Source organism: Chionomys nivalis, chromosome 4 (genome assembly GCF_950005125.1).
Source record: "Chionomys nivalis chromosome 4, mChiNiv1.1, whole genome shotgun sequence".
NCBI classification, from domain to species: Eukaryota; Metazoa; Chordata; class Mammalia; order Rodentia; family Cricetidae; genus Chionomys; species Chionomys nivalis.
Genome location: NC_080089.1, coordinates 73611918 through 73756096, shown reverse-complemented (window position 1 = coordinate 73756096; position 144179 = coordinate 73611918). Strand labels below are relative to the sequence as shown.

Genomic DNA, 144179 nt, shown 5'->3' with positions numbered 1-144179 from the left:
TGACATAAGTATGACACAAAGGCAATAAACTCATTAATAAGCACACACATGTCATTAACAAAGTGTTCCAAGATGGCAGCTGCGATTTCCAGTTTTGCTCCCCGTTTGCTGTCTGTTTACCGACTGTATTTACCCACTCCTGGCCAAGAACCTTCTCGATTAACGAAGCTGATCTTCCGTTAAGGTAGCAGAGATCTTAGAAATAATTACCATGACGAGATCAGTGTCAAATCCATAGGAATTCTAAAAAATATTTATCAAAATGTAGCAATGCTTCTCTCTCTCTCTCTCTTTCTCTTTCTCTCTCTCTCTTGATGTGTGTGTTGCTTGGCAACCAACATTGATCTGTTTCAAAAAAATCACATGACTTAGGAATTGCTGGTGGCAATATTACTCTGTCATTTTTCTTTCTCATACCAAGCTAATGAAGGCATTCCTAACTGCAATGGCTGTTAATTGTTTCTTCTTCTCTTCATTTGGGTTTCATTTCCATGTATTCCATTCATTAAGGGCAATTTGGTTAAAAAAAAAAAAAAGACAGTGGCCTAGGAAAGATGGCTGGAGAAAACCAAATGAGGACAACTTCTGGAGATAAAAAAGAGACAATGACAATTCATTTTTTATTCATGATTCATGAGGTCAGCCTTGCCTTTCCCAAACACCAATCACAGCAGAAATTGAAGCCAGACAGCTTGTACTGTTCTCTCACCCAGACATTCTGTGACCAGACCAGGAGGCCAAGGGCATCTGTGCCACCTGGACCTTCCCACTACTCCCCAAGTCTCCTCCTGCTCACCTGCTTAGTCTTAGGCTTCCATGTTGGTCTCCCTCTGATGAGAGGCTCTGCTCACTGCTCAAGTCTGCGTTGTAGCATCCTGCACAGCCTCAGCGCTGCTTACAGAGCACCTGATACTCTCTATTGCTGCCAACGCTTTCTGACCATTTGTTTATCTATTCATTTTTACTGTTTTGTTGTTAGGATTGAAACATTGGCCGTGGAGCACAGGGATTTTGCCCAGCACCAGAAACTCTTTCTATAAAGTGTTTTCCTGTAAAAAGTGCTGGCCTTTAAGAAACTGCACTTTTCCTGCAGGTAAACCACAGTGGCAGCACAACATGAGAAGAAAATGGTTAAAAATACAGAGGTTGGTGGCTGCTGGGACGGGGTAGCATTTTCTCTATGAGGTTCTTGATTGGTCTACAACATTTCAGAAGAAGGTCCCCATAGCCGGAAGTATGCAGGCAGTACATTGGACTTGATGGTTTTGTATTTTCTTAAAAAGGACACAAAGTTGGGTGGGTAGAAAAGGGAAGGAGATGATCAAAATACATTTTATGAAATTCTCAAGAAACTAATACAAAATGAGAAAAAAAATTCCACACATTTCATGAGTAAATCTGAAATACCTTCCTCTCCAAATCCTTTGCCTTGCATCTGTAGTTGCCTGGTTATTCGAAAGGCTCTGAGCCCTCTCCCCCATCTAATGTGTTCACGATGTCCCCTGCCCTCTCGGTTGTGGCCTCACCATTATGAGACTCTGTTTTCCAGCCTTCTCCCATCCTGTCCTGGTGAGAGCTTCACCAAGCAGAGGCTCCACACACCCTTTACAGCCCAATACCTGACCCCTCCCTCTCTCTGAAATTATAGCTTGGAGTGGCCATTTTCAAGGCAAAAGGTCATTCCATTCCCATCCCTTTGGAGTCAATGTGCATCCACCTCCTCACCCCTGCGTTGGAGAGACAAGGCTGTTTGGGCTGCAATTCCTTCGTTGCATGTGGTCCATATTTTATATTTAGCGTGGCGGTCAAATTTAGGAAGGCAATTTCTCCTAGAAGCAGGAGTTCCAATAATCTACTATCTTCTGTTGGCGTGTGTGGGGGAGTGGGCAGTAAGGGGTTTATGGGAAGTGCCTGCTGGCCTGTCTGTTCCAAGGAGGGGATTATTCCTGTCAATCTACATGTTTTAGAATTGGTGGGCTCCCACTGCTTATTATTCAGCAAGCTTTTATTAGATTGTCTCCAAGCACAAAGCAGTAAGTAGAACACCCTTCTGGGTAGGCAGCAGGCTGGATCAATATTGCTAGGCATTACAAACCTTGGATAAAATAATGCTTCGTTTTCATGTTGGCTCCAGGAGTCCGGGAGGCAATTCTGTTTGAAGAAGGAGGTAGAGAGACACAGAGACACTAGTATAGTCAGTGTCTACTGAGGGTAGAAGCCATGGTTGAGATGGGCATTTTTAAAATAAGAGTTGTACTGGCTGGTTTTGGGTGTCAGCTTGACACAAGCTTGAGTCATCAGAGCAAAGTGCCCTAGTTGAGGAGATGCCTCAGTGAGATCCAGGTGTAAGGTGCTTTCTGGGTTAGTGATCAATGGGGGAGGGGCCCACCTCATGGCGGGTGGTACCATCCCTGGGCCGGTGGTCCTGGGTACTATAAGAAGATGGGCTGAGCAAGCTAGGGGGAACAATCCAGTAAGGAACACTCCTCCATGGCCTCTTCTGCAGCTCCTGCTTCTGGGATCCTGTTCTGATTGAGCTCCTGTCCTGACTTCCTTCAGTGATGAAAAGCGGTGTTGAAGTGTAAGCCAAATAAACCTTTTCCTCCCCATCTTGCTTTTTGGTCATGGTGTATTTGACACAGCAATAGAAACCCTAACCAAGACAAGTATTTTCTTTTCTTTCCTTTTCCTTTCTTTTCTTTTTCTTTCTTTCCTATCCCTCGCTCCCTCCCTTCCCTTTCTTTTTTTTCTGAAACAGGGTCTCACTGTAGCCATGGCTGGCTTGATACTCTCTATGTATATCAGGCTGGCCTTGAACTCATAGAGACCCACCTGTCTGTGCTTCACAAGTTTGGGGATTAAGGGTGTATACTACCACACCTATTCTGGTGAAGTTATGTTTAAGATAATATTTTACCTTTTTTTAGCAGTTAAAGCTATAAAGAATATATTGAGCCACAGAAACTCATTGATTTCACTACCTTTAAATGAAGTAGCAATGGAAGAAGGCATTATTTTAAAAATGAGCAGGGTGGATGAAATTTTATCCTTTTGTTACATGTGTGTATGGAGTGAGGCAGAAACAAGATGAACTCAAATTCAGAAGCCGTGTAACTCCCCTCCCACTGGGGGCCTTTGCTATTTTCAGTCCTCCCCTGCTCCTGGAGGACAACGTGACCTAAGGATGTTGTAATAAGAGCGGCAGGGATGTGTTCCCGGCACCCAGCCGCCCGCATGGCTAGCTTATGCCCTGAAATAATTACATGGAAACTGTATTTTTTAAATCACTGCCTGGCCCATTAGTTCCAGCCTCTTATTGGCTAGCTCTTACATATTGATTTAACCCATTTCTAATATTCTGTGTAGTACCACGAGCTGGCTTACCAGGAAAGATCTTAACCTGTGTCTGTCTGGAGTGGGAGAATCATGGCGACTCTTGACTCGGTTTCTTTCTCCAAGCATCCTGTTCTGTCTACTCCGCCTACCTAATTTTATGTCCTATTAAAGGGCTAAGGCAGTTTCTTTATTTAACCAATAAAATTAACTCCTCCATCATAAGGAGATGCAGCAGGAGAGTGGTTGTGTGCAGGTCAGGTGTTGATAGCTTCGATAGACTCTGAGGAGCAACACAAGTGTGCTAGGCTTTTGTTAAAAGTTCCTGATCTGAAATTGCAGCCTCCAGAATGAGAAAAGATCTTCACCAACCCACATCAGACAGAGGACTGATCCCCAAATACACAAAGAACTCAATAAATTGGTCATCAAAAGAACAAATAAAATAAAACAATGGAGTACAGGCCTAAACAAAGAACTCTCAACAAAAGAATTTAAAATGAGTGAAAGACACTTAAGGAAATGCTCAACATCCATAGCCATCAGAGAAATGCAAATCAAAACAACTTTGAGATTTCATCTTATATATGTAAGAATGGCCAAGATCAAAATCACTGATGACAACTTCTGCTGGAGAGGATATGGGGTAAAGGGAACACTCTGCATTGCTTGTGGGAGTGCAAATTGGTACAGCCTCTTTGGATATCAGTGTGGCAATTTCTCAGAAAATTAGAAAACAACCTTCCTCAAGACCCAGTAATACAACTTTTGGGTGTATATCCAAAGGGTGCTCAATCGTGCCACAAGGACATGTGCTCAGATATGTTCATAGCAGCATTGTTTGTCATAGCCAGTACCTGAAAACAACCTAAATGCCCCTTGACCAAAGAATGGATAAGGAATATGTGGTACATTTACACAATGGAGTACCACACAGCAAAAAAAAAAAAAACAAAAAACAAAAAAACAACAAAAAAAAAAACCATCTTGAATTTCGCAGGCAAATGGATGGATCTAGAAAACATCATATTGAGTGAGGTAACCCAGACCCAGAAAGACAAATATCATATGTACTCACTCATAAGTGGCTTTTAGACATAAAGCAAAGAAAACCAGCCTACAAATCACAATCCCAGAGAACCTAGACAACAATGAGGACCCTAAGAGAGATGGATCTAATCTACATGGGAAATAGAAAAAGACAAGATCTCCTGAGTAAACTGGGAGTATAGGGACCATGGGTTGAAGGGGAGGGGAGAGAAAGGGAAAGGAATAGAGAAAAATGTATAGCTCACTAAAATCAATAAAAAAGAAAGAAAGGTTTGGGATTGTTCTCAATTACCAAATACCAAGTATAGTCTCCAATCGGTTAATAAAAACTTCGTATTGGTTTGAAAATAAAAGTTCTTGATCTGGTTTCCCTGCTTATCTGACTGTACATGAGTCTGGGATGAAGCAGACTCCTGGAAGAAGTCTTTTGACACTTCAATGATGTTAAACTCACTTTTCTCAAATGCTACCACATGTAAAGACAGATGCGATACATAAAACTACACAGCCACACACGAAATTTCCCCCAGCCATCATTGTACTTTAAAGTCATTGCACTAGTATGATGATGATTATGTGGTAGTTGCTAGCATTGTGTGTGTGTGTGTGTGTGCATGTGTATGTGTGTCATGTGTGGTGGCCTGTCATGGTTAGCCTCAATTGTCAACTTGACGCAGCCTAGAATCACCGGAGAGGAGAAGCCTCAACTGAAGAATTGTCTTAATCAGTCAAGCTTGTGGACATGTCTGTGGGGAGGGTTTGTCTTGTTTGGCCCAAACCCCAGTGGGTGGGACTACTCCTTAGGCTAGCACTTTAAAAATGGAGTACCTCCCTGCCCCTATTACTGATATCTTCATTATTTCTACCATGTATTCTTGATTTAGGCATTCTTAGAATATTGTCTCCAAAAATCTCTTGAGAACAAATATGATTATTACTTAATTTCTTTGCAATCCAGAAAGTGAGAATAAGAAATAAACGCTTATTGACTATTTCATGTGCCAGACATAGGGATTAGAATTTCCATAAATTTATTCTTGAATCTTTCAATAAGGTACATGTTGCTGCTAATTTACCCAGGTAAGTTTCTACCTTAATCCAAATATGCTCTTATGTTGAGGCTTAGAAAGCTACAGATTTCTAAGTAAGATTTTATAGAAAGAGACAGCCAGGGGGTGGAGAGATGGCTCAGCAGTTGAGTGTATACTGCTCTTGAAGAAGGCTGGAGTTGGGATTTTAGCACCCAAGTCAGAGGGCCTGCAACTTCAGCTGTAGGGGGATCTGACACCCCTGACTTCCAGGGGCACCTGCACTCAAGTTCATATCTTTACCCCACATGTACATAATTGAAAATAACATCTATCTTAAAAAAAAAAGAAGAATTAAGCAACAAGGCCAACTCTTGGTATTTGCTTCTCCAGTTCCTTCCTGAAGAGACAGAAGCAATGATCACATTCCTATGGGTCTCTTGGAGGCTCTGTAAGGTCAATGGTTTGCTTAAGGTCGCAAAACTAGTGCATGGAAGAACCTGGGTGCCCTTCAGAAGAACAAACACCACTCCCACTGAGGACCTTCTCTGGATCCTGAAGAGGCATTTGCCCGCTGCCTGCTTCAACGCATTCAGTTCTGAAGCTGTTTGACCCTGAGAACATTTGACTGGTGATAATGTGAGGACTGACAGTATCACTCGCCAGCTAAAATGGCCAGGATTCCTGAAGTCTCCAGGACACCTGAGGGAAAAATTCATGATATTTCACAAGGGACTCTGCTGTCCACAGGCAGTGACTGTAACAGTTCCTACAAGTAGGGAGAGAAGGTGGTTGTGGCCATGAGCTGATCTTAGAGTTTCCCTTCATCCTCTGAGCTCTTCTAATGGATTCATTAATACCTTACTTATTCTTGTTTTTCAAAAATTCTTCTTAAAATGCAAAAGCATTGTGAAAGTTGGGGGTGATTTTCATAGGCTAGAGACCAGCAGATCCCTGGGGCTCATTGTCAAGCCTGCTTGGTCTACTTGTTGAGTTCCAGGCCGAGAAATTCAGAAGAACGAGATGTGCCTTAAAGAACAAGGTGGACTTTTTTCTCCACCATGAAAATGTTCTAAAAGATGTACTGGTCCTAAGTGAAAGCCCCCAAATCTATTTCATCTCTCACACCCTTGAACTATGCAAATCCCTCCATCCTGATCCTGTAAGTAGAAGTGACAATGTCACCTATTGATCTAGACCACTAATAGAGATTTGAGAGAATTTCCAGTTGAAATGATGAAGGCTACCTGGAGGTGGAATGAAAACTTACTTAGCTTCAAATGAGCCGGAATCTAACAGATAGCGTAAGAGTGGTAGGAATGTGGAATGGAAGGAAATTCCCTTTAAACATTGTTCCAGCAAGTGCATGGAGATGCTTCTTGGTGCTCTCATGCCAGGGTCTCTAGAGAAGAGGATTTTCTTGAGTCTGACCCAGCAACTCTTTCCCTTCTTATGGCATGAGCAGCATTTCTGCAGTTAACACGTCATTGTAATTCAAAGAGAAATTGATATTTGCTGATTGCCTTGTGCTGAACCAAACATACAAGAGTACATTAAAGTCCTTGGTGAGGGAGGTTGAAAACATTAAAAAAAGGCATGGGCATCTTGGGCATTAATATTTGATTCAATATCTTTTAGTTGTGCGTGGCATATTTTGATGGAGGAGGCGTGTGTTGGTATAAATACAAATTGGAGAACCACCAGGCCAGAACAAGCTTGTCAAGTGACTCCTGTTGGCAGGATCCACTAGACACACTCCTCCTTTGGGTAGAATTTATATTATCATATATTAATTATACATAATAATGGGTTTTATTATGACATTTCCTGCATGTATATAATGTATTTGACTGTATCCATTCCCCGTTACTCTCTCTTGCTCCCCACCCATCCTCTCTGATCTCCCTCTCTCTTCCCATATAGTCTGTCTTCTATTTTCAAGTACTGCTTTTCTTTGGAATGAATTTGAAGGGTCTAACAAGGGCCTGGGTGAGGCATTGCTCACAGAAGCATGACCACCTTACCAGTGGCTACACCACTGAGGAAAATGTCTCCTCTTCCCATAACCACCATTAACTGAATATAAGTCCTTAGGGAGGAGTGGAACTTGGTTAGTTTTTTTGGAAACCCTGAAGGAATGTTGACAGGCCCAATCTTGTACCTACACAGATGATTTGAGACTGCTTAAGACAGTAACAAGGACCAAGAAGAGACTCCAACTCCTCCTCCACTATCCATAAAAGGAAACTTTCACTGTTTCTCATATGGGGCTGGGGACTTCTTCCAACCCATACGTTCCACATGATAAAAGGCATCGATACACTGAATAAGTGCCAAGCCCCTTGTTCAAACAATGACATAGATGACCAAAAGGCAGTTTCTATTTTTAGATGCCATGAAAGGATAGATAGGTAAGAGCAATGAACAAGAAAACAACCAAAGAAGTGTTTTAGCAAAAAAAAGAATGTATGAGGACACACTGGAAAGACTCGAGGGGAGACTTCATGGAAAACGTCTCTTTTCTAGTCAAATCAACCACCAACTTGGCTGGTGTACACATTTTGTTTTGTTTTGTTTTTAAATTTAGAACAGCTTTCTTTGTTCTGTGAGAAGTTTCTCTTCCTCTTTATCTATTAGCCAGGGCTTGACTGGATTCCACAGAGCCCACCCAGGTTAGCAAAGAGGGATTTATTATAGGGTATTGGAAGCTTATAAATTTGGAATGTGAGCCGGTCTTTAATCCCAGCACTCAGGAGGCAGAGGTAGGTGGATCTCTGTGACTTCAAGGCCAGCCTGGTCTACAATAGCTAGTTCTAGGACAGGCTCCAAAGCTACAGAGAAACCCAGTCTCAGAAAAAAAAAAACAAGCCCAAAAAGATAAATTTGGAATGTGAAGGCCAAGTGAGCTGCAAAAAAATGTGAATGTTCAGGTATTCCTGTGGTGGAATGTAAAATGTTTTGGGTATATGCCCAAGAGTGGTATAGATAAGTCATATTATAGTTTTACTTTTCATGCTTTGAAAGCTTTTCTTTTTCCCATAGGACCTGTAACATTGTGCGCTTCCCCCAAACAGTGAGAAGAGGTCTCCCTTTCTCCACATTCTTGCCAGCACGTGTTGTCATTTCTTTTCTTGATGATAGTCATTTTAATTGGAGTAAAATGGGGTTTCCAACCAATTTTAATTTGCATTACCCTAAACGCTTAAGACGTTGAACACTTTAAAAATGAAGTATTGGTTGTCTTCATTTTTTCCTTTGAGACCTGTTGGTTTAGTTTATTATCCCATTTATTGAGTGAAAATTTGTTCTGGGGCATTTAATTTTTGTAGTTCTTTATACATGTCTTAGGGTTTTATTACTGTGAAGAGATACTTGGGCCACACCAGCTCCTATAAAAGAAAACACTTCATTGGGACTATCCAGTTTCAGAGGTTTAGTCCATTATTATCATAGTGCAAAGCATGGTGGCATACAGGCAAGCATGGTGCTAGAGAGGCAGCTGAGAGTTCTATATCCAGATCCACAGGCAGCAGGAAGAGACAGTGAGCCACTAGGCCTGGCTTGAGCTTCTGAGACCTCAAACCCACCCCCAGTGACACACTTCCTCCAACAAGGCCATGAGCCACTAGACCTGGCTTGAGCTTCTGAGACCTCAAAACCCACCCCCTAGTGACACACTTTCTCCAACAAGGCCATACCCAATAGTGCTACTCCCTATGGGCCTATGGGGGCCATTTTTATTCAAATCACCACAATATATTATTCTAGATACTGAATCCCTGTCTGAAGTATATATAGCTAAGAGTTTTCCCATGCTCTACAGTCTATTGTTGTCTCTGGTGGTAGATTTCTTTGATTAACAAAAGGTTTTTAGTTCCCCCATAATTTCATTTGTCAGTTCTTGGCGTTGATTCTGTCAGAGTCCTTTCTAGAAAATTCTTGGCTGTACCTGTGACTTGAAGCATTTTCTGGATGCTTTGTCTATCAGTTTTGACATTTAAGATTTTATACTAAAGTCATTGGCCCATTTTGGACAGATTTTTGTGAAAAATGAGATACATTACTCTTAACTCTAATTTCATTCTCTTGCAGGAGCATCTACAGTTTACCAGCACCATTTAATAAATGTATCCTCTTCCAATGAATATTTTTGATACTTTTGTCAAAAATTAGATGTCCGTAGCTATATTGGTATCTTAGTTACTGCTTGAGTGCTGTGAAGAGATACCATGACCAAGGCAGCTCTTAATCAGAGCCTTTCTTACAATTTCAAAGGATTAGTCTATGATCATCATGGCTGGAAGCACCACAGGTATGGTGCTGGAGCAGTAGCTGAGAGATTTACATTCTAATCCACAGGGAGAGGAGAGGAGAGGAGAGGAGAGGAGAGGAGAGGAGAGAGAGAGAGAGAGAGAGAGAGAGAGAGAGAGAGAGAGACTAAGAGAGTAGATCTGACCTGGGCTTTTGAAACTTCAAAGCCCATCCCCAGTGACACATCTCCTCCAGCAAGGCACACCAACTCTAACAAGGCTACACCTCCTAATCCTTCCCAAATGGTTCCAAAACTAGGGACCAAGCTTCAAACATGAGCCTATGGGAGCATTCTCTAAATGTCTGTTTGTGTGCCAATACTATTATTTTTGTCATTATGACTCTGTAGTCTAACTTGAGATTGGGTATTATGATCTCAAATGAGCAGTTATGTTCTTTCTGCTTAAGATTTTTGCCTATCTTTGGGGTTTTTTGTGCTTCCATATGAATTTTATGATTTTTTTCTAGTTCTGTTAAGAATGCCATGGGAAGTTTAATGAAGTTTGATTGTGTAGAATCTGTAGATTAACTTAGCTAATATAGTCAAATTCACACATTAATTCCACTAACCTGTGAGTTTATGAGGTCCTTGATCTCCTCTCTTCTTTAATTTCTATTTTGTGTCTTAAAGTTTTTATCATTGATACCTTTTACCTTTTGGGTTATATTTCCTTCTAGGTTGCGAAGGGGTACTTTTCATTTTTGGAAAGTATAGTATAAAGAAAAGGTACTGAGTTTTTATGTTTATTTTTAATTTTTTGACTTTGCTGTATTTATCAGATTTAAGAGTTTTATGTGGACTCATAAGTATTTTTTAAATACAGAATCACATCTTCTGCAAATGGGGATAAATTGACCTCTTTATTTCCTATTTGTATTCATTTGTATATTTCTCCTGTTTTACTTATGTACTTAAGATTTTGAATGCTATACTGAGTGAGTGGGGAGAGTGGACACACTTGTTCATCCTAGGCTTAGAGGCATTCCTCTTGGGTTTTCCCCATTTAGTATAGCATTGACTAGAGATTTTGTCATATATTACCATAGTGGTTGAGATACATTTCCTTTTATTTATTTCTTCAGGTCTTTTATTAGAAAAGTTATTTAAAATTTGTCAAGTACTATTTCTGTGTCTATAGAGGTGATCATGTGATTTATATCCTTAAGTCTATTGATACATGTTACATTTACTGATATATGTATATTGAACCAACCTTGAATTTCTGGGATGACATCAATCTAGTTGTGATGTATCTGCTTCTTTAGCATGTTTACAAGTACTTGGTTAGGAATTTTTTACACTTATGTGCATCAGGAAAATTGGCCTATGTCTGTGTGCTATGTTAGTTTGAGTGTATACTAACCTTGTAGAATAAATTTAGTAGTGTTTCCCTTTTCTATTTTGTGGAACAGTTTGAGAAGTGTTGATATTAAGTATTTTATTTTTAAATTTTGATAGAATTTTGCAATAAATTTGTCTAGTCCTGGGCTTTTCTTTGTAGGCAGTCTGTTCATTACTATTCCAATCTTGTTGCTTGTGATGGGCTTATTTAAATTGTGTATACCTTGATTTAATTTTGGTAAATGTATATGTTTAGGAATTCTGTTCATCATAACTCTCCTAGCTTTTGGAATGTGGGTTTTTAAAAACATTCCATAATGATCCTTCAGATTTCCCTGGGATCTCCAGATTTGTTGATTTGGGTCTCCTCTCTCTTTTTCTTAATTTAGCTAAGAATTTCTCAATCTTCTTTATCTTTTTTAAAGAATCAAGTCTTTATTTCTATGAAACATCATTTTCTCTGCATTTTGTTAACTTATCTCAATGTCTGTTATTGCTTACCACGTACTACACTTACATTTGCCATCACATTTTTTTTTTTAGAACACTGAGGTGTATCTTTTTGGTGTTGTTAGTTTTTGTTCTGGTTAGTAGGATTCTGGTTATTCTTTTCTTTCTCACCTACTAGGGATTTGCTGACTTGTTTTGATGAGCATGCTGAGTTTGTTTCCTACCACTCATTTGCTTAGCTATTTCTTCTACAAAATTTATTCTTTCTTATGCATTCATGCTCTGGATTGTCTTGTTCTTCTCTTGTACATAATATTCCTTTATGTGTCATCTGCAATGATGGCTTGGTTGTCATGAGCTGCTTTAATTTGTGCCTATGTTGTCATGGTAATATTTCCCCACCCACTTTAAGAGATGTGTCTGCTGGGTATAGCAATCTTATTTGACAGCTTTGTTTACTTTCAGAGCTTGAAGCACAACACTCCATGATTTTCTGGCTTTTAGAGTTGTTGACAAGGGATCTGACCTTATTCTGTCTTTTGTCTTTGCAAGGTGACTTCCATTATCTTTTATAGCTTTTAGTATAGTTTCTTGGCTTTGTATTTTTGACATCTTGATATAATATGGAGACATTCTTCTCTGACCATGGCTATTTAGGGTTCTGAATGCCTCTGGAATGTATATTTCTTTTTCTTGATTTGTAAAAATTATTCTGCAATGATTGTATTGAATAAACTCTTTGTGTCTTGAGAGTTATCTTAACTTTTAGCTCTAGTCTATGCATCCTGAGGTTTGGTCTTTTGAACACATGTGAAAGCCCTTGGAAGTGTCAGTCATGACTATTCATTGATTTTTTTAAAAAAATATTTTTGTATTTATTTTGATTTATCTTCTATTCTTGAAATCCATTCTGCTTAGTTATGTCTATAAATGATGTTTCCACTCTGTTTTTATAAAAATATTATTGATGGAATCTTTAATCTTTTGAATTTCTGTTTAGTTCTTTTTGAAAGTTTTAATTTCCTTGGTGAAGTTTTTCCTTCATGATTTTGAAATTTTCTTCCAAGTTACTGACCATCACCTCACTCTCTGTGGTAACTCTCTGCTCTAGGTTCTAAATTGATTTCCTTACTTTGTTCTTCTGCTCATTTGAATTCTTTATATGGTTATTGATCTTTTTTTGAAAGTAGGGCTCTGAAATCTTTTTCTGGCACTCCAGCCATCTCATTATCTGTGGTCTGGGGTATTGAGGAAGTGAGCTTGTAGAGAAGTCATGGTGGGTTGTTGTCTCACATAGCTGTGGTTTTCTGTTGTGTTTTGATCATCTGTTGAGAAGAGTGCGTTATTCAGTTATGTTTTCTCCTTTGCCTATTATTTGGTTTGCCTATTTTGTTTTGTATGAGTTCTGCTGGTGAATTGTCCTTGCTTGAAATTGTGTTTTTTCTTGCTGTCTAGGGGAGAGGTTGATTGCAGAAATGTACATAAAGATTTACCAGTAAGCAAACCTTGTTTTGGCTTGCGGTGGAAGGCACTTGTGCACTTCCTTATGTCCCCAGTAAATTTCAGAGACAGGGCACTAGGGTGCTGGTTTAAAGGTTTTTCTTTTCTTTTTTTTTTCTTTTTTTAAGAGCTAAGGGTATTTGACATTTAAGTAGTGATACTAGAAAAGAATAGGAAAAGGGAGAAGATGGAATGGAGTATAAATGAGAAGAGTAGCATGTAAGTTAGAGGCCTAACGTACTGTAGAGGAACAAAGGTGAGGAAAAAGGAGGAAGTGTTGTGAAGCTGTGTCTGGGAAAACAAGTTAAAACCCAATAATGTAACAAAATGCAAAATTGTGAGTGATAATAAAGACAGGAACAGAAACAACCAAAATAAGAGTGAAAAATAGAAATAGAATAAGCTATAATGGGCTGGAGAGATGGTTCTGCACTTAAAAGCACATACTGATCTTTTTGAGGACCCGAGTAGCTTCTAGAACCCAGGTCCAGTGGCTCACAACCTCCTGTAACTTCAGTTATAGGGGTTCAGCGCCCTCTTCTGGCATCTATATGTGCACTACAAGCATGTTCACACACACACACACATAAACATACACACAGAGTTTTAAAAATCATGAAAAATAAACAGTAACTCAGAATATAATGTATTATGCCTTTTGTCAGTACTTCTTCCTCATTGTTGTCTAGTTTTATTCTCTTGCTTTTGGATATCCAAATTCCTCGCTACCACTTACTTAAAAAAATGTCCTTTCTCCAGTGCTGGTTCCTAGTACTTTTGTCAGTTATCAGTATATGTTTGGTCTGACTTCTGGAATTTCTACTCTGTTCCATTTATTTATGTGTTTTTTTTAATGTCAATTGTTTTGATTACAATAGCTTTGTAGTAGGTTTTGAAGTCAGGCTGTATTATGCCTCCCACTTTGCCCTTTTAATTCAAGAAGGATTTGGCCATTGTATTTGTAGTTCTATATAAATTTAAGCTCATTTACTGTTGGCATACAAACAAGCTTCTGGTATTAGTATATGTTTTTGGTATACAGGGTCACTGTTGAATTTGTTTATTCCATTTCTTGGTAGGATTTGGAAGTGACACAAATGTAAATCCACATTATCTGGAAATGGTGATTTAGGTCTTATTTTCCAATTTCAATGACGTGTACTCTTCCTCTTTCCTGATTGCTCTGACTAGAACTTCCAGAAGTCTATTGACTAAGAATAGAGCATGTGGGTCTCTTGTTTCAGATAGTAGGAAGCCTTCAGCAATTCCTCACTTAGTGCAAGGTCAGCTGCTGGTTTGTGGGTCAAATTGACAAAATCTAGCTAGTAGAGTCCTCCATGCTTGTACGACAAGAACTCGACCAACTGTACACCTCCCTAGACCCTGACCTTTGCAATCTTGAGGCTGAGTGGCTGTGAGGACTCATGTGAGCCTCTCAGGAGATCTGACCTCTTAACATTCCCTTATGGACCTAATAGGGAATCGCAAAGCTCACAAGTTCCTCAGGAGACTTCCTTGAGAGTCCCTTGCAACACCTCTCCTTCTCGAATTCTATTAGTAGATTCAGAAGTGCAGGGATAATCTCAGAAAAGCACATGGAATTCCTATCTAACCCAGGAAGTTTTTATAGGCAAGAGCTGGTAACGTATAGACATTTTCTTTAATGTGACCTCATTTGTATTTGTAAATTGACAAGACTGGTGGTGTTTGGAGAGATATCCACTACCAAATGAGTTAAATTCAGTTATAATTATGTGCAAAACAATTCAAACTTTACTGACTTCAAATACATTTGCTTTTTCTTACACTTTTACCTGTTACTTGTAAACCACCATGCCCAAAGCCATCAAGTCTGCATGTTCTTCAGTATTTTAGAAAGACAGGTTCATTAAAGCAGAGGAGTGGAGTCCCCACAGAAACTGTATACACACCCACAACCAACAAGCTTATCAAGGCTATGGAGGGACACTCTGCATTTCTTTTCAGTAGCTGCCTGGACTCCTCAAAGCTCCTTAAACAGTTTACGAATAGTTGTTCACAGCCATCGTCCAGAATCTTGGAATACTACCCAGCCATCCTTTTCTCATCAGAACCCAGACAAGAACAACTCTCCAATCAGAGAAAAGCAGAGAACAAAGGTGTGACTGATTTATTTTGCGTCTCTCCAGGATTCCCCCACACAAGCAGAAAGTTTCCTGCCCTTCTGGGACCCAGGGTGAGGTTTCCGGCTGGCCCTTTAATTTACTTCTCCCCCAGCCACAGTGGGTACAAGTTTTATCTTCACAGAACCATCTCTGCTGTCATTATATACTTATGGACATAGAGAAAAAAATCACTAAAACTGTGTGGTGGACATGAGATAGACATACTTCCCTCATGAGTTAATTTCTTTCAAAATCTATACATGACAGAAGAGTCATTGTAAACAGGCAGAAAATTTCATCTGGGCATTTCCACGGTGGGTAAGATCACATAGTCTCTGAGTTACTAAGATATTTGTGACAGAAGGTAAATAAAGATGAAAGATTAAATTAATGACTAAAACAAGGAAGTCTGTAAGTATTTGGTCTTCTTGTAATTGAGATGGTTAACCGTAGCACTATAAAATAAAAGCCCAGGGAAAGCATTTGGCTCACAATTGGCAAAAATAGTTAAAACTTACAGTGGAGCAGGCAGGAAAGTTAAAATGACAAATATTTGTAGTGCCGACTCTAATATTTCTATATTTCTAGTTAATTGTAGACTCAAAAACCCCAATGCTACTGCTTGTGAAGATGTGATATTAGCAGCCCAATTTATCTGGGTCACTTGACAATAAGCAGGCAGGAGAAGAGGAGAAACTGACATCTAAAATGTATTTCCTTCGCAGGTTATGAAGCTGAAGAACTGCAGGGAAAGTTGGAACCTAACTAAATTGGTTGGTAAAACCAATCCCAGCTTTTTAGAGTCTACAGTAATGCTGGGAAAGATAAACTCTGACTTAGTAGAAAAGTCATCAACATGCCAGTGTTTAATAAGTAAAAGATCTTTCATGATACTCACTGTTTACAGCCAACCCTAACAAAACTGGACACAGGACTTGAGATCCTCGGGCCACCAGGCTTCCACTGATATTTCATCTATATTTTCTCAGGATCGCCCTCTTCTTCACTTCTGTTTTTCCCTGGACCTTCCTTTCTCTCTTCCTCACCATGTTGCTGGTACTTCAGCCCATTCCTAGTATTTATGTACCTAAAAGCAGCCTATCTCTCATCTGGAAACATCACATGTCTTGTATCCCTCTGGAAGGGTCCATACATGTCTCCTTTACAGTATCTCCAACTTTCCACATTTCTTCTGATACTATTTCTCATTGTTTTCCAAATGTTCCTCTTGTTTTGAAGCCCACACCAAGTGTCGTGGTTTGAAAAAGAATGACACTCATAGGCTTATTTGTTGTAATACTTGGTTCCTGGGTAGTGGAACTGTTTAGGAAGGACGAGGAGGTGTTGTCTTGGAGGAGGTTGTGTCACTGGGGGTGGGCTTTGAAGTTTCAGAATCTATACCATTCCCAGTTAGCTCTCTCTGCCTCATGCTTGTAAATCAAGGTGCTATCTCTAAGCTAATGCTCCAGCTTCATGCCTGCCTGTCTGCTACCATCCTTCCTCCCCATGATGGTTGTAAACTCTAACCTTCTAGAACTGTAAGCTGATAATAAGTTCTTTTTTCTATAAGCTGTCTATTCATGCTGTTTCATCACAGCAATAGAACAGTAATAAGCACTCAAGCTTTCCACTCTTCTATGCGGCATCGCCTCCTATTGACATTTCTCTGTTGGTCTCACCTACTTGTTAGCCTTCTCAGTTTATGTGTCTTTTGATTTATTTTAAGGCAATCCTGAAAGCGCTGTCATTCATAATAATCCTTCCCTTACCATGTATGCCTCTACTCCTTAGGCTTCGTTTGTGTTTTTCATTCTAGAGAAAAAAACCTTTTCAGAGCCTTGAGCATACTCAATCAATCATGTGTTATCTCAGCTCCACTGATGTCTAAGACAGATGCCTCTTATATGAGTCTAGCGAGAGAGTCTATTGAATACTGTTGAGAAATTTACAAAATTTCACATCTTTATGTTGGTATAACTTCTGGTAGCCATTGTGTGGCAGGATACTCTATGATTTATGCTGTGTGTTTTCTAGCCAGCATTTCCAGGTCTGTGGCCAGTTCTATTTCTTTCATAACACAAACTCTGTCCTAATTTTTCTCAGTAGAGACCACCCAATGAAACTACCTTAAATCACACACAAACCACAAAGGATTACTTACAAGCTTAGTTTTTTCCCCCACAAAGAACTCACTCCTTAATTTCTGATCTCCTATACACCTATACTCCAAGGAGGTGTTCTCCTCCTGAGCTGCCCCCACACACCTAATTTGGGAAACTTGCTCCCACAATCCCCTTTTAGTGTGTCTTCACATTTTTTCTCTTAGTGGCTCCTTTCCTTAGCCTACCATGTGATTTTATTCTCCAGAGTCTTCCTTTTATTCTAGAATATTGTATCATCTTTCTGTTATAGCTCATTCCTTTCATGTCTGAATATTCTGCTTTTTAAACATGATAACCTGACCAGAGTCTCTAGCAATGTTCTGAGATGGCTGTGGGAGTGTCTTGTTCTTGTCTTACATCGACCTCTTAGCAGTCTTCAACATTGGGGCACTCCTATTACTTAAACAGTTATTTTCCAATTTATGTATAAGTGTGTGCGTGCCTGCATGAGTTTCTGTGTATCATGTGTGTGCAGTATCCCATAGAAGCCAGAAGAGGGCATCACGTTCAGAATCACATGATGTGGATGCTGGAAATGGAACCTGAGTCTTCTACAAGAGCAGTTAGTGCTTTTAACTTCAGGGTCATCTCTCCAGTCCCTGATAAGACTTTGTTGTTGGACAAGGATCATGTGTAGCCCAGACTGGTCAAAGTCCTTTTGTAGCTAAGGATGATCTTGAATTACTGAATTGTCAGCTTCCACCTCCTGAATCCTTGGCTCATAGGTGTGTGCCGGGTTATGCAGTGCTTACTAGGGAGAAAAATCCAAGGATTTAATTATGCCAGGCAAGCACACTACCACCTGGGCCATTTCCCTAGCTGGACCTTGTTACTTTGAATAATTCTAAGCCCAGTTTGTTCTTATTGGTAGTATTATTAGAAGATTTGTGTATGCCAAGCTATGGTGAACAATTTTGCCTTGCACATACCCTTCCCACTTCTTAGAATTCTTTCTTTTTTCCTCCACCGACTCCAGGTAGAGAAGCATATGCTACATGTCTTTCAAATGCCAGCTTGGGCACCCCCTTTCCTGGGTTGCCCTGGAAGACTAAAGTTCTCAGTGTGGTCCTTTTGTTACTAAGCTGACTTCTTCAAGTTGAGCTTCCAAAGTAACCTTAAAGCCTACTGTTTAGAACCAGAAGTAGATACATAAATGGAACACCACTCATCTTTTTTGCTGGCAGCCCATCCTACTATTTCTCTCTGTACCCACTGGGGGACTTTATGCTTTTGTTCCTCTCTCTTTCTTCTCTGTCTTCTTTTTCTCGTCCCTCTATTAGAATGCATTTTTAATTAGCATAGACTCTGCTTAATAAGCATTGATTCCCAGCATTGAAGCTGGCCTCTCGTAGAAGCGGTTACCATGTTTGTTTGAAAACTGTAACTACCTTTAATTTTTTTTCCTTAACTGATCATTCATTTTCCTTGAATGGGTAAAATCATTTACAAGGGACATAACTTTTCATATCCCATGATATATGGTTCTGCTTTGTAAAAGTCCAGGATGTAGGTTTCGATTCACATGTAAATATGTAATTATTTTGGACAAGAAAATAAAACGAGAGCTACATGGCCACTTTTAAGACCGACAGTGGACTCTCAGATAAGACTCAGCATTTCAACAGAAGTGAATGCCGTTTCACCAGGCACCTTTGTTAGGTTTCAATTTATAAATTTTTCAGAGATAAGTATTAACTAAGGAAGTGGACCGTGATGCCACCCAAGTCCTGACTGTAATCAGAAAGATCGCTCCAGCTGTGGCCCTCATCTGGCTGGCATTTTCCCATTGTTCATGTGTTAATGGCCCTAGTGTCACTGATACTTCTGTCCCCATCACCATGCAGATTGATGGCAAAATGGTTCCAACCAATATGGCTTTTAGTTGTCGCCTGTCTAGACACAAGCGGGAATTACTGGAAACATGTCTTTTTTCTTTATTTCACCAATACGTTACCCTTTTGCACTTAAACCTCAGCCTCGAAGGGGCAGACATATCTTTTAGCTTTGATGATTTCATGGGGACGACGGCTTTTGTTTATGTTGTTACACTCAGCTGCATTTTGCCCCTTTCTCCCCCTCTCTATATTTTCTTGCATTAATGGAATAGGGTTACCCAAATGGCTTTGAAGGATGTTTGGGGTATTTTACATTTTAGATATTAATAGATGACCCCTGAAAGGGCTACCTTTTATGCTTTAAAAAACAAATCAGCCAACCACATTTCCATTTCTCTGCATCCTTCCACTATCATAGTTAAGGCAGAAGTGTCTCATGGACATGTTATCTATAAAAAGAAGAACATAGGACTTTGGCTGGCATTCATTACAACAGGAAAAGTAAGGAGAAAGTCCACTGCTCTTGAATAGAGGAATGATGAGGGCATGAATGGGTCAGTGGTAGAGGGAGGATTCAGGAGGCTCTGAGGGGTTGGGGTGGGGCTTGAATGCGATTTTGAGGAAGAATGGGAAGACTTTAAAATATTGAGTCTTTAAAGCAAGTAAGATGACTGATTTACCCTAACATCTTTTGAAACCATATTGATATTTATGAGTCCATAGGATCGGGTCAAATTTAAGCCCTTTTTGTTCTGCTGCCCTGAACTGGGTAGATTTGGGAAGATTAACATATAAAAACAAAATAATTGATGTTTCTCTTTGTACATATGAGCACATTTTAAGCACATAATGGGGCATTATATGGAGATAAGGGTTATGTTTTTCTCTCTTGAGAACATTAACAAATGTGGAAGTTAGGGAGAAAGATGGGAAGGTCTTGTCCCTAGCTGAAACGTGCTCTGAAAATGGAAAGAAGATACTCATATCTTGAGCATGGCCAAAGTGCCTGAAGGAGACAGAGCCCTGGAATGACTTCTCTATGGAGAGTGACCTGTTCAGGAAGAGATAGGAGATGCTCTGGTCCCTTCTCTGCTTGGCTGTAGTGAGCATTTTGGCAGTCTCTGACCTCCCTTCTTTCTAGACCTTGTGATGCTCAGTTATAGGGGGTGATGTTGTCAGTACTTGGCTGCCAACGAATACCTTTCCTTCTATTTGAGCCAGTGAAAGGCAAGAAAAATCTTTCTGAGCCCTTCATGAAAATCAGTCTGTGCTTAACAGAAAAGAGACAGGTATACTCAGTGATCTGCATGGCATGGTGGGAAGAGGGTAAAAACTGTGTCTCATGGTGTGACATCATTGACACATGGACCAGCTTTTCCTTGATGCTGGTACAGCTGTCTTCATAGCAGGATGGTGCATCAGAGAGCTGAGGGAGTATGATCATCTCTTTATGCCAAATTGGTATCTGCATGGCATTTTTATTATGCTTTGAATTTAATAGTGTCAAACTGTATCATTCAATATCTTTTATAATGTTTTTCTATTTATGTGCATACATAATTTTTACTTTTTCCATTTTATTGTTTGACAGTTTCATACACATCTACAGTAAATTTTAGTCATTTTCTCCCTTGATTCTCCTCTTTTATTCACCATCCCTCTGCTATTGACACCCTTCATCTTAAAACCCCTCTTACTTCCATATTGCATGTGTGTGTGTGTGTGTGTGTATGTGTGTGTGTGTGTGTGTGGTGGAGGGCACTAAATTTGATTAGAGATGTCTGACAAGTGTGGATAGGAGGTTATTTACTGGAGTATGAGCAACTTGTCAATAGCCTCACCATGAATAAAAGATATTCCCTCCCCCAGAACCATAAATGGCTACAGGGCATTTTCTGACAATTGAGTTGCAAGGCTTCCATGTAAATGAGATACTTGGCAGTAAGAGAATTCTGGATGTTTTATTGCATTCCTGAGCTTTCTGTTATTTAGGTTGACAAATACTGATTTCTCTAGAACCTGCTTTCCTCATGTTGTATTATAATCTTTTCCTTTATTTTGTTCTTTTTCTTTTCTCCCTCTCTCCCTCCTTTCCTCCTTTCTTCCCTCCCCCTTCCTACCTGCCTTCTTTCTCTCCTTCCTTTCCTCCCCTCACCCCCTTGCTACTTCCCTCCATCCCTTCTTCTCTTTCTCTTTTTCTCTCTCTGTCCTTCCCCCTCCCTCCTTCCCTCTCTCCACCTCTCTCTTTCTTTATTCCTTTCTTTTGGATAATTTCTTAATTAGATTTATGCACAGAAAACTTAACAGTGTACATTTAACCCAGTTCAGTGGCGAGTTCTTTGTCCTTTGCCATTTCCAGCTTGGCAATGTGAGCCACAGATCTAGGACCCAAGATGCTGCCTCCCCAGTGGTGGCAGAGCTCATCATATCTGTTGTAATTGGTCCTAATAGCTTCCACCAGCTTGACCAGAGCACACTTGTCTTAACCTGTGTGAAGGTAGCAGTACAGCATGTCTTCCTGTGGACCAGCTGCCCCAGCTTGGCCTTCCTCTTGATGATGCAGTAGGGGTTCCTATCCAGTGACACAGAGCAGGCAGGAAGATGATGGTGGGGACTGGGGTCACTTTCTTCCCTTTGACCTTCTTTCTTTTGGACATCCTGCACAAATATATAATAGAAACTAATTATCATGTTAGCCTGGTAAACAGGGATGTGCAATCAGGATCAAGCTGGGAGACTGGAAATGACAAAGGCAGAACTCAGCAGACTGGCGCTCCCCCTCAACCCCTTCTCAAATTCACATCTTTTAAAATTAATAGTGTTACACACCCATAGACACACACATGCATATATAAATAAAGCCTGCTGGATCCACTGACCACTTGGGATTGAATAACCTATCAGGGAGCTCTTCCCTTAAGAAGAATTGAGATGTCAACTGATGTCACTGTGAAGGTCTTATTTAGACAACCATATCGCGAGATTTCATAGGTGCACCTTCCCTGGCATATATAGAAGAGAATATCTTGTGCCACATGTCCAGTTGGTCCTCTGTTCTTAGAATCCTTCTGTCCCTTCTCCTTCAATGGTCTCTGAGTTAGGTGTAGAAGTTATGTTGCAGACATATCCATTGGGGTTTGTATCCCATTGCCAGTTGTTCTCTGAATATTAACCTACTCGCTGCCCTGGCCCTCTGCCCCCATCCCAACTTTAGCTCTTAACTCCCAGCATTTCCCTTTTTATTTTCGTATCACGTGTGCTCAGCTCATCCTTTAGTCCTCTCATCATGCTTGTCTGTTGTTTATTAGAGACTTGATTAAAGAGGTTCATTTAGTGTTCTGGAGAGTTAGTGGACACACCCATAAAATAATACAGCAACTCAATCACTGGGTATATATAAAGTTTCCAGTTTAAAAATGATTTGATATGTATGTGTATGTGTCTCTGTGTATATACACAAGTTGTGCAGGCCTGAAGAGGGTGTTAGATACCAGGTACTAGATACATAGGTGGGTGTGAGCCATATAACCTGGGTGCTGGAGCTGAACTTCAGACAATAAAGTGCTCTTGACTGCTGAGTCTTCTCTACAGCCCCATTCAGTTTCTTTTGCAGAAGGACATTGTGTGAGTTTCTAAGGCTCAATGAACGGATGGTGGCACGTTCAGAGAATAAATGCATGTGCCATGAGAAGGGACAGTCTACAGACAAACTTGGAGACAGTTTCCAAATCCAGCAGTAGGCTTTGAATCTGGCTTGTCTGTAAAAGCAGAGTTTCTGCCTTGGTGCAGAGGGCATGAGGCACAGTGGGTTAGGATACAGGTGCCTGCACTGACTCAGACTTGAGTTTTCACTACGGGAGTTTATCAGACGACTTATCATCCTTGGAACTCAAAGGCCTTTTCCGTACAGAGGTGATATTTATGTTTACCTTGTGATGTAACCCATGTGAAGTGCATGGTAGAGGGATGGCCCGTCGCTAGTGCTGGGCAAGTTGTACCCTCTAGAGAGGGATTTCCAGGAGAATGCAGACTAATTCACTCTCCTCAGTCTTTCTGAGCATGTGGTCACTGACCGACCGACCATCACGCCTGTGAGCACCTCAGGTGTGGAAGACGACCACTCCCATTACTAGGTCTTGGGCTGGTGATGTTTTCTTTCCAAATCTGAGTGCATCTGTTGAGGTGGGGCTTTGGGACAGAGCACAGGCCCAGGGGAGAAGAGAGGTGGGGGAGGTGAGCTGAAGCTGCATTTGGTAATACAAACCACGTTTCCTGGCTCAGCCACTTAGTTTTCCCCCTTGGGAAATTTTTACTGGTATTTTGCCTGACTGTGAGTCTGCACTTCCTGTTATGAACTGGTTAAGGAGATAATGATAACAGGATTATGAGAAATGGTCGTGAGACAGACCTCACCGTACAACCATGGAGAATGGAGCCTCTGCCATCCGGAAAGGCAACAAAAACAAGTTGCTATTCTCATTTGTTCTGTAAAATGTTACTTTATAAACGATAAAGCAGTGCTGTCTTATTTTATACATTTTGAAAGACAAAGGGATGTAAGAATTTTAGAAATGGCAAATGCTGCTTCTGCTCTATGATCATTACTAGTCACAGGCTGCCGTTTTCTTCCTCGCCATCTTTGGTTACATGCACGTTATAATGGATGTGCCAGTGAGCATACGATCGTAAGACTTTGATACATTTAAACAAAACAAGCACAAAACATATGTCAGTCTGACTGTATGCATACACACGCATAATCTTTGTGTCTTTAACAATACCAAATACCAAATAATATCTTCATGTAATCATATATTCTTAAAGTGCACACCACGCCCCGCCTGCACTCTATGTGCCACCATACCGGTAGTTCATGAACCGGGCAAGGGGCTGGAGATTGAAACACATAAAGACTCACAGACAGAGAGAGACAGAGACACGGGTCATCCTTGAAGCCAGAATGCCCCAAGAATGCCCCCTTTCTTGTGTTTAGGGGCAGCTTATATAGGGTTAGCCATGCCCCAGCCAAACGCACCAGAAACCAATCTCCTGCCATCAGGAACTCCGAGGGTCTTGTGCTCAGAGCAGTTGTAGGCACTCAGATCAGGGGAAAACAAGTTGTTTCAGGATCTGGGGGTTCACAGTTCCCAACACTTGAGAGTTCTCTTTTTATTCTTTGAGCGTTTCACACACGTGTACAGTGAAATACTACTATATGCACCCCATTCCTTATTTACCCCCAATTTTCCTTTCATATCTGCTCTCAACAGTTTCTCCTCTCAACTTCATCTCTCCCCGCCCACTAAGTTCAGTTAGTGTTGTCTTTATGTGCTTGTCTTATGTGTGGGGCTATTCACAGGGGCATTGGACCTACCAGCATCCATACTTTCCATGAAGAATGATTCTCTGTCAGTGGTGGGGTCTGGAGACCATCTCGCCTTTATTTTAAGAACTTGTGTAGGACAGCTCTGGCTTTGCCTCATTGTTAGCAGAGTAACTACATTTTGAGAGCTTACCACAGCAAGTTTGTCATTGTTTTGGGGTTGTGTATCTGAAAACTTTAAAAGGTAAATTTGAAGAAAGTTTTAGCTATTTGTATTTCTTTGTTAACTACTATTAATGCCTTTTGAACACAAATAGGACATTTTTCTTATTCTAAGATTATATAATGTGGTATATGCACACACATATGTGTGTTGCATTATGTGTGTATATGCAAGTATATATCTATATCTGTGTTTGTGTGTGCTGTGCTATGAGTGTGGATGTGCACATATTTGAGTGTATGTGTGTGTGTGTTTGTTTAATGTGTATAAATCAAAGTATGTTGACTGCCTTAAGTATTAAGGACATTTCTTCTCTTTTGTCATTTGAATTTGTATTTAGTTTGTGACATATGGTATTTTTTTCTAATTTAGTATGTCTAACTCTATCAAGAACTTTTTGGTATTTTTAATTATACATTGTGTGTGCATGCATGTGTGTGTGTGTGTGTGCGTGTGCAAGGGCATATGCATATCTGCATTTGCCATGGCTTGTATGTGGAGGTCAGAGTCAGTTCTCTCCTTTTAACCTGGGGGTCATGGGGATTAAATGTAGGCTGTCAGGATTGGTGGCAAGTGCCCTTACCATCTGAGCCATTTCAGCGGCCCTCCAGTATTTTATTTATTTATTTACTTATTTAATGCTTAGAGATCTTTAGATTAATTATTTTTTAAAGTCCACATTTATGCTTTATTCTTATCTCCAAAATAAACCCTTTAATCCATCTAGAAGTTATTTTATCACAGTGTATGTTACTATACCACCTAATATTTTTATGTTTATGAATACATTTATTATTTATTGCATAAACTATCTTTTTTTTTTAAAAGAAACAATGACTTTTTGTAACCAAACACAAACTACAGAAGCGAAATCATTTCTTTCCTAGCTGCTGCAGGCCATATGAGATGGGGTGAGTTACTGGCCCCTCACCCTGGGGGAGTCTTAGATCATGGACCAATGCTGTAGTGTAGAGCTGGCCCATTTCTCTCTTAAGAAAGAGGCATTTTTATGTGGATGCACTCAAGGTCCTTAGTAAAGTCAGAGAGGCAACAATCTTCTGTTGATTGAATTTTAACTTAATTTAATTTAATTTCCTTGGCAATCCCAGATGGTGTCGTCCCATAGCTAGAGGCTAAAACGGGGCACTCTGCAAATGGAGGGAAAACATACTGACTTGTAATCAGAAACACAAGGCGTAGAAACAAATGCTGCTCATCAAAATGAATCTCAGTTGGATTCTCAGAGAACGGTGAAGTTGTAGACAGGGCTCCAAAAGCTTTATTCAAGTTTAAGTAAGCGTCATCATCCCCCAAGGCTATCCCTGGGGTCAGGATCTAGAAGGGCGGGTTTGAAAACCATGAAATACACACCATGCAGGAAAACAAAACAAACAAGCAGAAAAAATGACCCAGAATTTTCTTGAATGAGAAAAATCAATACTATTTAAATCATGGTTCATTAGAAACAACAGAAATGTCTGGCATTTTGACTCAGTCAAAGCAGGGGACTAACGAACACTTTAGCTTTGTCATTTGTTCTTTAGCTTGGTTCCACTAGAGTATTTATTTTCTAAAAAGATCGCTCTTGATGTTTGCAGTTTCATGTGGCTTGAGGTTGTCTGATGAGGCCGGGTGATGATCACGGTGACTCAGGACTAGGGAATGCCCTCTCTCTTTGGGAGACTGGGGACAGCTGACTCATTCCAGGGACCTCAACCTCTGTGCGGATTATTTATTCATCCTGGTAAAGCCATTTCCTGTCATCAGTAGAGGATCCCAGTGAAGATGGAGCCAAACAGCGTCTGGCCACAGCTAAGTCTGTCTGTAAGTTCTAACCCACCCACACGGCAGATGGGCGATAGAAGCAGCTACCTCTTAGAGCTGGAAATGACTCCTCTCATTTACTCCCCACTGTGACCATCTTTCTGAACAACCACAGAAGCAGTCCTGGGCCATTTTCTGATACAACACTGATCCTATGAGACTCAATTTCTGCAGTCTTTGTGGTCCCCAAGGATGTTCAGGGCCAGAATCAATGGGATACGAAGTAACCCTTGTTATGGGGTCCCCCCAGTTTTGGCAAATAAATGGTACGCATTCACAAAACATTTATGAAAACGCAACCCAGATAACAAGAGGATCTAGAGGTAGCTGTCATCTATCCCCCCTTTTTTAATAGAAAACTGTCTCTTGAAAACACTGAAATTGTACCATTTTCTATACCCTTGTAATAGGTCAGGTGCCAAAGCTTGATGAACGAGATAGACTCGCACAATGGGATCAAAGGGACAGCCAGCCCAGTTTATTTCCAGAGGAAAGGCTTACCCGGACACAAAGAGAAAAACAAGACTCGGCTTGAAACCAATTCTCCCCTGAAGTACAGATGTGAGAGAGCTGGAGTCCCGTCCATGGCGGCCGTCGGCCTGCAGCCCAAACTGCTCAACTGAGATGTAGATTGTTTGGTGAGCTGCAGAAATGTAAGCCATCCATTCGGATTGAAGGGAATTCTACACCCAAATTATGTCTTTAATCTTTTTTTCATTTTTCAAGTGAAGCAGACTTGCCACCTTCTGAATTACTTAAGGAATCGATTCCATCCATCTGCCCCTAAAGGTCGCAGGCTTTCCCAGTGACTCCCTCTCGTCTCCTCCCTGTCATGTGACTTCCTCCTACCTGAAGCACGTGACCCTCTGAGTAACTTCCCTAGAGCTGTCACTGGGTCTCATTCATCTGTTCTATTTGTACATCTGATCATATGACCCTCCTAGGGTGACGTTGTCTAACTCTCTATGAGTGGATAAGTGGCTCTTCAGTTCCAAGACGATTCTGAGATCATAGCTCACTTAAGGTTTATTTATTTCATTTTTATATGTTTTAATGTTTTTCCTAATGTACACATGTGCACCATGTGTATGTCTAGTGCAAGTCGAGGCCAGAGGAGAGTGTGAGGATACTCTGGAGCTAGAGCTGTGAGCTGTTTGGTAGGGTTGCTGGGAACTGAACCCAGGTCCTCTGCAAGAAAAACCCCTGTTCTCTCCCCCTGAGTTGTCTCTCCGGCCTCATCACTGACTGCTTTAAAAATCCATGACTACTCTGCTTTGGAGTAGAAGATGCCTATCAGAGCAGGGACCATTGTGTCCCTGGAGGTAGTGTGTGTGTTACAAGCCTGGCCATTTGGATGTACAGAAAGACTTTGTGGGTGTGGTAGCTTGAATGTAATTGTCTCCCTTAATCTCATTGAGAGTGGCACTATTAGAAGGTGTGGCTTTGCTGGAATAGGTGTGGCTTTGTTGGAGGAAGTGTGTCACTGTGGAGGTGGGCTTTGAGGTTTCATATATGCTCAAGCCACACCCAAGGTTTCGGATGACTTCCTGTTGCCTGCTGGATCAAATGTAGCTCCTCCTACACTCTCAGCTCCTTCTCCACCACCATATCTGTCTGCATGCTGCCATGGCCCACTGTGATGATCATGGACTAAGTCCCTGAAACTGTAAGCCAGACAATTAAATGGTTTCCTTTATAGGATTGCCGTGGTCATGGTGTTTCTTCACAGTAATAGATATCCCCAGTTATGGTGATTCGGGTCTGAATGGTAGCTTGCTGATGTACTGAGGCTGGTTGCTGCCTTCTAGCTTCTGGCTTATCCCAGGTGACTGTGTAGTGCCTCAAACTCAGGGGAGGAGGTGTAAAAGGCCTGGGCCCTGACTCTTGAAAATGGAACGCTCCTTGACAAATTAATACTGCCATTTGAGAACAGAGAGACCAGTGCAGGTCTGTGAGCCCTGCCTCTGGATGCACGGTTCCTTGCTGTGTATATGTGGATGCAGGGTGAGCATGAGAGTATGCATAAGTTAAATTAAAAATAAATTAGGAGCTGGGGAGATTGCTCAGTCTTGGAAAAGTCTTTGTTGGGCAAATGGGAGATCTAAATTCAATCCTCAATGCGCACATAAAAAGGTGGGAGTGGTTCCTGAGGATAAGACATCATCTTAACTGCTACCTCTAGTCATCTGCCCATTAAAGTCTAGTGAGATAGGCACTATAACATCTCCCTCTACTTTTCACTTAGAGGAGTTGAGCACAGAAAGGATCAAGTGTTGTATCTTCAGTGACCCAGTAGAGACCAACCTGACTCTAGGTCAGAGTTCTTTTAAGTATACACCACCTTCCTAGGAGCTTCTTGTATTGGTAAGAACTGAGGACCTTAGAGAAATGCCAGTCTGCTCTTTCTTTTGGCTAAATTGCTGGACTGATCTAGGCCTCAACGGTAGCTGCTTCCAAGATCAATGTACCTGTGCGGACCTCTTCCTTTCTCCAGCTTTCTCTTCCACTCAATGTCTCTGCCGGAAAGCTGTTGTACATTTGTTAGAGACTGTGGGGGAGGGTGGAGAGCTTAGACCAAGAACAAAGGACCTCTTCAGGTCACCACCTTTCCTCCTCATGTGCAGAACTGGCTTTGTGTGCAATACACACACCTTCCTGGGGTCCTCCTGGGGTCAGAAGGCTTCTTTCAGTTTGTAGGAATTATAGACGATTCTTCTTGCCAAGTGACTGATTGCCCATGGGAAAGCAAGAAAAACAGTTCTTACCTCACAGGGGACCAGAGAATGCTTATTCTGGAAACATTAGAGGTGATTTAGAGCAAAGCAGGGCAACCTCTGCTTTAGGCCTCAGATACCACCCAGTGATATTCTTAGCTTGAATGTGATGGCAGGTTTATATTTTCAAAAGGATTTCTCCACGGGAATGTGACATGTCCTAGTTTGGCTTCTATTGGGTGACAAGACATGCCGATCACACAATTTATGGAGGAAAAGGGTTGTTTTGTCTTACACCTTATAGTCCGTTATCAAAGGATGCCAGGGTAGGAACTCAAGGCAGGAACCTAGAGGCAGGAACTGACGCCTGCTTACTGACTTGCCCTTAGGCTCATGTTTAACTACCTTTCTTATATAATGCAGGCCTACCTGCTTAGGGATGGCAATGCCCGCAGTGGACCGGGTCCTATTACATCAATTAGTAATCAAGAAAATGGCTCACAGATAGGCCACAGGCCAATCTGATCTGGGCAATTCTTCAGCTGAGGCTCTCTCTTCTCAAGTAACTCTAGTTTTGTGTTGACAGCTAAAGTTAAGTATAACAGGCCACACATAGAATTGAGCAAAGTATGGCTAAGAAGAATGCTAAAGATAGCTAGCCCAAGCCATTGGGCTTTGGACCTTTGGACATTTCAAACTCCCACTGTAATTAAAGTTCTACTAAGGAAAAACAGTCTCTGTAGGCACAGCTTCCTTGTGGGAAATGTTCTTCACTCTGTGAGTTCAAGGCCCAGAGGTTGACTTTCTTTTTCATGACTCTCGTTGGCTGACTTGCCTTGCTTTATCTCTCTCAGCAGACACAGACAAACCATCAACAGTTTTAAAATACATTCCTATTAGGCCTTTGATGCTTTCATCATGTAAAATTTTACCTGATGGATCATGGGAACCTGTGTTTTGCTTGTTGGCCAATAAATTTTGATTTGGCCTCAAAACAGTGGGATGTGCAGAAATAAACAGGCTTAAATTATTCAAGAATTGTCTGAATGCTCCCGGGATGTTGCTCTGTTAACCCACATGGGTTTCTGCTCCATGTTAGAATGTAGCCATTTTCAGTGCATCTTTTTCATTAGAAAGATAATGTAGCATCCTTGGACAGAAACCATTTATGAACTGACACAAATTTTTAGAAGGTTGTTCATGTTAGTTTAGTGTTTTGGAAAGGATACTATCAAAGAGTATCTGATATTTTAACTTTTATATAGTCTGGAAAATGATTTAGGTGTTTTTATGAAAGAATTTATCTTGTTATAAAAATAATAATGAATAGTGATGGTTAAAATCACCAATCCCCTCCTCCGTCCCAGTAATCTTTGCAAAGTATAGATTGAAATCTTCCTTGTACTTATGATAAAACTTTATTTGTTCTCTCACAGATGTTAAATAATCCATATCAACATCTAGCTGGTTTTCAGTTGAGCTGAGATATAAGCCCTACTCAATATAACTCTGATCCCAGAGCACCTCAGACCTGAGACTGACTCTCTCTCTCTCTCTCTCTCTCTCTCTCTCTCTCTCTCTCTCTCTCTCTCTCTCTTTCTCTCTTCTTTCCCTTCTTTCTTTCCACCCTCCTGAACCTAGTCTTGTATTTTCTGCAGAAACACTCTAGCACTGAGATAAAGCTCCAGACTCTTTATCACCTTTTATTTGACCCAGGATCTTGATTAGTTGGCAAGCCTGGTCTCAAAGTCACTCTATAGTGACAGACAGGGTTTGAAATCAGAATGCTCCTGTCTCAGTCTCCTGAGAGTCTTGGACATTAGGCTTGCCTTATCTTCCCTCTGACACCATGAGTTACTGACTGAAGTCATACCACAAGCTTGTGCTTGGCAAAGCCCATCTAGGACCTGCCATAGAGAGATCTTCAAAGGTCTGTTTCATGGTTTCATGGTAGAACATAATGGTTTAAGGTTTGAGTTTGGGGAGCAAACCAGACTTTGTTCAGATCTGTTTTTACAAATACAGCAGTTTTCACAGACTTTCTGTTAGGGGTAGAATGAATCTATCTATCTATCTATCTATCTATCTATCTATCTATCTATCTATCTATCTATCTATCTATCTATCTATCTTCATCATCATCATCTATCTATCATCTATCTATCTATCTATCTATCTATCTATCTATCTATCTATCTATCTATATCTTATGAAAATTAGACAATTGAGCCCAGATAAAGCATTTTTCTACCATGCCTTCTGTTCTCAATGTCGCATTTGTCATGGGTCATCATTAGCAATGAGTTTCTCTAGAGGGATGGGAAACTCACAGCTGTCAGAGTTTGTCTCCTCTGGTTTATTGTATTGTTTCCCTAATTCTCCTAGGTGCCAAAGCCCCTTAAGTATTTCATCTGGAATTCTGTATTCCTTTGAAGAACAGGAAAACATCTTTCGTCTTTATTAGCATGACATGTTTATCAAATACTCTCAATGTGTTGTGCACAGCCATTCCATGCCATCTTCACAGAGGTGTTGGGAGGTATGGAGCAGGGATCATGTTACCCCTTCACAGATTAGGGTACCAGGGCATCAGTCACCTGCAACAACAGTGTCAACCAAGAGCAGAACAAATAAGGAAGACCAAGCCTTCAGGCTCCACTCTCAAATTACGTTTAGTCTATAGAATAGGGTTCTTTGTGGCCCTCCAGGTGTTGGGATACACTGCCAACATCATGATAGCATGCAATTATGCTACAGTTTTGGGGCCAAGTACTTCATACATTGACTTAATCCCTCTTCAGGATAACCTATAGTGTTGATACCTTTATACAGATGAGAAAACTGAGGCTTGGAGGGGTTAATCAGCCTGAGTTCTCTTATCTATAAATGTGGAAACAATACCTAAACTCCCTACTGTGACCCTGGGGTGCTGTGCCCTTCCAGCATAATTCCTGCAGGAATCTAAGAATCTATTGGAAGAGGAAGGATCATGTGCTTGATTATCAAGGTTTCCAAGATAATCTCACTGAGGCTGGTAAGGGCTGTGTGTCCTCCAATTTGAAGACTGTGGATGGGGCCGTCTTTGGGTTAAGAGAATCAAGCCTGGAGAAGCTCACTCTTAAATTCTCCATGTGAATAAAGCATATCTTGAGATAACATGAAAGTTACATGAGGACTTTAGAATAAATAAGAGGCAAAACAAAACAATATGACACCTCCTCCCAAACAAAACAAAACAAAAGAATAAGTAGGAGACTTCAGCTACATTTTGGACTTTATTTACTTATTTAATTTATGGAGATATGGTCTCATATATCTGAAGTCTGGTTTCAGATTTACTGTGTAGCTGAGGATGACTTTGACTTGCTGATCCTCCTGCCTCTGTGTCCTGAGTGTGGGGGTTACAGTATGTATCACCTTGCCTGATTCTGCATGGTGCTGGGGTTCTGAGACAGGGCTTTGTGCTCACAAGGCAATCACTCCACCTTCTGAACTACATCACTAACAAGTGTGTCTTCCGTTTGTAGTTTTGAAAATTTAGACTTTCTGGTTCTGTCTCAAAGACCTCAGGGAACGCAAGCTTAACAGCCTCTGTGGTCCAAAACACTTAGCTGAAAAGGTTCCAGAATCCTGACTCAGCCTGTGCCCAAAGTCCACCCACTGCCCCTGAAAACAATGAATACAACGATCCTGTAGCTGCAATTGCTCCCTGTGACTGCTGCAGGAGGCTGCTGCCCACTGATTAGCAATGGGCACATTTTTCACCAAAGGCTCTGCCCTCCCTTGCTCTGCTAATCCTGTTTGCAAGCCTCTCTCCCCACAGAGATCACTACTTCCTAATAATGAATAAGCTTCCTCTCCTGAGTTCAAACTGGCAAATTGCCACCTGGCGTTTATTAGCTTTGGATTAATGGATCAAGACTCAAACTTTCTAGTTAAAAGAACAAGACAAGCCCTTAGGAATCAAGACTCTTTAAAAAAAAATTCCCCAATCACTTGGAATTAACATTTCTTGCAGTCCTGAGTTTTTTTTTTTTCTTTTCCTCCCTCTTTTCTTCTTCCTCATAGACTTCGATTTGGGAGTGAAGCAGAGGGAAAAGAACTTATTTTTCAGTCCTGTTGGAGCAGAGAAAATTATTGATGCCAGAGACTGTCCGTGATTTCAGCCTGAAAGTTTTGAATGGGACTCGTATTGTGGCAGAAGTCACTGCTTACTGTGTAGGTGCCTGAAGAGTCAGCTGGACAGAGACTAACAAGCTCATTACATCATAGGCTTGAGGAGCAGGCGGAGTCAGGGTGGGGGAGGTGAGCCTGGAGAAGACTCCACTCCAGGGGCTTTGTGAATGATCTGGGCCACCAGAGGATGCAAGATTTTCCTTGTTCTTGCAGCTCCAGGGAAAGGGGTGGGGGTGGGAGGATTTCTGAGAAGCAAATCTTGATTCAGAAATAGAAGGGGGTCTCTGGAAGGGGTGCAAAGTTGGCAGGTTGGCTTGAGGAAGCATAAGCAAGGGGACGGTGAGAGGTGAGGCTGAGGTAGGGAGCGCAGGTCACAAGCTGAGACTTGCTAGTCACTTCTTCTTGTCACTGCAAACCCCATGCTGCTGGGCTGATGCCACAGAGGTGACTGGATATGGGAGGCACCTTGCAGTGGTCCAGAGTTTCCAAAGGGACAGTTAGTGGGTTAAGGATAATATTTACACTAGAGCGTTGGTACCTCCAATGACACTGGATTGTAGACTGTTGAAACAGGTTGGGTGTTCTGGCTTCTGATTGGAATGACAAAACAGATGTAAGGCAAAGGACTGACAGGGAGTCTTAGGATAGAGGAGTTTCTTGAGCATTTAAACTTGGTTTTTAAAAGAGAAGCCAAGTTACTTTTGAGAGGAAAATCTTGGTCCCTGAGGCTGTTCAGCAGGACATGCTCAGGAGATCCGGTGGACTCCTTGGAGAAGAGGGGACAGAATAACAAGTACTGCAACCTCAAGGCAGATCTTGAATCCTCCTCGTATGAATCTGAAAAGCTAAATTTTAAGCTTGAACCCATGACAGTCTTTGTAAATAAGGAATAAGAACAAAAGGTGGGGTAATCTTTTCTTTTTCTTTTCTTTTCTTTTCTTTTCTTTTCTTTCTTTCTTTCTTTTTTTTTTTTTGAGACAAGGTTTCTCTGTGCAGCTTTGGTGCTTGTCCTGGAACTAGCTCTGTAGACCAGGCTGGCCTAAAACTCACAGAGATCCACTTTCTTCTGCCTCCTGACTGCTGGGATTAAAGGCATGCACCACCACGACCCAGGTAGCTGGGGAGATCTTACAGGATGCTTTTAGATCAGGATTCAATTTAAAGGAGAATTTGCCTGCTCTCCACATTTCAGCTTATGGTAGACTTTTCAGACTCTGTATTTTCTTTTTTTGAGATGGGGTATATGTAGCCTTGGCTGGCCTTAAACTCATGACAATCTTCCCACGTCAGTTTTCCAAGTGCTGGGATTACAGGCACCAATTCCCATCCATGGCTTCAAATCTGTTTTGTTAATGTCCACACTCCCCAAATTTCATGGCCAGGGAAAGGGCAATGATTGGGAGTCCTTGAATAAAAACAGGGAGGGCAGAGGAGTAGAGTCATCTCTCTATGGAAAGTAGAGACAGATATAATTTTCCAGGAGGAGACACACCCAAAAGAGAGCCCAGGCAGGAATTGGAGGCCAGGGTCTGAAAGTTCTGATATCAATCAATGGCAAGTATTTCTGAAAGGAAAAAAAGCAGGAGACACAACAGAACATTCAGCACCCACTATTTAACAGGTGCTACATTAAGTATTCTAATCTTTTATGAATATTCTCCCCTCCCAGTCTCTCTGTAAGAGTGCTGTGGTTACAGATGAGTGCCACCACAGCAAGCTTCTGTGGACTCTGTGGATTGAACTCAGATCATCAGGCCTTGTGTGGCAAGTGGAACCCCTTTTTAAAATAAGAACAAAGTACGTATATATCTATGGATTTTGATGTAGATGAAATTCTGTGAACATGTTTTGTACATAAGGGGTGCTGTTAGTTCAACTGCTCTGGCATTGTGGTGGAGGTGACTAAGTCTTCAAAGTTTCAGGTGATAGAAAGGCTCATATTAAAACTCATAAGTGCTTCCTTTGCATCCTGCTCTGAATGGAACTTGATATACTAATTTCAATATTTTCTTGTGTTTGTTACCATTACTGTCAAATTGTTGAGTATACAAACGAAGATCACACTTCCCAACTAAGCAAGAGAGGCAAAAAACTCACCTTCTTTCAGTCCTGTTGTGAATTTCAAAATATAGCCAATTGGCTAGGTATAGCAGTGCATGCCTGCGATACCAGCACTCAGGAAGCTGAGACAGGAGGATTGGCAGTTCCAGACCAGCCTCGGCCATATAGTGAGACTCTGCCTTAAAAAAAAAAAAAATTTGCTAAGGGACTCCATAGTGAAATCCTAAATACTGATTGCAGGCTCAGTGAGTTAGTATTAATTGATTTCTCTAGAATAACCTCTAATTGATTAAAACCCACGGGTTTCAGTATCAAAGGGAATATGATCTCCTTGGCACTAAGTAGTGTTAATCTGGCCCATGTGGGAGTCTGGAGAACTAATGATGCCATAGAGGGAAGACTAGGTCAGTGCAAGTCATGATGTGGTGTTGCTGGAGCCTGCACTTGCAAGCAAAGAACTCGTGCCTGGGCAGTGCCATCTGCCTTTAAAAGAATCTTCTATTGTCACAGTATTTACTGATCTTGCTGTGCTATCCTGAGTGCTGTATGTTGGGTTATAGCTACCTGAGGAAGAGGAGTAGTGTGGGTTTGCATGCTATATCACTCCCTGAGCTTTGGGAAGTCTCTTTAGTTTTCAGTTTCCTCATATAAAGGTGGTTTCTTGCCATGACAATGGCTACAATTTAGCCATCTCTTGCTTACTTCCACTGGAAACTGTATCATCAGAATATATGTATTATGTATCTCAATAGTCTATCATGTACTATATCTATCTCATAACCTTTCTATAATCTGTTCATGGATTATCTATAGATTATATCATCTATCTATCTCTATCTATCTATCTATCTATCTATCTATCTATCTATCTATCTATCTATCTATCTATTGATCTATCTATCTATCATGATGTCTATTATCTATCATCTGTCTACCATCTGTCTATCTATCCTCTATTATTTGTCTGTCTGCCTATCTTCCTATTACCTCTCTTTCCTTACTATTCACAATAACCTAATGGAGTTAGGTTTTTGGTTATTTCAATGCCCAACTTAATGGTCTTTTTTGCAGCTGATTTTACTTCAATAACTCTAGAAATAGGGTTGTTTAATCCAGAATTGCTTCCGAGGCCCGTGGATACTGCTTTCTTATTTCTCTGTTGATTTCCTCCTCCTCACCTTCTGTGGTTCTAGAGGGAGAGAAGGAGAGAGGCTCTAGTTCTCTGCATTTTGTTTTTTGCTGATCTGAGTCAGTTTGACTGTGGTTGAATGGGCCCCAGAGTATTGGTACTGGGACCATTTTTTCATGATACATAGCTTTTGTGATCAGTAAATAAACTGAGTTTTAGAAATGACAACAGAAATGTTTGTATCTTTACATTCAAATTGAACTTTATTTCCTTTAGTTAATCAATAGATTTGATAAAATACATAATCTGGAGATTGGGAAACTAAAAGTTTCTTTGCTCTTGAAATTATTTCTGTGATTCTGATCATTCATAATTTGTTTATTTTGAGTATGCATTTGCTCATCAGACATTTATTATATACCTGAAGATAAAAGGGAGAAACTGAAACTTACAGGAGCCTCTATTAACCATGGTTATTATTATAAAGGTATTTGCTAATTTTGGTTTGAGTTATTATGGTGACCATCACAGGATTCAATGTCCTGTACAATCTATCCCATTCAATTTAATCCTTTTGATGACCTCTGATGCTCTGTTGTTGTCTCTCTCTTCTAGATGATTATCATGTGACCTAGGTTGACACACTGGGTCATCCACAAGCACCTGGCTTGAACTATTAGCGCCCGTGTCCTTTTTTCAGTGGCATCTGTGGGTTCGGGTAAGAACTGTGACTTGTGCTTCCCCTGGACCCTAAGAGAGACATACATGGAATCTACACAGGAAGTAGAAAAAGACAAGATCTCCTGAGTAAATTGGGAGCATGGGGATCATGAGAGAGGGTTGAAGGGGAGGGGAGGGAAAGGGAGGTGAGCTGAGAAAAATGTATAGCTCAATAAAATCAATAAAAAACAAAATTATTTTTAAATAATGAAAAGGTAAAATTGATTATGGAGAGAGGGAGAGAGACACACACGGACACACAGACACAGAGACAGAGAGACAGAGAGAAAAGTAACTCTGTGGAGTTGTTTTTCTCCTTCCATCTTTACATGGGTCTGGAAATCCAATTCCACTGAGTCAACTTGCCAGTCCAACAAACTTTTATTTCCCCCTCTCTAGCTATTAAAAAAAATTACATTGTTTATGATCTTTCCAAATTTCATCTTCTAATGTCTTCTTGTTCTCCAACGGGGTTTAGTTTCCTTTTCTGTTGATTGCCATCTGATTTCTTATGACCATAGCAGCAGCCACAATAACGAAAAAGGGAAAGAGAGGGAGAATACGGAGAGAAGAAAGTGGGGGAAGAGGAGAAGGAGAAAGAGGGGAAGGCAGGAGCTGTGACATGTTATGCATTTGGCATTCTTGTCTTATTTATCTTCAGAACCACCTTGAGCATGGTTCGATGTAGGCATGCTTCCAGAAGGTAGCTAATGGTAAGGAGCTGGATCCCTGGATAAAGTGCTTACTGTGCAAACATGAGGATCTGAGTTGGATCCAGTTTGGTTCTGACAATGCATATCTACAATTCTAATGCTAGGAGACAGAGAAAGGCAGATGCTGGGAGCTCATCGTCTAGCCAGTCTAGCCAAAATTGGTGAGTCTCGCATACAGTTCAAAACTCCGCCTCCAAAAACTAATGAAAAATAATTGAGGAAGACATCCTGACACTCAGTTCACCTAGATAAGCAAGTGTAGCCACACACACATGTGCTTACATCTCACACACATACATGCACACACATGCACGCACGCATGCACGCATGCATGCACGCTTAACATTCCTCTCATTCTCTTCCCTCCTGAATACGGATCCTTCATCAGGGTGTCCTGTGATCCTGAGGACTAACATGGACCTCTGACTAGCCACAAGAAACCAAGCATGCTTGCTAATGCTCTCAACTGACTGCATTGGACAAGCCATGGATGAGGAAGTTGAGATTTGAGGGCTATTCCAGCAGCCACTAGCGCTTGCTTTGATTAATAACGCCCTTGCTGGGGGAATCCTTAGGAAGCCAGGTCTGCTCTACATAGGCGTACAATTTTGAATGAAGCCTGCTAGACCCCAAGTGTGACACTTTCACACGCCTCCACAAGGGACTCAGAACCTGACCTAGGAAGAGGCCTGATAGAGAATTCCCCACTGTCTAGTAGCATAAAGATTTTCCAGAGGAAGCAACAACTACAACAGCAAAAGCGAAACAAGAGGACTCGTGGAAGCCCTTTCCTTGTTCACCATTCTTCCCATCTTCCTACAGGAGGTCTTTTTCTTTCCCAAGTGTTTATGATGCTGGAAAATTTTTCTATGGCTTCCCTGGATGGCTCCAATATCTAAAGATGTCCCTCACCTCTGGATTTATTACTGGGCTTTTCTGAGTGGGGTCAAAGGGCATCCCAAGCCCCATATTCTGAGCCTCCTCCTTCCCTTATGTGCTCCATAACTCTCCTTTGCCACTTATTGACATTTTAGACACTTGATCTATGACTGCCTCTTTCTTCCTCCCCCCTGTGTCCATGCCTTGGTTTCTAGGGACAGCAGGAATATATTATTTCAATAGTGAGGACAGGGCCCACTTATTTAGGCTCTGTGAGTGAAAAATTTTCTCAGTGAAAATTTTTTTTTTTTTGCATAGGTTCACATTGGATTTAAGCCTGGAGTGTTCCACATGAGACTTAAGGTTCTAGACCTAGTAGCTTAAGACTGAGATCAGGAATGAAGCTCTGCATTTCGTAGTTCTCTAATTCTTGGGTTTATGTGCATTGTCTCCCTGGTCCGGGAAGGTAGGTACTACCTCCATGTTATGAGAAGCATGCTTGATCAGGTGCTGCCTGGGGCAGGAAGTTGGGCTGGGCATTTCAGCTTATCCCTCTTCCCTTTACCTGCTAAGGATTGCTAAGACTAACATCCATGTCAGCATAAATTAGTAGATTCTTTGAGATGAAAACTGGGTCCAGGAATTGTCAGCTTCGTAGAAAAATCATTTGGCCTCATTGCAATGAACGTCTGCAAACCCACACTGCTCGTGGACTCTGACCCCGCTCTTTGGAGGTCACAGTCTGGGTCAGTTATGTGCTGGACCAGAAGGGGCTGCAATGAATTCGTGGGCTTTGAAGATCTGGTTTCTTTATTCTGCTTCAAAATCAACCTTTAATTCTACAAAATGACTTAGAGTATCGACTCTAGAAATCATCTGCTCCTGGGCTTTGGGGAGTCCTTGATGGTATCGGGAACAATAGGTTAGCTCTGCAGTTGCCCAACTCTGATCTTTGGAGGGTGCCTGTCCATGATGGATTTTCTATTGCTTCAGGGTAAAGAAGAAAATAGGGACCACAGTCAGCTTTCTTAATAAAGCTATTTGTGTTCAATTTAAAGGTCTGCCTTTATCTCAAACTCATATATATTTTATATTTTTTGATGTTAAAATGATAGGATAGATTTTTTTTTTGCTTTCTCAATTCTTGATTGGTAAAATCAGAACTCTCTCTATATAAAAAATCCCTCTGTATATAAAGAAGATTTGCATATATACAAGCAGATATGTAAAATTGGTTCATGGAAACAAAGTTGGAATTCACTAGTTTAACAGATTTTTTTTTAAAAAAATAGTGACCTCTGTCATTTGTACAATGGAGTTTCCTTTTGATATACTATCAGTCTTGGGTAATCTGATTTTACTTTATTTGAGCAAAATAAAAATTTTATCTTCACCTTCCTATCAATCAATTCATGTGTAGAAGAGATTGGCTTCCCTCTGGCTATAGGGACTTAATCTCTCTCTCTCTCTCTCTCTCTCTCTCTCTCTCTCTCTCTCTCTCTCTCTCATCCTTCTAATATGTTAGGGAACCAGAGGTGACCACTGGAAGTGACATAGAGCAGTTTTGGTTTGACACACAGAAACAGATACACTTGCTTATTATCAGCTACAATTGACATTGCATCAATTTATTTTTATGTTTAATGCAGCACTTTAGGAAAAAAAAAACTTATGAGGCAAGAACGCAGAGTTTATAATTCTATATTCTCTGATCTCCTTTATTAATGAATTAAATTAGGTATGTTGTACATAAATTATACTTATTTTTAATTTATAAACACTTTAACCAAAGACTTAAGAGTTGGAGTTGAACGGAATCTCGCATTTGGCTCACTGTTGGTTCTTACAAATTTGAGTGTTAACCCTGGAGAGCCAGGTTCCACGTATCTCCCTGTCTGCTTAGCTGGCATGCACCTTTTCAAAGCCCACCATGGTCTTCCTCTGACGTGCAGGAACAATCGGGAGCATTTTGGTCTTTATTTATTGGAGCTGCATAATCTAATTATCTCTCATTAGCACACACCTGATTATTTCATTTATCTTTGTAAATGTGACAACAAAAGGCTCACTTTAATTAAGCAGACCAGCCATTAGCTCTTGTTTTATAGGAGTTTTAAACATCCCTGTCCTAATAGCACAGGGCACGATTATAATCAGACTCCCAGTGCAGAATGGTGCAGAGGACAGTTTGATTTAGAACTCCATTTAGGTGGATGTTACGCAGCCAGAGTGACTCTCCAACAACAGAGGTGCGAAGTGCACTGGCCAAAGGCAGGGAGGATGCGAGAGAACCCGGCCAAGACCTTCTCACCTCTATTACCATAAAGGCAGTGACTTCATTACTTTGAAAATTATTCATTCATAACAGTAGCTGATATTATTTATCAATCATCTATTTTATGCTAAGCCTTGCTTGTTACTGTAGGTGTGCTAATAGTTTTTATGAGTCTTAACACAGACCACAGCTCTTATCTTAAATTGAATAAGGGCTGGTTTATTCTCCAACCGTATTGAGTGACCATGGTCTGGGAACACAGATTTAGGTTACTCTAAATTCCATGTTCCATTGTGAAAGCAGTTTCATGATTTTTTTTTTTTAAAATAGTTTTACAGAACAGAGGCAGTAGTAAATCAAGGCATGTTTAAAATACATTGGCGGGTACATCAGAGAGGCAGGAACATCAAGATGGGGGTAGCTTTTCCAAAGGCTCAAGATGCTATCTCATGACATTCTTAACTTTTGGATTGGTAGAAGGTAAAGCAATAGATTCCGAAGGGTTTCTGATCTATTGTCACAAGATGTTAGTTCTGACTCATGGGGGTGAGGAATGTCTGTTCTTGAGAACCAGAACTTAGTCCATGAGAAGGTAATTAGCCCTGGACCTGCAACATTACAATCTCTCTACAGCGCTGAAATCCTCTGCAGCCATTCATTCTCTGCAGATTCTCATCCACAGGCATTATTATCTTATTGCCATACCGTAGACGAGCCAACTCAAGGATAGAGGCTAAACCAACGTCCGTGTGTGCAGCGGTCAGCACTAGAGCCTTTATTTGGTTTTACTACCTTGCATGTTGGTTTCTTCTCCTTCTTTAGTTGGAGTGCCAGTGGGGTCTTTCCCTCTGTTTCCTTCCCGATTTGTTCATCTTCCCCCTGTTCCTTCACTCATTTCCCCCATGACAGCTGAGTACCACACTGGCCTACAGATATTGAGATGAGCAAGGCAAGGTCAAGACTCTTGAAGACTTTGCAAGGAGACGGAGTCAGGCACAGAGACAGAATGTTATAACCCAGGGACAATGAGGACAGGGACAGAAAGAGAGGGCATACTACAACATGACGAACATATGCCAAATCAATATTCATAACACGGAACTGTCCCCATTCATAATTGTATATTGGGTTTCTATACTTTTCCTGATGAAGGGTTGTTTCCAACTTCCTGGAAAGCTTCTGATAAACCGTGTTCATTACAGCAAAGATTTTTCTTAAAAGATTTATTTTTATTAATTTTAATTGTGTGTGTTTGTGTGTATGTGTGTGTGTGTTTATGTGTTCACAAGTGAGTGCAATGTTCATGGTGGCCAGAAAGGGCATCAGGGGCCCCTGAAGCTGGAGCTAGAGGCAACTGTGAGTTGCCAGACATGGGTGCTGGGAACCCAACTCTTGTCCTCTGCAAGAACAGAGCATGCTCTTACACTCTCAAGAACAGACTCTTTAGAACAGGGACTGAGTCAGTAATACATTGACATTTTACACAACTCTGGCAGGGTCTATCACACAGTACATTTTTTTTCTCCATTCCTGAAGACCACATGCTCTTTGAAGGATCAGAAAGTCCAAAGACAGTTGTGATACAATGGTTTAAAACAGGCTCATGTCCAAGCTTCACCATGTGTGAATCTAGTAGGCCCTCACCGGACAGGCCTCTGTGCAATGAACAGTGTGTAATGATCATTGTGACATCAACTTTACAGTATAATTATATAGAGTCAGACCATCTGCTCTGGGTGAGGTGTTGGGATAGAGTCTATCATGAAAGAAGTGCTCAAAATTTTAGAATTTAAAATATTAGCAGAAGTTATGTTAATCTCAAGGCTAGGTGGTTGGTGATGACAGACTAGAGAGAGAGGTGGTCATAGTGTCCAGGACTCTGAGCCAGAGTCCATGTGAGGACCTTCTTACGGGTCATAAGCCGCCAGCCTGATCACTTATCTAAAGAACTGTACAGTTGTCCATCAGTCTATCTCCATGGTGGCTGGCCATTAGTCCACCCCTAGCTGGCCGTTAATCTGCTCTTAATGAAGGCAGGTGACTCTCGACACTCCCTCCTCCCCCACTAGCCTTCCTTTCTTACCGTGCATACATACCCTCTATGTGTGCGTGTGTGTGCATGTGTGTGTGTGTGTGTGTGTGTGTGTGATAACTGGAGGAGAGACCATGAATTTGAGAGGCAATTGTAAGGGGAATGTGGGAAGAGTTGGAGTGGAGAATGATGTAAATACAATGTACTCATGTAAGGAAATTAAAAAAAAAACTTTGTTAAAATTATTCAGGAAACTAAACTGGATGGCCACATAAGATGGTATACATGTATGTATCCCTATGTGTTGAGGGCAAGACCTCCCAGACCAGAAGACCAGTGCGGTGGAGTTTGCCGACTTCATGACTGAGGTGAGCAGAACCAGCAGTGTGAAAGACAGCTTTGTTGGGGTGGAGATAGGGTGTGTCATGACACTAAATCTGCTGTAGGAGGCAGATGAGTCCTTTTGCATATCTTATTACCATTCATTAATTATGCAAAGAGGTAGATTTTTTTTGTTTATTTTTATGTATATATCTATGCTTTTATTCCCTCTGTGGGTACATATGTGTGGAAACTAGAGGTCAGCTTCATTAAATTGCTGTCTACCTTGTGTTTTGAGACAGGGTCTCTCACTGGCTTGAAACTTGCCCATAGGCCATGGATGCCTAGGGATTCTCTTGTCTTCACCTACCCAGCAGGGGGGCTAACAAGACTGTGCCACCAAGCCCACCTTTCCCATGTGGGTTCCAGGAATCAAGCTCAGGTCTTCACACTTGCACAGTTGCAGACAGCTGTCGCTCAGGAGTAGATGTTTTAAGTCATTTTTTTTTTATCACAGCTAGAGGAGGCCTGGTCCAGACTTGAGGTGATACTCACTATGGTGTTGCCAGGATGCTGTATGGCTTTATGACGGAGGGACAACATTTATTAGCACTTTGGTTTCTTGCCCCTCCAACGCAAACTCTGTCTTCCTCATTCAAGCTGCTGCATGCTTTCTTCCGCGCTAGGAGCCTGGTTTCCAGTGACCACAGAGCTGACACTGAAGAGCCCCTGGCTTCTCCTGCTTATTTTTGCTCATTTGGCTACAGCCTTGCAGATTAGCTTCTGAGCTTAATCGGCTTTGGCACCGAGGCCTGTGTGTGTGTGTGTGTGTGTGTGTGTGTGTATCCAGTTACTCTCCCCATCTTGCTTAAGAAAGCATATTCCATTTGATATTTTCTGACCTTCCTCCTAGGCGGAGGAATAATAGAGTATTTCACACAAGGATGAATTGTGATGTCGTAGGTGAATGTGTTGGGAGCTCATAAATCAACAGGGATCCCCAGGGACCACCCAGGGCCTCCTGGCCTTGGCCAGTGCTCTTTAGACCTTTTTATGCTAATAAAAGAGAGATTTCCCTCAGAAGGGCTCCACCTTTGCAAATGACACTTATAATCAGCCTGTGGTCCCGTTGTGGTGAAAGATTGTTTACCTGCTGGTGATTGGTCATTTAGCCAGTGTAAAGGGGCTAATGGTCCATCTTCTCACTCGGAGACTTAAGTAGGATTTTGTCTACATAAATGGTGTCATCGGTGGAAGGCCCTGGAAAGAGGCAAGGACAGGGAATTTGTTTTTCAAGGTGTTCTTGCTGGAAGTACAGATGGGAGAGGATTTAGAGCCATTTATCAGCAGATTTCTGTATGAATTACTGAATTTCTATGGAAGGTGTTTCTTTTGGTTACTCATCTGACTACGTGGGTAAATTGGAACTGGGACAATTTTTAAAGTAACATCTAATAGATTAGCATGATTTACTGCACTAGTAATTAAGACGTGAGAATGCATGCTACTGGGGGCACAGTCATTTAAGATTTCCATGTTTTACTCCATGTAAGGTGAATAGTTTATTGCTAGGTTTGGGGATCGGAAGTGGAAGTGAGGAAAGAAGCCATGTTTCTGAACAAGAGAGTTTGAAAAAATGATGATGAGGGGAGGGGTCTCTCAAGACTCCCAGAGCAGAACATCTTTCTGTCTTCACCAGAGAGACTCTTTCTTGCAGTAGATTGCAGCTAACACACTGGTCAACATGCAGAGGATCAGAGACAGTGAAGTACTCTGCCCTAAATGGGACATACATGTCACTCCCTCCCTCCAAGGCTCAGAAGACTGTGGAAGACAGGGAAGAAAGACTGTAAGCTCCAAAGGCAGGAGATGACTTGAAGGAAACTTTTTTTTTGGACAATTACACATATGAACTCACAGCAGCTGGTAGGAAATGCATAGGACCTGAACAAATTCCTCCAGACCAAATCCCTGCAGGTGGGAGAGGTGGCTATGAAACCTCAGAAGTAACTGAGGAGCCCTTTGCCTCTGATGGTTTCCAGGAGAGAGAAAGAGTTAAATTTCTTTAAATGTGTGACTCCTGATAGGTTGACCACATTGCAGGGCAGGTCTAACTTTCAAGAAGAGTTGGGCAAAACCAACTGGGCTCAGTGGGAGTGGGGAAGAAGTGTTGACTGAGGTTTCTGTCCCACCAGGTCCCACATCTGTTTAGTCCCAAATAAACACACAGAGGCCTACATTAATTATAAACTGATTGGCCTTGTATCTCAGCTTCTTATTAATCAATTCTTATAACTTATATTAGTGCATAATTCTTGTCTGTGTTAGCCATGTGGTACCTTTTTTGGCGAGGCAGTCACATCTTGCTTGCTCTGTGTCTGGCTTCTTCTCCGTCTGGGTGATGACTGCAATCTGAAACTTTCCTCTTCCCATAATTCTCGTTGCCCCACCTATACTTCCTGCCTGGATACTGGCCAATCAGCATTTTATTAAAAATAATACAAGTGACATGATAAAATACCATTGTCCCATAGCAAAGAAGGAAACTCAAAGCTGAATGAGTCAAGAGGTGAGGGTAGAAAGGGTGGATGTGGGAGGAGTCAGAGGGTGAATATGACCAAAATACATTGTATGAAATTCTCAAAAAAGTAATAAAATTATCTAAAGATGAGGACCCAAATTCAATGTAGCAAGGAATCATGGAGATGTGAAGACAACCGAAATCACACAAGAACCATGGAAATGTATTCAATATGGACATGGAATTTCATATTGTCTGTTGGGATGTATGTGACAGGTATGTGGGTGGATTTGGGGTTAGGGGTCAAGGTGCAAACATGTAAACACTTGGGAAGAATGTGGATGTTTTAGTCTACATTGTGCTAGGGGTCATTTGTATTAGGTTCACTGTTATCAATGGGGTTTGATGTATTTGGCTTTCCTAATCATAAAAATGATTATTCTTTTAGCCAAACAATCTTGACCAACTTTATTCTCACAGTAGGACTTACATAAGGCAAAGTCATCAGAGATGGATACAGCAGTTTAGTGTTCTTCACATTCAGAGAAGGGAGTGTCTCCTGCTGGGACTTGTGCAATGTTACAGAAGGAAGAGAGCTCACATATGGTCCTGATGCTGAATGAACTCTAACAATGGAGATGGAGCTAGGGACATCTCACATTCAAGATGGCCGGAATCAGGATCTGCTGACTTTACAGATGTGCTGAGCTGATAAGGTACTTGATGTGGCAGAAGCCTGGGTGTGACACAGAATAGGACAGACTGAGAAACACATTGGGAGCAGGTTCGGGAGGGCCTTCCCTGTTTCCCCAAGTTCTGTGACGTTCCCCTATGGTTCTTCCCTGCTTTCCTAAAGTCTGTCTCACGTCTCAAAATGCAAACTGCCAAGCATCCTTGCTACTTAGTGTTATGGTTTGAATGCAGAATGTCCCCATGGGCTTCATTTAAAAACTTGGTTCCCAGCTGGTGGTGCTATTATGGGGGATTGTGGAGCCTGTAGGTCCTCTCCAATCCGTGTTCTGAGATAGCAATGGATGAGACCCGATGCCAAATAGTATATCTACTTCAAACATGAAATCTTGTTTTGTGTGGCTCTAGAGCATGCCTTGAGTTGCAGTCTTGCATGTGGCAATCTTTAGTGGCAGTGTCAAAAGGTTAGACACACCTGCAGGATGTGGGGCTTCACTGTAGGAAGGGTCGCTGAGCCCTGTGAATTCCATCCACCATATTTGTGCATGAGCTGCCTCTGTTCCTGGTGCAGCTGTGCCTTCCCCACGTCAACAGACCGTGTCTTCTCAAGCCAGGAGTCCAAACAAGTCCTCTCTCTCCTCAGTGGCTTCTCTCAGCTATTCTGTCACTATAATGGGAAAAGTAGCTGATGTCATTACAAAGCTATTTTTTTCAATGTGCCCTGGCATTAGGCAAAGGATTCTTGGAAAAATGATCTCTGACCACTTCTCCAAAGACCTGGGAATAAAACAATTCCCTTTGTGAGGGAGGAGGGTGCAGGATTTAGTGGTTAGGAAGGGCAAGCAGACATTTGTAGTCTAACGGGATAGCAGGAATATTGTTGGCCAAGTCCTTATTCTGATGCTGATCTTGCTTTCCGAGTGGAGGGAGGCGCCTTTCCATTCCAGTGAGCTGCAGAAATGCTTCCTTTAGCTCTGCGGATGAACTGTCTGCTGGGGATATCTTTCTTTCAGTCCTAATCCCACTCATCCTTGGCAGTCAAGTTCAAATTCTACCATCTTCCAGTTTTTCTGGGGGTACTGTAGGGTTTTTTTTTTTTTTTGTTGTTGTTGTTCTGTCTCATCATGTCCTTCATTTTAAGTCTTAATGGGCCATGCCTTTTCCAGGTAAAGATAGAAACATTGTAAGTTTAGTATACACGTCATATAAAATTTGTGTGCCTATATTCTGGGTGTATGGCTAAATATGCAATTTTATATATCTAATACTGATGAATACCAATGATTTCAAGTAATCTCTCAGTCACTAACACATTTAACTAGGTGTATGCTGAAACTTCTACAATAATTAATAAACATTTTGGAAGAAATGGGTATAGGCTACACACATATTTTCTCTGAGTGACTTCTGAACCCTGAGTTTCCCTTCATCCAGAGCTTGCCTGATCTTTTTCTGATGCTCTACAGATCTTTCCCCTTCCTTACTTTCACCTCTCTTGCCTGATATCCACAGGGCTGTGTCCCTAGATTCCAGCAGGGGAGATCCTGCAAGAGATTGGAAGGGGAGGGGAAGAGCAGGGTCAAGGTACTTTGCCCTGTGGCCCTCTCTGTCCCTGATGCAATGAGAGCTCCCTGCAGGCACTGGCTCTCCTCCCTGCTTGTCTTCTGCTTCTGGAGGGGGCACTCTTCTGGGCAGGGATAAGCCCTCATATCTTTTATTATTAGTCTCTTTGTAAACAGACTCTCTTGCAATGCTTTTAAGTTGAGTGTGCCACCAGCGTCCTGGGCTTGTAGATCATACCTTAGTTGTGGTCATGGCTTTCCCCATTATCCATTTTAGTGACTTCTTTTTCTAAAATGACATCTTTTTTTTTTTTGTATTGATGTACTCTACATTGGTATTTTAATGTCTCACAACCCTCTCAAAGTGCTGTCCCAGAACCTTGGTGCTGTTTTCTAAGATTCTCATACATGTTTCATGTTTGATGTATTTTTTACATTTTGTATTATACTTCTATCATTTATGTATGTTATAACTGACAAATAAAAATTGTGTTTATTTACAGTGGACCACATGATATTTTGATAGCTGTCTCATGCCTCAGGGTGGCTAAACCAAACTCATTAAAGCATTTATTGAATGACCCTGTCTCTCTTTCTCTCTTTTTTTGAAAACATTTAAAATCTGTAGTTACTCATTGTATTTAACTTCATTATATTTAAAACATTTCTTCCCAGATGCCCTTTCAATCAGAGCTCTTTGGTTGATATGTGCCAATCAATACCTTAAGGAACACAGGAAAAGAATATGAGTATTAAATAAGAAAATAAATTATGCATAAAATATCCTCCAAGCTGAATTTTCCTTTTAAGTCACACGGATTTATATTATCCTAAACTTTATATCTCCTACATCATTCAAACCATTCTCCTTTGGCAGGAGACAGGGGACAGTGAATTATCTATTTGGCTAAATCTAACTGCCCAAATTCACTGGAAAAGGGCCAGCCCTGGACTTGACTCTTTTCTGGGTAGAACTGTCTCTAGCCTAATAACTCCTGAGTTGCAGAGTGATTTAGAGGGAGATTAAGTTTCTTCTTAGCCCATGACTTGGTGTTTCAACCTTGACCTAGTAAACTTGCCCTTTTCCAGGAGGAATTGGTAATGAAATCAGGGCCATCACTCAATCGCATCTCCTTCAAAAGGCCAAGGAAAAAATAAATGGGAGTTTCTATGAGAGAAATTCCATTGTCATACTTCCAGCTACAGCAAGCCAAGGAATTAAACCATTAAAAAAAATGAAGTAGTCAGGGGACTTACTAGGAAGAATGGCAGCAAAGACCCAGCTTTAAATGGTGGAGTGCTGACTTGGTGTCTCATAAGGCACGTACTAGGCCTGATAACTTGTTTGCAAGTTAAGATATCTGCCCTTGGTGTCCAGGAATATGTCCCCAGCTGGTACCTTGGGCAACTAAGGAGAGGGAACCTGAAATGACCCTATCCTATACTGATGAATTTCTTGCATATCACCTTAGAACCTTCATCTGGCGATGGATCGAGGTAGAGACAGATTCTCAATTTGGAGCAACGGTCTGAGCTCTTAAGGTCCAAATGAGGAGCAGAAGGAGGGAGAACAAGAGCAAAAAATCAGGACCACGAGGGATGCACCCACCCACTGTGACAGTGGAACTGATTTATTAGGAGCCCACCAAGGCCAGCTGGTCTGGGACTGAATAAGCATGGGTTGATTCCGGACTCTCTGAGCATGGCGGTCAATGAAGACTGATGAGAAGCCAAGGACAATGGCACTAGGTTTCAATCCTAATACATGAACTGGCTTTGTGGGAGCTTAGCCTGTTTAGAAGCTCACCTTCCTGGACGTAGATAGAAGACCTTCGTCTTCCCGCAGGGCAGAGAATTTGGACTGCTCTTCAGTATCGAGAGGGAGGGGGAATGGTGTGGGGGGAGGAGAAGAGGAGTGGGGATAGGGGGAGGGGAGTGGGGGAGGGGGCAATATTTGGGAGGAGGGGAGGGAAATGGGAAACGGGGAGCAGGTGGAAATTTTAATTAAAAAAGAATAAAAAAATAAAAAAAAAAAAAAAAAAAAAAAAAAAAAAAAAAAAAAAAAAAAAGATATCTGCCCTTGTTTCTTATGGATAAAGACAGAGGGTGGAGTTTTACTACCCTAGATGATTATTCAGAAAGGAAACCCTGCCAAATAAGTGCCATCACTCTATACACTTACTAATTCTATCTATCTATCTATCTATCTATCTATCTATCTATCTATCTATCTATCATCTATCTTTCTATTTATCTATTGAGACAAGGTCTCATATAATCCCACTTAGCCTTAAGCTCATTATATAACCAAGAATACCCTTGAACTCCTGCTCCTCCTGCCTCTGCCTTTGGAGTTTTGGGATTAGAAGCCTGTGCTGCAATGCTTGGTTTATGTGGTGCTGGAACCAAACCCAGGGCTTCATGTATCCTATGCAAGGGATCTACCCACAGATATATCCCCAAATCACCCAGTTAGCTTTTCAGGTACAAAACCACATCCTTAGAAGGCTATAAAGCAAATTTCCAGTGTTAGCTCACTTAATGTGATGATGCACTCATTATGTTCCTAACCAGCACTGATTAAATGAAACCAACTGACATTCTCAATGCATGGATACAATAATAACATGGGTCTTCATTTCTCTTTTGCCATGAAGGTCTAGTAGCAATTCAAGGAAACCATACAAATCAGTAAGCATATGTTTACTCCGATGCTTGCACACACAGCCCACAGAACAACACTGCAGCTACTAAACTGTTTGCAAATGATGGGAGGGGATCATAGACGAGACTCCAACTCTCTACTATGAGACAGATCTGAATCCCACAGCTGCCTGGAGTCAATGGAGCGGCTGACTATGTAGACCGATGTCTCCTGCTTTTCTGTGAAGTAGCAAACACAGTTCATGGTTTGCAGAGAGTGTTAGTTCGTCGGTCTAATAGCCTCCTAACTCCTTTCCTACCTCACCCAGTGGAGCCCGTGAACAGATAAAATGTGTCTTTAGTTATCACATGCTCATTCCAATGATTCTTTGGTTGACGGATGACTTTCTGGTTATTTTAAAACAATGCTAGCCTAGGGCTTAGTAGTGGCTGCATGGTGCCTGAGATCTCTTGTTGTGCTTTGGGGTGCTTGCAGGGAGAAGGCAAAGAGGAAGGGAAGGGAGAGGGAGGGGGAGAGCTCTGCAGTACGAGGCCTGGCTCAGTCATTTTTAAAATCAATACTTGCTCTCCAAGCCTTAGATAATTTAGAGAACATAATTCAGAATTCTCCCTTTCAGCATGTACCCTCCATCAAAGGGGTGTTTTCACCCAGACTCAGCACAATGCTTGTGTGACCCAGGAATGAACAGATGAGGTTAAAAAGAGAGAAAGAAAAAAAATGCATCTATTCTCTGTGTCTTTCTCCGAGCATCTTTCAGATGTGTGTGTGTGTGTGTGTGTGTGTGTGTGTGAGAGAGAGAGAGAGAGAGAGAGAGAGAGAGAGAGAGAGAGAGAGAGAGAAAGAGAGAGAGGTGCCTAAATTATGGTACCACACTGTCTAATTTAACAATTAAGGCTTTTTTTTTTTTAGAAGGGTTCCATTACAAAACCTTAACCTAAGGGATGCAAGCTTCAGATTGTTTAGTCCCAGGAGGTCAGATATAGGATACAAAAATTCCATCCCAAGGACCGTTGAAGCCATTCTTCACCTTATCCCAGACAATATCATCCTGTCGTGGTGTGACCAGTGATACATTCTTTTATTCCTCCGAACAGAACAACAGACTTCACTTGCTAAAGAAACCAGAGCAGTGACTGTTATTTAATCCTTTGCCATCTCTTCTTCACCAGGTTGCTCTAAAGCAGGAGCCCCCAGTGGAAAACATCTCGGTCATTTAAGCACAAGAGCTCAAGATTTCGCAGCAATTTTCCAATACTAATTACATTTCATACAATCTATCATATGCACAGCTTGCAAAACCCTATTGATTTTAATGCATGCTCCTGCACTAGGAACAGGTTATTTTATGACATGTTATGTTACAGGACCTCTATGAAATACCTAGATCTTAAAATGTGGGCACTGATATACTCTCAATTATCCACAAGTAGATTATCCACTTGGTCTATTACCCACAATGCATTTTAAATTAAAGCTTCTGTCATTAGGCGACTTGGTAGCCCTAGGCCAAGTTGGATCAGCATGCTTCTGTCCAGCTGGAAATGGGAACTCACTCTGATAGCCTTTCCTATCACACTTAGTGGGGGATATCCTGTTGGAATCCTTGCTAAAATGAAAATGAGCTAGGCTTGGAGACCATGCCTCGTTTTGAATCATCTACATCACAGATTTCTTCCCTTCATAAGAAAAATCAAGATGCAATTGCAAGTACGTGCTCAGGAATGCACAGTAAATATGTAAAGAAACACATATTTCTTAGTACTGACTGAAAATGAATGGTGCAATATTATGATCTTTAATGAAGCCTACTTTTTGATATGTTTCTGCATTTTGTCCTTAGAGCAGTTCCCTTCTTCCTGGGTAGTGCCAAGGAGAGAAAGAATGTGAACTTTGCAAGCAGAATGATTAGAAAAAATGTTTAAGTTCCAGACATTCACTGTAATTATCTTGCTGATAATTTTGTAGGAAGAATGGGTTTTGTACTATGGTTTTCATATGTGAATGTCAGCAAGCACCTCGGCATACCATTAACACCTATACTACGTGTGTATCATACATATACATTAAAATCAAATATCGATTGAGATCAATAGCAGTAGAGACCTACCTCCCAAATTCATTAATTGTTTTATTGCTTCTACAGAGTCTCTAGACTACATACTAAGACAAAAGCTTTTCATGGTTGTTAAAATATATATTTGACAATTGCATCATATTTTGTGTTTTAATGAGGATCAGGGTGCAACAAAGCTCTCACTGACTCATAATTTTAATATAAACAGAAGTCCCTAGTATAATGAACAGATAATTAACCCTGAAAAGTCAGAAACTTTTGCTACTGTGTTTCTTGGCTGTGGTTTTCTGTCTTTTCCTTCCATGCATCCAGCTTCTCTTAGGGACGCACACAGGACCTTCTCTGTCCATGGTACTGACATGGTCCTGACAGCCATCAAATGCTGCCATCAAGACAGAAGATCCGCTTCCCCAAGTGTGGACTTAGATGATGGGTGTGTAATGGTGACATCATTCTTTTCAATACATTTGTTGAACACTTGAACTGCCTACTAGCTGGATTTAAACTGCAATTAGAAAAATACTACTATAAAATTAGAGAGATACCTAATCTAGAAAGCTTGTTATTTCAAAGTGAGCTTATTTTTATTTAAGACTCTTGGATGCTAAAAGTGAATGTTGCCACAGAACTCTTAGACATAAGGCATTTCAAATATGTTTACAGTCCCCCACAAAACCTATACATGGGAATTGTGACTACCCACAAATTCACAAGGCATGTAAACTTTTTCTATGGGAATTTCATGATTTACTGTGACACCTTAAATTAATTCAACCAGAGACAACACTTACTTTTATTTCAGTAATGAGAGACTTTACTTACCTGAGACCTATATTATGTTCATCCAGCAATACAGAACTGGAGAAACGGACAAGTCACCGGGTCTTCCTGGCAACTTAAATATATAAGTGCATAGCAACCGTAGTGAATAACATATCAAAACAAACATCTTGGAGTGCAGTGGTATGAGCGGGGTATGTGGGGTCAGTTGGTGAATGGGGGTTAATTTCTGCTCGGTCAGGTAAGGTGCAAATGCATCAACTTTGCTGGAAAATTGCTCCAATTGTGGCCAAATGGTTGAGTTTCCTGCAGGATGAGAGCAGCCTATTATTTCACGTTTTAAAAGGCTTGCTCAGGTCTAACCATTTGGATGGGAATCAATACAACAGAGGATAGGGACAAACATTAGAGAGCATACACGCCATCACTGGGGCCAGATTTGTATGGCCATAATCCCTCCAGAAATCCAGAGGTGTGTGTGTGTGTGTGTGTGTGTGTGTGTGTATAAGGTCCTTTTGGTTTTCTGACACCAGGACTCAGATGGCTCACTTTAATCTTGTAGGCCTCAGTGAGGAATATCACCAAGAGGTCAGTCCAAGGCAGAAGCTAGGATGATCAGCCCTTTGAATACCTGACATTCCTTTAAATTTCTCTTATTTATTAGTTACTGTGGGTTAGTGAGTGCATGGTTGTGCATGTCTGGAGATCAGCGAACAACTTGTAGAAGTTGGTTCTCTCCTTCTGCCACATGGGTTCCTGGGATAAAATTCAGGTTGTGAGGCTTGGAGGCAGACACCCTTTCTCACTGAAACCATCTTGCCATCCTGGTACCTAACTATTTTTAAAGTCATAACTGAAATGATGCATCCAAGAGCAGGCAAAATCATCCATTGGTGAGGTTGGGCCAGTCAGGAAAACTGCATGGGAAAGATGAGATACTATCCGCCCCTTGGCAAGTGGTGTAGGCTACCCATCAAGGCTGCTCGAATTTGTCCTAGTGTGCTGGCTCCTTGACTGGCTAGAAAGTGATGTGCACCTGTGGATGAATGAGAACAACCTTTCCAGTGTGGCTTCTGAAAGGCGCTTCTAAGCCTTGTGTTTGTGAACTTACTTAGAGCAAGTCATTTTCGGTTTAGGAACATTTGCATCATCATCATGGCACATACAAAAATTGGAACCTTTCTTTAGATTCCCATAAGTGTCCTTATGTATCACTGGGCCTTCACTCGGTTAGGCGAATGCCCCAATCACTTCAGTTAAAAGATGGATTTCTGTAGGTCAAGCTTTCTTGGAACAAAACGAGAGACCCCATGAGGATTTTTCTAATATGTTCAGGTTGTTCCAAAGAGCCAAGCATTTAGGAACAACTTAAACAGAGTCATCATTTTGTGTTATGGTCTTGTCACACAATTGTCTCATTGTCCTCTTTATGTGTTAGAATCCCACCTCTGTTTTCAGCACTGTGACACCACCAGAGGTGACAGTCTCCCATCTGAGCTGATGAGTGGGAGCTAGGTCCCCTAACTTGGACAGTGGGGTGCTGTTGTGTTTTGATCTTGTGAGGTTGTGTGGACTTACTTGCCAAAACCTTGCTAAACTCTGGCTCATCTAAAAATGACTTAAAAATGGGGATCTTTGTCTAGTCCTACCAAGGATTCCACCTCTGAGTCAAAACCCTTTGAAAGACAATCTATAGAAGACAAGCCTTTGGAGAATTGCAAAAAATGCAAAATCCTGGCCATGTGTCTCAAAACATGCACAAACACATATATTCACAGTTAGCAATGGAAAGGGGGAGAAACAGGCCATTTCTAGCAATTCTGGATTGTAAACTCCTAGCATCTTTCTGGGGAATCCAGTCACCTATGAAAATCTAATCTAAACTTCTTTAGAAAGGAAGAATCTAAACAAAACTAGTTCATGAAGTGTCTGCCTGTGTTCTGAGACTTCTGAGGTTGAGAGGTGTTGTAAGAAGCACTGTCTACATCATTAGAAGATGTCATGACATTTTGATAAACTCCAGGAGAAGTTGGGGAGCAGATAATAAATTAAATGGAGGTAATTTATTTAATTTTGATGTATTATCTGAAATATATTTTAGATAAGAACTATACAAGACACACAGAATAAGACTGACATTAAAAACAATCTGGAACTTTCAACTCTTTGTTCCAATGCATTTAAAAACATTAAAGTGTGTACTTTCACCAGAGTTCACCTACAATAATTGTATAAGTTAATTTAAGATTTTTTTTGAAGAACGGGACATCCTCAATTTCTTCTCTTGGAAAGGACTTTGCATTTTAGCCATCTCCATTATTTTTTCTTAAACAAACCAGCAGATATTATATTCCTGTAGGAAACATTTTGAACCATCTTTAAAAACAAGTCCTCCCCATCTAGCCTTTCCCCATCTCTTTCTGAGCTACATATCTCTTAAACCACCTGCTAATCATAACAGTTGTTAATCTGAGTCCTTTTTAGTCTTTTCTAGGGATGACAGGACCAGTTCCTCTGGCCATGTGGTCAGTCCCCCACCCAGGCTAGCAGGCTGCCACTGTGTCTGTCACCGGAGTCTGCATTGTTCTCTGGCCTCTGCTGTCCATGAACAATTCTTTCTTGCCTAATCCCTAGGGACCTGCTTCTTCCAGAGTGGGGGTGGGGCAGGCTGCTTTGTGTGCAGCAAAATCTTCCTTGGAATTGTACACACATGCAAACATACACAGAAAAGCCTGGTCTTCCTGGATGAGGGAGGGGTTTTGTTTATAAGTGGATTGTGTGGGCACGTACACATGCATGCACACACACACACACACACACACAGTAATATTAACACCGACAACTAACCTATTTGGTTTCACACCTACAGAACTGGTTTAATTTCTTTGTCAGCAGGTATCTTCAAACATTTTCTTTCATGCAATATATTTTGATCATGTTTTTTCCTTCCCTCAAGCCCTCCCAGATCCTTTCTCCCTCCCTACTCATCCAGTTTTTATGTTCCCTCCTTTCCAAAATCAAAACAAAACAAAAACTTCCATAAATCACAAAATTGAAGAAAATCAAAATTAATAAGTAAAAGACAAATAGGACAAACATATATGCCGAAACAGCAAAATGAAGCAAAACGTCCCCAGAATATCCTGTAGAGGTCGTTCTGCACAGTAGTGTCTGAGACTTCTTTCACTGTACGTTGCCTGAAGCTGCTGTCTTCTGCACAGGCCTCAGGATGGGGTTTTGGAGTGAGGGTGGGATGGAGGAGTGGCCTTCCTGCCCCACAGTGACTGGAATGGAGGGACTAATTATTCCGCTGAGGAGCAATACAATTCCCCTGGTTTCCATGCGGAAACCTTTGCTTTGGTATACAGTAATTCACCACTATGGATTTAGTTCACATCGCTGTTTCAGGACAAGGGAGAACAGGGATAAAAGCAGGCCTTTGCAGGCAACCATTTCCACCAGGAGACAGTGGTAATCTGTAACCATTCAAACTTGCCATACACTGTGAAAAGGGAGAGCCGTATACTCGTTCATGACTTTGGGGGCAGATTAAAAAACAGAACTGATTTTCTAGGGAGGCAGGGAGAAAATTGTCCAATGAGCATATTTTGAAAATATTTTTGTGGATCATTAAGCAGTCCGTGTTGGAAAACTCCTCTTTATAAGCGTGTCTCGTCTTTTGCTCAAAAGGTGGAAGAAAACTGAGCAAAAATAAACCCCCATCTGCTGTTAATTCAGGTCGTTTTGCTGGCAACTTCTACAGACACGCTGCTGAGCACGGCGAGAGCGCCCCCTAGGCGTGGCGGTGAGACACTGCTGGCAGGTGGATCAGCAGAAATAGAACCCTCTGGTTCCAATCTAATTCAAAGCCCCATAGCTGCTACAGTCTCTGATCTCTGGTTAACGACTGACAAGTGTTGCCTTTTGTTTAGGAAATTTTCACAGAGGCATCTCTGGATGCCTTTCTTTGTCTAGTTTCTAAAAAAAAAAAAAAAAAAAACCTCTATGGGGAATGACCCTGAAATTCAAAATGGACCCTAAGCACACTGGTCCCAAGGTAGCCTGGAGATGCTTGTTCAGACTAAGGGGCTAGTGTATGGGGTTTTGTCCTGTTTCTTAGCTTCTGGGACTTTGTTTTCCCTCGTTTATCTTGGAGCAAGACCCCCACTCATGATGTCTTGGTTAAGGTTAGGGCGGAGGCTTCTTTAGACTTGTGGTCAAAGACTCCCGGGTGTACCTGGGATGGGGTACTAGATCTAGATAATAAAGCCTTCAGTTTTCATCCTGGCTCTGTTGTTCTAGAGTTGTGTGACTCTGGGTGAAATGCCCCACATCTCTGAGCTTCAGACTGATTTCTGTATAAAAGAAAGAGAATTTATCAGATCTAGCTAATGATTATGTCCAGTTATAAAGCAGGGCTGGAACCTTAATATTGAAAACTTCTGTTTTAAAGATTCTCAGTTGGTCAGTACAATATTGCATAGGATTCTTGAAGGATTTAGATGGGTCAAAAGATGATAAATGTATTTGTTTCGGTGACCATGTCTATGAATGGGGAACCAGCGAAACACAGACTCCATTTGCCCTAGGGTGTATTCACATCCAGCCTGAGTTCCTGCTTGATGACTGCCACTCTTCCTCAACTCGACCGTTATCCAAACTGAGTGATGTCCCCTCTGTTCTGATGGCCTCCTTCTGGTCTTACTGACAGGCAGCCGTGAAGACCTGGATGGCAGCTCTCCTCTCTCTCAGCCAGTGAGTTGTCTGGTCACAATGCACAGGGTCACTGTGGGCAGCTTCTCTAGGTTGGAAGTTGCCAGGCAGCGCTGATTATTTGTACAGGGGCAATGGGATAGACCTTCTTGCCTCTGTGCATGTGTGTGTGTGTGTGTGTGTGTAAGTTGCTGGATTTGAGCACGAGGGAGAGGGCTCTGGGTTTGTAGAAACGGCTCAGTTGGTAGAATATTTGCTGTATAAACACAAGGACCCAAGTTCAGAGCCGCAGCACCCATGTGACAAGCAGTGACACATGTCTGTAATCCCATCATCTGGGAGATGGATCTGGGGCTGGCTTGCCAGCCTAGTTGAATAGGTGAACTCCAAGTTCACTGAGAGGCTCTGCCTCAAAAAATACAGTGGAGAAGAGAAGAGGAAGACACTCAGTGTTGATGACCTCTGGCCTCCACATGTTTGTACATGCAGACACACACACACATACACACACACGTGGGTCTTCATGCCTCTCGTGAAGAGGAGGCTCACACAGAAGCAAGGCTTAGATGTAGCCAAGGATGCAGGTCACACATCTCAGGATTCAGTGGCTGGGTTAAAAGCAGAACCCAATGCACAACAGCAGCATCAGTTTGACCCTTGGAAAAGATGCACAGTTATTCCCCTCGTCAAGGCTGCTGACTGGTCTCTGTCTTGGTAACTGATCAAATGTCCCTTGCTGCTAAACCTTGGCCCTGCTCTCTTGGGTCTCCAGGTCTTTGACCAATGGGTCCCATTTCCCTGAAAACCTTCTTTGAACTTGTTCACCTGGCGAGGGTTCAAACAAAGTTTCTATGCCAACCAGGTGTTTCTCTGAAATTGCAATGTTCTTGTTATGTAATTGATAACTGACGTGCACCAGCGTGGCTTCACAGCTGTTTGCATATCAGACTGCTATGTTTCCACTGACTATCACTGTTTAAGCCCCTACGATCTCTGACCGGGCTTACCTCAAAGCCACTCTATGTTCCAGCAAGCCAGCAATTAAGACACCGTGGGAGGGGGGACTGCTGGGATTCAAAGATATGGCTAGACCCTGCTTATTTATTGGTCCTTGAATTTATAAGAATTTAGTTATTTTTAATAACACCTCAATTATAAGTATTTGCTGTCCTATTAGAATTCTGGAGAGATAGCTAAGTGGTTAAGAGCACTGACTACTCTTCCAGAAGACCTGGGTTCAAGTCTTAGCACTCACATGGCAATTCACAACTGTATATAACTCCAAGATCTGATATTCTCACACAGACATACATGTAACAAACATAAATGCAAATAAAACAAATTTAAAAAAAGAAAAAGAATGCTGCTTCCAGCACCAAAAAAAAAAAAAAAAATAGGATGGTGGCTGATGCAATGGAGTGCGTGTGTGTGTGTGTGTGTGTATATGTGTGTGAGCAAGAAGGGATCACATACTATCCCATGCAGCATCCAAGTGGGCAGGGTTTCTGAGGAGTACAATCCTCATGTTTGGAGTGGGTGATCTTGGGTAGTTGTTAACTTCTAAACATCATAGTTTTTGAAGTGAGCAATCTGGCATGCCCATCTGGTCCACAGGAGGTAGAACCTATCTACTGGCCATTTAGGATACCCTGCATAGTCTTGGGCAATGTCATATTGGCAGTGTTGATTGTGATCTGGGATTGGAAGCTCTGCCTTTGTTCCTTTGCATGGAAGGATTGAAGAAGGGCACTAATAACAAAAAGCTAATCTTTTTCTCTTCGCTGTAGAGAAGAGGAGCTTAAAGCCAGCTTTGAGATTTGATTTGGAAAAAAAATTCTAACTATGCATATAACATGTGCACATTGTCTACTCCTGTAACAAGGTCACGTGACTTTGTGTATTTTAGGTTTTCTTTTTTATTAATAAACATTTAAGCCATTTATTGTAAATTCTAAGTGAATATAGTCCCTACAGGTATTACATGGGTGCCAGACCCTAAATCTAGTATTTGATCATGCAACTTGATGTAAAAACAGCAATTTCTTGTTCCTTTCTGAGCAGTCATGTACTTAGGGAATATTGTTTGCATCATAGAAGCAAAAGAATTCTCTTTGCACCATGTGTCAGTTAAAAAGATCATCTCTTGGTGATTCTTGCCTTCCCTATGGCTTAGTTTGACCCCTAAATATGTGAGCATGGATATAATTATTGGGGGAAGTATACATGGCTTAGAGAACATGTTCTTAGAGTAATTTTGTAATTGACAATATTTGGAGATTAAAGTAATATTTTAGAATAATTTAGAAATGTTGGGCTGGCAAAATGGAGTGATAAATTGGAACCAGTTTCAGATCTGCACAAACCACTGGAACCTTTCATAGGCATGGCTCAGGAAGGTACGTAGCAGGGTGTGGGCATTGGATCTGAATTGTTGAATATATGGGGTGAGCTGTGTTTGTAACACATGGAGAGGAGGAAACCACACTCTTTTCGAAATAGATTTAATTGCTTCCAGGGACTACTCGTATTTCTTGCTCATGGATTCCTTCATTTTTCCTTCAGCTTCAGCCATTTCTTTGGAATCTTTTCAGAGCAGACCCCAGGGAAGGAAGGAACAGATAAGGTACAATAACAGATCTATGTAGAAAACAAAGAGATCTATAGCATTCTTAAGTGACAAGTGAGCCAGGGAACACCTGAACACACACAAAGAAGTCACTAGCTGCTCTCCCTCATGTCACTACATGAGATCCAGATGGCCCCAATTCAGCTTCAGGAGCCACTGCCCAGAAATAACTACTGTTTTCTCCCCCATCAAGGCTTCAGAAGTCACTACTAGCCCTGGAGGATCCAAAAGAAGACCTAGGAATTATTGCATGGAGCTAACTATCCATAACATCACAGCTCCTCTTGATGGGCCATTTGATGTTTAGGAACACAGACACAGAGCAGATCCTAAATCTAGTGTTTGACCCTGAAAATTGACCTAACATTGCGATTTTTAAAAATATTTTATGTATTTATTTATTATGCATACAATATTCTGTCTGTGTGTATATCTGCAGGCCAGACCTCATTACAGATGGTTGTGAGCCACCATGTGGTTGCCGGGAATTGAACTCAGGACCTTTGGAAGAGCAGGCAATGCTCTTAACCACTGAGCCATTTCTCCAGCCCAACATTGCAATTTCTTGTCTCTTCTGAACAGTCATGTGTTTAGAGAAAGCTTTTTACAACCATAGAAGCAAAATAATTTTCCTTGGACCCCTGTGTCAATCAGTCAAATAGACCATCTTCTTGATGTCTTTGACGTGGCTTAGTTTTACTCAGAACAACCACATGAATATATAATAATTTTTGGAAGTACGTGTGGTCAGCAACAGTTGACAAGGGTTCTGGAATCTGTGTGGCCTGGTGAATAAGAACACAGATATTTCAATCACAAAGCCCAGATTGAGAATCCTGCTGCAGTATATAGTAGTAGCCCTGTGATTGAAGCAAGTGCCCTAGTTCCTCTTGTGAATGACAGGCATACAGTGGGCACTTCAAGAGGTTGTTGAAGAAGTAATTGAGTGGGTGTATGCAAAGGACTCTCTGTTGTGAATGAGCACCAGAGGGCAGAGCTTTCGTTGTTGCTCTAGAGCTAACCATATTGTGGGAACTAGGAGGCTAGAGTTTATTTGAGAACCTAAGTTATAATTATGGTGGTTAGAAGGAAAAGAAGTAAAGATGAGAGTACAGAAGGAAATGAGTAAGAAAGAAGAAAATAGTTCCAAACCATTCTGCCCTCCCCGCCGCTGATTTTCTCTTTTAGCAAATATATCTGCCTACAATAGTGAGTTGAATATGTTTGATGCCACAGAAAGCTTCAAGCTTTTATAATCCCTAATGGAAGGAAGATTGTGTGGCTTTTCTTGATTTGAGTACAAGTTTGAGTTTGTTGGCTGGGCATTTTGCTTATATCAAAACTTGAGTCTGGTTAGATACACAATGACATTGTCCAAAGATGATATATTTGAGCTCTTCAGATTTATGAAAGTCCTTCTGAATTTACACAGCTCCATGAGAAAGAGAGAATACCCCTCTTTCCACCTGGTGCACCGAAAGCCTGACTTTCAGAAGGCAGAGTGCACTAAAAATTCCTCTGCAAACTGCCCAGCAAATAGCACCTGAAGATAAACGAGTGCGGAGAGGACGGAAACTGTCCTTGGCTCTTCAGGGAGTTCTACACGGTCCAGGGTCTAGGTCTCCACTAGCTCTCAAACCCACCACTTCCTCCATTAGCTTTTAAAGGAGATAACTTTAATTTTCCTCTTGGAAAAAATGATCAGCCATTTGCTAGTAGTCTGTGTGCTGACCATGTCAACAGACGGGCATACTTTTCCTCGGCTCTGACAACATAGCATCCACAAATGTTCGCCAAGGATGTGCTCTGCAGTGCTTGTTGTTGATACAATGCACAGTGTATCATGGGATCTCCTGAGCACCTATCTACAGAATGGGCTCTATCGGGAGACCCCTGTCCCTTTTCTTACCCTCTATTCCCTCACTCCTCATTCTCGCTTTGTCTCTCCAGGCCTGCTTCACATTCAGCCTCTAAGACTTGACTCTAATTGTGCTTCTTCCATCCAGCTGTCCTCAAAAACGTATGGTATTTTTAGTATAGATTTTATTTCTACATTTATTGTTTAGTTATTTATGGTTTTGTTAATAGCCAAATTACTTTTCTTTTCCTTTTTATTATTCCTCGCTTATATATTGCATCTCAACCACAGTTTCCCCTTCCTCCCCTCCCCCAGTCTCTCTCCTCCAGATCCATACCCCCTCTATCTTCACTCAGAAAAGAGAAGGCCTCCCAGGACCCCACCCAACAAACATAGCATAATATGAATAATCCAACTTTCTAATCAGGTTTTTAAATGTGATACTTTGTCTTAGTTAGCTTTGATTATAAACCTTCTACAGTATACTTCCATCTGAGACAGAAGTCTCAATTGAGAATAGAGCATATTGAACTGTGCCCATGTCTGTGGGACTTGATTGATGGTAATTGATGAAGGCAGGTTGAGTACATCTTGGGTGGCACTATTGTGTAGGCATGAGGTTTTGTGCTCTGTAAGAAAACTAGGGAAATATGAACCTCCGAGAATGTAACTAGCAAGCAGAGTTCCTCCATGGCCTCACTTAAGTTCCTGCATCCCAGTTCCTGCCTTGAGTTCCTTCCTGGCCTGACTTCCTTCAGTGATTGACTGTGACACAGAAGAATGAGGTGAATAAACCCTTCCTTCCCCAAGTTGCTTTGGGTTAGAGTGTTTTATCATATTAACAGAAGGAAACTAGAAAATCGGTGTTCAGTAAATGTTTTTGAATGTTGAATATGTGTTTTTAACATTTTATTTCTTTAGAACCATTTAGCAGATATGCAGTTGGGTTGAGGTTGATGCTGGTAAAGACACATTTGGATAGTGAAGTGAGAATTTGGGGACTTATATTACTATGTCCCTCTGGGGCTATGTTGCCAGGCCTGTACATAAGAGGTTTTATATTGTATCCTGGTGCCTGAAAACAAGAAAGGAGATGAGAGGCCCTCTCTACTTCACTCTTGAAAATAACTTGTCCATCTTTATGGAGAAAAAAATCCTCGTCCACATTAAAAAAAAAAGAACTGTAATTAGCCAAGTAAAAAGCTACAGTCTGGATAAACAGGAGAGAGAGAGGGAGGGAGAGAGAGAGAGAGAGAGAGAGAGAGAGAGAGAGAGAGAGAGAGAGAGCTTTACTTTATTTCCTGTTGAAAAGTTTGTCAGAATATCTGCTTGTATGGTTTGTAAAGTGCGTTAGAGGTACATTGTGGGTAACTGAGGTTGGTGTTATCTCAGGTCACCCTTTTCAAAATTAAATCAAATTACTTTATTCTTTGATAGTTTCAGACACATCTATAATGAATTTCAGTCATACCTTCTCTCTTTTCTTCTTCCGATTTCCATGGAACCTCTTCTTCTCAGCAAGTCCCATCCCTGCGCTCCTGTCTTTGGGTTGTGGGAATCCACTGAGTTTATTAGGATGACAAACAAATTAGTGCTGCTCCCATCCCTTGTCAGGGAAGCTTCTTTTCGCAGTGGTTCAAGTGCTGAGAATAAGTGACGGTTGATGACCCTAAATAGGACGTCTGTATCACCCTCCACAGCCCAGGAACCATGGAGGAGGAGGGAGAAGCAATGGAAAAATTTACCAGTTTCCTCCCTAGCTATGCCTCTGCTTTATCACATGGACACATGGTTAAAGGGCACAGAAGACGGAGCTGCATTTACATCAACTCCAAGCTACATCACTCAGATTTTATTTTATTTTTTTTATCTTTAACTTTATTTTTAACTATATCATGTTGTGCCACTGAAATTCCCTTAAAGAATCCTTGGCATCAGCGAGAAGGGGTGTGAGTGTTAGTGTTTCCCTTTTGTGAAGATTTGAACGTCTCCGAGTGTCAGCTTCTTATCTGCTAATAGGAACAATAAGAACACATTTTTCTTTTAGGTTGCCATAACACAGCCGGAGGCAGATGGCTCAGAAAATCATCAGTTCTGAGGATGATGGTGGTAACTTCCCAGGCTTGTCATAACAAATTGTCACAGATTATGTGGCTTACAACATTATTATTATTATTATTATTATTATTATTATTATTATTATTATTATTATTATTTGCAATTCAAGTGAGGAGAGCAGAAGTCCGAAAGTGTCTGTAGGCGTGGCTCCTATAAAGTAGAAACCACCCCAGAACTCTCTCTCCCAGACTCTGGGGGTCTTTGATCACCCTCTGCATTTGTTTGCTTTGTTTGTTTGTTTTGTTCTTTCGAGACATGGTTTCTCTGAGTAACAGCCCTAGCTTTCCTGGAACTCATTTTGTGGACCCGGCTGGCCTCAAACCCACAGAGACCTGCCTGCCTCTGTCTGGGATTAAAGGTATCATCACCACACCTTGCTTACTCTCCGCATTCTTAAACATGTGGATTCCCCCCCCCCCCCTTCGTTTTAGTTTCCTTCTGTTGCTGCGATGAAACACTGTAACCTAAAGCAACTTAAGGAGGACAGGGTTTGCTTGGCTTATACTTCAGCTTACAGTGCATCATTGAGGGAAATCAGGGCCGAAATTCAGAGCAGGAGCTTGAAGCAGCAACTGTGGAGGAACACTGCTCCCCAGCTCACCCTCTGGCTTGCTCTTGGGCTCACAGTTACCTTATACATGGTATAAGTAGGATCACCTGCCTAGGAATGATGCCGCCCTCAGTGGACCTAGTGCTCCTGCATTCATCATGAATCAAGACGGCCTCTTATTGATTTGTCCATGCCCTATCTGATGTAAGAAATTCCTCAGTTGAAGCTTCTCCTCTAAGATGATTCTAGGCTTTGTCAAGTTGACAGTTAAGGCTAACCAGCACACCTGTGGTCATAATGTCCTCATCGTATGGGTGGTGGACAGCTCCGATTAGATGGTTCCTGGCAGATACCCTTCTATTTGGAGTAACTACTGGGGCATTGCAGAGGATAGCAAGAGGATATGTCTTTTTTTTTTTTTTTTCTGCACTGCTAGAGAAATCTGGAGTGTAGCTAATCAAAATCTTATTAGTGGATATTGCTTGAGGCTCTCACATTTGAGACTGGTTCAGAAAGAATCTAGGTATTCTGGAGTTCAGTATGTACAACTTCAGGATGGATGCAATCTGGTTCTGCTATAGTGACCAGAAGTTCGCTAGGGTTAGCAGGCTAACCAGGGAGAAAGGAACAGGGATATTAGAAACCCAGTTACTTGGGTTACCATAAGGCTTCCTTCTGCATTTCTGATTCTGAAGATGGTGGCTGGGTAGGTGTTGAGGGAGCTGAGTCTGAGATCAAGATAGAATCTCAGACTGGCAGAACTTGTGAGCATTCTGGGAATTTTCTCCTCACGACATGATCTCCAAAGAAGATGCCCTCATTCCACAGGAAAAACCACTAAGATTTCTGACTGAGGAATAGTAAGACCTAATGCTTTTACAATAGTGGGATGCTTGAATATGATGCAAGGCAGAAACACAAAACAGTTCTTACCAGAATTCAAATCATCTCCTTCCCTTTCAAAAACAAACAAAAAATATCCCAAAACAGCAAGTAAACAAAAGCAACAATAACCAAGAAATCATTTCATGCCTCAAGTCCTACCGGGACCATTAGAGTTACAGTGTGTTATGTTTCCATTTTAAATTTCCATTTTCAGGTATTTATCACATACAGTGTGTGTTTCCAAACCAGAAGAAATCACATTAAACAAAAAGTGAAAGATAAAGCAATGCAATCTATTACTTGGAATTGAATGAAATAGAACAAAAAGGAAGATAGTGTTTCTGACGGTGTTCTATATTGTTATAGCTTAAAATAATTAAAAAAATGTATGTATCATTATCATCACCGTTATTAGAACTTTGGAGTTAAAACAATAAAAAGGAGCACTTACTCAGGAAGGGAAACCAAGCCAACAGAAGTGCAGGCATAAACGCTGCCGCCAAGGTGATGCTCTACACATACCCCGCTGCTGACCTTCGGCTTCAGCATCTTGTTGCAACTCATGGCTGCTGCATAACAAATTCAGTTTTCCGATTTTCTATTCTGTAACTGTACAGATTCTTGTTCTCCTCACAACCGCTTCATTATTTTTATTTCAGCTCTTTATTTTTTAAAGTATTTTCCCAAGCTAAAATGTCCTGGAAAAAATTCAATGACCTGGGAAATTTCAACTTAAAAATGTATTCTATGTGTGGGTCTGAATGAGTGTTTACCATGTGAGCAAACTGCCCTTGGAGGCTGGAAGAGAGCATCAGATTCTCTCGAACTGGAGCTACAGGGGCTGGGAACCAAATTCGGGTCCTCTGCAAGAGCAGCAGCCACTCTTAACCATTGAGCCATCCCTCCAGTCCCCTTAACACATTTCAAAGGAAGCGCAGAATAATTTTTCAATATATTTTTCATGGAACTAGGTTTAGTTTAAGTTCCTTTAAATCTGTACAGAAAATATGAAATAGGACCAGAGACTCCAAATTCAAAACTTCATAGAAAAAGGCTAGAGTCTCAATACCGCAGAGGATTCAGATACAAGGGCTTGTGGGACAAGTGGGAAGCCTGCAAGCTCAGCTAGTAATAATTTGCCTCTTTGCCCTGACTAATCCCACCGAGCTGAATTTACACACCCCTCAAAGACAGGGAAAATGAGATCATTAAATTTTAACCATGAACATGCTGCATCTAGTTATAAGGTGTCTTGTCTTAACTCATGACTGCTGCATGCTAAATTCAATTACCTGATTTTTCTGCTCGATTAATATAATCCAGTTTCTGGGCAAAGTGGAACATTCCCATGAATGTTGGGGAGGAGTACCCCTTAATTCTCAAGTGATGACTTCACTGAAATATGTATGTACACGTGCACAGGTGTGAAAGGTGTAATTTGAAAGAGCAGGAAGGCAACACCTCTGTAACTAGGCCCCTGTCGTGGTTTGAGTGAGAATGCCCCCTAGGGGTGCATATGTTTGAAAACTTGGTCCCCAGTTGATGGAACTCTTTAGAAGGATTAGGAGGTGTGGTCCTGTTGGAGGAGGTGCGTCACTGGGGGCAGGCTCTAGGGTTTCAAAAGCCCATGACATTTCCAGTTAGCTCTCTCTGATGGGTTCTCAACTGTTTCTGCTGCGTGTCTTCTTTCCACCATCATGGCGACGACCTCTGGACGCACAGGCCCAATCAGATGTCTTCTTTCTTCAGTCATCTTAGTCACGGTGTTTTATCTCAGCAGTAAAAATGTAACTAAACATTTCTCAAAACTTGCCTTCAAGGATGTCCCAGCAAAAGAAAATTTCATACACTAAATGCTTCCCAGATCTCCTTCTTTGCTCTGTTTCCCTGGGGTGGGGTGGGGGGAATGTGACTCAAAGAGTCATCTCAATAAGAAAGAAAGGTATGATGATCCTCTTCCTGTGGCTGCATCAGCCAGGGGACACCAATCTGAAACTCAGAGGATGCCTGTGTGGGGGTAGTCTGGTGGCAGGACACCTGATGATTGGAGGCAGGAATGCTCACACATTTGAGGTGGGCTACAACACTAACCAAAATCAATGAGCAATCCTCCAAAGTGACAGGCTCAGATGAGGCCCGTGGAGGGGAGGGGTGTCAAGTGGAGCTTTTTCAAAGTTAAGTTGAGAAGTGTGGGGTACTTCTCACTGATTTTGGATTTCTGAGGTGAGTGTGGTAAAGATGACCGAGGAAAGGAAGACTTGGAGAACTGCAGGCATGCCTCATTTTACCAAGGCGGGGTGTGGCAGATTTCTTAATAAGCTTTGATTCTCAATAAAATGAAGACATTGAAGCTGGTTGCTCAATTTCAGGATTAGATTCTGAGTTCAATTGGTCATATGAATTCATGTGGTTTTCAAGATTTAAAAATGTGTGTGTGTGTGTGTGCACGGGCACTAGTGCGTGCGTGCATGAGTGCAGACCTATGCTTGCAGAGACTAGAAGAGGACCGGAGGTGGAGGTGGCATTACGGATGCTTGTGAGCATTCTGATGTAGGTGCTGGCTGCTGAATTTAGGTCTTTTGCAAGAGCCTCACGCTCTCTTAATGCTGAGTCATCTCCCCAGACACCTCATATCTAGTTTGTAGTCATCTATTTAGATTGACGTGCAAACAGCAGCCAGAGCAGAGGAGAGATGACTTAATTAGAATGAGGAGGTAAAAAACTTTTTTGTAGCCTAGAGTTTTATAAGTCACCTTTATTTTCGTTTTTTTTTTTGTTTGTTTGTTTGTTTGGTTTTTTTTTTTGTTTGTTTGTTTTTCGAGACAGGGTTTCTCTGTAGCTTTGGTGCCTGTTCCAGAACTAGCTCTTGTAGACCAGGCTGGCCTCAAACTCCCAGAGATCCACCTGCCTCTGCCTCCTGAGTGCTGGGATTAAAGGCGTGCGCCACCACCGCCCGGCTCACTTTTATTTTCGAGATTAGTCCAAAGAGCTTTTCTCCTCTTCCATGGGCTCCACTGGGAAGTTGCAGCCTTTATCGTCTCTTTTGGGTGGGAGGGGGGCAGACTCCTTCACCAATGGAGCAAAGGCTATGGTTTCTTAATTTGTAAGGCTGAAAAGAAATCTGATACAGAAATGAACTAACAGTGTTGATAAGATGGTTCATAATAAAGGTGTTTGCCATCAAACCTGAGGACCTGAATTCAGTCCCTGGATGAAGGCAAAAACCTTCTCCTGGAAGTTGTCCTCTGTCCTTAACACATACCATGTGGTATACTGACTCTCTCTCTCTTTCTCTCTCTCTATATATATCTTATAAAACACGTACAGGTGAAAAATGGACTAATTGACAGCATAAAAATTCAAAGAAAAATTATGTAAAGATGTTAAATTGCATATCTTTATAGGCAGTTTCCTGTAGTATATTTGCCACTTGTTTAATGACCCCTCCCCCACTTAAGATTTCTTTGGGGAAAAAGGGGAAACTTCCTCGACAAAACTATAAAGCAGAGAAAATGTATCTGAGACTCATTTTGAACTTTCCTTTAAAAATAACAATACTTATTTTTCCTTCTAATAACCTAATTAATTCAGTTCTTTTGTGTTTTGAGTGTCTATCTGTATATAGCTACGATCTATGCTTCTATCAATAATTTTCCTATCAACTCTGTCATCTATCTACTATGTATCTATATACCTATCATCTATTTACCTGTAATTTAATTATCCACCTTCTGTCTCTCTCATCCATCTATACATATCAGATATCTGTCAATCAATTATCTATTCTCTCTCTCATCTATCTGTACAATCATCTATCTTCCATTATACTTCCTCCCCTTTTCTCCTCATCCTTTTCTTCTTGCTGTTCTTCCTCCTCCTTCCTTTTCTTTCATTGATTGCTGCTGCAGTCAGACTCAATTTGAAGCATGGCACTTTCCTCTTCTCTGCAGCCATCTTATAGGCAAAAGTTTAAGCTCCTCCCAACAATCGCTCCTAGGAAAACGTCTGAGGACACTACCATTAAAGCGTCACGTTTCTAAGGTTGGATCAGTCAGAACTGAGAGAAGTTTTGCTTGCCTTTATGCTTGGTGTATCTGACTATTCAGACTCATAGAATCCCATCTTGATGTTCTTTTAATGCTACCTCTCTTGCAGCCTGAGGTCTTGGACTTCTGCTGCTGACTGCTGTTCCTCATTTTCCCATGCAGGCAACACACAGCACAAATGGACAGAAAGCAAAATACCTTCAAAACACTTTGCCAAGAACACTTATGGAGCATGTGACACAATGAAGACTCAGAGAACCCAACTGCAGGAATGTGGACTGCCCTTCACAGGTCTTCGGTTGCCAAAAGGGATTCAGGGGGAGAACTTGGGTTAATGTAAATCATGTGATTTTTAATAAAAATGAACATTGAAAGGGTTGAGGCGGGGCAAGAGAGTGAAGATGAACCAAGCCCAGTGCCTACAGAGAGCACATAGACACACATGCTAGGGACCCTCCTGAGATCCGTCTCCTTGGAGAGTAGAGAGAACAGACACATGACCATCAGAAGCTCAGTTGGGACCCACATTTATGCAGTACCGACCCCCAACTCAAGAAGCTATGTTACAAAAAGAAGGAAAAGCAAAAATCAAATGCCAAAGCTTCCATCTTAGGAACAAGGTGCTTTTTCAGACTTTGCTGATCTGCAGGGAGAAATACAAATATAACCTAAACACAATTAAATATCCAAGGTAGTTACCAGATTGAAAATGAATTATAAAGAAACATAGATAGCTTTGTCTTGCTACACAATCTACCCTTGTTTATTTTTAAATACTTCAAGACTGAATTCATAGTCTGGTCTCTAAAGCCTTTCCCAGGTCTGAGGGGAGGTTGTGTAGTGAACACAGCAAGGGAGATACCCTGGGAGAACCATGAGCCCGAGGAGAGAAGGGTACCAGGAATGGAGTTTTCTCTTTCGGTTAACAGCTGCTTAAACAGCTATCCTGGGAATGCTTTTACAGAAAAGCTCAGGTCAACCTATACCAGGTCAACTGGCTGCCTTGAAGAATGAGCATGCAGGATTTCATTCAGCACAAAATGCAATGCTCTTCACACAGAAGTCGATCAATATGTGCTGTTGACTGATGCCTGGCTTTACTTAATGTCTACCCTTTATGTGGCTCAAACGGCTTTGACAGTACAGATTCATTGGTATTTTGAGCAACCTGCTGTCGAATATAAGACAGTTCCTTCTTTATAATTATGCAAATAAGATAGAAGGTGGGGAGAGTAGATACCTAATTGGCTTCATCCCTTATCCGTACTGGCCAGGCCATGTTTTCTGTTTAGGTTGTAGTTTCCTTCCTATCAAATGAGGTATTTGAAACTAGGTACTTTGGAAGTGAAGGTTTCTCTCATTTCTAAAATAAGGTTTGGGAGCTGATGGCAACCTTGTCTCAAACAAAACAAAACAAAACAAAAAAAACAAAACAAAACCAAAACTAACTGTTGTATCACCTTAGTCATTGTTGTCAAGCTCCACCTGGGTGACCTGAGCATTTTATAGCCATGGTTGCCATGGACATGCACACTAAACACAGGAGGCAGCTGTTCTTGTCTCCATCTTCTGTGAGGACAGAGGCAGGGAGGGTCTAAACATCTCTCTAAGATCATACAGCATGAGCAGTAGGAGACCTGGCTATTTCCCGTTCACTGGTGTTGCAAATCCTTTTTTTTATTATTATTTATTAAAGATTTCTGCCTCCTCCCCTCCACCGCCTCCCATTTCCCTTTCCCTCCCCCAATCAAGTCCCCCTCCCTTATCAACCCGAAGAGCAGTCAGGGTTCCCTGCCCTTTGGGAAGTCTGAGGACCTCCCACCTCCTTCCAGGTATAGTAAGGTGAGCATCCAAACTGCCTAGGCTCCCACAAAGCCAGTACGTGCAGTAGGATCAAAACCCAGTGCCATTTTTCTTGACTTCTCAGCAGTCCTCATTGTCCGCTATGTTCAGCGAGTCCGGTTTTATCCCGTGCTTTTTTAGACCCAGTTCAGCTGGCCTTGGTGAGTTCCCGAAAGATCATCCCCATTATCTCAGTATGTGGGTGCACCCCTCGCAGTCCTGAGTTCCTTGCTCGTGCTCTCTCTTCTTCTGCTCCTCATTTGGGCCTTGGGATTTCAGTCCGGTGCTCCAATGTGGGTCTCTGTCTCCTTTCATCGCCTGATGAAGGTTAATATTCAGGAGGATGACTATATGTTTTTCTTTGGGTTCACCTTCTTATTTAACTTCTCTAGGATCACGAATTATAGGCTCAATGTCCTTTATTTATGGCTAGAAACCAATTATGAGTGAGTACATCCCATGTTCCTCTTTTTGGGTCTGGCTTACCTCACTCAGGATAGTGTTTTCTATTTCCGCCCATTTGCATGCAAAATTCAAGAATTCTTTTTTCTCCCTTTCATCTTCTCCAGTCACACATTCTTCCAACCAACACACACACACATGCATGCTCCAAAGTCTGGCTTATTGGAAGACCTTGGAACACTGCAGAGACTGTTCCCATGAAATCTGAGCTTCCACACTTAGCTGATGAGCTATTGACTGTTGCTGGCTAGTTAGGAGAGGAAAGTCAGTTTTCTTTAAGAGTATGATACCTGGATCTCCCAGGAAAAAAAGAAATAGAATATATAGTGTTGTGGAGAAATAAATGGGAAACTAGAATAAGATTAAACGTGGAGAGAGATGGGAGAGTGGGGTAAGGGCAGTAATTTGGAGAGGGACAACTCACATGAAAGGTCCTTTGAAAACTGTAATAAGATAGAAACTTACTACTGTAAAAGTTTCCTAAAAATATATACACATATAAAAGGAATTCAAATGGAGTTACCACATAATGGGAAGATAATTCCCCAATTAGACATCTTATGCCACCAAGAAGTCTTCCAGTATCAGGGATGGGTTACATCTTGTTGAATCCTTAGCCAAAAGGGCCCCCTGGATTCCCAAGCATCACAGACTACTGCAAAGCTATTGGTTGTTCTTTACAACCTTATGGTAAGGCATTATTACTGAGGACAAATTGGTGTTCACCTAGAAGCTTCACCCCTTACTGACTAGCATTCACAGTGCTTGAACTTACACTGAGCTTTGCACACAGCACTCCGCAGTCTGCACCTTGTACTCTGTTCTGGAGAAGAAAGGTAATCATCAATATTATCAGCTACATACCCTGTGACCTACGACAGCTACCTGCCTGCGATAAATACTGGGACAACAGTGGAATGTATGTTATAGGAGTTACCAGCCACTTTTTGATTGAATTTAAGGCTCACTCCATGATATGCAACCAAATGGAGCCTGGCACTGCTAAGGTGGTCAAGAAACAAGACTAAATAGCATGGGCATGGGCCATGGGGAAAACTTAATGCTATTATTCTGCTAGCAGAACATGGCAATACTTTGACTCCTAATAACATATTACTATAACCATAGATCAGAGCCTTACTCAACTCTCATCAGAGCTGCTTCTTCTTCTTCTTCTTCTTCTTCTTCTTCTTCTTCTTCTTCTTCTTCTTCTTCTTCTTCTTCTTCTTCTTCTTCTTCTTCTTCTTCCTCCTCCTCCTCCTCCTCCTCCTCCTCCTCCTCCTCCTCCTCCTCCTTCTTCTTTTTCTTTTACAGTGGATGGCAATTAACACAGAGATCCGAAACTACACATGCAGAGAGTGAAAGACTTAGAAGACTTAGTCCTAAATGGGTTGCCTTCATCAAACGCTTTCCCCAAGCCTGAGGGATTAATGTGGAGATGGAGGTTGGAGGTGGAAAGATTCTGAAATGTAGGGGTAGTGGTGGATATCTTCAGGGACACAGTGTCTCCCAGATGCAATAGGATGGATAAACACATAAACTTACAGAAACTGGTCCCACTCATAGGATCTGCATAGTCTGTGCTAGATGGGGTTCTAGCACTGAGAAGAGCAAGCACACGTGGGGTTCCACACCTACCCAAGAAGCTACTTGCGATGATATGTAATGGCAAAGAGAAAACCAGTTTCTTCCAATGGAGGGTTACTAGGTATAGCACGTACACTTCAGGGCAAGGTCCATTCCCAGGAGTAAACCAACACAAAATGAACTGTGTATGGAGAGGGGCACGGTACTGCTTTATTCTAGCACTTTTTGTCTTATTGGTTTTTTTGTTTTTGCTTTGATTTTCATTTTTCACTTTTTTGGAGAGGGAGAACATGAAGTTAGGTGGGTAGGGATGTGAGGTGGTGGGGAGCATCTGGGAGAAGTTGGGGAGGGGAAAAGCCTTGATGAAAACATACTGTGCAATTTTTTTTTTTTTTTTAGAATAAGAAATTGAAAAAGTGTTACTCTTGGTAGGTGACCATGCTTCCGAGGCTGTCCTTATCTAATGCATGTAGGGGCAGCATAAGCTGAATTCAGTGGTTATTAAAAAAATGAAATTGGAAGGGGGGACAGATTTAGTCAAAGTTACAGTGAGGGAAGGAAGGGATGAATATTATCAATATTCTTTCTACACATGTGTGGAATACTATAAAGAGTAAAGAAAAGACACCTAAAAGTGGAATCAAACCCAAGCTATTAATTTAGAGAAACAGTTAATTCAACCAACCCTATATTCACTTATCTTGAGATATAACCATTACAAAAATTTTCTTACTCCTACCCTAGAGTGTTCCAATTTATGTAAGTGAAGAGGTCTCAAATTATCTAAGTGCCTTGAGTTATCTGGATGACAAGATTGATTTTCATGTGTGACAAGTGTAATCGGTCTCATTACTTTATAGTCACACCCTATGTTCTCCTAAATTACCAAGCTGGGGCGAGACAAGAACATGGGATTATTCTCTGAAGGAAACCTCATCTGAGTCAATATTTTATTTGGTTGGATTCTGTGATAAGTACTGATTCATAGATTGTGGAACTGATTTTTAGTCTCTATCAGACTTGTTAGAACATAACTGGAACTGATTTTTAGTCTCTCTCAGGCTTGTTAGAACATAACTCTTAATTAAACTTTTGGGGAGCAGGGGAGATTCCTTTGGAATTAGTATTAACCATCAGCTGTCACAAAGATGGCCGTTGAAGGTAGAAAAATTTCCTGTTTTAATATTTGGATTCAAATGTAAATGTGTTACTTTCCCCAGGTAGTGGGCCCACTGCAAAAATAAGCAAAGGGTCCCAGTGCATTAGCTTTTCATCACCAACTTTAGAGATCATATTGGTTGCCTTTTTACTGATATTTTATCTTGGATGCTCTTCTGGCCTTACCTCTTCAGATCTGTGTTCAGTGGGGGACCAGCAGTATGGATGGAACTGACCTTCCCTGACCTCTTTCTCCTAATATAAACCTTAGAGATGAAAATCGGAAGAAAACTGGCAAGGCACATCACGTAAAGCTAACTAGCATCTCGTATTTGTTCACTGGTTGAGAAAATTAGACTCTGATATTCTGTGAGCCACATTGTCACGAATGCTTGCTTCTCAAGGAGCAAACAAAGAAATCTGGGTAGTCAGCAACTTAAGGATCCATAAGAGGTACCCATGAGCCACCACCTGAAGCAAAGGCGAGGATAAAACGATGAAGACAGCTAACGTCTTAGAGTTCAAACTGCTGGGTACCCTCCAGCCATAAACAGAAGCAAAGGAGATGCTAGAAAGAGGCATAGTCAGCATCTTAGAGATCACCCAGTGGTACCCAGGAGCTATGGCTGGAAGCAAAGGAGATGAGGGATGGAAAGGCAGCAAAGAAGCAGAGGTCCCTAACACAGTTCTCCTTGATGGTATAAGATTAAATATATCAGCTATGGTAAGGGCAGGTCTGGGATGGAGGGATGGGACATGACAGGTTTGAAGGAGTTAGGGGCTAGAACACACACCTTTATGAGAGCTGATCAATGACCAGAGTCCTATTCTTCGTCCTTTGCTGTCTCATGCATTTTCTTAACCCATAGGAGGCTTACCTGGCACAGATGAGTTTTGAAAAACTGCCCTGTCAGCAAGTTGGCAAGTTATTACCTTGTTAATTAGGGTCGCTGCTCACTAATAATTCAACCGATAACATGATATTTTTTTTTAACAAGGCATTTATTGCATTTATTTCCTTTGGCAAGAGCCATAATAAATACAACGACATTTATTAATTTATGAAGCTTTTATCTAATATAAATGCATTTGCCACAGCCCTAAATTTTCTTTGTCTCCAAAACCATATCCTACTGCCCTTGTGTTTTCCTAGCTCCGACATACACACTTTCTCTGACCCCATGGAGCCTCATCAGGAACAATACCCATCTTACAAGATGCTTTAAGAATGAAAGGACATAATGTATAGGAAATTGATCTGGATATACACAGGAATTTAGTAATAGAGAAAAGTAAATGATTCAATAATGATGTTGAAACAATAAGATATGGAGAAAAACATGTATTTTATCCTTACTTCACTTAAGCATACATCAATTTTAGATGATTTAAATATTTAATTATATTTATGATCATAACTATATTATAGGAAAACATGGACCCATTTTTACTTTTGTTAACATAATTATAACAAGAACAAAAACTTTGTAATTAATTCTATCTGGGGCCTGGAGCGATGGTCCAGGAGTTAAAAGATTGTGTTGAGTGTATGGCAGACTCAAGCTTGATTCCTAGTTGACTATCTCACAACCTCCTATGACTCTGGCTGTGGTGGATCCAAAGCCCTCTTCTGGCCCCTGTAGGTGCCTCCATTTATATGGCATACACATGTGCAGAAATGCACACATGCACATAAACAAAAAGAAACCTTAAAAACTCTAGGAAAATTTCATGAGCATGGAAAGAAAACTGGAGAGAAATATCTTCAATTTTATCGCAAAGGAAATAATTTCTTATAGCATGTAAATCTGTTGTGTTTTGGTTAAACAACTAACCAGTCATTCAAAATAAAAACTGGTAAACTATATGAACAGTTTACTGAAAATAAAATGCAAAGAACTCATGATGCCACCAACCTTTTTCTGAAGAGAAGATTGCCAACAGAGGTTATTCTTCTGAAAATAATGCAGCTGTCAAGGGATCTTGACTGCTAACATCTTGTTATATGTGCCTAGTATATAAATAGACCAATTAGCTCTACATATGTGAATGAAACTTGGAGCTATGTGAATCAGACCTGTGGAGATGTTACATTCTATAACACACTGGGAAACATAGACCCTCATTTTATATCATGTCTGTTTCATCTCCTTAAAGCTAGGGAAAATTCTGCAATTTTTTTTAACTTCTTCCAACTTTTTGAAGAATCAAAACTAATACAAAGTCCCACAAAACTCGGTAGAGCTCTGTGAGTTCTTACTCCACACCTATCCATTATTATAGTCCCACTGATGTATATAAGTTCCATTCTTCTTTTTTTTTTTTTTTTTTTTAAAGCCTACAGCACCCGGTATTCCCAGGCGGTCTCCCATCCAAGTACTAACCAGGCCCGACCCTGCTTAGCTTCCGAGATCAGACGAGATCGGGCGCGTTCAGGGTGGTATGGCCGTAGACGCATTCTTATCTCTTTAAATAAATCTCTCTGTAACAACAATAATAATAGGTATAGACAAGTGATCGACAAATACGGATATTTTCTGTTTTGTTGTTTTGTTTTGTATATAGTGGCCAACTGGACTTTTCTTTTTTTTAACTATTTTGTCCAACAGTGAGTGCACAGGAGCTTACAGATCTGGTTCCCATCCTTTTGGGTGAATATGTAGTATGTTATTATGAAGGAAAAACATTTTATTCAACCAAATCTAATGTTGCACATCAGAGTTATTGCCAATATTTTGCTGTTCTGAAATTCCACAATGAATAACTGTGCATTTGTTGTCACAGAAATATAGACTCTCAGAGTAAATTATTGGTTTTTGAGACACAGTAGCACTGTGTTGTCCTCATGGTACCATCTATGATGGTGTGTGATATTTTTATGTGTCCTAGATGCGGTGGGTAACCAGTACACCTAAATAACAGAAGCAACCGTAAGTCATGGTGTGTCTGTTAAAGTATTACTGGGGAGCATTTTATTAGAATCAAAACACGAATAAAGCATATACCATCACCCATCACCCAGGTTTCCCTTCAGATTTTTTTTTAAGTTTGATATTTATCAAAAAGCAAAGTGATATATTATTGCCCTGTGCTCGCTATTTACAGATGGACACAGTGCAGCTCAGTTCAGGCACAGGGAAGTCAAGGGTATTGGTGATGCAGGAATCTAACACCCAGTTAGCCACAGGCGCTCTGACGCTTTGCAGGGCTGTGTTGTGTTGTGTGGCTTGAGGAGCCGCAGGAAGTTAGAAAACCCAGAGAGTCACTTTGCCATCTTTGTAAATGCATCCTTCATTTATTTCTAAGTGGTGTTTCAGTTTGGCTAAAGACACGCAGCAAACAGCACATTCAACATGAATTTCATTTCTTTTGTTTGAGCCAAGGGCATTTTGTGGGTACTTTGGTTCTATTTTATAGGGGTCCAGAGGAAGCAGTGAGGAGTATGCATGCAATTGGCCTGCTACCTCTGCTTGCCTTTCCTCTGAATCATGTGTTCTGTGTAATTCATACTCAGGAGTCTTTATATTGCTGTAGTAAAGCCCCGAGGATAGGGATGCTGAAGTACTTTACCTCAGTTGGAAGCCAATGCTGCCACCTTACTCATGGGGTCCCTGAATTCTCCCTCTCATCTACTTCTCCGCCCTCCCCACTTCTTCAGCTGAGCAGAATTCTCTGTAGAAAACAGAACTTTGCTCCTTAATATACTGCCCATATTTCTTTTTAGGCGCACAAAAATTCTCATTATTCGCTTAGACCTAGGCTTTTGAATCTTAAATACTACAACAGGTCTTTGAGCTGTGTTATCTGTCTTTCCAGGTAATGTATACAGATTGACTGACAGCTAAAATGTTAAAGGAGAATCATACCTGTGACGACTAGTCACGTGTTCATGCGCCAGTGCTCTGATTCTTATCTTCCCATTTGTGTCCCCTCCAAAACCAGGAGAGGGAAGAGCCATCTGCTAAGAAAGCACCACACATTGTCCTATTTTTGACAACATCACTTACTAGAGGGCAATGGAGTAGCAGAAGCTTCAATGTGTTTCTCTGCTCTCTTGTATACATCATTTGTCTGTTTCTCCATGATCATTTCTCACTCCAAAGATCAGTTCGATCTCTAGAGACAGCTAGACCTAAACTAAATCTTAGCTTTACAAGAAAAATGAGATTTTATACACACTTTCAACATCTCTAAAATGGGCTAATAATGTCCCCTGCAGCGTAGATTCCTGACTAGGATTATATAAAAGGCATTTCCTGTGCCCTGAGTATTGAAGATGACCCATCTGCCCCCCACTTCTCCTTTTTTGCTCCTTGTGTTCTCTCTTCCTGTATGCATCTATTGCTCAAATATTATCATTAACATCAATAAAAAATAGAATAAAAAAGATAACACCCCACAGTCCCTTAACCACTGTATTAATTTCATTATCTAGGTTTCAGTTTTATTCAGCCCTGAAGGGTAGTTTTTGGTACAAAGGAACATTCTTTGAATGGAATTTTGTATCAGAGAAATTCAATATTCTTTAAGAGTGAACAAAATTTCCCATTTCCATTTTTAGATCTTGAAGTTGGGAGTTTGGGGGTGGGGACTGTTCAAGTGAAGGGAAGAAGAGAAGGAAGGAAAGAGATGAAGCCGAATGATGTGGAGAAAAGGAGGAGGACAATAACCACACGGCTTGGAGGGTCTGGCCTGGCTTGCAGAATAGAAATCTCCTCTTTGAGATAATTCCCCTTCTTTCTCATCCTCTGCACCAGGATAAATTCTCTTTTCAGATTGTGATTATGGATTAATTTATGACTTCCTTTAATTGTCTGAGCAATGCAGGGTTAATGTCCTGGTGAGTAAAGTTCTTCTGCTTTATGAGAGCAATCACTTAATGAAAATTAGGCTATTACTTTTTATCTCCCTCTCTTTGGCAATGCCCGACGGTACCATGGGACACTTCTGCAAATTTCCCTCCCCTTGTCCTGGGTTAGAGACGCGATCTTTATTTTGCCTTGACACTTTGAAGACTTCCTGACAGCCTACAGCATGATTGAGTTCAGAAGTCCCACCTAGTGATGTCAGAGTAGGACATCACACATTCTCTTCCAACCCATGTGGCTGCAGGCACAGAACCTGCACAAAGTCCAGATAGTCAGACAGGGGACGTTCTCACAGAAGGCAGACACTGACAGCTGATGGCTGCAGTGGGGAGGGAGAGTTACCTTCCTTTGGGGATGTGGCAGTTAGTGTGATTATCTAGGACCCAATGGATGCTGCCACATCCATTCAAGAGTGGCCAGCCAGCATTGAGTGGACCGAGTGAGATATTGATGTTGATAATAATATATGCTAGTAATGGTGCACATGCATATATGCACACACACATATAAAACTTTGCTATAGCTTATTTTATTTCATTCTTGTATTACTGACTTGGGACAATATATGTAGTCAAGAATTTAGTTTTCAGGAGTTGAAAGGGCTACAAAACATGATTTTGAAGCATGCATTGAGACTGGTTGGTCTCAGGGTTATAACCTTTTAAGCTGAATCACATTATCATGAGAATGAGTTTAAAATATGACTTAATACACTTATTAATATAAAGGAATAAAACTGCCCTTGCTGTAGGTCAGGCAGGCTAGGTATGCTCATGTAATTCCGCCAACATCTAAAAAGTCAGTTTCATGCCTGCCAGAAACAGGGAAACTTCTTTCCCAACAGTCTGTAGTTTCTATGTCACTTTTAACTATTTAAAATTGATAGGTTGTTTTGCTGTGATTTCAAATATCGGGCACTATGAAATTATGTTTGGTTCCTTTCTTCATGGGAAATTTTTGTTAGATCTTTGTTCCACATTTTATTTATTTACTTTTATGTGTATGGGTGTACCGTGTACATGTTGTACCCATGGAAGCTGGAAGAGGGGATCAAGACCCCTGGACCTGGAATTACAGATGGTTGAGAGCTGTCATCATGAGGGTGCTGGGAACCAAATCTGAATGAGTAAGAGCAGCCAGTGCTCTTACCTCCTGCAAGTCAGCACCAGCCCCATTATTAGATCTTACGAGGGATTCATCAGTTTGGAAAGTCACATTGTGGTGATGGCTCGTAGTGTTATGGTCTTTAAAAAACACATCTACATCAGTCTGTGTTGGTACCAAGAAAGCATCTAACTACCTCATAGGATTTCCTAGTGTGATCATGCCAGGGCTCTCAGACAGTGAACTATAGACTGCTTTTTGTTATAGCTTACTTTCCTTTGGTTTCTTTTTTATCTTTTTATATTACAGCTAGGGTATTACAGTGATTTTAAAAATGTTTGTGTGGGAAAGTTCTATTATCCATTACTTTCATTTCTGGGGCAGGTGCTAGAAACAATTTGTTCCAAAACGGGGATTTGTACCCAATAGTCTTGAGAAGTACATGTCTCATGAATAAAGAATTATCCCAACAACTGATCAGGCACTTATGTGGCGGGAGCCACGGCCTGCACACACAAACTATGATGCTGTAAGTCCTCTGGTTCCTGCAGCCCCTTGTGGAATGGGTCTCCTCTTCTTGCAAGGCAGACGCAGATGGAGGAAAAACCACAGCCTCTGTTGGATGGATAATGAAGGGTCTTCTCACAGCATCTGAGGTGACAGGGCATAGACAATGTCATATGGGACTATAAAAACAGGTATCTTAAACTTACTCCCTATGAGGAAAAACAAAGACCTCACATCCCCAGAAGGATGCTATTTCTATATTTATATGACAGACATTTATTAAGTATCTCCTCTGGATCAGGGTCCTTTGGAGATTATGAAGAATAAAACAGATAATGATGCATGGCTTTCTGAGGTTGAACTTGTTGTCAGGGCGACCAGGTTGTAAATAAATAAAGTCTGCATAAAAGCTTAAGACTTCAAAATGGTGGAAGGCTCTGGAAAAAGACTGAGCTACATCAAAAGGCCAGGGAGGCCACGAGGACTGGGCAGATGGATGTTTTCATCAGCAGGGCAAAATGTACCGAGTGCTTCCCACACAGCTGGGTAAGTCAGGTCATGAGTCGCTCCTGTCAACCACCCCCACCCCACTGTCCACTTCTGCTGCTTATTTTTCTGTAACTTCAGTCAGCCAGGAACCCCATTCCTAGAGAACCACACTGGCTTCATCCTTTCCCCTATTTTTCCACTCCACTCTTTTCCTGTCTTAGTTAGGGTTTCTATTGCTGTGAAGAGACACCACGACCACAGCAACTTTTATAAAGGAAAACATTTAGCTGGGGAGTTTGTTTGCAGTATCAGAGGTTTAGTCCATTATCATTAGGGTGTGACTTGGTGGCATGCAGGCAGACATGGTGCTGGAGGAGGAGCTGAGAGTTAATACATTTTGATCCACAGGCAACAGGAAGTGAACTGAGACACAGGGTGTGGCTTGAACTTATAAGAGATCTCAAAGCCCGCCTCCACAGTGATATACTTTCTCCAACAAGGCCACACCTACCCCGACAAAGCCACACCTCCTGATAGTGCCACTCCCTGAGAATATAGGGGCAATTTCATTCAACTACCACACCCACCCATATAACTTCAACACGTTTCTACTAGATTGCTCTTTCTTACTGTGAGAACTCCTTCATCCAATAGCTTTTAAGATACTGACCCACTTTGGGTGTGGTCTCATGTACTATATATGCAGACAAAAAGTGTGCTCGGGCTCCTTAACTGCTGAATTCAGTTCCAGTGCCCTCACAGAGGACTGTGGATCTCTACTCTTTCTGTGAGTTTACCCCTAAAAAATTCTGTATCCCCTAATAAATAAACATCTATTATACTCCATCCTGGGCTAGTGTGGAAAATTTTCATACTGCAACACTTTCTGAAGTTGGAATCTACATATGTGACCCCTCAACAACATTTTGAAACTTTAATTTTCACTCACAAGCTTTGGACTGCTGAGTTTGCTATTTGGTGTCTCCCTTGATTGGAACTCTCCTCACCTTTTCCATTTCTCTCTTGATGTTAATTTTAACATCAATTTGGCTTCCCCAATGAAGCCAGATTCCTGCTGCCAACTGTGAGGATGTTCCCAACACCTTTCTTTAGGTGTCTTTCCAACAAACTTCCCCTCCTAGCTGTCGAGAGCCATACATCCTATATTTTAGGATGACTTCTCCATCCATGTGACACGCTCACAGATCTCCCATACATTTCAAGTTGTGATTTCCTCTTTATTAGATGGCAACTGTGAGTCACAGTAGCCTTCTGGAGGGAGAAGCAGGGAGGCAAGCTCTGCTGACGCTGGGAACCATGCATGAATCATAAGAGGGTCATATGGTGTGAGAGCACAGGGAGGTGAGATGGGGTAAAAGTTATGAAAGAATTGCTCTCACACCATTCCTGCCCCACTGCTTGTAATTTATTGCATGAAGCATACAGAATGGGATGGCATGTACTTGAATTCTGGATGTTATTTGTTACCTGAGCAAATATGATTTCATGTTTTATACTGATTAATTTCTGTTATTTGACAATTTCATATCTACATATAGTGTATTCTGACTACTCTCTCCCTCAACGCTCTTGGGTCCTTCTGGTCCATGTTAACTCTTCTTCTCTCTTACTGAACCCATTTTGATAAGTTATTGAATGCTTATGAATTTCTAATTCTTCATTGCTAGGGTATTGGTGTCTAACCAAAGCGTCAATGAGGGCTTGTAGAATTGCACCTAGTAGGTATTCACAATGCCATCTCTCTTTCTCCATGCCACATCCAGCATGGTTCTCCACACCACAGTAGCTCTTCATAGCCTCTGACTAAGTTGGGCTGTTGTATGCAAGAGAGAGGAAGTGTCAGCTAAAAGTTGTGTTAGCCTTAGAGCACCAAGCAAGAGAGCTGAGTGGGGGCTAGAGAGGCCAGGGCACTTCCACGAGGATGTGCTGGGTGTCAGGGCTAAGCCTCATTTAAAGGAGTAACTGAGAGAGAGAGGAATGGTATGGATGAAGACTTGGAAGGAAGTGAGAAGAAAGCCTCTTGCTCCTTTGATGGGCAGGGTTCTATAAACACTGTCATTGCTGATACCCAGGATTAGATTAAACTGATTAGGAGAGTCTCCTTGCCACTCACCTCAGAGGCAGGTGCCCTCCACAGACAGGGGCCTTCAAGCATCAAATCCTTGTGTGTTCAGAAGCATTCTCCTTCTCTCTCTTCTTCCCCTTCTATCTTTCCCCCCCCCTTCTCTACTCCTTCTCCCTCCCTCTCTTATCTCTTCCTCCTCCTCCCCCTCTTTGTATGTGTGTGTGTGTGTGTGTGTGAGAAAGAGAGAGAGAATATGTGTCTCTCTGTTGGAGTGTGTCTATGTGCATGTATGTGCACACGTGTGTGTCTCTCAGCAGATAAGTTAGTTCCTTTAAATGGCATTTGATGGAGCTGGCCAGTTCCAGGCTTGCTGATATAGGATGTAGTTGGTAGAATAATGAGTCATTATTATTGAATAGCCTTGTGTAATTAATCTGGGAAAATCATGTACTGAAGTACTATATTACCGAACAGAATGAGGAGGAAGATTCTTGGGTCCTGCGGGAATGCAGGCTTCCTTCAGAGCACTTCTAAAATGCAGATTTTTCCCTGCCGAGGGCCGATAAGTCATTTCTATCTGTCTGCCTTCCCAACTCACTTGAGAGCAAGGTACTCCTTTTCCAGTCCAACAAAAAAATAGACGTTTAGAGATGCTAAACAAAGAAAATGATTGCAGACATATCTATATATACTATATGTTTGTGTGCCTGTGTGTGGGTACATGTGTGTAAAGTGCTTACAATGTCCATAATCACTAATGCAAGGCAATCAGATAAATTACAACAGAATTACACTAATTTTCAATGAGAGTTGCTTACTGGAAGTGAGGAGAATGAACATAAATATTCACCAAACACACACGCGCGCGCACATACACATACATATGTTACAACTATTAGCTTGTGTTTTGTCTGCCTCCCTCGGACCACGGCTCCCTGTTCTTTTCCCAGTAGTCTCTCTGCTACATTAAGGCTATTAATCATTTTTTTAAAAATCTAGTTTCTTAATATAAGAAGCAATGAGTTCCTCTTGCCTCTCCGTGAACGGCACTTCTGAAGACTGAGTGGAAATAGACAATGAGCATGTGGCTACCTCCATGCAGTACCCAAGCCTAATTGCCCGAAAGTCGCTTCTCCCACCATGCCTTGAGACCTATTGAGCTCATTCAAGATGTAATTGGAAAACAAATTCAGCTATGCCATTGTTGGGGAGCACTGGAGCACTTGTCTTGGGAATGGGGTGTTGTTACAGACTTAATCCTAGCTGACACGCCTCCTTCTTATCTAATAGAGGACAGCGCGCTGCCCCCTTTGTGACTCCATCCCGATAATTAAAGGGGTGACATGGCGCTGCCAGGAGATTCGTGAGGACATTTAACTACAATTAAGTACAAAAATGATACCAGCTCTGAGAAGCAGGCCTTGGGAATTATCATAATCGTGTGCTAATCTGATTCATTCATGAACTCGCCAGACACGATTGTCAAGAGCAGGGGATTTGAATCTTGAAGTCTGAGGTTTTCCTTGAAGAGAATTGGCTTTTGTAGGAAAATTTCCCTATGCAGTTCTTAGTGTTTATACAAAACTGAAAAAAAGAAGCTTAATTAATCCACAATAAAAAGCTACTGGAAGCGAATGTCTTGTTGGGGTCAGAGAAGTGTCATCAGACCAGAGCGTAGGTCACATTCTCTGCATGCTGCAGAAGAGAGGTGCCTGGCTTTGCCGTGGCATTGAAGCTTCTTCATCTACTAATGGAACTAGCAAAATCTTCCTCTTCAGCTTATTGAGATTGTTGGTGGAGCATCTGCAACAGTGCCCGGCCACAGGAACATAGTTGTTTGAGAACGATTCATAGGATGGAAGGCTCTCACAGGAGTAGAAGACAGTGAGTCTTTGTTCTGGCTTCCAGGGCAGTCTGTCTGTAGCTGGCGATTTTCAACTTTGATGTTCATAAATCTTTTATTTTGCATCAGTTTTACAGCAAAGTGTCACATGAGCCTTTAAAAAAAAAAGTTAAGAGAAAAATTTGATCTTAGTCACTGAATCAATGGGTGATTAGAACCCTCCTTGCTTTTTTGAGCATCCAATCCCTCCAGCAAATAGGAGCCAGGGACCCAATGCATCAGGACTGTGGAGCGAGCTCTCTGAGCGTGAGGGCTCTAGGATGTAGCTAAGATGTGCTGAGCCTTCCCTCTAGAGAGAGCTGGGGTTATATGAGCAACCAGAGGAGTTTGGGGTGATACAGGTCAGAAAGCCTCTGTGGGTTGGAACTCAGACTCCATCTTGGTTTGGAGTGCTTCAGGGAGGAGCAGACATTTGTAACGGGCCTGAGCAATCTCATTGCCGCAAGATGGGTACTTAAACATCAGCTTGCTACAACCAAGGATCACATGGGAAGAGTCCCAATCCAGGAATTTAGATCTGACAGGCCTGTGGGAATGTCTGTGGGACTGTCCTGATTGTTAATTGACCCATCCCATTGTAGGTAACACCATCCCCTAGGCCAGGCTCAGGCTCTGGATTGATTAAGGAAACTAGCAAGTAACCAGCAGGAAACATGAATGTGCATTTGTTTTTCTCTCCTCTCAGATGACTAGCTGCTTGAGTTCCTGCCTTGTCTTTCCCCAAATGATGAACTTTAAGGTGCAATGGTAAGCCAAATAAACCCTTTCCTTCCCTAAGCTGCTTTTTGTTGGGGTTTTATCACAGCAACAGAAATGAAACTAGATGAGGTATGAGTGTAAGGAGGAGGTGTGAAGGGCATTGCTTGGCAACTTTTATAGAGAAGCGAAGCAGACAGCTAAGTACTACAGGAGTCCACGGGTCCGCTGGCCCTCCCTTTGGTAGGTAACAAAGGCAAAGGTTTTGTGGCAGTGGTTCCTGGTACTGCAGCAGGCAGCTTATTCACAGAGCCTTCACAAACGGACAAGTAGAAGGTCATAGGGACTGACAGCAAGACAGAGGCCAGCAGGACTTGCTGCAGGGAGTGAGGGAGACAGGAGCTAGGTGAGCCTGCTCTTTCCACGGGAACTGTGGGATAGAACGCTGCTAGTCACTGGCACTGGTGGATCAGCTGCCCAATGACTCTTAGAATCTGAAGCTTGCTGCCCAATGAATATCTCTCCTGCTTGTTAAACAACTCCAGCCCCTATTGATCTAAATGTTACCCTGGTTCATGGTTTCTGGCATCATCGAAAGGAAAGAATTGCAATAGAATGACCGAGCTTTCTCTGGGTATCCCCATAGCAATCTAGCAATCTCAAAAATCTCTCAGGGTATCTCTCCACTCTTAACTATCATGATGAGAACACTAAGATCTAAGCTGCTCTCGTTTCTGCACAGGAGCAAGACATGTGGCAGCCCTGCACAATGAGGACTGGAATGGATGCTGACATATTTTTGTGCTTTCTATGAATTTCTTAAGTGGGACATTGAAGGTAAAATATGAAATTTTTCTAGAGATTAACTCAGTATGTTTTCAAGACTTCTACTGCATCTTGAAAGACAGGTTATACCCAATATAATCTCATTATGTAATTACAGTCCACTAGATTACATATTTTTATTTTTAATATAATGCTTATTAGTAGATCATAATTTTGAATCGTTCCTTGTATTTATTGCATATTTTATTATCTTAGGTTGTTTTAGAAATAATTGAACTCTACATAACACATACTTCAGGCTTTTTATGCTTTATGGAGAACCTAATTTAGAATTTATTATTTAATCCTAAACATATTTAATGCACTTTGTTTTAGATTTAAGTACGGGCCATAGGCCTAAAAATTACACATTTAAAAAATAACTTTCTGAATTAAAGGTCAAACTGTCTGTATCTAAAAGTGATGGAAAGGTAATTTGAGTGTAGTGTTCTAATTCATGGGGAGGAGAATGAAATGAAACAATAGACAGGAAAGAAAATTGTGCCGGAACTCTCTCCAGTTTGTTAGTAACAACAATGAGGTTTACTGTGCCATATGCAACAAAACATTTATAAACATTTAATTGTTTTTAATTATGCCAATATGTGTGCATCTGTGTGTGTAGCTATGGGCTTCCTATGGTACTCTTTATATCTCTTATCTTTTCAATTTGGTTTGGCTTCTTTAAAACTGCAAATGCAAGGCAGAGAGTGCAGTGGCCCCAGGACATTTGGTGACTCTGCCTTCCTTTGTGCTGAAGTCCCTGTGGCTCCAGCCACCTCAGCATTCAAGGGCAGCATCTGAGCTGGAACCCCTTTGGAGGTTAAGGGATGCCTTGGTGGTCCTTCTCTGCGCTGTCCACAGGCTAGCCACTGTGCTTTGCTACGGCAAGGCTGACATAGATTAGACTTATGCTTTGGTGTGGAGTCAACTAGCTCTGCAGTGTCCCGGCTTCTGAACCTGCTCTTGCATAGCTCTTACTATTCTTCCCTTCCCAAGAGATCCTGGATTTATTTTGAAACAGAAAATTCGAAAAAGGTTTTATGCCTGGTGTTACCATCAAAGGTATACAGCCAAGCTTTTGTCATGAAGATGCCATTAATTTGCTTTCAAATTTGACAAAGTTAGAGCTTTTGAACGTGGTTCATCAACTAATAAAGGTTAGAGTTTTAAAAGATTAATCATAAGTTAAGCCAGCTTCCTTATTCATACTGTATTTGTGGCCACAGTGCATTGTGTATAATACTATAGGAATTCTATTCTAATTTAGTAATAATTCGTGTTTGTGTATCTAGTATGACAGCGCCATTAATTATTCTGCAAGGAGTGTGGAATGCGTCCGAGCTGCCAGTGCTGGGCGCTGCTAGAGATCACATCAAATTTTGCAAGCATCTGAGAATAAATTTTAAGATCGACATCTTGTCTTTGATAAACCCCAGGAACACCCTAAACTGTCATGTCTTTAAACTTAGTATTTATGATGGGAAATGCAAAGTAGGCGATGTGTCAGGAAGGGCCCTCCTCCTAGTAGGAGCATGGTTATCCAGTTATCCCTCTGTTAGGCAAGGCGCTCTTCCCCCTCCTTCCGCCTCCTCTCTGGGAAGGTGCCAATTACCACGTGCTTATCGGTTGCAAACTATGCTTGTGAGAAGGGAGCATCAATTATTTGTGAGCGGAGAGCTAAGGCTGTTGGGAACCTAATAAAGGCTGCTTGAGTTTCCTGCTAATAGACTATATCAAAAGGCAGTGCGTGGACCAAAGGCTGCGTCTTTCAGAAGTCCGTGCCTCAAAGTCTGTGTTCACAAACTTCAATGCTGTATAGGTGCATGCAGATTCCCCAATGCTAACGAAGAAAGCTGGTAGGACGGTTTCCTTTCATCCACGCAGCCTTTAACACACACCGCGTTTTTATTAACACTATTGACTTTTCCTTACTGAATCCTGTGTGTGAGTGCGCATATGTGTGTGTGTGTGTGTGTGTGTGTGTTTACTCTGCTTCTAAATAGTAGCAAAACCACGTGAAGTTAGACCAAAGCTATTCTCAGTCCCTTTGTCTCCCGAGGCCAGCCTTTGAAGATAGGCATGTGAACATCCTCAGGGATTGAGAGATGCATCCCCGGACAGGAACTACTTGACTTTCATTGGCCCTAGGGCGTTCGAGAGCCTAGGTGGGTAGAGGAAGGCATTGGTCATCTCAGTTTTCACAGTATTTGTTCTCTTTTGATATTCATATAAAAGACCTAAGTAGCCCATTTCAGCTTGCTGATTAATGTTATAAACACACTTGCTGACATTTAAAAGAGTTGGAAATTACCTTTCAAAATGAAGATTGCTTCACAGCAGAAAGATAGTCCTAAACCTATTACCAACTATTTTGTATGGCTGAGGAAGAATGGACCACTCCCATTTAAGGTAGAAGGTCCTCATGAAGGCAGGTTCTGAATACCATTTATTTTCTTCTTAAGTAAACCATTTAGAATGGTTTTACAATCCAGAAATGTTCCAAAGATTTTATAGGGAGTCCCCATCTTCCTTGCACCTTGCTCCCCTCCTGCCCTGTGGACATCTTATATTGCCATAGTATATTTGTTACAACTAAGGGACCAATTCTGGTACCTTACTCCCCATTGATTTTCAATTTAGCCTGAATGTCTTATTGGTAAGACACTGTTTCACTGTTAGCAATTGTTTTAATATTTACCTATCATAATGATTTCCCAAATCAATTCCAGCTTATACCATGGCATATTGCTCTCTAGGCTGGCTGTGTCTTGTTCCTGAAGGGACTGTCATTCCATGGAAGCCCATGGCAATGAGAAGATTCACTTAAGGTCACACAGACTGGGTGGTCTGGATCTACGCCCAGTCTTTTAACTCCTTTGTACTTATTGCCCCTGATAAAATTTTCACAGTGTTGCTTTTATTCTATTTATTATTTATACCCTGCCTATTTAAAAAAAGGCATTGGAGCCAGCTGCCCCATGATTTACTTTGCTCTGAATGCTCTATGGACCATTATATCTTTTGTGATTTAAAAATAAGAATAACAATATCTAATCTATTGTTATTTAATGAAAACATCTTACCACTTAATAGTCATGTATTATTATGCCTTGCACACAGTAGGCACTCGATAAATACAGGTCAAATAAATGAATGCTGCCAACTTGGGTTTATCAGCAAGAGCACAGAGCACAGGCAGGTGACTGCACCAGGGCTGGGTAGGAGGCAGAACGTGATCTTTGGTTCTTGGCTGTGGAAAAGTCAAGGTTGAGGTTAGCTGATGTATGGTTAGCGATAGTTATTTTGACTTGTGGTGGATTTAATGGAACAGGCATCACAAAATGTGTGTGTGTGTCTGTGTGTGTGTGTGTATTACTGATGTGTCTTTGGGCAGGCAGCTTGCCTTCTCACCTATGGGAATGAGAGCACTGAGTCCTTGAGGCCTATTGTCAACTAAAGCCTGGCATAGATGTTAAACAACATAGGATTACTTAGAAGGAACTCGGGATCTAAAGGAAATTTCCTAAAATTACTTTGAGCCTTCCTTCTTGCTTTTCAAGCTACTCAAACATGGTGACAATGTTAAATAAATGGTCTGTGTTGATGTCCATAGCTGTGTTACCATAGGAACCATGCATGTTGAAATCTGAGGGCCATGCTGAGGCTTCAATGGCTCTTGGATAAGCTGGCCATGCCCCTTGCTGGACACTGCAGCAAGAAATATGGTCTCACCTCTCTCATGGGAAGGTTGGCCTGGGCACTCAGAGAAATGGCCCCACCCCTCACCACTGGCATTGGAGAGTTGGCTCCATACCTTGCCTAAGGTGGGGTAGTCCTAGCGGCCCAGACTAACCAGCTCAGCTACCACCCAGATCCACATTCTGGGCCTTGGGTTAGCTCATCATAACTTTTACCCCATCTATGACCTGCTGAAATGGGTGAAGGGATTGGTCCTGTGGAAAAATAGCCACGGGATCTCTATGACTTGGGGTAACAGCAGGGAGTTTCATAGGAGTTTTGGTAAGGGTCCAGTGATACTGATGTGCCAGAGGCCTTGAACCAGACCAATAACTCATTGCAAAGAACATTTGGGGGTAGGGCTGATTGTACAGAGGGGTACACTGCGTGACTCACTGCAACTCCAGTGCCACTAGGATGAATGAAGAGGTGTTGGAAAGATGGGAAGGATGAAGGAGGGAGGTGTTTCATTTGATTGTTTTGTTTTTAATTAATTTTGGGGGTTTTCCTTTTGCAGGGAGAGATGCTGCAGTGGTGAAGGGAAGATATGGAGGGATAGGGAGGTGAGTGGAATTGGGGTGCATTGTTGACAGAGACTGTTCTTTCATTCTAGGCTGCCCAGACCTGATTAATCTCACAGAAACTCTATTAATTACAACATTGTTTGGCCGATAGCTTAGACATCTTTCTAGCTAGCTCTTAAATCTTATATTTTTACTAATTTATATTTTACCACAAGGCTCATGGTTTGTTATCTCTTGCTTCCTGAGCTGCTACATGGTGTCTGCATCCCTTGGCAGCTACATGGCATCTCTCTGACTCTACCTACTCTCTATACCTCTGTTCAGATTTACCTCCTAAGCTATTGGCTGAAACAGATTTATTCATTATTCAATAAAAGTAACACATATACAGAAGGATATCCCACATTATCTCCCCTTTACTATCTAAATAAAAAGGAAGGTTTTGACTTTAACATAGTAAAATTATATATAACAAAACAGTTATCAAGTAAGAATTATAGTTACAATATTTAGTTTGTTTACATTTGGCAAATTAAGGAAAATACTCTATCATCTACCATATCTTTGTGACTCTAAAGTTTTACATATCTAATTTATCCTTTATCATAACTAAGGAAAACGATAACTATCTGTTTTCGACTCTTCAAAGACCCCAGAAGGATATAATATTAACTAAGTAAACAGGAAGTGCATTGTAAGCAACTTCCAAAGTTTTAGAATTGACAGAAATATCTTGCTGCCTGAATAGTTATCCAAAGTTCTTTTGTAACATTAGGGCATCCATCTTCAGTCTACAGGCCCATAGTATCTGGCAGACTTTTCCATGAAGCAGGAAATTTGAAGATCTGTAATGGCAAAGTTTATCAGTTGCTTTTTTCTGTGTCTTGCAGAATGTCTGCAGTTTCCTTTGTGAAGAAGGAACCCTGAAAGACCATCCTATCTTTCAGAAAGTGACTTTTCTTTGGGTCCTGTAGCTTTAGTTCATACAGCGTACCATCAAGCAGTCCAGGAAAGAGTAGCTTCTTGCTCAAACGGCTAGCAAATTCCATAAGGACCTTCTTTGAAGCCCATCATTCTCTTGAAGCAGATTGGTTCTGGGAGAAGCAGTCATGTTTCACTGTCAAGAAAAATCTAAGTTCTTAAAACATTTTAAATGCCATATTTTATAGGTCTTTGAGGAGCCAGAACATCAAGAGACAGCAGAATAGATGACCAATGCCTGTCACAATGTGATAAGGGCTGTGAGACACAGAACCATGGTGCTGGAGTAAGCTTGGCTTGGAGTGAAGTTCTAGATTACACAGGTGGCAAGGTGGTCTCTTCCGTGGAGAAAAACCAAGACATAATGGCATTGGCATTCAGCATCTGCATCCTGTGTTCTATTAGTCAACCAGCATATTTTCTGAGCCTTCTGCCTCTGAGCTCTGAAGCATGGGCTCTGAGACCTGGGCTTTTCATCCTTAACTAGTGCTTCAAGGTTCTATTTCCTCACTGGAGAAAGAGGAAAGCTCATCATTCTGGGACAAACATATGGCTTTATTTAGTGAGAGAATAACATTCAGTAATGCTTCATTCGCTGACAGCTATGGAATAACTTGTCCCATGGAAGGGATTTTCTTAAAGTAGCTTAGCATTTTAGTTCCTGGGTTTAACTTAATACATCATTTGGAGTGAAACCTTCCAAGGTCAGGCTGCACATGGATCAGACTTTAAAAATAGGTCATTTTGCATTTTAATTTATTTTTTACTAGAACTTCTGTCATATGGACCATTATCAAATGATAAAATCCACATTCACTTTATATACAAAAGGCTTTTACACAACCATACATAAAATATCAATGTGAAATTCAGGATAAAATGGTATAAATCTAGAAGGTCACAATCCAAGAAAAATATCTAGAGTATAAGGGCTCCCTAAGGCCTTGATGTCCATTACAAACAGACTAAAATTAGGTTCTCCGATATATGTAGCAGCCAAAGTGACAGGGGAAATAGGCCTGTTGAATTCTTTGATTTGTGAGGAAAGAGGGAAAAAAAAACTCACCACTTCTTTAAAGAAAGGAAAACACCTAGTGCTTACTCCATAGAACACTTTTCAAGAGAATTTAAATGCAATTTCAATCTAGAGATTGTTTATTATTTTAAGTAATAATTCTATTTTATCATTAATAAAATCATTTTGAGAAACTCTGGGAATTTTATCCTTGTGGTGTTTTAAATGAGACTCCGGATGAAGTGTTTGGGTTTTCACATCTTTCTCTCACTGCCTTTTTGCCTCTCCTGTTATTTTCCATGTGTTATCCCCACTTGTTCTGCTGTCTATGCCCATGTTTCTAGAATGTTCCCCCACTTGACTCATTTTTAGCTTTTGTTCTTCCATGTGTACACATTGTAGTGGGTAGTGTGTAAGGTTGTCAACTTGACTGAATCTAGGATCACCTGGAAGACAAATCCCTGGGCATGACCGAAGGAAGATTGCTGATTAGTTATGTGAATTGAGTCAGGAACACTTTAAGTGTGACTGGCAGCATTTCATGAATGAAGAAGAGAAAGAGTTGAGTGCTAGCATTTGTCTGTCTGCTTCCTGAGGGCAGATGCAGTGTGACCTGCTACTGTCTTCTCCACTACAACCAGCTGCACCTTGAATAAGAGCCAAAAAAGATCTTTCCTCCCTTAAGTTGTTTTGTCAGAGCCGTGAGACAAGATACTGACAAAGAAAATCTGACAATTGGGCCTTTAGAGTTACATTTTTGTGTAACAAATGGTGACAATGCTGGAAATGGAGACCTTGCTTTCGTTTTCTGGCCTCCCTGACCCGAATAATCACATAGAAACTATATTAATTGCAACACTGTTTGGGCAGTGGCTCAGGCGTATTCCTAACTAGCTCTTATATCTTAAATTAAACTATTTCTATTAATCTGTGTATCACCACAAGGTTGTGGTGTAAGGGTCTGGCATCTTTCTCCTTTGGCAGCTACATGGTGTCTGCTTGACTCCATGCTTTTTCTCCCTGCATTCAATTTAGTTTTCCTGCCTGGCTCTATTCTGCTCTGCCATAGGCCAAAGTAGCTTTTTAAAAAACAAAACCAATGGTAATAAAACGTATTCACAGCATACAGAGGGGAATCCCATCCCATGATGCTAATAAAAATATCATTAACTAGGGTTTCATATATGACTTCAGCATTCTGCATAATGAGACAGGCTGTCTTATTAAGGCTGTCTATAGTCTATCTATAGTCTGATGAAAGACAAAAACTGCCATCCCATTCTCTAGAATTACGTCCCTTAACCAGTGTCTCACATCTGTAGATAAAGACCTGGATGTCATGCCAGGATATATGTCCCTTAACCAGTGTCTCACATCTGTAGATAAAGACCTGGATGTCATGCCAGGATATACAGCACATTTCCTCTGCTCTTATTTCTTAGTGTATCCCATTTCTTCTTTGTTACATTCTACATGGCTCCAGTCTCTAATAAGCAGCCTTTTGACAAGAAAGTCATGTGAACAAACTATTTATTATCTGGCTGGGAACTTTCCTTCAGGAAAGGATGCCATCTGAGAAGTGTTGAGCATCTGAAGACTGACCCAATCATTTAACTGCAGCATCTGAACTCTCATCTCCAATCTTCTCATTTTTCACTTCTTCAAAATGAGTTTACCTATATGTATACATAAAAATGTCAGAATCCACTAGGTGGTGGGAATGCCTACCTTTAATTCCTGAACTCAGGAGGAAGAAGCAGGTAGATCTCTGTAAGTTTGTGGCTAGCCTGGTCTACAGAGTGAGTTCCAGGACAGCCAGGACTGTTTCACAGAAAAACCCTGTTTCAAAAAACAAAACAAAACAAACAAAACAAACAAAAAATATACAAATTAGTTGATGTGGGATTTCCCTTTGTATGCTGTGAATATCATTGGTTAATAAGGGATCTGCTTTGGGCCTACAGCAGAGCTATAGGGGAACAGAGCTAGGCAGGGAAAACTAAACTGAATGCTGGGAGAAAGAAGGGTAGAGTCTGAGAGAAGCCGTGGACCCTCTGCAGGAGACAGATTTGCTAAAACTTTGCCAGTAGGCCACGACCTCGTGGTGATACACAGATTAATGGAAATGGGTTAAATTAAGATGTAAGAGTTAGTCAATAAGAAGCTAGAGCTAATGGGCCAAGCAGTGACTTAAATAATATAGTTTCTGTGTGATTATTTCAGGTCTGAACTGCTGGATGACCGGGAAACAAACCAGCAACCTCCAATCAACAATTAGGACACTTGTGCAAAGCTAAGTGAGTAAAAATTTTTAAAAAAATAAGAAATTTCATTGTATTACTTTTGTGTGTATGTATGTCTCTGTGAAGGTATATGCACTATGTGTGTGCAGCACATTTGGAGGACAGGAGAGGGTGCTGGATATCCTGGAGCTTAAGTTACAGGTAGTTGTGCTGTCCTACATGGGTGCTGAGAACTGAACTTGGTTCCTTTGGAAGTGCTCTTAATCACTGAGCCATCATTCCAGACCGCAAATGCATAATAAGTACTTAAAACATCTGCAATACCTGATTTACATTATGAATAGAAATGATTACATTATTTGCAGTTATTTTTGGAAATAAAATCTTACATAGCCCCATACAAAAGTCATATCCTTGTTTTAAATACATTTTCGATTATATAAAATGTCTTTTGTGTGTATATGTTCTTAGCTATGGTTCTGGTACTGCATGCTATCTACCCATGTAGCATGGACCAGCAGCCCAAGTGCAGAGCAGAAGGCCCTGGAACCTAAATTTAGAAGCTGGTAAATAAAACAAAGACAGGAGACTTGGAGTCTGTGGAAACATAGCTGATAGTCCTTTTGGCTTTTTATGCAAACATAAATCCTCTAAAACTTGCTCTTAGCAAGGAGCTTCAGGATCAAGTTAGTATAATAGCACTCGTCTCTTCTGTATCATATTTCAGTTAGCAACCTAGAAGGGATCTTAACAAATGCACATGCTTTTTAGCTTGGTTCTTATAGAAAAGGAGGCTCATTACATTCAGGATGGTCAGTTTCATAAGGGCTGTCAGAGATGGGGGATGGGTCTGTGCTAGTCAGGGGGTCTGCATAAGCTCTGTCTATCTAGCCATCTACTTTTCATCTGTCTACTATCAGTATATCTATTAGCATTCCACCTATCTGTCATAATCATCTATCATCTAACTGTCATCTATCTGTCTTAGTTTGCTTTCTATTGTTGTGATAAAGATACCACAACCAAAAGTAACTTGAGGAGGAAAGAGTTTGCTTGGCTTACATGTCTCTATCACAGTCCATCATTGAGGGAAGCCAGGGCAGGAACCAAGATGGGAACCCGAAGGTGGGAATGCTACCTACATAGGTAAGTTTACCAGGTTTAGCTCTAGCATCTGGAAATAGCAACAACACTTAGCAACAACAGCATGGAAGGCTACACCAGAACCACAAAAAGAGATGTCATATATATATATATATATATATATATATATATATATATATATAATGTATGTGTGTGTGTGTATATAAATATATATATATATTCTCCTTTTTGGTAATTGTAGGAGAAAGTGGACTTATTTCAGCATTCAGTCAAAGTGGTATTTTTGTGATTCTTGGTCTTAGTTCCATAAATGGGTAAAAATGGAATTTTCCAGCAGAGAAGTATGTTATCATGTGAGATGTGAGAGAAGATTAAAAGAAAAATCAACACTGCAGCCCTGTCACTCAAGTGTGTGTTGCTAGGGCCATCAAAGCTTCCTGCTGTCAATTCTACTTAAGTATTCTCCACAGCTTGGCCCCTTCCCTCCCAGACCTTCTTCTTGGCCAACGCTGCCTTTGAAATAAGCTTGATTTATGTCCTTTGTAGGGGAGGGAGGACACCTGTAGCTTCCACTGCGGTGCAGAGAGGGCCATTCCCAGGGTGCCAAAACCTTCCCTTCCCCACTGAGAAGGTGGTAGGGCCTCCTTGGAGCACTCTTCAGAAATGAGGCACAGGAGGAAGGATGGCAGTTCTGAGCTTACCTCATAGATGGTGCCTAAAGGGAAGCAGAGCACCCTTCCCACCCTAGGGGATGGGGAACGGCTTACCTGAGCTGTCAGGGTGGTCTACTGAAGGAGCCTCGCCTCAGGAGACAGCGTAAATTCTGTGGAACATGATGCAGAATGGTCAGTGTGTCCTCTAAGACCGCATTGGCTCCTGAGACAGACAAGGAACTGCAAATCTTGGAGTCTTCACATGAGAGAGAATTACACTTTGATTCAGACAGATCCCAAAAAACCTTGGGAGGAAGAGATTATTCCAAGTTTACTGGTAAAATGAGTTGAGGCAGGCTTTAAGCCTTGGCCAGAATGAGGGGATGGTAGGAACATTGAAAGATCATTCTGTCAGACTCCAAATCCATGTGCCTTTACTTAAAGCAATTAAACAGGTATTTGCAATAAAAATTAAATATCGGTGCAATTCCTCCCATTTCTCTAGGTGCCTTCCCTTAGCTTAGCAACAGAAAACAGAGCTAGAACTGCAGTGTGTAAGCATAGCTACAAAGGCCGAGTTCACCTTCTGTGAAGACCAACACATGCTGTCCTCACCATAGGCTGGAACTGCTGACCCATTGGGCACTGGGGGAAGGAGTAAATTTTCTAGCACCCTTCATTTTTATGGGCGGATTATTCACTGGTAATATCAGTTAGCTTTTCTGTTGCTGCGATAAATGCCATGACCCAAAGCAACTTAGGGAGGAGAAGGTTTATTTCTTATATTTGCAGTCCTAATCCATCTTTGAGGGAAGTCAAGAAGGAACTCAAGGCAGAGACTATGGGGGAACACCGCTTACTGGATCACTCACTGGTTCATGTTTAGTTAGCTTTCATGTGTAGCCCAGGGACACTTGTCTGGGTGTGGTGTTGCCCACAGTGGCTGGACCCTCCTGCCTCAATGAACAACCAAGGAAATGCCCCAACACACATGCCCATGGGTCAATCTGATGATGGAAACTCTTCAGCTGAGGTTCCTTCCTTTCAGACAACTCTATATTGTGTCAAGTTGACAGTGAAAACATGTCAGCAGACCTGGCTTTCAGGTCTCGAGGCTTTGGTAGAGGGTATCCTAGAAGGTACGGTCCTCATCTCAGGCAAGAAAGACTTGCCATCTGCAGCGCAGCTTTGTTGTATTGTGGGTTCAACTCAGTGCTGAGAGCTGGCAAAGTAGCCCTGATACCAAGGCATATTTGCCTGTGTTTGAGCACCACATTGGGGAGCCTGAGATCCCACACAATCACAATCACTTTAGATGAGTCCAGAAATTCTGTGAAGCTCATTTCTGGGTCTGCAAGAATGTGTTCATGTGAACCGTTTTGCCACTGTAAATTTTAAATGTGATAATCTACACAGAGTCTCTTTAGAGTTGATTCGGAATAGTCATTCAAAACATGGAGCTAAGTTTTAGAGGATGGATAAGGCTCCAAGACACAGGGAGTGTGCAGAAATCCGGGCTTAGCTCAGCCTCTAATGAAATCGGCCAGCCTAGGCAAGTCCCTTAACTGCTCGACTCTTCAATTCACCTATCTATCAAGTTGTCAGCTGGCACTTGATGGCTCACCTAGCATGCTCAGAGGAGGAGATTACCTTGCAAATATTAGGAGCTTAACAGATATTTGTCAAAGGATCAAATAACTACAGCAGGCACCCTGAAAAGTTAAAAATGGTCTCACAGATACACATTTAAAGGCATCTTCAAGTACAATTTATGTGCCTGCATTTAAAAAATGTACAAGCCTCAAGGTAGATGAGATAATGCCTATTTTAACAAAAACATCTTTCTGGAGGTGTGTGTGTGTGTATGCGTGCGTGCAGTGTGCGTGTGTTCATTTGTGTGACTATGTATGCAAAGATAAGGGGACAGCCTAGGGTGCCATTCCTCCACAGGTATCACTCACTCACCTTGTTTATTGAGACAGGGACCTGAACTCACTGAGACCTGACCTAGTAGGCTAGGCTGGTTAGGGCATCCCCAAGTTCTGCTGTGCCTGCCTTCACCCTGCCAGGCTCACAGGCATGTGCCAAACTCTCAGACTCTCTCCGTGGTGCTGAGGATATGACCCTGGTCCTCATTCTTCCATGGAAAGCATTTTATGGGTTGAGCCGTGTCTCCAGGCTGAAATTATTCTTTATTTGAAAAGTTTTTTTTTTCCTTTTTCTACTTATGGTGGCATAGTAATAATCACACCCTTACTGTGTAAAACTGCACAGAAACTTGATGGAGTTTTCAGATAGCCCCTAGACACTCCACTAAGGACAGCAAGATGAATGCCAAGAAGGTTTTCCTTTTTAAAAACCTTCCTGCTTCCTTTCCTTCACTCTGAAACAATCATCAATTACCCTTATCCACCGGCACCATCTCATCTAAGTTCATTTTCGAGATGAAGTTTCCTCCTTGGATGGTGGCTGTCCAATCCTCCCCCTGTCCATCACCAGCTGCCTCAGAGCTGTCCCCAGATTGACAGCTTGAGAGCGAATCAATAATAATTATCTGGCTGCAGCCATGGCGAGCTGTGTAATTCTGCCACGGGACAGCATTGTGCAAACAGAGATGCGTCCCTGGCTGCAGGTTTAAATATGCAGACCCAGGCTGTCCATTTAGGTGTGCTGATCATGTGATTACCGGGAGGTAGTGCTCCTTCCTTCTTCGCTGCATTAAAACCCTTTCAGATGATACACTCACCTTCAGGGACTCCGGCTGCCCACAAGCACTGGGCTATGTAAAACACTGTCTTCAGGTCCTCAGACCATAAATCAGAGCTTTAAAGGCAAAGGCCTGGAAGGGGAGACACATTGCTTTAGTTCTTTGTGGAGACTGAGAAAACCCACACCGATGGAGTGTCTATAAGCACAACAAGAATAAAACCTAAAATATACTCGAAGATTGTGTGTGTGTGCGCGCGTGTGTGTGTGCGTGCACGCACGCGTGTGTGTCCTAGTTATACCAAGAGAAAATAAGAATTCTTTGAAGTTCTTTGCATTTAGTCTGGTGCTCAGAGTTAGTTCAGTATCATGGTGTTGTTGGTTTGATGGTCACAAGCTCAGCAGTTTCCATTTGAATAAAAAGATATCGGATTCACTGAGTTGTGTACGATTTTATTCTAAAGCATTCTCAGGCAGGAGCTGCCATTAGCTGCTGGTGGATTTGCTCACAGGAAAGTGATGGATATCATCACATTGGCTGTAGTTATGTCCACTCAGTGTTAAAGCAGTAGGCTTTTCTTGGTGTCCTTTTCTTGGAATCTCCTTGTGCTATGAAATCAGAAAAAAAGACAGTCTTGGGAGTGGATGACTATTTTCTGAGAGAACCACAGTCAAAGCAAATTGTGTAATTAAACCCCTTCCTTTCTTCTTCTTTTTCCTTTCTTTCTCTATGCTATGGAACCAATCAAGCAGAGAGACAAGCAAACCACCTGCTTTTAGTATTAACTGGAGCCCACATACAGGACACTCATAGGGACCAAATCAGCACTGGTAAGAGAGACGAAGCTTTGGGATACTAATTAGATACCAGGGAAAAAGTACCAACCTTCAAGCGAACTACAAAGAATATGGCAGGTTTCAAAGCCAGGGTGGATTTCTAGTCAGGGTGTCATATTTGTAGGAAATCGTTCTATGATCAAAGAGTATACCTGCTATTTTGCAATGAATTAATTAACTGTTAAGAAAGTAGGAAGCCAATTATAAGATGGAAGGAAAATAACAGAGTGTTGAGTTAAAACAAAGATAAAAGCATAAACGTGGGGCAAAATAGATATATTTTTAGATGGTCTTGAAAAATAAATTTGAAACTACAAGCACATAATAAAATCTGGATTGTGAAAGGCAGCCAAGAAAATGATAGAACTATGTATTGAATTAAAAAAAAAAACCAGTTGTAGACACTGCTGTTGAATTGAATGGCAGAATCCATTCTATACTAATTTGTAAAGAGAAGACTTCTATTTTATTCACATTTGTGTATGTATATTTTTGTGTATTTATGTGTATCCATATTTGTGTATTTGTGTGCATGCATGCAATGTGTGTGTGCATTTGTGTGGGGTGTGTGTGTGTGTGTGTGTATGCACGTGTATGTTTATGTATGTGCAGATGTATGCAGAGTCCCCAAGTTGACCTAAGGATTTCTTCTTTTGATTGCTTTCCATTTTGGGGCAGAATCTCTCACTGAGAAATGTTGTCTTTGAGTGTGTCTACAACTACTGTTTCTGGAGTCAGTTGGGGAACTGTTTCCCTAATTTTAAAAATGAAGAATTAAGCCTAGAGATTGCTTTCTTAGAGCCAGTGACTAGTGACAGATGTAATCAGGACCTGAAAGCCCCTTACCAGAGACTAGACTCCTAATCTTTTAAATTGTAAAGTCTTATATCACATTCTTCATGCTAAATCATCAAACCAAACTTGATCTATAAGACATATCCAGGAGAAGCTGTTTATTTGGCTCCTTTTAATAGTGCTCTTTGCTTCTAGAGTTCCTAGGAGTTCTGTTTATGGGCTTTTGCTTTCTGCAAGGAGACCCTGAGACATAGAATCCCCCTCTCTACCATCTATTAGCCCTCCACCCCCACTTTGCCATCACTAGCATCAAGCTGAATCAGGAGATGTCAAGGACCTCAGATTTGAGGCTCTGCCAAGGCAGAGCTCAGGACTGTAGGTGGGACATTTAGGGATCATGGGGATCCTCCTGTGTTTTTCTCTCTGGGTCATTTGTGCTTCTTCACCTCCAGAAGAGCTGAGACTCTTTCCATTTCTAGGACAAACAGAGGTCCTGTATAATTATTGCCTGGTAAGCGATTGCAAAGAAGCCAGAGTTCAGAAATAGCTGAGTGCTTTGAGGGGTGGTGGAAAAAACATCCCAGCTGGGCAAATAGCTCAAGGTCAGGATGTGACCCAGCATTTCACATTGCAGGCCGAAACCTTGGAACACCAGGGAGGCTTTTGTATGCTCAATGGAGATGTGGTAATGCTGTAAAAGCCTGAGCTTTGCTACAGGTGTATTCAAAGCAGAATTGCTGGTCTCTAAAATGACATCCATTTGTGGAACAACATTAGACCAAAGACGAAAAACAAAAGCTGCCCTCAAACATGGTCTCCTGACAGAACACTAGAGGGGGATAGTGTGAGGGAGAAGTCTGGTGTGTGTGTGTGTTCATAGGTCTTTGTGTATACGAAGTGTGTATTCTGACTGGGCATGGTGGTGCACACCTTTAATTCCAACACTCAGGAGGCGGAGGCAGGCAAATCTTTGTGAGTTCAAGCTAGTATGGTCTACAAGGGAATTGGGCAAGCCAGGGCTACACAGTGAGACCGTGTCTCTAAAAAGCAAACAAACAGCCAAACAAAACAGAAACAACTAAAAATAGAAGTGTGTATTCTTTGTACTAACTAGGAATAACGTAAGTGCCTATTAATAGTAGTATATGAAGGAATAACTAAGTTGAGATGATTCATTGAAATGATGTGTATCTTCTGTAGTTGCTTTATAGAGTTGGGTAAATATGTTTGGAAGGTAATAGGCCCACAAGAGGAGCCCAGAGCACTGATTATTTATTTAGGGAAGGGACTTCTATGACTTGTGCGGAAGGTATGGGCAGTGTGTCCCCATCTTAGTCTGCTGAAGTCTTTGATGGGGACAGAAGAGGATGACTCAATGGTGGGTAGAATTTACACATAGGAGAACGGGGCTGCAAGCTGACTCCCAGGGTTTTCTAGATCTAGGTCAGGAATTCTAACTTGAAAGGGAAGTTGCCACTCCTCTTAGGTCTTTTATAAAGAGAGTGCAGTAGGAAGAGCTAGACCCTGTTCAAAGAAGACTGTGTGCACTTTAACTGGAAGCTTCCATAGAACAGATCTTCCTCAACCTCTGGATGAGAGCAGCCTGAGCAGGGATGGGCCAAGGTTGAGGCAGGAGAGGACCTGAGATTGCCCCCCAGAGCTGGAATAGGCAGGGATGTGTTCCCTTTGCCTTACCTTATTTAGGTACTAAACCAGAATTAACTAGAAACTTTTGCCTTTCTGTTTTTCACTCCTGTTCCAGCATGGGTCAGGAGCTTCTGGAGAGGCAGCTGGGTTATGTTCTCTGATTCTCTGGCAGTTTGTAGAGAATATAACTTTGAATTGGGTACAAGAGGGTTCTTTAAACTTCCTTGGATTATATTTTAGTAGCACATAGGGTCTGAATAATTGTGAAATTGGATTAAGTTTTCATCAAAGAAAACATTACTTGAAGATATAGGGTTGAAAGGCAGACATTAAAACAGCATTGCATTCATTATGCGAGACTCCTCAAGGAAGCAGTGCTGTAAGATTGTGCTTCCAAAGAGGAAGACAGCGAGGGGGTGCAGAAATGAGATTCAGACTATCCACTCATCAAAGTTAGTGGTCCTGTATAAGAGCTGGTATCCGGCAAGGTGAGGATTGAGTTGGCTCTATTGCCTCTGGCTGTGGGATTAGAGCCTAGCACTCAAGGCTTTCTGCCATGGTTTTGAAGTAGAAATAAGGATGCTCTACTCTACAGCAATGCAGTCAGGATGAAATGACAGGAACATTAAGCACCTGGCGATATATGTGAACCCCCAGAAGATGGTCAATAGTTGTGATCTGTTTCTCTTGGCTGTGCTGAAGAGCAAGCTTCCTCAGAAGTCATGTTGAGAAGCCCAGAATGAGGAACCCCTAACCCAGGAAGAACAGTTTGCCTATAATCTGCGTGTTATCTGCATTTGAAGTGTGGACCTATGTTTAAATGTCTCTGATAAAAGTCACTGTTGCCACTTGAAAAGATATTTTGAATTCTAGTGTCCTTTTCTATGTTCTCTCTCTCTCTCTCTCTCTCTCGTGTGTGTGTGAAAATTCCTTGTGATTATGTTGGAACATCAAAATGAAACTCATCAGAAATATATTTAAAAGCTTTAATATTATTGAAAACATTTGTATTTATTTATTTTGTGTGTGTGTATGTGCACATCATGTCACTGAAGAAGCTATTTCTCTTCTACTACATTGGTCAGTGGTTTCTTGGGATCAAGCTCAGGTCATTAGGCTTTGAGCAAACTCTAATATTCATATCAAGTAAGATTTTTGATACGTCTTAAAACAACTCTAAAATCTCGCACACATATATACACCTTCAGATTTAACTGGTAAATGAATATCCTTTCCCCCAACTTACTATTCTCTATAATTCATTGAAAGTCATAATTCTATCTGTCCAGTATTTTCTAAACCACCAACAATCCATCTATACTATGATATTAGAGAGGATGTGTCTATTTCAGTAGATCTAAGTCCACAGAATTAGCATCAAACTCATGATGGAATAAGAGAAACAGGGGAGGGGGCCTAATAAAAGCATAGGTGGAATCAAAATCCTCAGTACTATTTCCTTCTTAGAATATGATTGGCAGCAAGACCTCTTGACTGAGTACACAAAAAGAAGATGGAGGAGAGAGGAGCTGGCATTTTACACAGTTATTTTTCATTATTGTATTTAATCTTTAAAAGGACATGGGGAACCCTTGGGAATTCTATTGCAGCCCTGAAATTCTGCTCCCGATTCCACATTTTATTTCTTCTTGTTACAGTGATGATAAAATTTAATGTCTTAAAATAAAATAATACTGAAAATTTGCAAAGACAAGCTACTCTGGATAAACGGGAGAAATATATCCCTAGAAGAGAATGTCTATATGTTTAAGTCTTTAAGATCCTCATAATTTAAGCAATGGGGATCTAGCTATTGCACTAAGATTGTGCCAGTGATGCTGTCCCAGCGATGGGAAGTGAAGAGGGTTTCTTAGGGCTAATAGATTGTGGGTGGGGATGCAACTAAATTGATAGAGTGTTGACTCAGTATTTTAGTTTCTTTTCTGTGGCTGTGATAAACGACGTGACCTGAAGCAACTTGGGGAAGAGGAGGTTTATTTCTCCTTACGCTTGAAGTCATAGTGCAGTTTTGAGGGAAGTCAAGTAGGCACTCAAGGGCCGGGCAGTGGTTGGCGCACGCCTTTAATCCCAGCATTGGGGAGGCAGAGGCAAGCGGATCTCTGTGAATTCAAGGCCAGCCTGGTCTACAAGAGCTAGTTCCAGGACTGGCTCCAAAGCTACAGAGAAACCCTGTCTCAAAAAACAAAAAAGAAAAAAAAAGAAAAAAAAAAGGAACTCAAGGCAGGAACTATGGAGGAACACTTCTTCCTGGCTCATGTTTGTAGCTTTCATGTGTAGCCCAGGGCCACCTGTGTAGGAATGGTTCTGCCCATAGTGACTGGACCTTCCTACATCAATTAGTAATCAAGAGAATGCCCACACAAAAATGCCCACAGGTCAATCTGAAGGAGGCAATTTTTCATTGAGGTTTCCTCTTCCTAGGTTACTCTAGATTGTGTTAATTTGATGATAAAAACTAAGATAGCTAGCATCACAAAACCCTAAGTTTGATCCCTGTATTGCATATGCTAGCTGTGGCAGTACACCCCTAGCATGCAGGAGGAAGATGCAGGAGGATCATGAGTTACTCTTAAGGTATATAGTGAGTTGGAGGTTAACAGGGGCTACATGAGATCCTATCTCAAAAAATGAAAATAGGTTTTTGTGTTAGTGTGTGTGTGTATGATGGAGTGTGGTAAAAACTGAATAGGAGTTTTGGGAGTGAGTGTCCCTTAGCCTTACTGGCTCTAAGTGGCCATCCTCCGTAATCTTTTATTCTGTCACTCTCCCAGAAAGTGTCCCCTCCATTCACAGGGATGGTTGCAGCATTGGGAACTCCAAGAACAGAGATTTACTATGAAAGGAATGTCTGCAAATTTTTATTCTCAGCACTCTCTGCAGTGTGGTTAAGGATGCACTAAGTGAGTGGTTTCTCAGCTGTAAAGGGGAACTTCACACCAGAGCAGACACAGTCAGCTTTGAGGCATGGATCACTTGCTCTTTTACCCACCTCTTAGACATTTCCTCCCTGATAGACCCATATGGATTCCTTAAAGGTCAACCTAAAAATTTTTCTTTCCTACCTTGGAATCCCAATTTTCTCTTTGCAAAATAGGCCCCAACCTTGACCACCACTCGTCCCAAAGTCAATGGACACTGGCATAGACCTCAAACAAGGCTTAGGTTTCACACTGGCCATCAGAATAGGCCATCTGTGGTGGTTGCATCTTGAGTTAGACAACCACATCCTGACAGTAGCTTTTGTTCTCTTAGCCCTTTGGCTTTATAAAATGTATCACAAAGAACTAGGGAGATTGTTCAGTGGCTAAATGCTTGCCATACCTACATAAGGATCCCTAGCACCCACATTAAATATATATATTCAGGTTTAGCAGCTCTCACCTTGAACCCCAGAGATGATTCCTAGAGATTGTTGGTCAACCAGACTTGCTGAATTGCCAAAGTCCAGGTTCAGTGAGAGATGCTATCTCAATAACCAAGGTGAAGAGTGATAGCAGAAGACACTAAATGAACACAGGCAAGCACACACTTGCATGTGCACAACATGAACACACTCACATGAACACCTCAGCCACCCACACATGCCATGAAATTACTAAAATCTGAATGCATCAACTAGAAAGTACAGAAATGAACGGTAACATCAACAATCAGTGTACGAAGGTTGCAGTTATGCTTAGACACCATGGCAGAAACTTTAGTGGCCAATGGGAAGGTATTTCTCATGCTTCTCGGACAGAATTGCCCCATGTCTGTAGACTGTGGTCTTCAGAGGAGATCTGATAACTTCTTGAGTAAACTTCAGAATTCACTCAAGCCAAGCAGTAAGTGTTTCACTGGGAGCAATTCTTCTTAAGGAGGCCTAGCGAGCATACCATTGAGATTTTTGAGATCTGATCCTTTTGAACCACATAACAGAGCTCTCCAGAAAACTAACATCCTCATATCAAAATGTGATCTATCCACATAAAGAAAAAAAAGTCATACACTTACCCTAAAGAGTGACCATATCTGTCTAGACAGTCTGTCAGCACATCACATGAATTCTCTTTTTAATAGATTAAACTTACTGTTCATCTCCTTTAAACTCTGAAAAAAACTACATGGGATTATGACATTTTGGACTGTCCCTCAAAGGCAGGTGGACACCAAGGTATAAAATCCCTGACAGAGATGCTCAGTCACTGACAGCCATGCAGGCTGATCTTTTGACATCTTTGCCAGAGAAAGACTGCAGAAGAGTCTTCCAAAAATTTATCAGTCATATAAAGACATTGCTATATTTATCTGATACTTTCAAATGGTTATATGTAACAGTGATTTGCTTCTCACCTTCATGAGCAGAAGTGACATGCTCAGATAATGATCTTGAGAGTCCAACAGGAGTTGCATCTACTGAATGCTGTGTCTCTTAGTGTCTCTTAACAGTGTTCACTTGCTGCATTTGCAATACTTTCATTCCAGTGGGATGGGAATTCCATATAAATCAAATGTGTTTGAAATGATACTTTTTCCCAGGCTGGCCTTGAAGTAGCTGTGTAACCATGAATGACCTTGAGCTGTGACTTCTGTGTCTTCGCCTTCTGAGAGCTGTGATTACAGTTGTGGGCCACCTCCCCTAGTTTTCTAGTGCTGGGGGATTCCAGCCAGCGCTTCATGGATGCTAGGTTAGCACTCTACTGACTGAGCTAGAAGCCCAGCTCTGAGATGATAAATAATAAAAAGTGAATATATATCGTGTATTCTATCTAATGATGTGATTTCCCCTCAGCTAAAGTTTACACACTTCAGAATAGAATGAATCGTGCAAAATAATTTTACAGCAAATTTGCAACAGAAGTTTCTCACTTCTCATAACATTCTTATGAAAAACAGAAAAGAAATGCCTGGTCGTCAAGTCTCTGTATCCTGGCTTGTGTTTCAGATGGGAAACTTGAAATCACTGTATTGTATTTGTCTACAAATATCTTTAGAAATCTATGTACAAGGCAAATCAAGTCACTTACAAATGTCAATCACACAATATTCACAATGCCAATGCCAAAGAACTCCCATTTTATGGATGAAAGACTAAAACACAAGAGATTTAAATAACTCGTGTAAGTCCACACAGTGATAACAAAGCTGATTTGACCCCACTGAGCTCTACTGGCTCAGTCACCCTGATGTGGTTGCTAATGCTACCTCTCCCGCAGATCCGTGCCCACCTGGCTCTCTGAGATGGGAAAGAACAAAGCAGTGTACTCCCATCACAGGGGGAAATTCAGCATCTCTTACCTCGCTTGAGCTGAGTTTTAATACTATAATGGTGACATTTACCAAATTGTCTTTTCTATTTCCATTTCCTCTCCTGGAACAGAAGTAGAGAACATAGCCTGTCTCTTTATATCTAATTATCCATAAAGAAAGGAAGGTGGGTGGGTGAAATTAAGACTCACTGAACGAAGTTATAATTCTTGATTTGACAGCAATAAAGTAGCCGGCTAAGACCAGTCATGTCCCTTTCTGGGCCTTGGTAAGAGAACTGAGCTAGATAATGTGCTCAGTCCTGCCCAGGCCTATAACTGTATCCCTGGAATTTACTACTAAGTTACTTTCCTTAACTTACCAAAGATGATAAGGGTTGGAAGATTGGTGTCACGAAGCAATGTGGCTTTTCCTGTGGGTTTGTTCTGATGTCTTTTGGACTATGTATATTAAAAAAAAAAAACTTCCATTCATTTTTAAGAAAAACATGGAGCTTTTGTTCAGCCATTGTATAGGTTCCCTCCCCTAACCTGCACACTCTGAGCAATTCTTCAATATCAGCTGATGTCTTTCAGCTCAATCCTGTTCTGACCCATTCTGACACGGATGATCCAGTGTCAGATCGAATGTCATAGGATAAGCAGGTATCCTAAAGACTGTCCCACTTCCATGCCAACTGTGAATACTGGGTACTCAGTTTACTTACGGATTCTGCTGGACTTTCCAGACTGCTAGTGTGTTATATGAAGGACAAAGCACAGGGTCATCTAGGTGGGAGAGACACACATGGCAGTTGTGGAGCTCCAGACTGCTTGAGATGAAGCAGCGTCAAAGTATCTCCATGTCTTCACCAGTTTCAAAACCCTCTGGCCCCACATGACAGGCATTGTCTAGAGGCCTCATCACATAGGCTTGACCAGTCACTGTCACCAACCCCTCTTCCTTCCTTTCCACTTCCCCGATGATGGAGATAGGCCAAACGCTCCAGGCTTCTAAGCATGGCTGCTATTCCCTCTTCAGGGGTTGGGTAAAAGTGGCAACATCTGGAGAAACAATGTTCCTCTTACCTAAGAAGCATGTGATCTGTGGGGTTAGGGGGCACCTTGTATCAGGGCAACAACAAAGGCGCTAAGAGAACCAAAGATGTACCCAACACCCTATTTCTTAGGAAACCAGGGTTTTAGGAGCACTCATTTAGGGATGGTCACAAGTACTCACCTCAGTGAAGATAAAGTAATCAGGTAACCCTGATATTTGCCTTTCTTCAGGTCAGTGACTATTCAAGACAACTACCAATCTAGTATCATCAGATCAAAACAAACTTAAAACCTCCACAAACTATGTACATAGGATATAAAAGTAATCATAGAATTAAGTTAGACTTAATTTGGATCTCACCAGCTTGTATTAGTTATCGAGAACCCAAGAGTGCAGGCAGCACCAAGAAGTCTGAGAAGTGAGGGGAGGAGACTGAAGTTACTTAAAATCCATGTGCTAGCGTGGGACAGAGATGACAGGACCAAGCCTCAGGCTATTCGTAACACTCAAACAACTTCAGAAGGTAGATCCCACTCATAACAAACCCTATCAAGACTGAAGACACCAGGGTGTGTCAGTAAGCATCTGTAAAAATATGACTGTGTCCATCTGTGCACCAACCTTTATTATCTTGAACCCATTCCAACAGAAAATTTAGCTTAGTCAAAATTCCTACCAAAAAATACAACAGGTAATTTTAGAAATTGTAGAGGTAGCTCATTGAAAGAAAAGGAGTTGGATTTAAGCATACGTTTTCTTGGTGAAAATTGGAGTTTATTAGTCTAATTCATCAAATTAAGAAGTGAAGTTGATTAGAGCTATTTGATTGAGACTGCATTGATTATGGATACAAAGAAAGCTCTAAATCTAATCAGAGAGAAATATCTGCCCACATGGGGAGAGCGGGGGTTGGTCTGTAGATGGCAGCTGCTTTTTATAGCAGCCCCCATTTAATAGCTGGAATTATGAAAATATATGAATCGTTGACATATGCATAACACTTGGAAAATCTATCATAACAGAGTTTGAAGAAAGTAATGCTAGCCATTTTCTAGGAAAATGAAGACAGATGCGGTCCAAGTGGAACTATCACCGGGCACCTGCTGAAGTCAGATAATTAATTTGAATAATCAGACAGGAACCATGCCCCCGTGATCTCAGTCATGCTTGGTCTCCCTCTTCTAAGCGCCTCCCCTTGTGTAGATGCAGCCTTCATGGCTGAAGGACGACAAAGCGTTTGTTTCTAGAGAATGAAATGCTGCCCTTTTGCTCAGAACATTTTCCCCTGGAGAGCCTCTGCAGATCAAACATACACTTTCTCGCAATTGAACCAATCCTTACAAAAGCTGGGACCACGCTTTATGATTTATTTTGGCCTGTGATGAAAGGCAAGCACTTTGAAAACGATTCCACCAATGGCTCTCACCAGGGAAAGCACCAGGGGGAGAGGCAGAGAACATTTTGAAGGATGGAGAGGTTCTCCGTTAAAATGCACTTTGCTTGGGAATGCACCCTTTGAAAACACTCGCAGTCATTGCAGGTCTGGTCATACTGTGTGCTCAGCTAATTCTGGAGTGCTGAAACCTATTCAGATATAGAGGCTTTGATTTGGGATGTCCTTCTGTATATGTGATGCTTTTAAGGTTAATGAATAAAGTTGCTTTGGCCAATGGCTTAGCAGAGTAAAGCCAGGCAGAAAACCCAAAATGATTATATATATAATCTTAGCTATATATATATATATATATATATATATAGAGAGAGAGAGAGAGAGAGAGACAGAGAGACAGAGAGACAGAGACAGAGAGAGTAGGTAGAGTCAAAGAGATGCCACGACGCCACGTAGTTGCCAAAGTTGGCAGACACCAGAATCTTACCAGTAGGCCCTAGTCTTGAGGTGATACATAGATTAATAGAAATAGATTAATTTAAGATATAAAAGTTAGTTAATATGAAGCCTGAACTAATAGGCCAAACAGTGTTGTAATTAATACAGTTTCCGTGTCATTATTCAGGTCTAGGTGGCCAGGAAATGAATGGACAGTCTCTGCTTACAAGGCTTCTTATTATCTATCTATCTATCTATCTATCTATCTATCTATCTATCTATCTATCTATCTATTATCTATCTATCTATCTATCTATCTATCTATCTATCTATCTATCTATCTATCATCTATCTATATCTGTTTTTTCAAAACAGGGTTTCTCTGTGTAGCTTTTGGAGCTTGTCCTGGAACTCACTCTGTAGACCAGACTGGTCTTGAACTCACAGAGATCCGCCTGCCTCTGCCTCCCGACTGCTGGGATTAAAGGCGTGCACCACCACCGCCTGACCGAGACTTCTTTTTATAGCTGTCCTACTGGTCTTGTTTTCATGGCCGCAACAAAACATCTGAAGCTGAGTACTTTACAACGAAAGGAGTTTGTTTTGTTCCCAGATCTGAAGGTCCTAGTCAGAGCCCTGCGCCTGTTACTGGTGTTTCTGCAGACAGAGTCCGGAGGGATGCAGGATGACAGAACTCCGAAAACGAATGTGTGTGAGGATTTGAAGACTTTACATGGTGAGGCCCTGCTGTGTGTGTGTGTTCTTGCCCTTTCTCCCTCTTCCTTTTATCCTCTGAATGTGGATTATGTGTGTGCACCCATGTGTGAACCATATATGCATGTGTGTGTATAATGTATGTGGAGGCCACAGTCAATATGAATGTCTTCCTCAATCCACTTTAACTATTTTCCTTTTGTATATATCTTCTCTCTATGTACACAGAGACTTTCAGTTTGGCTAGAAGGATTGCCCAGTGCCCCTGTGATCCTTTGTTCCCACTTCCCAATTCCGAGATTACAGGGCCTTCCTGTAATGTCCAGAATTTTATGTGGGTGCTGGAGACCAGGTCCTCCATGCTTACACAGAAAATACTGACAGACTGAACCATCTCCTTTCAACACCCAAGACTTAGGGAAAAACACTTATCCCATGTGCACACGGTAGCCCTGTCATAATTCTGCCCAAGCCTGCCCTTCACAAGATGACTATATTTGTTCCCAGTTCAGGCAAAGACAGTATCATTCTGCTTGAACAACTTTGGAAGTTTCAATGGCCTCTTCCTACATCTAAATCCCCTTTGAAGGCGCAAGTCATAAACAATCCCACACCAGTTTGGAATTGTGATTAATAGGGTGGTATTTATTTAAAAGGGCATAAACTTACAAATCACCGTCCCAGACAACAGCCCTCTACGCACGCAATTAGGAAGAAGTCTAGTCGCCGGAACCGGAGCAGGAAGTAAAGAGAGAGAGGAGGGAAGTGGCCGCTTTTTTTAAAGGGAAAGATACCACGCCCCAATGGGCTGGTATCTTGGTGGCTATTGGCTGGAGGAGCGGAAGGACCTCCCGCAACACCCCTTCGAAGATTGCTTCCTGTGACGGTCACATTAGATAATGCTCATTTAACTACTGCAATGTTTGTAATAAAATCCTACACTCCCAAATCTCCCTTATCCTTGATCAGTGCCCTGCACCTCGTCTGAGCTCCTATAGAGCTCTGGGCTCTGCACTCTGAGCATATCAACACATTGCAGCTTTGTGATCAGGGTCTCTGTTAGTCGCTCAACCCGTGAGCACCAGGACTGGGGGACCAGACCTCATCTCATCACAGGAACACTTCCACCCGCTGTATCTCTCACCCTTAATTTGTTTCTTTTTCTACTTAATTTTCTTGACTAGGAGAAAGTCCCTTGAGAGGGAGAACTTCATCCACTCTTTTCAGGCCTGAATTCATTCCACGCAGTGGGAGTCTGACGAGAAGTCATAACAAGGGACATAAACTAGGTAACTAGATGGCTTGAACAGCAGGGACTTGTGTCTCCTGGTTTGGAAGGTAGAAGTCTGTGACTAGGGTGCTTTTCTGTGTTATTTTGTTTTAAAGCTGAGAGAAACAATGTCCCTTGTCATGCACTGTCATCTGGAGGTGTCTTGGCCCTCTTTGGGTTCCTTGGCTTAGGGGACGATTATCTCCATCTCTGCCTTTACCTTCATGTAGTTTTCTTGTGAGTGTGTCTGCAGCCAAATTACCCACTTCAGAAGTTAAATTAAATTACTTAATTTATTTAGTGTGTATCTGTGTGTTTGGACAATTTGTATACTGTCAGAAGGCAACATGTGAAAGTCAGTTTTCTTCTACAAACCTGGACATTGAAAAAAGATCGTTAAACTTGGTGGTAAGTTCCTCTGTTTACTGAACCGTGTTGTCTGTCTAAATATTCTTTCTCTTTCCTCCTTCCTTTCTTCCTTTCTTTCTGCCTCCCTCCCTCTCCCCCTCCCTCCCTCCCTTCCTCCTTCATTCCTTCCTTCTTTCCTTCCTTCCGTTTTTTCGTATAGTCACTGGTCATATTGAATTAGGATCTAGTCTCCTAGCATGGTCTCTTTAATTACATCTTCAGAAATTGTATTTTCCAATATGGTAGATTCTGAGACACCTAGGGCGAGATGTCAACACATGAGTACTGGGGTCAGGCGCATTTTCCTGGACTGTGGATGACTGGCCTGGTATCTCCATGCCCAGCCTCTACTCCTTCTCCTGTCCAACTCCTGCTCCCTCTCTCGCTCTCCCTCCCTTGTTGCTAAGCAGCCACAATACATAAATCTTCCTGAAATAGCTTTTCTCTCATTTCTTTTCATTTCATACTCAATCAATATCATTTTATGGATAAAGTCCAAATACCTCAGATTTTGGAATTCGGGGCCTTTTATCAACTCAACATCACATCTGTCAAGCGAGTGTCATTGTTTACTGTATTCTCCTGAACTCCCTATTCCAGAGACTACACACAAAATGTATGGGAAGATACAGATGCACATGGAATTGTTACAGACGTAACCACCAGAAACAATCAGCCTCACCAACTGAGTTACTATGTATATGCTGACATGGGCGTAAGGGAGTTCTCTCTCATTGAATAGACTCGGGGATGGCAACATCATTCTTTGATATAGAAATACCGTGCAAGAAAGTAGCTGGTTTCTTTCTTTTCCTTTAAATCTTTTTAAAAGAGGAGTGGGCTGGATCAGCAGGTAAAGGCACTTGCCACCTGTACTCCATTACCCGAGTTCAATACCTGGGACGTGCATGGTATAAAGAGAAAACTGACTCCTTGTCCTCTGACCTACACACACACACACACACACACACACACACACACACTGCATTTTTTTAAAAGCCAAAGGAAAGAGCCTCTTCTGTCTGCATGGGAACAATAAGCTTGGCAATTAGATTTAGATTTACATTCCTACATTCATTTGATAACTGATTTAGGAAGCCTTTCCTTCAATATACCAATGTGCAATTTAAATGAAAAATAGATGAAGGAAATGATTCCCAAATGGAAGCGTCTCTTTAATTTTTTTTGATGAAAATTGTGCACCAAGAAGCAGAATGTCAAAGATTATTTGAAACCTGTCAAAATGAAATTACTGGCTATTTGAGAGTCTTCTTTTTCCTCAGTGACTTAGGTGGAGGGCATGAAGCCTGGTGGTAAATCTTGGCTTGCTTGATAACTTGATTCTTTATATATTATTCTAGATGTCTACCCCTCTGAATTATTTTATAAGGAGAGAGGAGGGGAGGAAAAGCAGCAATGAAAGAAGGTGAGATTATTTAGGTAGAAAAAAATCCCATAAGTATAACCCCCCTGGAAGCATTAATTTGGTAAAAATCCTGGCATGTGACCTGCTTCTAACCTTATATTGAGCTTTGAAGGCAGCCCGGCCAGTCCTTAGCCGCTGTGGCTCTCATTTGCCACCAATAGTAGCGTGTTGCATCCTGTGTTGAAGTAGCTGAAAAGGGTCAATTGAAGCTTATCTTGTATTACAGTCACTTTGGGGAAGTCTGCCTAGGATCAGGCAGAGAAGTTAGCAGACCTGAGATGCTCCGTGCCTAGGCTGGCCACTTTTAGCACCCTGTATGTCAGTGCTGGTCTCAAATCAGGGGGGCACACCAAAGAAATGGGCACCGAAAGTTCACACCAATCACTAAGGGACTGTGCAAGCAAACATTGTTATTTCAGCTTTAACTTGTTCTCTCTCTCCCTCCCTCCCTCCCTCCCTCCCTCCCTCCCTCCCTCCCTCCCTCCCTCCCTCCCCTTCCCTTCCCTTCCCATTCTTCTTCCTCCCCTTTTCCTTCTTTCTTCTCTTCCCTCCCTTCTTTTCTTCATTTTCACCTTCTCCTACACCCTCCATTCTCTTCTGCTTCCTTATTCTTTGTTTCCTTTCAAGGAAAGGAAACATAGAAGCTGGTTTATTTTGTTTTAGACCCACCATCTCACTGACAATCCAAAGCTGGCTGTTTTACATGTCTCTCCTTCATACGCTCTCCTTTAAGCTCCTCTAGAGAACATAAGAACAGTTAGCAGAGGAGGTGAGAGGGCAGTTGAAAGGGGTTGCTTGGAGCAGTCCAGGGGAGAGCACACGGGTGAACTGGGAGGAGTGGCAGCCAAATACAAGAAAAGGACACTGGGGGTGCATTGAAAGAAGCAAGAGTGACCACTGAACCTGAGCAGTTCCAAGTCTAGCAGGAGACCCAAGACTTTAGTTAGCTTTTCTGTATTTGGGAAGTTACCCATTCTCACCAGCGGCCTGGAAATCTTGTATTGAGGAAGCCTACTAGGAGATCAATAGAACTCCTTCCAGACAACAAGACTGCCAGAGAACACAGGATAAGCTGTTTTTCTCCGTGTTTAAAGCCACAGTATCCACTGTGAAATTTGGGCCTCTCTGGACAATTCTACGTAGTATATTTCCCCATTCACCTGTTAGGTTATAGATTTAATGAGTGGACAGATCTTAACAATCGCATCCTTTAACATTGAACTCTAGGGTGTCTGGACATGCTCCAGTAGTATGCATAAAACATTTTAAACTCATTTAACTCTTAGGAAATCATTAAAATATTGTTAAAAGCCAGTCATTTTATCACAGAATCTTTGAGTCAGTTTTATGATCTTGTAAACTGATTTTTAATTTTTTTCTTTCTGAATTCTAATGACGCTTTTGCTAAATTTGCTAAGAAGAGAATGTTTTTACAGCTCTGGAAAGGGCCCAATTTGTTGGCAGCGCCAGAATCTCCCTTTTCTTCCCCATTGTCTTCTAGGAGGTGAAGAAAGACTTAGAACAGGCCATTCGTTCCCCTCACGCGGCTTTCTGTTAATATATTCCGTAGTCAACCTCTTGGCCTATACATTACTGCCTTTTACATTACTTCATTACCGTACATTTTGTTATTGATTTTGATTAAATCCATTTGGAAGTCAATATTCACAACACTAAAAAACAGAGGGTCCTTTAGACTATCATATACAGTACATTTATCCTCCTCCAATACACCCCTTCATGCACATTAAAAATAAAGATCTGGGAGGCCTCTGCCTCTTCGGGAAATCTCATCACAGGCTGCTACCGAATCCAGAACTCCAACCCACATCTGTCAATCACTGGGTGCTCCGAGTGTGTGGAGAGCGAAGATGCTGGGCATTTATAAAGGGCTAAAACAGCTCCAACTCCCCTCTCCCCATAGCCCGTGTCTCTCCCCAGCTGGGTGAGAGCTTCAGTTTATTGCCCACATGTTAGACGCTGTTGGTGAGACAGCTGACTGTGCTTTTCCCTAGGCAGAGGGAGGTTGCACAGCCACACTGGCTATTAGTGAGGCTTCAGGAGGGAAGAGCCCCCCTCCCTGAGAAGGCTGTATCCTCCAGCCAGCTGAGGTCACCCAGCTGTGACTAAGGCAAAGTAACTCACCAGCAGTGAAAAGAACCAATCATCTGGAAATGGGCTGCTTACCAGCTAGCCGAGGGGCTAGCACTCACCACCTACAGCTGCTGAAGAGCACACAGACTCGGTGCCCCTGAGTGCCCCTCCAAAACTGCAAAGGAGGGTGCCTCCCTCGCTCCACATGGCTAGTCCCACTTTTGATCATTCTCTGCAAAAAAATGTTTGCATAGTAATTTTTCAAATTTGGAGAGACAGATACCTCCTTTAAAAATACTGTCTTTGTATGTTTGTGTGTATATGTTTGTGTGTGTACACATGTGTGTGCCTGCATATGTGTGTATACATGCATGTGTATATGATTGTGGATATGTATGTATGTGTGTGTGCATGTGTGTATGTGTGTGCATGTATGTGTATATATACGTGTTTGTATGTGTGTGCACGCCTATGTGCATGGGCCCATGTGTATGTGCATGCAGGTATGTGTGTCTGTACACTTCCTGTGTATCAGAGATCTTCACTCGTTTTCCTTTTATTTTTGAAGACTTAACTTTTATTTGTATTGTTTATGTGTCTCTGTGTGACTGAATGCTCCGTGTGTGTAGGGTGGTGCCTGAGAGGCCAGAAGAAGGCCTTAGATTCCTTGGAGCTATAGTTGCAGACAGTTGTGAGTCGTCATAAAGGTGCACAGAACTGAATTAAGGTCCTCTGCAAGAGCCATAAGTGCTCTTAACTGCTGTACCGTTAAGCCCCAGGGAAAGATTTAAAACAAAACAGAAAACAAAAACAAACATAGGTGGCTCATAGCCAGCAGCAACTCTAGCTCCAAGGAATATTATAAATTCTTCTGGCCTCCACAGGAACCTGCACACATGTGTAAATAAATGCTACCACACACACACACACACACACACACACACCTAAAGAACAAAATAACTTTTAAAAATCAAAACCCAATAATATTTGTAAGTTCAGTTTATATTCAAATTAGCATCCTAGTGAACTTTAACAAGACAGCTTCCAAATACAGAGAAATCCAATTTACGTAACTAATAAGAGAGTGCTAGGAGGAACATGTAAGGAAATTTGCAGATGAGTAAGTGAAGTGAATACGAAAAAGAGGCATGGCCAGAAACATATACATACACACAGACACAGACACACAGAGATACACACATAGGAAGGGGTTTTCCAAATCATCATATGTTAGTGAAAGGGAAGCGAGATCCACAGTGAGCTACCATTTTACACCAGCCCTGTCCACCAGGCATCACCATGTTGGCTCCGTCTGAAAGGAAGCTGACTTGTAGAAATACTCTAGCAGCTAAGGTGGGCAGGGCTGTGCAGAGACCTCTCTAGCATGCTCCCTGGAAGCTGCTCCACACACACCAGGCAACTTGCAATCCACTTTTAGGCTTTCCTTCTTGAGATAAGCTTTTTTTTTTCCACTGCAATCACACATGCAAATGACGTTGGAATGCTTATATATGCATACATACGTACATAGAGTTTTCCTGATTATTCTTTATTTTATTTAACAATAGCTTATTAAATACTATAACTTCAGATTTATTAACTCCTTTTAAATTATAAAAGCCAACAAAGTACAGGTTTTGCCCTAAGAAATATTCAGTATAATAAGAGAGGTATATATTTCGACTGGAGGATGAGCAACTGACCAGAGGCCATACCTTAAAGAAAACTTATTTTCTTCTCTCAGCAACTATCAATTGCCAACAGCTCCTTAGCTGTTGCAGAACTTAATGTCACTTTCCTGCTCCACGCTGTGATTTTCTCTTTTGAACTTGAGCAGGTCTTGCCTTGCCTATGCTGTCAAACTTGCTGCAAGTTCAAGTGTGCCACTGCTTTGTTTCCTGACAATGATGCTAGTATGTGTTTTAGGTTACCTAAGGGAATGACCCTTAAACTTAATCAAGAAATGGTTGGCTTTATAAAGAGATAAACTAGAAATTAGAACAAGAGGATTAAAGAATGTGGGCCATGGGAAGCCAGGGTAGAGGAAGGGATATGGGGAAGGAAGGCTAACACTAAAGGCTTTTAGAATAGTCATATGGAAACCTACCTCTGTAGAAGCTTCCAACACACACACACACACACACACACACACACACACACACACACACACACACATATACATACATGCACGAGAGAGAGAGAGAGAGAGAGAGAGAGAGAGAGAGAGAATAGAGGGACAGAGAGACAGAGTCAGAGGAACAGAGACACAGAAAGAGAAAAGTTAAATGGGTTGCCGTATAATAGGGGAGAGAATACCCCTTTTAAGCACCAAATGCTACCTAGTAAAACCCCCAGTAAGAGGAATCAGTCACATCCTTTTGAGTCCTTTGCCAAGAGATTCAAATGTAGAGACTTTGATGTGCAACCTGAATGGGATATTTTTGTCATATCACTCCCCTAGAAGCTCAGGGATCTTTGCCGAGGAGTGGGTAGAATTGTAGTAGTAAGAGCCAGAGGTGGTGAGAGGTTTTAAGGATATAACATTTTCTAAACACAGTACGGCAGATTGCGGGGGAACTCACAGAGACTAAATCGACACTAAGAAGGGCAGTTTCCTGGTGGGTGCCAATCCATTGTTGGAAGGCTGTTTGTTCATTTCCTGGCTGCCCAGACTCCCAATAATCACACAGAAACTATATTATTTAATATTGCTTGGTCAATCACTTAAGCATATTGCTACCTAGCTCTTATATCTTTGGTTAACCCGTTTCTATTAATTTGTGTATAGCCACATGGCTGTGGCTTACCGGCAAGGTTCCAGCACATCTGTCTTTGGTGATGGCTACATGGCTTTTCACTGATTCCTCCTTCGTCCTCCCAGCATTCAGTTCAGTCTTCCCCACCTAGCTCAATTGTACCCTATCATAGGCCAAAACAGCTTCTTTATTCATTAACCAATAAAAGCAACACATACAAAGCTCAAAGTCATCCTCAGCTACATGACAAGTTCAGTGCTAGTCTGAACTTCATGATACTCAGTTTCAAAAATCACTCAACCAACCAACCAACTTACCAACAGTAAAATAAAAATAACAAAAAAGATAATTTCTGTGTGGTTTGAAGGCCCATGGTCTAAGCAAAGACATTTAAATTACCAAAAGCTTCTGACAGTTTCTTCCCGAGTCCTATTGCAGTTCCCCAGTACAGTGCCTTTTTCTGCCATTTGGAGTCTGTTCACAGCCAACCCCATGCCATGTGTTTCCCTTGTATTTCCTGGTAATATTTTATAAACCTGGGCAACACAGTGTTCTTCAAGCTGACAGTTACAGATGGTTTCATCTCTAGCCACATCTTCCATGACCTCAATTACCACATTAAAATATTGTTAGCAAATTAAAATTCAAACAGCATTTATTACAGGGGATCAAGTTTATTTTACAAGTAATTTACATATTGTCACTGACTCCGTGCCAGTTGCTTACAATTTTGGCCTTGTTTGTGGGAGAGCAGCCAGCTCTAATGCATAGGACAGAGAACAGAGACATCATTTATCATGAGGCTTTCTTTCTCTGACTGCAGGGTATTTAGAGAAATGGGGCGGCACACCAGAATCCAGTGCAGGTTATCAGCATGGCTCTTTGGGTTACTTTAATAATTTTGGAGAAATTACAGTACTGGTTCCCCATGTTTAGCTTCTTGGGCAGCAAACTGGGTAGTAGTACACACGTACACACTTGGGGACTGAAGGAAGGAGGGTGGGTTTATGGTTGGAAATGTGAACCATTCTTATAAATTGCCTGTAATCTTTGCCCATTTTTCATGTGTGTGTGTGTGTGTGTGTGTGTGTTACCATCTACCATTTTTGTATAAGACAGATTTTCATTGACCAGGACTCACCAAGTAGGGTAGACCAGCTGTCTGGTGAGCCCCAGGGACCTGCCTTTTCCCACTTCCTCAATGTTAGAATTACAAACACACACCACCACAGCTGTTTTGTTTGTTTGTTTTGGAGGGAGACAAGGTCTCACTATGTAGCTCTGACTGTCCCAGAACTCTCTAGTAGACCAGGCTGGCCTCAAACACACAGAGATACTTACTTCTGCCTATGACTCCTAAGTGCTAGGATTAAAGGTGTGTGCTGCTATATCTAACCCAACACCTAATTTTTAAAATATGGGTTTTAGAGATTGAACGTGGGCCTTTATGCTTGTATAGTATGCTTTTTATATATGTAGCCATTAAAACCATCTTTCTGCTCAAGACTGCTCAGACAGCATGGTTGTAGAAATAAAAGGTATGGAGTGAGATTAGGTTCAATTTCTGACTCTAGTTTACTTTAGCTGAGTGGCCTTAAGAAGCTCAATCTTTCTGCAACTCAATTTTCCTTGGTTTAAAAATAAGACCAATTATGTCACATACCTCCTGGGGGCTGGGTTGAGGGTTTCATGATTTAAAACAACAGTACCCTACATAATCCATGCCAGAGAAGCTACGGCTCTTTATGCCCAGCTCTGCATTGTTCTGTGCTGGGTATTCTGTACCTACTTCTTTTCTTTTTTGTTGCAACATTAATGTTAACTTTTCTCTTCCAGAGATGCTGTCATTGTGCAGTGAGCCCACACTCTGAGTCTGGAATTTCCAGTGGACTTCATTTTTGTTGGATGGAGTCAAGAGAGGAGAGGTTCTGACCTTGTTAACAGCACCCAGGTGCCTGGGGCCTTGAGAATTCCTGCCTTTGGTGTTCTGTCCTTTCAAGACTCACAGCCCATTTGGTAGTTGCTGTAGATTCCTCTATGAGAACAACTAGTAGCCTCAACTTAATCCAGTCTTTCCCCCAATAGAGAAGACAGGGTGGAGTCCTTCAGAGGTCACTATACTTGGTAACCCATAACTCAGATTTTTTTTCCCTACTGTGATTCTGGTTAGAGCAATGGAATTCTTCGAAAGCAATGGATCTGAACTTGTGCCCCAGGCCCAACATCACTGGGGAATAGACATAAATGGAAGCTCTCTGTTTCACCTAGACTTGAGGAGTCAGAAACTCTCCAGGCCTCCTACAGAACTCATCTGCAAACTAACATCTGAGAAACTGCACCAAAGGGTCAAGGGCCATGGTTGTTCCCCCTGATACAGAATACAACAGCAGTGACTCTTCCCACACTGAAGGTGCCTCAGGCACCCTCACAACCAACCAAGTGTTGTTGTGCAAACATGGTGGGGTAACTGATCCGAGCTAGGCATGGAGGTAGATGCCTTTCATAGACTAGCTTATTAAAGTTTAGCTATAGGATTGGGGTGGTGGTTCAATTGATAAAGTGCTTGGTGTGCAAGCACGGAGTCTTGAGTTCCATCCTGCACTGATATAAAGGCCAGGCATGGTGGCAAATGTTTCTGAGTCCTCTGAAGAGACTGAGACAGGAGGATGCCTGGGGCTTGCTGGTCAGGTTATCTTGGTGAATCAATGAGACCCAGGTTCAATGACCAGCTCTGCTTAAAAATAGAGTGATAGATGAAGAAGGTCAAGGTAGACCTCTGGCCTCCATATATACATGTGCATCTATGCATACACATTTACACACTAATGTACATACACATAGGAACATGCACACACACACACAACCACAGTCTGTTATAAAGCTGATGATATACCAGTGTTGTGGGAGCAGACAATTGAGACATAAGACTTTTTTGCTGGGGGTGGGTATACAGTGGGGATGAGGTAGTGGGGTGGGGAGGTATTGTATAGGTGAACCACAGATCTAGAAACCAAATGTTGACTCAGCTTCATCTCCCAGGTCACATTTCTGTCCACCATTCCATCAGAGGTCCAAATCTTTGTGCTTAGCTTAAGTACTTCCTATTTCAGATACATATTTCTGTTTTTATTTTTTAATTAATGCAATATATTTGTGTGTATGCAAATTTTATGAATATGACCCAGCTGATTAAGTGCTTGCCCTGCAAGCGTGAGGAGTAGAGTTCAGAGCCCCAGCACCCACACAAATGCTAGGTGGGTGTGGTTGTCCACCCGGGCATTGAGGCTTCCACTAGTCTAGCTAGCCTACACTAATTAGTGAGCTCCAGGCCAGTAGGAGACCTGGTCTCAAAACAAACAAAAAAAGGGGTGGATAGTATCAAAGGAATGACATTTGAATACTGTCCTTTGGCCTTTACAGGCATATGAACATATGTGTGTGCAAACCTGCACATACACATGCACACACATAGAGCTTCATGCAAACGTGTGTGAACATACTCATGTTCTCTGCATAGTTTGCTGTGAATTTTCCATTTGGCCTATGCCTTACCAAGTGCCACGTGTGATGAGAGAGAAACACAAAACAGAGACCCTTGCTCTCAAAAATCTGTCCTCTGGTTTGCCCTGTTATCAAGATCAGTTATAATAAAACTTTCTCTCAGCCGGGCGGTGGTGGCGCACGCCTTTAATCCCAGCACTCGGGAGGCAGAGGCAGGCGGATCTCTGGGAGTTCGAGGCCAGCCTGGTCTACAAGAGCTAGTTCCAGAACAGGCTCCAAAACCACAGAGAAACCCTGTCTCGAAAAACAAAACAAAACAACAACAACAAAAAAACAACAACAACAAAAAAAACAACAAAAAAAACTTTCTCTCTTGCTTCAGACGGCTAGTGAGCACCCTCATGTGAAAATCATTTGTGGGGGTTTGAAGAAATGGCTAAGCAATTGAGGGTGCTTTTGCTCTTGTAGGAAACCTGGGTCCTGTTCCCAGTGCTAACACTGAACAGTTCACAACTGCCTGTACATCCAACTCCAAGGAGTTGTGTTTCTGGTCTCCTCAGACATCAGCACACATATGCATGTAGCCACACACATACATGTAATTGAAAAAAAAGTAAAATAAAACTTTAAAAAGAGAGTAACCAAGTTATATTAGCAACTAGATTGAGGATCAGGGATAGAGCGAAGGGGGAAGGTAGGAGAGAAAAATGGGGTGAATAGGGTCAAGGTATATAATGTGTAAAATATGAAAATGTCACACATAATCTATTCATTTTTATAATTAATATATATTAACCTTTAAAAGAAAAATAGAATCATATAATACATGCCCTATATGTGGAAAAAAGTCAGTTTGCTGAGTGAAATGAAAGGCTGAAGGGATGGCAGTAACTTGGAGTCCTTTCTAGGCATGAGGCCAGCACCTCATTGGCGGTTCCAAGCAAGCACAACCTCTGAGAAAAAAATCATTAAATTAGGCAAAGATCCAATGGGCTTAAATTTTCTGTTTTTGATTGCTTGCTGTGAGGGACACTATGGCATGATTTAAAATGATGATTTAATGTAGGAAGAGGCGAGGGACTCTGAAGCCCAAATAGCACAGCCATATAGTTCTAATCAAATTAGTCCATTATGTGCAAATTGATTGCTGGTGGCTAGATTTACATGATGTTTATGATATTGGAATATCTGACAAAAATTGATGTCAATATTTATGCCTCTATAAATTACTCATGCAGCACTGTTATGATGGCTTCTAATCAAAGTGGAACCAAACTAATTGACCTTTAAATCTAGAGGACTTTGTAACCCAAAGCTCACTCACACTGGGACAGAAGATTGCTCTCCACAGAGGAAGGAAGCATTCGGAGTGTTATAATGCCCTTCTCTGAAAAATTAATTGTGCATTCTGCAAGAGCTGATCCCAATAAACCATGAATTGTAGATCTGCCTTAACCTCATCTGTTTTTGTACTGCTGCCATGAAGGTCTATGACAACCAAAATTAAGGCTCGATGCTCAGGTCATTGGAATGTTCCTTTACTGTTGCTTCCCATTTTTATTATTTGCTTATGTGTATGTGTTTGTTTCCATATGCATGCATGTGCATCTCTGGGCACAGAGGCCAGAAGAGGGCATCAGAAACCTTGGCAGTGGAGTTATAAGTAGTTGTGAGCTTCCCAACATGAGTGCTTGGAACCAAATTCAGGCCCTCTGCAAGGGCAGAAAATGTTCTTAATGCTGAGCAATTTCTCCACTCCTGTTTTTTAGTTATTTTTTTTTTAAGATAGGAAATACTTGATCTTTTCCTTTAAAGTTTAAGTGAAATAACTGATCAAAGAGCCTCAGTAACTGGAGGTTTCTTTCCCACCTCCACCTGAATAACCATTCTGAGGTTTAATATTAATTGCGAACTATTTGACCTGTTAGCTCAGGCTTATTATTAACTAGCTCATAAAACTTACATTAAACTCATTTCCATTATTCTATATTTTATCATGAATTTTATATCTTGCTACCTCATATCTTGCTTCCCCAGTGGCTACTGGCATCTCCCAGACTCTGCCTTCTTTCTCCCTGTCTCTCTGCTTGGATTTCCTGCCTAGCCATATTCTGTCCTGTCATAGGAGGTCAAAGCAACTTCTTTATTAACCCATGGTAATAAAACATATTCACAGCATACAGAGGAGCATCCCACATCACACCTCAATTTTATTATTTATTTTTGTGTGTCTGTGTATGTGTGCATGCACATTTATGTGTATGGTTACCACCAGAAGACAACCTTGTATGTCATTCCTCAGGTATGTGTTTCTAAGTCAGGGTCTTCCAGTGGCCCTGGTTTTGTCAGGTGTGCTAGGTTGGCTGGTCAGTGAGCCCTAGAGGTCTTCCTGTCTCTGTTCCCCCAGCTCTGGGTGTTAAGAGTACACCACCAGGCTATGTATTTTAAAATGTTTGAGTATTAAGGATTGGACTCAGGGCCTCATATCTGCAATACAATCACTTTACTAACTGAGTTGTTTCCCCAGCCCTTCTCTTTTTTTTAATGTAAAAATATTGGGGGATAATATGTTTACTGAAAAATGGTAGACTTGGTGTTCTTTGAGGTGAGAGATTTCAGTTTAGTTATTTATTTTTGTGATCTCACTGTATAAGAGGCACAGGCCAAGGATAAAGCATGAAGATAGGATTGGTTTTGTTTCCAGGAAGCCTACAGAAACCCTGGAGCAGAGAGGAGTACCTGCATTTTACCTCCTTCAAGGTTTCATTGTTTCCCCAGATGGAGCATGACCCTGACTTTTCTGTCCTTTTGTTAGTAGCAAACTATCCAGGCTTTGATTAATTTACTCAAAGCATAGTCAATTTAAACATCGTTCTTTGAACATCTACCATAGGAACACTAACTGGAAGAATTAATTTGGGGACTGTTTATACCAAAAGGGGAGGAAACCTGATCAGAACATCAGGATTCTGGTGCTGTGTCCATGAGCAAACTTCAGACTTAAATTCGGCATCCTTAAGTATAAAATGGTCTATTCTGGTGGGTTTTTATTAGGTTGGAAGTGGGATTGGTTCCCTTACAAGCCTGCAGTTGTTCACGACTGTACTGGGCTGCTTAACACCATAACGGCAAACAAGCAAAGGCAACGAGGTGAAGTTATTACACACACTCCCGTGTCCTTTGATGGATGCATTTGACTAAAGACCCCTTGCACATTGGAAGTTCATCAGTCAGGGATTTGACGCACGAGCATATTTTCACCACTCAGCTCCAAATCCTTCTTGTCTTTTTCTGAATAGATTTCTATCTGCATTTTGGAGAGGGCTGCTTGGTCTGGTTAGAAAACCTCATTACTTGGCTTACTACAGACTCAGTGGAGCCTTCTCTCTTGAATTGAATGATCCGACTCTCTGTTAGGCCGACATCTAATACTATATCGCCTATATTGCTCAGTATTTCTCTCGGTTCTTTAATTTGCCCTTTGGAAATGCCTCAGGAGAAGCAATTGAAAGATGATATTTCTTTCAAATAATCTTCCCCTGTCTCGGGAAAGCAGTGCTCTAAAGATAATTATTTAAACAAACTATACTACCTAATTTTCCAATCTTTATCAATTTAAATTCCCCCAAATAGTGCATAGGGAGAATAAATAATTAAGTGATCAGAAAATAATGTACATTAAAGGCATATCTGAAAAATCCTCTCAGGATGATGAGCGCTTCCAGGTTTTCCAGAGCTGCTCAAGCTAGCCACTTGCTACCTATGGGTTAAAGGTCATCCCATAATCCCTTATGAACAATAAATAACTTCAATTACTAGATACCTATGTTTATTGAATGAAATGAGAGATTATTAAAACAACTACATAGTTATCTCACAAAAATGCTTGAGAAGCAGGTGTGACATGGTTAAATAATATTTTCAAGCAAAGCATCTTAGACTGACCTTGCCTACATTCGAATTCCAGTGGTTGCAGTAAACTCACAATTCCAGATGGTCTGGCTTTCTGTTGGTGGGTAATAAATGACACCTCTAGCAGCCAGGGAAAAACACGACATGGTGGTGGTTTTCTGAGTGCAGAATGGAGAAAGGCCCAACTAGGTGGCTCAGTTTGGATCTTGTAGTATCAGTTACCACTCGTTTTAAACAGGGCTTTACTCATGCATGTATCTACACATAGATGCCTACTTCTTGGGGATTTATTTAGTAACGTTTCTCACTGCTGTAACAGAATAGCTGACAAAAGCATGTACAGGAAGGAAGAGCGGGATTATTTCAGTTCACAGTTTGATAGTACACTCATCAGGTGGGGAAGGCCTGGCCACAGGAATACATGGAAACTGGTCACATTGCATATGTAGTCATCAGAACCCAGCTTCTTTGGCCTTCCAACATGAACGGAAGATCAGCATCTCTATAGGAATCTTTTTGTGTTTTGTTTGTTTGTTTGTTTTGTTTGTTTGTTGGTTGGTTGGATTTTGAGACAGGGTTTTGCTGTAGTTTTAGAGCCTATCCTGGAATTAGCTCTTGTAGATCAGGCTGGCCTCGAACTCACAGAGATCTGCCTGTCTCTGCCTCCTGAGTGCTGGGATTAAAGGCATGTGCCACCACCGCCTGGCTTCCATAGGAATCTTTTTGGTCTTCTGTATCAGTGGGAAGCTGAGGCATCTCGTCTCGAGGACTGGGTAGCTACTGTACCCCCAGTCTCTCCAGCATTCAGTCACCACCAGACTTTGCAGGCTGTATCATGAAAGCCAGGCTAATCTGTCTTCTCCGTAACAAATGCTCATTCATTGGTTCTGTTCCTTTAGAACTAGCTCCTCTGCATTTCCAGCCTTGCTCATCTTCAGCTCTGCTGTGCATCAACCTGTGGTCTTCGTTCTTACTTTAGAATTTAAACTGTCTGCCACATTCTTCCTCGGAGTCTTAGTTCACACTCATTTTAGTTCACACTGTCCTTCTGTTGTGCTTTATCCTTGAGACCGCATCACCACAGCACAGAAACGTCTCCTGGCCACCCTCTAAGCCGCTCCCTTCCAGTCCTGTCTGTTACACGCTCTGTTCCTGCTTAGTGCCTAACTCCATCTGAAATTGGTTTTTTCACCTTTTATTCATTTGCTGTCAGTGTCATTTTTATATAGCAGGATCCTAATACCTGGTACCAATTTATCTGGATAAGGGTACAGCACCTATCAGTTATATAAATGAAAGAACCACACAGATAAATGAAAAATGTATTTGCCATTATGTTGCTAGTTTTGTAGTAACAAAGTCAAAGTATATCTGAAATACACACACAGAGACACACACACAGAGACACACATGATAGGGGTAGAGAAAGACTAAAGCTGAGTATTTCTTAGCATAAAAAGACAGAGAACAAAATCTTATTTCTTTATTTCATTTCAGCAATGCCCAAAAATAACACGGAAAGTGTTTGGAATGAAATATACCAAGAAGCTCATATCAGGGGCTGCCTCGTGCAATCACAGAGATCAGACATTACTATTTCTTTCTGTTGCTTCTATGTTGCTTCTCAAGCATCTGAAAATGAACATTTATTTTCGTGAACAGAGACATCAGAAGTTCCATTTCAGAACTATGTAATGCTAGTGACCAAGACCTCATTACTGCTTGTCACTGGCTAAGCAAGGTCCCTATAAAGGACCTAAACTCTAATAGGGCTATAAGACATGGCAGCTGAATGAAGGGAAGATGCGATAGTCTTTAGCCTCTAGTTTTGCGTGTTAGGATCTTTCTTGTTTGCTTGTCTTTCATTCTGTGAAGTTTTGAGACAGTAATATTTTATCGACTTATGTCCTGCAGAGTTCCACTGTTTTTCTGCTTTGATTTCAATATGCAACAGATTGGGCTCCAAAAAATACCATTACTTATTTGTTTTGCTGTTTCTGATCTGCAGCAATGGTTGAAATCTTCAGCATCAGTTACTGAGGTAGCACCAACACCCAGTGATGTTTGATTTGGTATGTACCAGGTACTTGATTTTATAATGTGTAAGCAGCATTGACGTATGTCTTTAAATACTTGACAGTTTCCATCCAGAGCCCACTGTCAGAACCAGTAAGCTTCCACACCAATCCAGAGAGGGGTCGGTTCAGGAACAGGGGAAAGGCATTTTGTAGTGTGTCACACAAGAGTGATGGTGTCTCACCACGTGCTTTAATACATGTTGGTGATACTTTATCTCACAATGACACCTGATGGCTCACACAGCTTTCTCTCATTCATTATCTGATTTAATCCTCTGGTTCTAAGATAGAGATAATCTCATTCTCATTTTGCTGATTTACAAGAGGAGGCAGCTAGGAAGTGGAAGGACTGGGCTGTGAATCAGAAACCCTTGTAGCAAAGAAAAGTCAGTGGTAAATATGTGTGCCAAAGGAAATTCAAACTTTGCAGAAAAGTGCTATTACCCAGAATTGACATTTAAAAATCTCAATTATTTCTACATGCAATTTTAACCAAATGTTTGCTTTTGTTTCTTTTAAATTACATATATTCATCACAACTATTTTTCAAAAATAATGTCTTAAATATTCTGCAGTTATGAATTATTCACACACACATATATGTATACACACATGCACACTTTGAACAAAAGAGCAGTCCATTTTTAGGACCAATGTTTCTGGCGAAAAAAGGAATTGATCTGAAATTGAAATGCAATTGAAATTCTATAGAGTGGAGTATGGATTTGCAAAATGACTGCTTTCCAAAATGCATATTAGTATTTGAGAAAAGAATCTTTTATTCTTCGATGTCCTTGAAAGAGATCTAGACTGGAAAGGATTTCCTCTCTTTGGTTCTCTCAGTGATGTCCTTTTACGAGCCATCACTACTCCGAGTGACGGGGACTGTGTTCTGTAGCTTTTGCAGGCAGCACACAGTCCTAGGAGTCAAACTGAGCAATTTGCTTCCCGTCTAGAGAAAGAAGCATTTGTTAACACAATATGAGGAATGGATTCGAATTCCGGTGGGGCTTCTCTGTAGATCCCACCGGTAGAGCCCCTTCTTAGCTAATAAATAAACCCTGAATTGAAATTTGGAGGTTGGGGATTTGAGAAAAACCCCACTAGACCAGCTCACTTCATGCTTACGCCATGTCTCTTTGCTGTTTTTCTCTTTGTTTGGAGCCATGTAAATAGCAGATAGATTGTAGCAACCCTTTCTGGTATTGCAGTGAACTGCACCAATAAGGAGGATTGAACTCACTTGAGAGTTTTCTCTGTACAATTGCAATAAGGATCATATGCCCTTAAGGAAATTTAAAACAACAACAACAACAACAAATCCCTTTCATTTTCATGTCTTGGTCTTGTAAATGTTTACCAGAGGGGGAAAATTGTACTGAAAAACATTTCTGAGCCTTTCCCCAAATACCCTGGTTTGTCTTTGAAGAAAACAGACTTGGTGTTGTTTCAAAATGGCCGACATGTATTAGCAATACTTCTGAAAGTATTTGGGGGAATGTGTTTTATAAATCAGCATTGGAATAAGAATGTCTGATGAATGAGTATGAGAATGTTTCTGGGGTGACAACGGTCAGTATTATTACAGTACCACTTACCACTATAATTTTGAATGAGATCTACTTAACCTTGAAAAATTTGAAAGGTCTTGATTTGTTGTTGTATATTATAGGTATGTTTGGGGTTGTCTATTTTCTTTCATGTGGAAAGATTTTTTTTCTATTGTTCTTTCTTTAGCGGTGTTCCAGTTCCAAAGTCCATCCATCTGTGAGGGGGATGTAGTGGACGTTGTTTTTAACCGGTTCATAAAGTGACATATGGATCTGAGCCAAGCTATAGCAGAAGGCATACATCCTCTGTTGGAATAACTGAAAGGACAAATTACTGTGGAAATCATGAGGCTGAGCTGGGCTGTCATTCTTTGCAAAGGATCTGGTGGATTACCAAAATGAGGCAGGTACACTTTTAGATATTGGAAACTGGCTTGCATGTGAGCAGGAGGCATGAATGATGGCCTGGATGTGAATTCAAAACAGTGGCGACAGCGCAGCCTCCATCCTCAGCACAGAAGCCCTCACATCTCAGGATGCCTGGAGAGGCCAAGGTTTAGAAAATTGCATGTTGACTGTCACCATTGTGTGGCTCAGTTTTAAAGTTTTCCACTCCCGGCCAGAACCCACCTTGGATAGCTTTATTGCACTTAGGTAGGATGTATTTTTACAAGATAGCTTCCAGATATTTTGAGTGCAGGGGGAAAGTGTGACTCTCACTTCAGAGCTTATTAGTATAGGAAAAACACAAAACTTGAAATGTTGAAGCAAAACAGTGTGACTGAGGAGGTGGTTCCAGGAGCTGAGGTGCTTGCCTGCGAGTAGCAAGCCTGAAGACCAGAGTTCAGATCCCCGGAACCTATGTAAAGCTAGGATGGGCTTGAGCACCACCTGACATTCCAGCCTCAGGAGAAGGAAACCAGAGCCCTGGAACAAGTTGACTGACAGGACCAGGTCTATCTTCAAGCCCTGGATTTGATTGACAGACCCTGCCTCAAAGTAAACTGTGAAGGAGGAAATCAAAGATTTCTAACATCAAACGCTGGCCTCCACTGGCGCAGAAAAACTCATAAACGTACACCTGAACACACATGTACACCCATACATTTGTCCACAAACTGTACACACTTACACATGGAAAGAAGAAAACTTCAAACCCATAAAACTCCTATTAGCCACTGGGGGAAAATGATCATTTTCCTTTAGTCTAAAACCTAAACTACTTCAAAGTCAGCCTTAGCTTTCTTATAGTGTATCCTGTAGCCCAAAGACTAAGAGAAAGTGTGGTCTCTATTTCCCAACTTTAAATCAGAGTTTAGACTTTCTTGGATGATGAATGCAGGAACTCAGGCAGAACAATAGTCTCAGTACCCATGACTTCACCACCAATCAAAACTTCTGGTATTTCTTTGTCACGATACACACATTGTTTATTGGACTGTGTGTTTATAGCTCATGCCTTAAAAATTGTGTTTGCTATTAGACCCAATTGTAAATTATTAGAAGATGACACAAATTATATTTTCACATGAATGTCCTTTTTAAAAGGTTTCACTTTTAACTACACATATGTGTTTTTGTGGGTTTGTGCAGATGAGTATAGGTACTTGTGGGGGCCAGAAGAGGGAGTTGGATCACCTGGAGCTGGGCTTAAGTGTTGTGAGCTAGTCTGGCGATCGTGGCACACACCTTTAAACCCAGTACTCCCCTCCCCCTCCCCCTCATTGTCCAGTCCTAAAAGAAGTCAGGGTGCCCTGCCCTGTGGGAAGTCCAAGGCCCTCCCCCCTCCATCCAGGACTAGGAAGGTGAGCATCCAAACAGACTAGGCTCCCAAAAAGCCAGTATATGCAGTAGTATCAAAACCTGGTGTCATTATCATTGGCTTCTCAGTCCGCCCTCATTGTCAGCCACATTCAGAAAGTCCAGTTTGATCACATGCTCATTCAGTTCCAGTCCAGCTGACCTTGGTGAGCTCCCATTAGATCAGTCCCACCATCTCCGTGGGTGGACGCACCCCTCGTAGTCCTGACTTCCTTGTTCATGTTCTCCCTCCTTCTGCTCTTTATCTGGGCCTTGGGAGCTCAGTCCAGTGCTCCAATGTGGGTCTCTGTCTCTATCTCCATTCATTGCCAGATGAAGGTTCTATGGTGATATGCAAGATATTCATCAGTGTGTCTATGGGAGAAGGCCAGTTCAGGCACCCTCTCCTCTGCTGCCCAAGGACCTAGCTGGGGAAATCCCCTTGGACACCTAGGAACCCCTCTAGAGCCATGTCTCTTGCCAATCCTAAAATGGCTCCCTTAGTTAAGATATCTTCTTCCCTGCTCCCATATCCACCCTTCCTCCATCTCAACCATCCCATTCCCCCAAGCTCTCCCCAATCCTCCCCTTCTCCCTTCTCACTCCCCATCTCCCTTTCCCCCCAACCCACTCCCACCCCCGTGCTCCCAACTTTTTATGCAAATTTCTTTAAGTAAGGCTTGGTAGTCAGTGAATGTTATCCATTCTGGATGCTATCATTACTGGGTGAGTGAAGCGGTCGTTACTCATCTCTTTGATGATTTTTACTTTCTCATGTTCACTGATGAGAATTTGTTTAGGCATTTATAGCTCTGGGAAGATTTTCTAATCTGCATAAACTGCTTCTTAATTGTAATGGAAATTCTAATTGGCTTTAGTAATAAAATCCTGGAGTCAGATATAGGGGTTAATGCTGAAAAATCAGAGAAGCGGAGCAGCCAGCCCCTAGTCCTTGCCTCTACTGAATCCTCAGACCAACGGGGTGATCCTGTCCCTAGGAATTCTCAAACTGAATGCCTTGACTTCCTGTCTCCTTTTGCCTTTTATTCCTCTCTCTGCTCAGCCCTATCACTTCCTGTCTCCACCTCCCTAGTGCTGGGATTGAAAGTGTGTGATTCACTACTGCCTGGTTCTGTTTCTCTTTTAGACTGGATCAGTTTCTTCTTGCCCACGGTGGCCTTGAACTCACAGAAATCTGTCTACCTCCGTCTCCTGAGTGCTGGGATTAAAGGTTTGTGCCACCACTGCCTGGCCTCTTTGGCTAACTAGTGCTGCTAACTCTGCACTCCGATCTTTAGGCAAGCGTTATTTGTTACAGCACAAACAAAATATCAGCACTTAATTGCTTTCTGTGCATTCAGTAGGCTTGACTAACCTCTCTCCTAATGCTGGCCATCATCATTGGGGGGACCACAGGCCACAGAGTGGGGACCAAAATCTACATATGCAAAAGAAAGATGAGAAAGTGAAAAACATCTCAGTTCTTGCAACAACAAGCTGGGCCAGGCTTCCCCGGAGATGCTGGTACCCTGAACTGGAAGACAGTACAGTTATTGTGATGGATGTGTTAGGGATGCAGCACACTCATGGAGCGATGAGGGTGATTCTGAGCCTATTACCATAGCTAGAAATCTGGTGTCCCACATGTATTCCGTGTCAGTAAGAATCCTAGAGAGAAATAAAGCACTCTAGGAAGCTAAGACAAAGAAATATTCGCATGAGGAGGAGACAATGGCAAGGTAGGATAGTGAGAACCAGAAAAGGGTGTTGAAGAAAAGGGAGACTCAAAATGGAGAGAAAAAGTACAAGTTGACCACAGACAGAGCAGGGAAGGGAGGAAGAACTGAAGGGCAAAGAGCAATCCCGGGAGTATGTGACCACTTCCAGTAACGAGGTGACACCTTTCTCCTGTTCCTCTTGTCTTCTGATGTCTCTAGGTAGATGAATTTAGTTGGACACCAGCCAGCAAGGGGGTGGGCCAATGCCTCTACCAGCAGCTAATGCTAAGAGTTCAGAACACCCTGCCTAAGGTGTTCTGTCCACAGTGTGAGGGGTCCTCCCACATCAATTATTAATGAAGAGCATGGCCTCACAGTCCTGCCTACAGGCTAGTCTGATAGAGGCAATTCATCAATTGACGTTCCAGATTCCCGGATGATTCTAGTTTGTGTCAAGTGGACAAAAGCCTACCCAGCATAGAAGGGTAGAGGGGACCAGGTTTTGTGGACGGAAAACTACAAAGAAAAAAATCTCAGTGTGTGAGAGGACTTTGGTCACACGTTATAGTATGTTTTCACTGAAGATGGGCCAGGGTAACTAGACGTTGGAGGTTGGAAGGGAGAACTTTAGTCAGATACCAAGAGTGGGGATTCTGGGTAGACCACTGCCTTATATAATTCCTGATAAATTGGGCTTCATGTCTAAGGTCAGGCTATCTCAGAGGAGTCTGCCTAAGGTTTGGTCCAGGAGACTATTCTGTCTCCTTTCTACCAAGAACTTCAGCAACTTTAGACAAGCTGTTTACGCTTTAAGCCTTTTAGTCTGTAAAACTGAATCAGTAACATATGTTTAACAATTACCAGTGAACTTCAAGTATCAAATGGAATGAGTGTAATAAACAGACTTCCAAGGCAGCAGGGGGAGATCAGCTATGGAGCCGGACACTGAAGGGTCCTGCTCTCAGTTCAGGCTTGGAAATCTTGATGCACAAATGAAGGACTTAGAGTGTGGAGATGGTTGTCTTGCTGCCAACACCACCTTCCTCTTACTCTGTAACATTTGAATTTGAATTTAGCCTATGGTGGCCCAGAGACACTCTCTTTCCCAGGCTTCTCTTCTGGGTGTGGCCGTGTGAGTATCCACTTCCCATGGATGGGGTAGGGAGCTCTTCCCCTCTTCTTCCCATTGTGCTTCCTCCCATTTGTGCTCCCCTTCTCCAAGGGAGGGTTACAGTGCAGCGACCAAAAACTGAGGATGGTAGAACTACGCCTAGCTGAGGGCTATATTGGAGTTAAGTCCCTGTCCTCACATCTACTCTATCAGACTGGATGCTCTCCTTGGACAATTACAGGTGAGAAAAAAAATGAGTTTTATTCTTGTAAGTCTCTGATTGCCAAAGTGTCTTAGTTATAGTAGCTTAATGGGACATCCTGCACAGAAACCTAAACATTCTGTAAAAGGGAAAATAATGTTTTCATAGTTCTTCACAGAATGCGGCTGGGTTGTCAGTGTGCTTGTGAGATGGGCTGAGGTGAAGAGGGAATTGGAAGAGGGAACATCAGAGAGTAAGGAACTATCATCCTTTTCCCCCACTTGAGATCAGATCTCCTGTATTCTTGAATTCACTACATCATGAAGGATGACCTTGAACTCCCGATTCTCCTGCTTCCAGGTCCCAAGTTCTGGGATTACAGGCACACATATCATGTCTGGTTTATAAAGTGATGGGGATTAAAGCCAGTGCTTAGTGAATGTTAGGCAAACATTCTTCCATCTGAGCCATATTTTCAACCTGCGAAGTAGCAAGTGTTTTCACAGAGTTATTGGAAAGCCTATTCATCTAGTAGTGATGTGGTTTCTAGGTTATCAGGGTTTGCTGGCTACTGCAGAAAAACACAAGTCCACATATTTTTAGCACAGTAAGATGTTCTTAGAAGAAATTTTCAGAAATTATGGGGAAAGATGTGAGGTTATAGACACTGCAGTCATTTCTTAGAGAAGCAGGCAAAGTCTTTTGGGTAGAAAATTTGCCTATTTGTGTATGCTTTTCATGTTTATGAGTGTCACCTGATTGATTTATACTTTGTATCACAATGGTTTGTTCTTTTAGAAACCATCCAGTTGAGGTAGGCTCTCCTAAATAATGTGCACACTTATTATTTCGCATACAAGAAGTACCACCATGGGCTGGGTTCCAGACAACGCATTATCAAGTTTGTGATTCTCAGTGGCTCACCCATCTTAGTACTCTTCCACATGGAGTATTTGTTTTCAGATTGCTCTCAGATTGCCTTTTGAAGATATCACAAAATGCCTACCATCAACAGCATTTTACTATGTTCACTTGCTCATCTCCAGTGAGAGAGAGGGATGGAGAGAGAAAGGAAGGAAAGGACAGAAGATGAGAGAATCAAGTACAGCTCTCTCTGGTCTTTCTAGGTGAACTCAAGTCAGGCTCCCAGCCTTTACCTTGGGGAAATGTCACACCCCCTTTGGCCTGAGCTAGATTTTCTTGCCATCCATGGCAACAGTTCTGGGATTGTTATAATAGCCTTTGAGGCAAACCAACCGTCTTAGCCCAGGGCCAAAGGCGGCTCTCAATTTTTGAAATGCTTACATTTCAAATAGCCAGGTAAATATTTTTTCAACACCTCCAATCCTGTCCATTTGTTCATAAAACATAAGTGGTGCACAGCTGTAACCACAGCCTTGGAGGAAGAGCCAGGATGATGCCATAAAGTGGGGACCATTCTGGTCAGCAGAATAAGTGCCTGATCAACTTGAAGTAGAAATGCCTTAAAGAAAAATAAACAAGCCAAAGACCCCAGATTCTTTACTGGTTTGTTCCATAAGAAAAAGTCAGCCAATGCTTTTCTATATTTTATTTATCTATTAATTCATTTATGAGTATGGGTGCATTCATGGAAAGGCATGGGAGAGGAGGTCAGGAGAGAACTTGTGGGAGTTGGTTCTCTTCTTTAACCATGTGGGTCCTGGGGGGCAGAACCCAGATTGTCAGCTTTGCTGCCAAACACCAAGCACCATTACCAGTGGAACCACCCCAATGGCCCGTTTAAATCTCTAGAATTTCATTTTCATTTACTTATTTGTGTGTATGTTGGGTGGGGCACACACATGCTACAGTGCATGTGTGTAGGTCAGAAGAGTACAACATGCAGCAATAGCTCTCTTCCACTACGTGTGTCCTAGGGATGGAAGTCAGGTCATCTTACTCTGCTGAAGGTGTCTTTACCTTTTGAGAGATTTCCCCAGCCCCAGCTATTTCCTGTACTAGTTAGAACCTAGTCCTGGAGTTGATGGTGACAGGCCATGATTACTTGTGGATCCTGAACAGTTCTTGGAGAGAATCACCCAGAAGAAGAGGGAAGCTTGTTTGAAAATGTGGGGCTTCAGATACCTAAAAAAGCAGAATCAAGCACCTATGAACTTCAGCAAACTGACAAGTTTCCTTTATTAATTTATGTCACTAGAATTGATAATGTTTCTTGTGTCTACTTTGTAAATTCTGCTCTAGTTTCCATGTGAATAATTAGAATACCTTACAATCAACTTCTCATCCTTCTTTCCCAGCCTACATTTGCTGTGCTTGCCCCACGTTCTTCTATTTTAGAGTGGTGGAGAGATTAACACAGGTCTGGTCTCAACTAATGCATATGTGAAGTACAGCATCTAGTACCATGCCAAATGATGGGGGAGTTCTAAAAGTATTGAGAACAGCTCTAGTGCAGATAGGGTTCATCCATAATGCTGATGGCCAAAGCTCTCCAATGGACTTGACCAATGGTATAAAACCTGGGTCTGTGTTTGGAATGTAGCTGGAGGAATGTGCAATTTAGATTTTAAAAATCAATGTGAATTAGTCTCAATCTGAATTCACTTCAGGAGGAAAACGCTAGTCCTAGAGGTAGGATATGAGTAGGAATCAATAATGTCTCATAAGTTCATCCTCTGAAATCATCTCTACAACAAGGTTACAAAAAGGTGAAACACCAGGCTGGGCCAATAGCTCAGCCAGTAAAGTGCTCGCCTTGCAAGCAGAAGAACCTGAACTTGCTCCCCCAAACCTGTGGTGACCACAGTTAGTAGCCTGTTTGATATCATTGCATGTATATTTTTCTATATATGTAAAGACTCAAAGCAAGAGTACACGCACATATACAAATACACTTTTTGGTGTATATATGTATGTCATAGTATATGTTTTCTGAAATTGGACTTTTTAATTTAAATTTTTATTGCAATTTTTATTTTGCATTTGGAAGGAATGGTTTCTTTCCTTCCACCATGTAGGTCCCAGGGATAGTCAGACTTCTTTACCTTCTGAGCCACGTAGTTGGCTTCTGCTTGACTTTTCACTTAACAACACAAGCAGCCATCTTTCCATGCCCGTTGACATCATTTTACCCTTCATTTTAAAATGCTGTGAAATAGTCCATTTATTTTATGGGTTTACAGATATTTATTTAACTAATCTAATTGATGAACATTTAAAGAACTCAGGTAAAGTTGTCACCATTCCAGCAGATGGGATTTGATGGACAATTACACATGGTGCTCTTGTTTGGAATTTTAATGCCTGCTGCTTATTGCTTTCAGAGCATTTAAGTAAATTATAACATTTCCTAAGAAACACACATGCAGTTTAAAAACCAAAGCTTACTATTATGTCTACAGTGGGAAAGAGCAGTTCTTAGCTCTCTATATTCCAAGTTTAAGGAATGCAGCTTCTTCCATGCCTGTTACTTGTACTACAATCTTTGTATTTCCTCTAAAATTGTAAATTACCCAGCTCATTCACAGCTTTGTTTTTCCATGTCTATGCTATTTCATTATCCTAAAAACAAAAATTGAACTAAATTTTTCTTTCTATAGTTTCTCTCTTTGGTCTACAAGCATTCATTTTATTTACATTTTATTCATTTCTTGAAGCTACACTCTCAGATTTTGACACTCTATTTGAGTCAGGAATCTTTCTCCCTCTTGCCTTCCCACGATGTCTGTTGTCCCCTGAGAACTACACACATCAACTTGAGGGTTCCCTTCACTTCTCACATATGTTGAATTGCCTGTTTTTTTTTTTCAGTTTTATGTTTTACTTTTTTATTGTTCTTGACTATTCGTAGCATTATATATAGTTTTTCTGTAGGGTAAGCAGTCAACTGACTGTCAACTCACAGAATAAATAAAAGCCAATTGGATTCACATTTTACACCTAGGTTAGACAATTGACATAGCTTCAGAAAAAAGAAAGAAAATGAAAACAAAACAGCACATATATGCATTTGTTGAGAATTCTGTGAGATCTACAGAGTAAAAGGGAAGTGTGTGAGCTCTGTGACATGGCTCAGTTGGTGGCGGGCAGAGCAGTGGAAAGTCTGAAGTTGTCTGGCTTGGGCTACTTAGCCTTTTGCCCTTGGCCTCATTAACTCCCCACTTTCTTCAACAGGATCTATAGCCATAGGCAAGCAGTTTGTGAAAAGCCTGGAAAGTCAGTCCCCGATCGCAACCCCTGGCTTTTGTTCTTAATAAGGCTTGCTACTGTCCTTGACTTTAATCCATTTCCTCCCTGCTGGCTGCCTTTAAGGCTGTGTTTATCAACAGCATCCACCACAACAAGGTGAGCAGCCACCTGCCCCCACCTGCTCCCCCTCCCCCTTGTGGATTTTGTTAGATCAATTTGCCACCACAGCCCACCTTCCCTCAGCAGAGTTTGACTCTAAGTTCAGAGGTGAAAGTCAAGCTTAGTCTTTCTTCCAAAACCTTAACACATTTACTCCTCTGCCTTCTGCTGTGCCTTCTCAAGCCTGGCTGATGGTACTCTCTGCTGGCCCACACTCTAGTTAAGTCAGGCACCTTCTGTTCACAGGTGCTGCTGGCTCTGTCTATTCCTTCTCCACGTGGATTTTCATTTGAATCAGGAAAAGCCTCCCCCTGCCCCTTGATTCTTCTGTGTCTTCAGAGTTCCTAGCTGTTTTATCTGCTGCTTTTAGATCACACAGACAGGAGGGCTGTCCTGCAAACAGATAAAGCTAGAGGAACCTTTAATATGTGACTCACTGCAGCTGTGAGGAGGCAGGGGGCTGCCCAGAGTGAGGGCTGCTTGGAGCTATTTTGTAAGGAGGGAGATGTCCCCTTAAAAATAATGCTGGTTTTCCTCAGTGAGGTCCTACTCAGAGCTGAGTCTACATATGGATCATTCCTTTGAAGTTTTATGATATCCATATAAGAAACAGAGGACTCAAAGGAGGCTGGCTTACCTTGGGTTATATGACTTTGCATGGCGTCTCTTTTTAAGGGCTGTGTTTATTCTTAAAAATGGTAGGTGGGTCAGAGACAAGAGTGAAAAAGAAAGGGAGTGCAACTTTTCAGAAGAGGTACCATGGACACCCTACTTCTCATGCCTCTCCTAGCAGGTGTGTGCACCTCAGCCGCTGCCATGGGGCCAGGTGCTGGTGCTCAGCCCCCAAACTAAATTTTGTTGAGGATATGCTCTTTTGAGTTAAAAAGAAATCCTATCTTCATCCTTAACATTTCAATTGCAAGTGGAGTGACAGCCCCATTGTTTATCTTTCTTAACTAGTTTTGTATCTTTTGTGTATGTGAGGTGTGTATGTGTATGTGTATGCGCGCATGCACCTGAGGAGGCCAGAAGAGGATGTTATATCTACAGGTGGTTGCAACGCACCCAACTTACAGGTGAGTCTGAGAACTAAACTCTGTGCTCACCATGGAGCCATCTCTCCAGCCCCATCTTTCATGTTATCGTGGTAGCTTGCTGTGTTGGGAAGAGTGTTGACTTCTATTTACTGGATGTCTGACCTGGGGTCTAAGGGATTCCCTTTGAACTGTGGCCCTTCCTTAGAGATGTACAGTTAGGCCTATTAGGGCTTTTACATCATAGTAGTGGGAGACTGAAGGATTCTGTAATAATTTCAGCCACAATAAGGCTGAAACTTCCTGGTTCTAGGGCCAAGCATGTGCAGATAAGCCCTCAAGCTAAAGTACTTAATGGCCCCCAGGGATGTTAAAGGGCCCTGCGTGACCCATGTGCGGCATGGATTGCATCATCCACATATGACTCAGCTAAGCCCTTGCATACTTGCATGGTTGCATCAGCCACATACGATTCAGCTAAGCCCTTGCATGCATGTGTGGTTACATCATCCATGTGTGACTCAGCTAAGCCCTTGTACACGTGCATGAGTCCCATCATCTGTGTATGACATAGCCACATCAACCCCCTGTGCGCATGCGCTATGCAGCTTTTAAAAGCTGGACGCGCCATCTTCCTCTCTCTCCCTCTGCACACTCACTTACCCAGGCCTGTACACACCCCTTTTAATAAACTCCTAAGCGGGTTTGTTGCATGTTCATATTTCCTTCTCACTCACACCAGGTAATTTCATTGGTGCTGTGAGACTTGGGAGGCTCTTCTGCCCCATCCCCCTTCCCGGGGTCGGGATTCGTAACTGGGTATTTTTTCTACAACAACCATGTGTTCCATCTGCCTGATTGCGATTTCTATGCACACCACTTGCTTCAATTGGTGAGTTTCCCCTATTCTGATCAGCTTAACCGGTTCTCCGAACCTGAGGAATTAACCATTGACCTCCTGGAAATCTTCTGGTATTCCTAGAAACGGGGAGGGGGGTAAGGGGGGCAGCCCCAACCATTGCCTTCATGGCTACAGTTGTGCCCTTCACTGACATTCATCTCTGGATTGCTTCCTTTAGCTAAAATCATGTTTGGATGACCTGGGGTCAGTCCTCCCATGACTGGGGGCCCGAGGTCCCTCAGATTTTTCTTTCTCCTGTTTTTCTTTTTTGGACCACTCATCAGTGGTCCCCACTGTGGCCTCTCTGGCTTCCTAGTCACCCTGACCAGAGCCAGTCAGGCTTTAACACCTCGCCTATAGGTAGAGGATACTCTCCTACAAGCCCTGTGGTGTTTGCCACCATTTTACACCCTTCCTATAGAGGGGAGATGTCCCTCTATAAGCCTTGTATATAGCTGTTTTTGTGGGTTTTCATGGTTTCAGTTATGGGTAGCAAGGCATCCAAGACCATCAATCAAGCCTCCCTCCTAGGATGCCTTTTAGAGTCCCCGAAATCCCAGGCCTTAATGCCCTACTTACAGATTCCCACACTTGTCCATCTTTGTTTTAAAAAAATGCCTTGTTACAAGTTAGATAACAATTTAAAGTGGCTGCCTAACGGGACCTTTGATCCTGATATTTTATGGGAGCTTTCTAACTATATAGTTTCCTTGTATCTAAGCCTTTTACTATCTAAACTCTAAGTCCCAGTCCTATAATCTCACCTTTCAGGATATCTATATGATCCTATCTAATAACCCACTTCCTGAAGAGTGCAGGCGTGTTTGGGACCAGG

At 41.6% G+C, this 144179-nt stretch overlaps 1 non-coding gene across 1 annotated transcript; it reads right to left on the bottom strand.

The window, feature by feature from the left end:
- Positions 1-78017: 78017 nt before the first annotated feature.
- On the bottom strand, positions 78018-78136 carry LOC130873993 (5S ribosomal RNA). The gene has a single exon (XR_009057047.1). It is a non-coding gene; the product is annotated as a 5S ribosomal RNA (ribosomal RNA).
- Between the last annotated feature and the right edge of the window lie 66043 nt (positions 78137-144179).